This window comes from Myodes glareolus, chromosome 16, assembly GCF_982192425.1.
Source record: "Myodes glareolus chromosome 16, mMyoGla1.1, whole genome shotgun sequence".
Lineage (NCBI taxonomy): Eukaryota > Metazoa > Chordata > Mammalia > Rodentia > Cricetidae > Myodes > Myodes glareolus.
In genome coordinates, this window is record NC_142041.1 from 31,102,701 (window position 1) to 31,237,596 (window position 134,896).

Consider the following 134,896-nt stretch of genomic DNA (forward strand, 5'->3'; position numbering starts at 1 on the left):
TTTCCTACACCCACCTTGTTGAGTCTCACTAACACTAACGGAGAATCGAAACTGAAGTGAGGAGGGCCTCAGCAGACAGGACCCGGCCAGTGCTTTCATTTGCTTGTCTTGGGGGGGGGGGGGCATCGTGATGTGACTCAGGGCTTTGTTGGCCCCTCTCCCTATTTCTTCCTAGTTTCAAGGCATCCTTTGATGGGTTTCGGACTGACTAGATTAAACTGCTAGTCTGCTCCCTTTCTTTTAAGGCTGCCGGTCAAGGTGTTTGCTCTAACTTCGACTTGTAAGAGCTGAAACTGGGGTGTGGAGTCTGGGAATAAAAAGAGACTAAACTTTGCTCAAGACCGCTGAGACTCATCAGAGGAAAGATGCCCCTGAACAGTGGCTTACAGGTGTTCTTCAGTGGGCATTAGGATGGAGGCCCCAGCCTGAAAAACACGTCACCTGACTCTCCTGTGAGGAGAAATTCAAGGATGAAATTCAAGTCCTTTTCTAAAAGGTAATTTTATTGTGTTTCATTTCAGCTTTTCCCCAACCTGCTCTTCCTGGTGAAATTCTCATCTTAAGAGTTTTGTTTCTTGAGATAGGTTCGGTGTAACTCAGAAGTTTGGCCAAAGATTTTTCACGAGCCAAGAATGACCTGCTCTGAGGCAGCTTTCGCCCTTGACTTCTAAGACTCTCTGACCTCCAAGGAGATTTCAAACTCTTTGATGGCCTGGACAATGTCTTTGTTAATCATTTCTCCATTTCCGAGCACTGCTAATGACCAGAGAGATGAAAAACAATGCATCACCTAGTGTCAAGGTGGAGTTGAACTGTCTCTTTTCAACTCAAGTGGCGAAAGGTCACCCTCTTTGCCTCCCCCCCCCTCCTTTGCACGAGGCAGGGAAAGGTTGAGGATAGTATTTTACTAAAGCAATCTAGTCAGCAGCTTAGCTGCACTCTTACCCACATGCCTGTACTTGGAGGCACTCAGCACATGGTTGAGTTTATTTTGCTCTTCCACGGATAACGAGAGCCTGAGAAGGATGGGAAGGAAATGGGTTCAGCCGCCAACATCACTTTTGAGAAAAAGAGGACAGGAGGCGGCGGGAGGGGGGGTGCGTGAGCGGGGGCGGAAGGGGAGATTTTGAATCCGCAGAAATCTTCCCCAAATAATAGGAAAGCCTTCAGTACAGCCAAGCCCCAAGTGTTTCCTCACTCACAGCCTCTCCCTCTTCTGAGATTAGGCCCAGTTGCCTGACGGTTTCCTGCCAGGGCTTTACCAACAAGGGCATTTAAAGTGAGAAAGAGGAAGAGAAAGTCAGAGATGGGGGTGAGGGCCAAAGCTGAGCCCGACTGGGTTTTGCTGGGAATTCAAAATGGGTCTCCAGGACCCAAGAAAGGGTGCTCATCTCCAACTCTTCGGTCTCTGCCTCTGCGGTCCTCTGGGGGTCCGCGGAGACTCATCTATCACCAATCAGCCTCAGAAGCGAAGAGAGAGTTTCTTTCCTAAGTGTCTCAAAGGGACAAACTTTGAGGAAACAGCCGAGAGAGAGGACCGACGTGCAGGGGGCAGCAGCAGGAGGCAGGCCGGGGCAGCACAGGCCGTGGAACGCCGGGCGGGCTGAGGCTAACCCGGGCGGACCCGGGCACACTCCCCGGAGCAGACACCGCCCGAGGCGGTGGAGCAGCAGGGCCTGCGCAGCCGGCGGCCTGGGCCCTGAGGCTCGCTGCCGCGCCCCGGGGGCGGGCCGGGGGCGGGGCGGCGCGCGGTAGGGGGGGCGCGGGTGCGGAGGGCTTCGTTCGGGGCCTCCCCGCCTGGGCGGGCCCGCGGCGGCCGAGGATACCCCTCTGGACGCAGCCCGGGAGCCGCGGCCCGGAGTCTGGCGCTCATTGGCGGCGCGGCGCGGCTTCCCCGCCCCCCGGCGTCCCCGCCCCCTCCGCCGCCGCCGCGGCCGGGCTCCGCCTTCTGGCCCGCCGGGAGCCGCCTCCGTCGCCGCCACAGCCTCCTTCGCCGCCGGCCCGGGCCCAGCCAGCGCCCGCCGTGCCGGAGTCGAGTCGCAGCCCGAGCTGCTGCCCGCGGCCCCGCCATGAGCGGAAGCGCCGCCGCCGCGGTCGCGGTCGCCGCCGCCTCAGCTGCTGCCGCCGCTGCTGCCGCCGCGCACTTCCAGCCTCGGCCGTCGTCTCCCAGGCCGGGCCCCGCCGAGCTCGGGCCCCCGCGCCGCCCGCGCCCCCCGCCACCACCGCCGCCGCCCCGGCCCGAGCCTGCCGCCGCCGGCCGCCTTAGCCCTCCGGGCCACGGGCCTCTTCGGACCGGGACGCAGGGTGGCGGCGCCTGCGGCAGAGCGTCCGGAGCAGGTACGGGGTCCGCCGGCGGGGCGGGGCGGGCCGGGCGGGGAGGGGCGAGGGTCAGCCCGGGGCAGGGGTCCCGCGGAGAGGGAGGAGCTTTGGCCGCCACAGCTTTGTCCAGCCCGGGAGCCCCCGCGAGCCCCGCACCTCTGCGGAGCTGAGCGCCTCACAAAGCGTTTTCGCACCCGCTGGGCAGCCCCCTCCTGCGGGGTGGGCAGGGCAGGACAGGACCTCGGGAGGAATCGGTTCGGCCGGGGAGGAAACTGAGGCTTACCGGGGGAAGTGACTTGCCCAAGGTCACAAAAGCCAGCTCGAGTCGTGTCTTGGCTGAGAACCAGGGCCACCCTGGAGCTGGCGCGGGCCGCCGGCTGAGGGGGCTGGGAGGAGGCAGAGTCCCTACCCCCTGAGAACTAGAGTGGTTGGGAGGAGGGGGCTGGGGCCTGCTCCCTGGCACACCCACCAGAGTAGCTAACCCATTTGGGGCTGATCAGGAGGGGTGGGCAGGAGAAACGGGAGCAGCCTTGGAAGCTTGGTGCCCTGGGAAGCTGATTTGGGGAGCCGGAGGGAGAAAGACTCCTGCCTGGAGTGGGGGTCTCTGTGCTCGGAGAGGGGTTTTATTGAGGTAGTGGAGGAGAGCTTTGGAAACTTAACTCAGGGACCGTTTGGTCTCCAGGTCACATCTCATCATGGCACAGGCTAAGCTAGCCTAGCGGGAATGGGGAAGGCGGCCTGCTCAGAAGGTGTCTTTACCAGGAAACTGTCCCGAACAGAAATGCATACTTGGCCCTGGTAAAAGCATGCATGCCACAGAAGGCCACGCGAGTTTTTTTTTTTTTTTCTAGCTGGTCTGGACTTACCACACTTAGGAGAATTTCCAGAGGAAGAGCAGCTGTCCCAGGCCTGAAGGGGGAAGGAAGTTGGGAGGGTTGGGACAAGTCCCCCTCCTATCGGCTAGACAATGCAGGAGAAATCCGTTTTCATTTGGGGTGATTAGGTGAGTTGCTTTTGCTCTGAGTGCGTCTTAGAAAAGGAGAGAGGAGGTCAGTTCCAGAGAAGGAAAAAGCAGCAAACAGATAGCAGGCGCTGAAGAAAGTCCAATAGCGGCCGTGGAATGGGGAAAAGGAGAGGGTGCAGTTATTGTGAGGGAAAGGAGATAAAGGGATTGCTGAAGGGGAGGGAGGAGGGGAGCTACTTTGGAGAAAAAGATTGGGATGCTTCAAAGAGGAAGCTAAATGTGATAAGTTTGCTCTGCGAGCTGAATGCTGTCTACTATGTTGAGCGTACCTATGGGTCTGATAGGTTTCGTGTTCTTCGAGTAAGGACAGTTGTAATATTTTTATAGACCCAGGCTGGCCGTAGCATCCTCCCTTCCTTCTTACCCCTAAGGATCCAGGCCCCAAAGTGCCTCCGGTATTGTCTTGGAAGTAAGGCTTGACAAAAGAAGGAAGAGAGAGACTAATTAGCAAACGAATTAATTAAGGCCTTTGTCCAGATTGACTCTTTAAAGTTGGCTCTTTCTTTACTGTCCTGCACTGTACCGGAGCTTTACGTCTTGGCCGCTGCTGGAAGCTGTCCTGGGGTTGTAATCCCAGCAGGGCAGTGGGGAGACTGCTGTAGAGGGATTGAGAGGTCCAGACCCGCTGGCCACCACAGCAAGTAGGAAGCCAGCTACTTTGAAGCCTGGTCAACTCAGGAAGATCCTGGAATTTTGTTTTGTGTTGTGTGTGTGTGTGTTTAAAGATTTAGTGTGTGTGTGTTTTGTTTGCAGGTATGTATGTGCATTACATGTATGTGGTGCCCACGGAGGGTGGGCAGGGTGTCAGATATTCTGGAACTGGAGTTACAGGCTGCAGTGAACCTTCATGCGGGTGCTGGGATCTGAACCTGGGCCCTCTGCAAGAGCAGCCAGTGATCTTAACTTCCGAGCCATCTCTCCAGCCTCAAGATCCTGTTTTGAAATGTAATAAGAAGGTAGATTGCTAGTACAAACAAATCTGACTAGAAGAAACATATTTAGCAGATAGGTCTGCATAACATGCACGTATATGTATAAGGAAATTTATTTGACCCAGTGGTGGCGGCACAGGCCTTTAATCCCACCACTTAGGAGGCAGTGGCAGGTGAATCTTTGAACTCGAGGCCAACCTGGTCTACAGAGTGAGTTCCAGGGCAGCTAGGTCTGTTACACATAGAAACCCTGTCTCGAAAAACCAAAAAAGAAAAAAGGAAAAAAATATTTATCAAAGACCTGTGATCAGACAAGTGCAGACTGGACAGCAGTGCATGGCGCTTCACGCCACGGAAGTGCCCTGGTGAGCAGTAGTGATACTGGAGGGCAGGATTCTTTTGTTGTTTGCTGTCATCAGGTTGGGATAGACCCCAGCGCCTCCTACATGTTGATCAAGCACTCTGCCGTAAAACTATGTCTCCAACCCTGGAAAAACACTTTGATTTTAAAGACAGGGTCTCACTATGTAGTCCCGGCTGACCTGGAACTTGCTGTGTAGACAAAGTTGGCCTTAAACTTACAAAAAAGATCAACCTTCTCTGCTTCTTGAGATCTGGGATTAAGGAATTGTACTTTTATATACTGTTGGTGGGAATGTAAGTGTGTACAAACCACCTTGGAGAGTAGTAGTGTAACAAATATCTAGTTGACAGCTGGTTGACACGCCCATTTACCTAAAATGTGTAAAGACAATAATAAATACAAAAGAAGTACAAGCATCCTATTGCAGCTCCACTGTGGATGGCACCAATAGGGTCATACATCAGTTTTTAGAAAAACCTTTCCTTGTACAGACTGAAGAGATGGCGGGTCTCTAGGTAAAGTGCTTGCCTTGACAGCGTGAACTGTAAAGCTTTGGACTGTAAAGCCAGCTGGTGCAGCCTTTGCCTGCAGGGGTGGGGTGGGATGGGGGGATGACAGTGTGGAGATAGGTGTCTTCTGTGGTTAGCCAGTCTAGCTATAGATTCAGCAAGAGACTCTGCCTCAAAAAATTTGATGAACAGTGGTAGATGTACCAGGTACCCACACTGCCTCTAGTTTTCACATGAACGTGTGTGTGCGGAAGTACCTGCAAACTGCATTCATTCGTACTCTGAATACACACCCTAGGGCCCACACGACTGAACAGTATAGCGCTGTGAAAAAATAAATAAAAGCAACAGTGGTGTCACATACCTGAAATTCTAGCACTGTAGAGGTAGAACAAGTTCACAGCCAGCATGGGCTGCTTAAAACTTGTCTTAGCCCTCCACCCAGTAAATTATAGCTAATGCATTAGAAGTGAATGTATATCATAAACTTGATACGGATTGGGAAAACAAATCCCACAAGAATTTTTGCAGAATTTTTACACTTGTATATTTTGAAAACTCAAGACTGTTTGTGGTTATATACATGTGTAGTAATGTAAGCACATGTACGGGAACTGCAAAAATTCACAAGTAGTGCTTATCTTTGGGTAGAGAAGGGGAGACATGGGCTAAGACTGGTGTGCAAAGAGCTTTAGTTATACTTAATATTACTTAAACTCAAGTCAGGTAGTTACAAATTAAGATTTGTTAATGTTGGATGTAGTGTCTAGAGATTAAGTACATTATTTTACATATTTTCAGATATCTCAATTATTTCTCATGTGTAAAGCATTTTTTTGTTTATGTAACACTGGGGCTGTAACTGCAGCTTCTAGGCCAGCCTAGTGTGGTGGGCGCTGGGGCTTCTCCTAGTTTACCTTTCTCACCTGGAACCAAATTTTGCCATGAGTAACAAACAAAAACATAAAACTGTTAGCATTATTTTGTTTGTTTTTTGAGACAGGGTTTTTCCGTGTAACAGCCCTAACTGTCCTGGAACTAGCTCTGTAGACCAGGCTGGCCTTGAACTCACAGAGATCCGCCTGCCTCTGCCTCTCAAGTACTGGGATTAAAGGTATGAGCCACCACCACCGGGCCTTAAAATTATTTCCAATTAAGAAATATACATGTGGATGTTTTGCCTGCGTGTATGACTGTGTAGTGCAGCATGCCTGGTGCCTGCGTAGGCTGGAAGAGTGCTGGTAGTTCCAGTTATGAACAGCTGTGTGAGTGCTGGGACGAGTGGCCAGTTCTCTACTGCTGAGCTGTTTCTCTCCAGTCACGGATAACTTTTATTTTGGACTTGCTGACAGATGTGGAGGGCTTTTCTAGTTTTTACAAATTTTCTAGTGGGCCTAGATCAGCAGTTTGAGTTTTGTTCCAGTGTAAATGCTGTTCCACACTCTGATCCACCAGGTGGAAGATGGCCCCAACACCGATGGTCACTAGCATGTCTCCAGGCTCCTCCTCAGGCTGTACTTTGTTCCTGCTCCATGTCTGGGTATATCTGGACCATGTGATATGTGATGCTGGTCACTTGGAGACTGGGTCCTTACAGCGCAGCCCGGTAGGCTTATGAGTGCAGGCGTAGGTTCCCCAAGTGCTTACTTCCTTGTAGAGCAGAAAGGAATGATGAGGGGGAGTTCAGATGCTTTGCACCAGGCAAATGCTGGGTAGTCGCCTGTAGTCCCAATGCTCCGGAACTAGAGACAGAGGATCCCCAAATAAACTGGCTAGCTAGGCTAGCTAAATTGGCAAGCTTTAGGTTCAAGTGACAGACCCAAGGTAGAGAATCATCTAAGAAGACATGATGCCAACCTCTGGCTGCCATAGGAATGCATTCACACCTGGATACACGTGCATTCCCAACATGTGAACATGTTATATGTGTGGTCATATGTATTACCCATGTATACTCATTAAAAAATATGCTAACAGTAGGATTGCATGTCATTGTCCAAGCCTGTTTTCTCACCCACCTCCCACTAGAGGTAGTCTCATGTTTTAGGCTAGTGTTAAACTTGCTATGTAGCTTAGGATGACCTTGAATTTCTCATCCTTTTACTTAAACCTGAGTGATGGGATTGCACCACCACACCCATTTTATGCTGTGTTGGGGTTTGGTGCATGCTAGGTTAAACTAAGTCCCCAACTAAGCTAAGTCCCCAATATTCTTTCTAATTTTTTGAGGCTAGGGCTCATGTAGCTCAAGCTGACTTCCAGTTTTCAGTATAGCTGAGGCTGGTCATGAACCCCAGATTTTCCTGCCTCAGTTCTCCACTGCTAGGATTTGAGGTATGCATACCCTCTTGACTATACCCAACTTACTCCAGTTTGCCAGTTCCTCTTATGCAGGTAGCCAAGGGGCTCACTTAAGAGGACTTTTTAGACTTTACAGGCTTCTACCTCATCGTCAACTATGTCAGTTTATAGTTGGAAGAACAAGAAGAGGTCTAACAGAAAGCAGACCCCAAAAGGTAAATGTGTAGGGGTTTGAGAGGGGCTGGGGGTCCATCTCAAAGTCGTGCCCATGCTAATAAACACGCATTCCAGAGCCGCACTCTCAGCTCTCGAGCCTGCCTTTTCTCTTTACGTTTATTTATTTGTTTTGTGTTGGGTGGATGCAGATGCAGAGGTTGAGGACAACATCCAAGAGTCAGTTTTCTCCCTCACTACACAGGTTCCAAGGGTTGAAGTCAGGTCATGAGACTTGGCCACAAGTACCTTTACCTGATTGTGCCATTTTTCAGGTTTCCCTCACTCCTTTCTTAAGAGAAAAGTGGTTTACCGATCTGCAGATAATGGAGATTGCTGTAGTGTTTTGGCTTATTCTTTACATTTGAGCTTCAGCCCTTTGAAACCATTATAGTTACATATTAGGAAGCAACTGCTTACTCCTTGAGTTGGAAGTTTCCTCTCCCAAATTTACTAGTTTTCCTTAGATGTTATACTTTGAGTCTTCATTTAAATTTTAATTTTAATTAATTTGACAATTAGCCGGGTTTTGTGGCAACTACCTTTCATCCCACCACTTGGGAGGTGAAGACAGGCAGATCTTGTGAATTTGAGGCCAACCTGGTCTGTAGCATGAATAATAAAAACCCAGAGACAGATATTGGGGTTCAGCTTAAAGATCAGAAAAGCAAAGCAGCCAACCACTAGAGAAACCTTTTACCTCTGCCAGATCTTCAGACCAAAAGAGCGAGATCCCGTCTCCACGAATCCTCAGACTCCACACTCCACTGAGTTCCTGTCTCTTCCCCTTAATATTCCTCTCTTTGTCCAGCCATATTGCTCCTGCCTCCACCCCCCTAGTGCTGGGATTAAAGGTGTGTGAGCCCAAGTGTTGGGATCACCTTTGTGTGAACTCTGTTTCTCTTTTAGACAGATGCAATTTTGTATAGCCCAGGGTGGCTTTGAACTCATAGAGATCTGTCTGCCTCTGTCTCCTGAGTCCTGGGATTAAAGGTGTGTGCCACTTCCTGGCTGTATGGCTGACTGGTGTGGCTGCTTTGCTTTCTAATCTTCAGGCAAACTTTATTTATTAAAATGGTCTACAAAGTGAGTTCCAGGACAGCCAAGGCTACACAAAGAAAGCCTGTCTCAAAAAAAACAATAACCAAACCAAGACAACAACAAAAGACTTTTATATTAGGTGAGAGTTTCTGATGATGAAATTTGTGAAATGCCTGTTTTTGCTGAGGTGCTTTCTGATAACCCATTTTAGAGGTACAACATTGTAATGTGAGCCACAACAATACACACACACACATATTTATGTATTTATTAAGGCAGAATGAGTTCCCACAACACAGCGTAGCTTCAAGTGGCTTGGAAATTTTTTTTTAATTAATTGGTTAACTTAATTTATTTAAACAGGACTACTCTACGTGATCTCCAGAACAAGACTGCCTATTTCATGTAGCAAGTGAGGGTGAAACCTTTTGTCAGGATAAGCACCCAAGGTCTGACAAAATAGCTTAGTGGATAAAGTTGTTTGCCACCAAGTTTGATGACTGGAGTTTGGTCCTGGAGACCCACATGGTGGAAGGAGAGATGCCTTCAAGCTCTCCTCTGACTTCCACGTGACATGCCCCTTCCCTCACTAAATAGATACACATTTTAAGAGGTGGACACTGCATATGCTCAGAAGGGAAACCTGTTTCTGTCTCACAGAAATGAAGTGTTACCTGGCATGAACTGCCAGCTTTGGGCCTCTGGGTTCAGCAGTGACTGTATCATCCATACTTACTGTGGTTCTGTATTGAAGCCTGGCTTGGTGTTGGATTTGAGGCTCTAAAAGAATTCGCATGTGAATTTTTCTTGTTTGTTTGCTGTTTTGAGACAGGGTCTCATATATCTCAGTCTGGCCTGTTGAACTTCTTATCTCTTGTCTCCACCTGAGTGCTGGGATTGCAGTCTTCTTTACTTGGTGCTCTGTGCATGCTAGGGAGGTACTATAGCCACCTAGTTATACCCTTAATCCCTTTTTTTTTTTTTTTTTTTTTTTTTTTTTGTCGTTCTGAGAGTTGAATCTAGCAGCTCAGTGGTAAGTGAGTACTTCACCACTGACAAATATTCCCAGATCTCCACCTTGACTTATCTTTAGAAGGATATAAGTCCTGGCTTCTTAATACTACATGAACCTAAATCAAATAATTCAACTTTATATGGTAAACTTTATTTTAAGAGTGGAGAAATTCATGCAGAAAAAGCAAGAAAATGGTTTATGGGAAGGCAGAATGAGAAAGACCAAGGTGATGCTAAAATGAAGGCGAGAAGTAGCTGTGGACCATTTTTGCTCTATGGACGCTTGGGGGGTTGTGTAATGTTATTTTTCTATCTCTATTCCCTACTCATACTGTTGTGGCATTCCTGAATTTCTGAGACCTGAGGCTTTTTAGCCAATTTAAAAAATACTTGCCTGTTTGTATTTTCCATGAAGTTTTAGTTTATGTTTCCTGCTGTTTCATTTTTTCTTGGAGAGAGGAAGGAGGAGTGTGTACCAAGGACAGGCCGGACTTCCTACTGCCTTTGCAAATGACGGCAGAGTGTTTCAGAGCAGTTGGCATGGTCAAGTGATATTCCTGGTGGCTCAAGGGAGAGCTGCGTGTGAAGTGGGTTCTGTTGTCCTTTTTATTATTTTAAATTTGACTGAGGTGCTGGATAGAAAAATCCATTGTGCATTTGTTAATGTCTGCAAGGAATTATATGTAAATAGAAATGTTTAATGAAAATAAAATGGCCTTGTGCCACACAAGGATAGACAGATCTTAATTGTAGACCCTATCCAAAATGATTTTAACTTTTTCTTTCTCATTTTTCTTAACTGAATATTAGTGTTGTTTTGGAGTAGAACAGAAACTGGAGTGATGTTGGGCAGGGGTAGGATGACAGGCTTTACTCTGTCTCTGTCAGGTCATGATACAGAAAGGTATTTCTGCGTTTTTTACTTTTGGGGTAAAATTTGTGTAGAAATAAAGGAGTGAGAATATGTGCGTTTACCTGAATATAATGATTTGGTTCATTGAGATAATGGAGAAAAGTGGTAAGAGGAAGAGATGTTTGTATGGAAGAGTGAGCTGCCAGGCAGTAGGGCGCTCTGTGGTGTTGGCTTGCTCCTGGAGTTGAGGAGAAGGTGCCTGTCTCACTGTGCAGTCACACTTTTTTGCACCACTTGCCAGCCAAGCTAAGGCTGGGTCGGCTGGAAGTAAAAACTGACTTCATTTCATAGTTTCCTTCACAAAAACTGAGGGCTGAGCTGCTGTGACCCACACAGAGTGTTTTGTTTGCTTGCTGTATTGTAAGCTGTCTTGCTTAACAGACAGCTAGGTCTGTGTCCCTCCCAGATTCTTCCTGCTGCCCAGTGCATATCTGAGTATGTCCCAGTAGTGACAGTAAAACGTAGCCTGAGCACTGATCCCCTAGCGCAGCGGCCTTCATGCCAGCCAGTGCTGAGGTTCCAAGACGGGCCCTTCACGCAGGTTGCTTGCTTCCCCTTGGTTCTGCTCCCTGGCCTTCTGGACCTAGTGATTGTGCCGGTCTGTCAAGATGGGCTAAGCAGGGTTCTTGATGGTCACCCACAAGAAAAACCCCCAAGGACTAAGTGTGGCTGAGATAGGAGGATTGCTGAAAGTTTGAGGCCAGCCTGGACTGCATAGTGAGTATTATCAGACCACCCAGAGCTACCTTGCAAGACTTTATCTCTAAAAGAAAAAGAGAAAGGGGAGTGGGGGATGGAGAAAAGAAAGCCCCTTTGGACAGTATCAAGCCAGAACCAAGACCACCATAGCAGACCCAGCTCTTCTTCCTCCACTGCTGCCACTCGTCCTTTTTCCTTTGAGCTGGAAAGCACACCCTTCCCGAAATCATACAAAGAGGCTTTGTGCTTTGCGGATGTTCTGAGAGGCGGGGTCACTGTAATTATAATTCCCTGAGCACAACCAAGTAATGGGGCAGGCGGGGTAAAGATGGTATCCAAGTTCCTGTTGGTAAGGAAAAGTCAGGCGGGGATTCAAAATTGTCTGGAGACAGCATCCAAAAGTGGAGAATGGAGCGTTGTGATGTTGACAAGAGCACGTTTAAGTGAATGTGTTTCAGAGCTTTAAATCTACTTCCTGCGAGATACTTGAAGCTTTGAAAAGCACAAGACTGTGCCTGGGACATTTTTTTCTATTCTGAAATTATAATTGAAAAGTACTTCAGAAGAAGGTGTGTGGTATCTGTGCTTGTTTACCTTTATTCTTATATTGCTAGAATGACTGTTCTAGAAAGCCGTATCTTGCCTATTAACTAGATGCTGTCACTAATTTAGTTTTAAAAAATATTTATCTTTATTATTTTTATTTATATGTATGTGTGTGTTACTCGTGTGAGTATGTCCATGGACGCTAGAAGAGGATGTTGGATCCCTTGGAGTTGGAGTTGGAGTTAGCTGGGGGAGGCCTTGAGCTGCCCAGGAGCCTAACCTGGGTCCTCTGTAAGGGCAGCAAGTGCTTTTAACCACTGAACCATCTCTCCAGGGGTTTTGTTTGCTTTGTTGGAAACAGACTCTCACTGTGTTACTTGGGCAGTCTTTGAACTTGTGGTCATCCTACCCAGCCCCCTGAGTTTTAGGATTATAGCCCTCTGCCAACCAATCTGGCTTTAAGTTTTGTGTTTTTTGGTTTCTCTCTCTCTCTCTCTCTCTCTCTCTCTCTCTCTCTCTCTCTCTCTTCTTTCTTTCTTTCTTTCTTTCTTTCTTTCTTTTTTTGTAAGCATAGAAGTTGGTTTTTGTATTGCTACCACTAGAAAAAAATAACTAGTCTGGGATATGTGTTAATAGTTGTTTTAAATTATTTTTGAGATAGGGACTTATGTAGCTCATTTGCCTCAAATTTATGTAGCCGAGAGTGACTGAACTTCTGATCCTTCTGCTTCTACCTTCTTAGTGTTGAGATTATATAAGTGTGTTACCATACCCAGTGTAGGGCAAGCATTCTACTAATAGGGCTACATCCCATAGCCCATCTGTTTTTTTCTAAAGCATTTATTTTGTGTATGTGTGTGCACACACATCTGGATGTCAGATGACAGCATTTGGAAAGTGATCCTTTCCATCGTATGGGCTTCAGAGATTGAATTCAGGTTATCAAGCTTGGTGGCAGATGCCTTTTACCCATAGAGCTGTTCCCAGGTAGAAACTCTTAATATCACCACTCAATTTTATGATGTGCTTCTAAGCTTTGTTGTTGTCAGTTAGTGAAAATGGTTTTCTTTCTTTCTTTTTTAAACTTTGTTTTCTGCCTATCTGCCATTCCTTTTAATTTTTTTTTAAGAAAATTTGTTTTATGTGTATGGATGCTTTTCCTGGATCTGTGTCTGTTTTCCACATGTATGCAGTGCCCAAGGATTCCAGAAGATGGCATTAGATCCCCTTGGAACTGGAGTTCCGGGTGGTTTGTAAGCTGCCATGTTGCTACAGGGAATCTCTCCACCTGCACTTCCCTTTAAAATATCTGTCTGGTCGTCTGGTCGTCCATCCATCCATCCATCCATCCATCCATCCATCCATCCATCCATCTAGGGTCTCACTATGTTGTCCCTGGGACTTACCATGTAGACCAGGGTGGTTCTGAACTCAGAGAACTTGCCTCAGCCTCCTGAGTGCTGGGATTAAAGACCTGCACCAACATGCCTGACAAGATGTATGTGTGTAAGTGTGTGTGTAAGTGTATGTGTGTGTGTGTGAGAAGGAATTATCCAGAAGAAGAGGACTTTAGGTCCCCAAGAGCTGGAGTTACGGTGGCCATGAGTCTGCCAGAAGTGGGTGCTGGGAATGGAGTGCTGGGCTCCACAACAGCAGTACATGCTTTCAGCCACCAACCCATTTCTCCAGACCCATTTTCCTCCATTTTCTTTTCTCTTTTAGAACCTCACTATGTAGCACAGACTGACGTTGAATCTGAATGCTTCTAAGCCTCCCGAGTGCTAGGATTATGGTCAGCTAGACTAGACAAGCTTTAACAGTGAGTTCTGGATTCACTTGAGAAATCCTGCCTCGGTGAGTCGTAAGGGTGAAAGCAGTTGAGGAAGGCTCCTGATGTCAGCTTTGAGCCTCCACACTCATCATACACTGCATGTGCCTGCACACATGTACCCATGTATGTGTGAATGTACATACATGCACACACACACATACCACATGTGCTTATACAAGAGGGCAGATACTTATTTTAAAAATCTAGAGGGCTGTAGAGTTGACCCAGTGATTAAGAGCATTGACTGCTCTTCCACAGGACATAGGTTCTATCCCAGCACCACATGGAAGCTCACAACTGCCTGTAACTCTAGTCCAGGGAATCTGATGCCCTCTTATGGCCTCTACAAGTGTCAGGCATGAACATAGTATACATACATACTTACAAACAAAACACCCATACATATAAAACAAGTTAAAATAAGTAAAAGTTTGGGCAAGTGAAATGTCTTACCAGGTAGAGGCTCTTGCCTCCAAGCTTGACAGCCTGGGTGCAGACTTGGGGGCCCACATGGTAGAAGGAGAACCAACTCCTTGAGGTTGTCCTCTGCCCTCCACACGTGCAGTTTGATGCCCACTCTCCTGTTAGTAAAAACGGAATTTTTGAAAAGGCTTACATTTTTGTCTAGTATTTAAAGTTAATACAATTTGGTTTTTGTTATCTTCTACTATTTTTGCTTCAACTTGACATGCTTTCAACTGATTTTCCCAGTCTCTATTCCCCTGCCCCTGTAGGCGGGAGGTGCACCGTAGGTGTCATTCCTTAGATGCCATCCATGCTGATCTCTGAGACAGGATCTCATGTTGGCCTGGGGCTTACAAATTAGGGTTATGATTCAGTATTCTTGTCTTTTCCCCCTACTCCCCATCAGTGTAAGAACAGTTATGTGTGTTTGAGGGCCTCTAACCCTCATTTTCAGTCTGGTGAAATGCTCAGTGGATAAAAGTGCTGGCATGCAAGATTCCTGGAACTCACATAAAAGCCTGGACCTGGTAGTGCACACCTGTCATCCGAGCACTTTTATGGGGTTAACTGGAATTGGAGACAGTTGCCTGGAGACTTGCAGGCCACCTAGCCTGCCTGCATCATAGGGCAGCAGGAAAAAAGAGGCCTTGCTTCAGAACAGGGTGGCAGGTGAGACCTTTGATCTCTCAACGTTGGCATGTTGCTGTATACATGTTTGTACACATACACACACCACCTTAATTTCTCTGATTAATTCTGATTTGTCATAAAGTGCAAGCATATCCCTTAACTTAGCAGCATAAGACTGTGAACATCCCAAATATTAGTTAGTTGAAGAGCCTGGAATTGTGTTATGTTTGAGACTGTGTTGTTTGAGGACGATAACCCAACAGAGTGGTCCCCAAATGAACTGCCCCCAAATTGCTTGGAAAGTTTGTTATTTCTCTAGTAGTAGTTAGGTCGTGAGTGGCCTGATGCAGGACTCTGACATACGTAAGTCTTCTGCTAATCAGTACATGTTTGGAATAAGCTGGGCAGTGGTAGGTCATTCTAGGAAACTATTTAGAAAATGTTCTGTGGAATTTTAAGTCCAATTTAGGTGAAATACAGACTTTTAGAAAAATGGTCCATTTTTGAGTTTGAATTACCAACTCAATTTTTTTGCCCTAGTTTACTTGTGAATACTTAGGAAAAATGAATTCTGCCTTTCAAAATTGCTGAACAATGTGGATTAATTCATAGAAGGAAGGCCTTTCTCTCTGTGTAGGTGGAGTGAGAATTGATTAATTCAGACAACTGAGAACAATTTGAGAATGCAAACTTACACTGGTTTGAGTTTCTTAATAAACTTAGCCTCAGGCCCGGTGGTGGTGATGCATGCCTTTAATCCCAACACTTGGGAGGTGGAGGCAGACTTTGTAGACCAGGCTGACCTCGAACTCAGAGAGACACACCTGAGTGATGGGCTTACAGGCTTGTTTGCAGGCTTTTAAGGAATAGGTTGCTGACTTTTTTAATAGCAAGGACATGAGCTAATACTCAGGTGACCTTATTACTTAAGGTTTCTTTAAAACTGCATACTTTTTGAAGTAGTTAGAAATTATTATTGTCCAGCACTGGGGAGGCAGAAGCAGGTAGATCTCTGTGAATTTGAGACCAGCCTGGTCTACAGATTAAGTTCCAGGATATCCAGAGCTACACAGAGAAACCCTGTTTCAAAAAACAAAATAAAAAAATATTATTATTTAATGATAGCTGTAAGATTTAGATAAAGGCTGCTATTAACAAAGAAAGAAAGGAAGAAAGAAAGAAAGACGCTAAATCCAAGACCAGCATGGCAACAAGTCAAAAACTTTGTCTTCTTAAAAGATTTCTGTAACTCTGTGAACTTGCTATTGAGATCAAAACTGAAGTGAACTTGGAATATCAGTGACAGAGCATTTGGTTAGCGTGTGTGAATCCCCACCCCAAACAACAAGTGCCTCTCAAGTTAGGATTTGATCTGTAATGTTCAAGCAACGCTGTACATATTTTGAGTCCAAATTTTGGTAGAACAGAATATTTCCAAATGAATTCTGAGCCAGTGTGGTAGCACATGTCAGAGGAGGATGATTAGAAGTTCAAAGTCAGCTTTGGTTACATATTAAATATTAGTCCAGGGTAGACTACATGAGACCTGTCCCTTCTAGCTCCCCCCCCCCAAAAAAAAAGAATTCTTGTTTTAGCTTAATTGACAGAACTGGTACCACCCCATTGCTGAGAAGACAGGTGTGCCCTTGCACTGGCTGTTTATGTGGGTGCTGGGGTCCAGATGCAGGTCCTTGTGCTGTACAGTGCGCTCTTGACCACTGGACCATTTTCTCAGCCCCGATTTTGTTGTTTTTCAGATAAAGATCTGCTAGGTAGCCTAGACCAGCTTCAAACTCAGTTTTTCTGCTTTTACCTTCCCTGTGCTGGGATTACAGGTGTCTACCACTTGTACCTGTTACAGATTCTTTTTTTTGTTTTGTTCTGTTTTTTCAAGATAGGGTTTCTCTGCATAGTCCTGGCTGTCCCGGAACGGAACTCTCACTATAGACCAGACTGGCTTTGAACTCGCAGAGATCTGTCTGCCTCTGCCTCTTGAGTGCTAGAATTAAAGGGGTGTGCAACTACGCCCTCTGTAACATGTTATTTTTAAAGTTTATTTTATTTTTATTCATATTTTTTAATTAAATTAGGACCAGTAAGATGTTGGTGGATAAAGAAAAAGGCACTGGTCATTAAGCTTGGTGAGATGAATTTGATCCCTGAAAATCAAGTGGTGGAAGGAGAGAATCAACTCCTGCAAGTTTCCTCTGACCTGTGCATGAGAGCCTACACGCATGTACAAATAAGAGCTGCACTCAGAAAGTTTAGAATTTATTATTATGTGTGTGTGTGTGGTGAATGTGCTACAATGTGTGCATGGTCAGGAGACAGCTTTGTGGAGTTTGTTCTCTCCTTCCACCTCTCCATGGGTTCTGGGAAGGGAACTCAGGTTGCCAGACGTTCCTGTCCAGTGCCTTTACCTGCTGAGCTTTTTCATCGTCTCCAGCAGTAATCCTGACAGACTTTTCTGGAGCTGTTGGGGAAGTTTAAAGGGGTAAGATGTGGGTAGAAATGAACTACCATTCCGTCTGTCCATCCGTCCGTCTATGTGTGCGCCTCAGTTAGAGGATAGCCTGTGCCGTGTGAGTCCCAAGGATCAAACTCAGGCTTGGTGGCAAGGGTAGTAGGGGTGGTGTTAGAATTTATACTCTGAGCTAAGCCAGTTTACCTAGTGAGCCATTTTCACCAGCTCCATACCGAAATTATTTAATAACACAGTTGAGATATTGTTATTATTTTTCTTAGTATTACATAATTAAAAATCCAAGGCCCAAATTTATTTTAAGACTAATAAACTCCCTTGTTTTATATGAAAGAAAGATTTAGAGATTTTAATTCTTAAGGTTGCTTTAAAAAGGGAGAGCAAATCAAATTGGACCTGGGCCCCAACCCTTTATTTACTATGTTACTTGCTGTGCCTGGGAACCAGAGTGGGGGCTGCACTGCACTGGGGAAGGGTGGGGTCTGCTAGGAGCCGGAAGTGAGTCTGCAAGTGCTTCAGAAAGCAGGTTCTAGGAATGAAGGAGACTGCACTGTGAGGCTGTGCAGGTGTTTCTTAGGCACAAGTGTGTGCGCGGTTCACCCGCAGCCTTCCTCAGAAAGTGTTTTGCATAGAGCATATCTGAGAGCATGGAGGAAAATGTGGGAGGCAAAGGGAAAGGTGGAGGTGTGGAGGCTCAGGGTGCAGGTTTTGAGATAACAAGAAATTAAAGGTAGAATGTGTTGCATATTTCTTCCTGCTCATGAAGGGGGTGAATAATACTTGCATTTTTTTGGGAAATTATGCTTCCAACAAAGAGGTTCCATCTCTACTGTTTAAGATGATGGATTCTTATTCTTATTTTTGGGAGAGATTATAGCGCAGCCTGGCCTGGATCTCACTGTGTAGCTAGTCTAGGCTAGACTTGATCTCTGTCAGTCTTCCTATCTCTGCCTTTTCAGTCCTAGAATTACAAGTGTGAGATATTATCCCTGGCCCAAAGGTTGTAACTTCTGAGAAGAGCCAGGGTTATGGAGGGTGTGACTTTATGTATTTATCTGAGATAGGTTCCTATGTGTCCAGGCTGCCCTGAACTCCATATATAGCTGAAGATGACATCAAGATTCTGACACTCCTGAATTCACCTTCCAGGTGCTGAGATTACATGTCATACCATCTCCATCTCTTTGGTGCTGGGATCGAACCATTTGAGGCAGGCACTACACCAGCCCAGCCACCTCTCTGCCTGGGCTTCCTGTGTAACATTTTCCTTTTGTGTATTTATTTGTGCTTGTGGTTTGTCCTCTCCTAATCCAATCCAGAGCTTCACCATACCATGTAAGCACTCTACCATGGAAACCCTTTCAGTCCTGTACTTCTTTGTGTGTCTGTGTGCTGTGTATATGTGAGTGCCACTGTACAATCATGCCATAGGATGTGGCGGTCAGAGGACAGCTAGTAGGAGTTCTTTCTGCCACCATGTAGATCCTGGGGATTGAATTTGGGTTGTTGGGTTTATGGCCAAAACTACCCACAGATTGTCCTTTGCGTCCACCACAAAGCAAGTACTATATTCACTGAGGCATTTCCCTATCCTCCCTCCCTCCCAAAAAACCAAAAATATTAAGGCCAGGTTTTAATAGTCCAGGCTCACATCAACTTGCTGTGCAGTAGAGTATGAAGTATACTTGATCGCCCTGCCTCCACCTCCCAAATGCTGGGATTACAAATGTGTACCACTGTGCCTGGTTGATCCAGTGCTGAGGGTTCAGCCCAGGCCTTCCTCCTTTCTAGGCAGGAAATGTGGTAACTAAGCTCCCAGACCATTGTAAGAAATGGTTAACATTTTCTCATTGCTGAGTCTTTTGTCTAGTGCCTTGATTCTCTATATGTTTTAACATACCATAGTGTATTAGTGAGGTTTTGTAGTTGTAATTCACATTTGTTACTGTTAATTTTATAATATCTTTTACTATTGCCTTTTGGTTTTTCAAGGCAGGGTTTCTCTATGTAACAGCTCTGGAATTCTCTCTGTAGACCAGACTGGTCTTAAACTCACAGAGATCTGCCTGCCTCTGCCTCCTAAGTGCTGAGATTAAAGGCATACACCACTAACACCCAGCTTTATTATTGCTTTTAACAGGAATTTTTCATCATGTTTTTTGAATCTTGCTGTTAGATAAATATGTTGATTTTTGTAAATTAACTAATTTAAAAAATGAATCTGTGTAGCCCAGGCTGGCCTCAAATTTGTGATTCTCCTGCTCAACCTGAGGGTCCTCAAGTGCTAGGGTTATTGGTGTGTACTCTATTCCTGGCTCTAAACTGACTTGATAACCTGAATTTTTGGGAATGTTTTGTTTAATTTTTTCATAAGAGTTTTCTTAGGTTTCCCATTTGTGTTTTTCTATTGCAGCTGGACTATGACTTTAGTCTCTTGAGTGTGTTGGATTGACTGCACTGTTGGACTGACTGTGGATTGTTGGATTGACTGCATTGTTGGACTGACTGTGGATTGTTGGACTGACTGTGGGTTGTTGGACTGACTGTGGGTTGTTGGACTGACTGTGGATTGTTGGATTGACTGTGGATTGTTGGACTGACTGTGGATTGTTGGATTGACTGTGGATTGTTGGATTGACTGTGGATTGTTGGATTGACTGTGGATTGTTGGATTGACTGTGGGTTGTTGGATTGACTGTGGATTGTTGGACTGACTGTGGATTGTTGGATTGACTGTGGATTGTTGGATTGACTGTGGATTGTTGGACTGACTGTGGATTGTTGGATTGACTGTGGATTGTTGGATTGACTGTGGGTTGTTGGACTGACTGTGGATTGTTGGATTGACTGTGGATTGTTGGATTGACTATGGGTTGTTGGACTGACTGTGGATTGTTGGATTGACTGTGGATTGTTGGATTGACTATGGGTTGTTGGACTGACTGTGGATTGTTGGACTGACTGTGGATTGTTGGATTGACTATGGGTTGTTGAACTGACTGTGGATTGTTGGACTGACTGTGGATTGTTGGACTGACTGTGGATTGTTGGATTGACTGTGGATTGTTGGATTGACTGTGGATTGTTGGATTGACTATGGGTTGTTGGATTGACTATGGATTGTTGGATTGACTGTGGCTGAAGCCTGACAAGTGAAAGATAATTTTTATTTATATTGTTTTTTTCTCAGTTTTGCCACATTCTCTTCAAATTACCCATCCCTTATTGTTTTGTCTTTTGAGCTATTTGCGTGCTGAATTTTATTTTCAATATGGTATTGCCTCAGAATTTCTGGAGTAAATGTAATAATTCTGGATTTACTTATTGGTATTTGAGATTTTGATATGTATTCATGAGAGATGCCTTTTCATGCCATTACTGGTAATTAGGATTGTGGTAGCAAATATTTCACAGAAAAATATTTGGTTGTGAGAGGTAGTATCCATCTCTTATTTTAGTTTATTCAATTTCTTTTCCTTTTTCTTTTCTTTTTCTTTTTTTCTTTTTCAAAAGGCAGAGTTTCAGGGTCTCACTATGTGTCTCTAGCTGGTCTGGAACTTGAACTTACAGAGATCCACCTGCTTCTACTTGCTTTTGCCTCCTGAGTTCTGGGATTAAAGGTGTGTACCTGCTAGAAGAGGGAGTCCTATTCACTGAAGCTGGATTTGCAGGTCTGAGTGAACTGCCTGATGTGGGTGCTGAGAACAGAGCTGGCATCCTCTGAAGTTCAGTCTTTAGCGCTGCTCAGCCAGGCAAGAGGCAAGGCAGGCAGATCTATGAGTTTGCTGCCAATCTGATCTGCATAGTGAGTTCCAGCATAAACCCTACCTCAAAAAACAAAGACTTGAGGTACTCCTTACGCCCTGTCGTCCAGGTGCTGGAGTTACAGACCTGCACCTGTTTGCTTTTGATAGCTTCCTTAAGATATGCTTGTGAGCATGTCAGAATCTGTTGTCACGGGGAGGATCTGGCAGCGTAGAACAGCTCACATGGCAACCAGAATAGAGTCCTATTACTAGTTTTTAAATAACTACCTTTATTAATTCAAAAAATTATTTTAGGTGTGTTTGTGTATCCCTGTGCTTTTGATTGCCTTGACTTAGTGTGGAGGCCAAAGGACAGCTTGTAGGAGTCGCTTCTCTTCTTTTCCCATTTGAGTGCTGAAGATCAAGCTCAGGTCCCCAGGCTTGGTGACAGGTCCCTGTACCATGGAGTCATTTTGATGGCCCCTAAATGATTATCTTTAAAGAATTTATTCTTTTGGTACACTCCTTTAATCCTAGCACTTGGGAGGCAGAGGCAGATAAATCTCTGATTTCAAGGCCAGCCTGTTTTTAATAGCTAATTTCAGGCCAGCCAAGGTACAGAGTGAGACCCTTTCTCAAAAACTAGAAAGACGGAAGGCAGAGGCAGGCGGATCTCTGTGAGTTTGAGGCCAGCCTAGTATAAAGAGCAAGTTCCAGGACAGGACAGGCTCCAAAACTACAGAGAAACCGTGTCTCGAAAAACCAAAAATAAATAAATAAAAAAGCTCATAAATTAATTAAAGCAAAATAAAAGACTAGAAAAAAATGCTTTAAAACTAGAAAGAAGAGTCTATTTTTGGCTGGGAGTATGGCTCAGTGGTAGAGTGATTTCCTGGAATGCATGGAGACCCAGATTTACACCCAGTACTGGAAGGCCAAACGAAACAACCTCCAAGTAAAACCCAACCAAACAACAAAAACCCATTCTTGAATTATTTCTATATTTCTGTTTACTAATTCATCAACTTCTATTCTCATTCTTACTGAATCCCTTCACCATGCCTTCTTAAAGTTTTCTAAGGGTCCAGGCTTGGGAGCACACACCTTTAATTTTAGCACTAGGAAGGCACAGACAAGCGGATCTCGGTGATTTCAAGGCCAGTCTAGTCTGTGTCATTCCAGGGACCAGTCTAGTTGGCGTCATTCCAGGGTAGCTGAGGCTACACAGTGAGACCCTGCTTCAAAAACAAGCAAGCAAGCAAACAAACAAACAAATAACAAAAACAAAAAGATAAGGTCTATACTTGGGGTTGGGAATATGGCTCAGTGATAGCGTGTTTGCTTGGAATACATGAAGCCCTGGGACGGAGTGTTTATTGAGGGCTGGTGAGATGGTAGTTATATTAATTGCTTTTCTATTGTTGTGATAAAACCACTCAGACCTGAACACACATTCACGCATGCATGGTGGCATGCACACACCAGCAACACTCACACACATACTAATAATAAATTAAAATTTAAAGATTTAAACATTTATTAAAAAGTGTATATTTGTTAAGCCAGGTATGGTGGCGCACGCCTTTAATCCTAGCACTTGGAAGGCAGAGGCAAATGGATCTCTGAGTTTGAGACCGCCCTGGTCTACAAAGAGAAAAAAAGTTTATTGTACATAAAGAGTTCTAGAGGGATAAAAGTCCACGATGGCAGAGTAGAGGCATGGCTGCTCAAACTAGAAACTGAGAGCTTACACCTTGAACCACATGCAGGGGGGAGCCTTTTTTTTAACATTATTTTTATTTTGTGTGTATTTTTTACCTGCATGTATGTTGTGTACCATGCTCAACAGTACCCACAGAGGCCAGAAGAGGACATTGGATTCCCCTTGGAACTAGAGCTAGAGACAGTTGCTAACTGCCGATAATCCAATGTGACTTCTGGAAGAGCAGTCAGTGCTCTTAACCACTAAATCAACTCTCTAGCCCTGGAGAGAGAGAGTCTTTAAACTCTCAAAGTCAGTCTCTAGTAACATAACTGCTCTAACAGTGCTGCTAAACACCTCAGACAGCACCACCAACTAGAGATTTAAGTCTTCAAATGTCTGCGACTAGGGGAACACTGATTACTCAAGCCTAGAAGGTAAAGGTGCTTGTTTTATAATTCCGATGACCTGAGTTTGGTCCAGGGGACCGACAGTAGAAAGAGAGAACCAATTCCTGCATGTTGTCCTCTACCTGCACACACATACACATGCACATGCATGCATGCACAGTGGCATGCACACACCGGCAGCACTCACACACATACTACTAATAAATTAAAATTTAAAGAAAACTTTAAATTCATTAAAAAGGGATCTGGAGAGATGGCTCAGAGGTTAAGAGCACTAACTGCTCTTCCAGAGGTACTGAGTTCAATTTCCAGCAACCACATAGTGGCTCACATGAGATCTGTCCCCTCTTCTGGTGTGCAGGTATACATGCAAACATAACACTGTATACATAATAAATAAATATTTAAAAAATATTAAAATGTACACATTTGTAAAGGCACATGCCTTTAAACCTAACACTTGGAAGGCAGGGGCAAGTGGATCTCTGTGAGTTTGACTCCAGCCTGGTCTAGAAAGTAAGTTCCAGGACAGCTAGGGCTACACAGAGAAACCCTGTCTCAAAACAAACAAAAGCTATACATTTACTGTCTTTTGGCTACAAAAATAAATATTGTCAAAAATTCAGATATCTGTACCTGGGAAAACAAAGGGCACTGTATTTGAATTCTGTGGAGATCAGTAAGAACGGTAGTGTTGTTTTTGTAAACCCCATGTGTGTACAAGTTTACAAAAAATGGGACCATATTATATTTTTTGTGCTGAGGATTGTCCTCAGGGCCTTCTGTATGATAAGCAGGCATTCTTGCCACAACCCAGCCCTGCATGTTGTTTTGAAACTTTTCTTCATATATTTTTTTTTACTCTTTTCCCAAGTTAGTCTAGTTATCTATCCAGTTACTTTTTTAAAATTGCATTTTTAAAAATTTATCTATTTTTATTTTGTGTGCATTGGTGTTTTGCCATAGGTGTTGAGTCTCTTGGAACTGGAATTACAGACAGTTGTGAGCTGCCATGTGTGTGCTAGGAATTGAACCCCGGATCCTCTGAAAGAGCCGCCAGTGCTCTTACCCACTGAGCCATCTCTCCAGCTCTTCTAGTTACTCTTCTGAAAAATTTTTGTTGCATGTATAACATACACTTAGAAACATTGGCGTTTTCCAAGTTTGCAGCTCGGTATGTCACCACAATGTGTGACCAAGCAAGTAAACACGTGGACAATTAAAAGTTCCCTAGAAGCTTCTCACTGTGCCCACGGCCTCACTCTTGAAATAGTTAACACTTTTGGACGTGTATGGTGGCACATTCATATAATTCCAGCACTCAGAGGCTGCGGCGAGGATTTTGGATTCTAGGTATCCTGAGCAAGGCTCTGTCTGAAAAATTAAGACAAAACAAAGCAAATCTGCAAACAATAGGTTTGACATCTAGCTTTAAATTCCCACACCACAAAGTTAATTTATCTAAAGTATACTCGAAGTTTCTATACCTGTCACCCCTCTCTAATTAGAACACATCGCTGCCCAAAGCAGCCCCTCACCCAGCAACACCCACTTTCCACTTAGGTGTGGTCCTAGACTGTCCTTAGATTTGCCTATCCTATACCTTCTCTGTAAATGGAATCTGAAAAATAGGTACTTTTATGAACAGTATCAGTGCTTTATTCCTTTTTTATGACCAAAACATTCATTATATGTATAGATCACATTTTATCCAGCCACCCATCAATTAATGAACACAAAGATCTTAGCCACTGTTGGACTCTTGTGAATAATGCTACTGCAGGCATTTGTGTGGGAGATTTACATGAACGTATATTTCATTTTCCTTGTATGCCTATACGATATGCCTAGGAGTAAAATTACTAGGTTATTGTATTTAACCCTGAGGAGGTGCCAAACTCCCAACACATTTGTGCAATTGTTTACTTCCTTACCAACACATGAAGGTTCTATTTCTTTCTCCTTTCTTTCCTTCTCTCTTTTTCTCTGTCTGTGTCTCTCTCTCCTTTCTTTTTGTTATTGTTTTTCTGAGACAGGGTTTTTCATTGTAGCTCTGGCTGTAGACCAGGCTGGTCTTGAAATCAGAGATCCACCTGCCTCTGCCTCCCAAGTGCTGGGATTAAAGGTGTGTGCCACCACCACCTGGCTTTGTATTCTTTGATAACTAATGATTTTGAGGATCTTGCATGTGTTATTGGTTCACTTAGATGAAGACTTTCTAAGTTTTTGTCTTTGTTGGGAGCACAGTTAAAAATATTATTTTTATTCTTCATAGTTTCAAGACAAGTATTTTAGTGCCTCTCTATTTCTCTACTGTCTTTACTTTTTTTTTCTTTATAAATATCATTTGGAGTTCTTATTTATCCTGTTTTTTCATGATACATATGCTTTTTTGAAGATGAGTTTTTAAATGCCTCATGCCATTTATGTAGCCAGATTTACAAGTATTTAAATTCAAATGTATTTTCATTTGTTTTGATTTTTCCTTTCTTTTTTTTTTCTTTTTCTTTTTCTTTTTTTTTTTTTTGATTATTTTTTCAAGACAGGGTTTCTCTGTGTAGTCTTAGCTATCCTGGAACTCACTCTGGAGGCCAGGTTGGTCTTGACTCAGAAGTCCTTGCATCTCCCTCCTGAGTGCTATGATTACAGGTATGCTCCCCCCCCCTTCCTTTCCCTAGGTAGAGTCACTGCAAATTAGTCCGTTTGGGAAGTACTACATTTTCCAGGATCTGTTTTCCACAGAATCTGTATACGGGTTATTTGAAGAGGTGATCTGTATGACTCATATTCCAATGCAAACATGATCCCTAAGATATGATTAAGATTTGTATTTCAACCAGGTGCAGTGGCGCCTTCCTTTAATCTCAGCTCTCAGGAGGCAGAGGCAGGTGAATTTCTGAGTTTGAGGCCAGAATCTCTGGTCTTTATATTGAGTTCCAGGAAAACCAGGTCTACACAGCAAGACTGTATCTCAAACAAAATGATGTGTGTTTTAGTGACATAATCGTAAACATCATTTTCTCCTAACTTGTCTGGTATTACAAGGTAACTTTGGGGGGGTATGGTTGCCCTTTGAAGAACAGACTAAGAAAGGCTGTTTGCAGAGAATGACTCCTCGTGTTTCTTGGTGAGTAAAGGGAGAGCAAGGTTATGTAATTGGGAAGAACTACTCAGTCCTAAAACATTAGCACATTGCCTTTGTTCTGATAGAATGTGAATACGCCATGGCTAGGGTTGAAGTCCAGCTGGGGAGGGTGCTTTTGCCTAGCACGAATAAGGCCCTGAGTTGGAAGGTACTGTTTGAAGCATGATGCTTGGTAGAGCAGTCTGAGGTGAGATTATTTACCTGCTTCCTGGCTGAAACTGGGAAAAAAAATTGGCTAGTCAGAAACAGGCTGTTAGCCATCTCCAGCCTGTCAGCTTGGCCCCTTCTCCTCCCCTGAAACTGCCCTTCACTGCCGGCACTGTGCTGAGTCACCATCTTCTTACTGGATAGCTGTCTCTGTTTAATTTATTTCAAGGTTTCTGGCTGTCTTGGAACTCATGGAGATCCACCTGCCTCTGTCTCTCAAGTGCTGGGATTAAAGGTGTGTGCTACCATGCCCAGCTTCATCTATCTGTCTGTATGCACATGCATGCATGTGGAAATTAGATGAAAAGTTTCAGGAGTCAGAACTTCCCACCATGTAGGTTCTGGAGATTAAACTCAAGCCATCAAACTTGGTGGAAGACTCTTTATTAATCTTCAGACTCAGCCCTTAGTTAACCTTCTTCTTCCCAAGTGCTGGGGTCAGAGGTGTTTCACACTACATTCAGTTCTCTCACTTTTGTATAAAATTTTTGATGGTCTCTTCTCCCCATCATTTTCTCATTCTTAGGACTTGGGCCTGTGCCCTCATCTTTTTTCTATGTTCTTTTTCTAGACGATAGCATTTGTTTCCAGGGATATAAGTACCACTTATATACTGCGAATTTTCAAATTTGTATTTTACAAGAAATTCATACTTAACATGTCCCAAACTATTATTATCCAGGCAGACTACCTACTTCCTAGTGTTTTTCATCTGAATATGGGACTCAGTTGCTTAAGCTGGAAATCTGGGAATTGTTTTGGCAACTGCAATATTCTTGTCCCCCCCTCATCACATCATTCTCCAGGTTCTTTTCCTTCCATCTCACAAGCCAACAAGGTGGCTCGGTGTGTAGAGGTGCTTGTCCCTGAGCCTGATGACTTGTGTTGGATACTTGGAACTCTTGTGGTCAAAGGAAAGAACTGACTGCCAACAAGTTGTCCTTAGACCTTTACATGTGGCATGTACAAGAATATAAAAACTGCAGGGCTTGGTGATGTATGCCTGTAATTCCAGCTCTGGGAATGCCAAGGAAGGAAGATGATAGGATCCAGGCCAGCCAGGACTCCGTAGAGACACAAAGTACCTTGTATCCCTCCATTCCATCTCTCTCTCTGAACAGTAGCCTTTTAACTGGTCTACATATAACATACCACTCTCTGGTCTCCATTCTCTGCTGATAGCCAGAGAGAGCTTTTAAAAGAATGAGTCACATGTCTACTTAAAACTCCGGAGGTCCCCATTGCATTTGAACTTATCGAATATTTTTACCCCCCCCCCAATTTGAGACCTTAGCTCTTGTTCATTCTTAAGCTCTTACCAGGCCTCCTAAACCTCCTTTCCTCCTGCCTTCTTCTCATTGCCTGTCTTCTCATTTCCCTCCCTCTTGTGGTTCTGAGAATTGAATCCAGCACCTTTTGGCCTTCTAAACCATGTGCTATCACTGGTCTGTATCCTTAGTCCTCAGTTTTTTCCTCTTTCTCTTCTTGACAGAGCAGTACCTGGGAGAACAGTATATACTCTTAAACACAGAGCCATTTCTCCAGTCCTGGTGTTGTTCACATTTGTAGCTGTTGGATGAGAACATGCTTTTTGTTCATCAGCATAATTAGAAATCCTAGTTTTCTTTTCTGTTTCTGTGATAAAGTACCTTGATAAAGCAACTTAAGGGAGAAAGAGTTTATTTCACATGATATCCACAGTCAGAAGCAGAGCAGAGTGAATTAATGCACTTGTGCTTGCTCTCAGCTCACTTTTCTCACTTACAAACTTCCTCTGCCCCAGGGAATGGTGGTGCTACCTATAATGGGTATGTTTTCCCTCCTCAGTGAATATAATCAGAATTCCCCTGTAGACACATTCCCACAGGTCAATGTGTACACATTCCTTACTGAGATTCTCTTCCTAGGTTGTTTCAAGTTGACAAACAAAACATCACATTATAGAACCTTGAAAAACTGATATGTAGATAGAGGATTTAAGATCAGTATATAATAGCAAGAGGTGGGTAGTGTATGTCTGTAATTGAGGAAGAAGAATCCTGAACTGATAGAAGAGCCCTCTTTCTGTCATCGTAAACTAGGATAGAGCTCCTACCCTGCCCAACTCACTCTGTCTGTCTGTCTGTCTGTCTCTCTCTCTCTCTCTCTCTCTCTCTCACACACACACACACACACACACACACACGCACACACAGAGAGAGAGAGAGAGAGAGAGAGAAGGAGGGAGAAGTAGATGTTTATAAAGGTTTAAAGAAGAGCGCCTGAGGAGTTGGTGAGACGGCTGAGAGGATGGCGCTCCCTGCTAAGCTGGAAGATCTGAGTTCAATCCTAGGACCCAAGTTCACCTCTGACCTGCACATTCACCTACACGTGTGTATGCAAGCTGTATAAATAAAATATACTAAAAATTAAAATAAAAAGTAGTTGCTAGCTGCTGAGATGGTTCCGTGAAGGCTCCTATTATCTCTTGATGACGCAGACCTGAGTTTAACCCCCAGAACCCATGTAAAGATGGAAGGAAAGAACTAATTCTGCAAATTTACCTCTGACTTCTAATGTGCACTATGGCATGAGTGCCAGCACACACACACACACACACACACAAATAATAATCAAAGTTTGCAAAAAAAATAGCATTGAAGTGTCTGCAGTCATATGTTTGTGTGTACTGACACATAAAACTGTATAGTTTTCCTAGAGTGTTAAAATGCATAGAAACCATATCTGTTTATGATACAGTTACATTATAGCACTTGCCATGGAAATTTGGAAATATTGAGGATACAGTCTTATCTGTCACCCAGGACTGAAAAGTCTATTCATCTGCATCTCCACCCACTCCTTCAACCTTACTCTGTGTTTTGAAGCAAATTCAGATACCACGTCACTCATCTAGAAATACCTCGGTGTGTATCTCTAAGCGTATATGCTACTGTACTGTCGCACTATAAGCGTTTGTTTCTCTACTACGTACCCACTAGCATGGCTATAAAAGACAGACCAGTGTTAGTGAAGATGCCGTGAAATGTAAGCATTCCAGTTGCCTGTGGTGGGTGAAGTGACGCAGCCGCTTTGGGAAGCAGTTGAGCAGTTCCTCAAGAGGCTAAGCAGCTACACTGTGACCAGTAATTCTGCTCATAAATGTGTATACAGGAAAGTTGAAAGTGCAATTTTATGTAAAAATGAATATTTGCAGAATCATTATTCATAATAGCCCATATGTCTATCAGCTAGTGACTGGATATTCCAAGATGTGGTATCTTTATTCTATGGAATATTATTTATAAAACAAATAAGGCCTTTGATACATGCTACAACATGGATAAATTTTGAAACTTGCTAAATGGAAGAAACCAGGCACAAAACCCCCACTATCTCATATGCTTTTCTTAATATAAAATGTCCCAAATAGGTAAATCTGCTGTGGCAGAAATATCTGTTGGTTCACTCACAGCTGCTGGAGAAGGCGGAGAAGAGGTTGGGTGACTGGTAATGGGGTGTGGCATTTCTTCTTGGGGTGATGAAAATACTCTTAAATTAGCTGTGAGCAATGTGTAGCAATGAATGTACATAACAAACTAGTGAAGCTTAGCAGGGTGAAATTTTTATTATGTGTCAATTACATCTCAGTAAAATTTTAAATGTTAATAATGGTTAATCAGGCACAGTGACTCACACCTATAATCTCAGCACTTGGTAAATTGAGGCAGAAGGATTATAGAGAATTCCAAGCCAGCCTGCAGTACAGTGTACTGTCTTTCTGTAGGAGTGCCTGGATCACAGACATGCACTGCCATGTAGCACGGATAATAAAAACCCAGAGACTAGCTCTTTCCTCTACCTCAGATCTAAATGGCAGTCCTGCCTCCACGAATCCTCAGACTGAGACTGAGCCTGAGACCTGTCTCCTCCTGTTTTATACTCCTCTCTGGTTCTGGGATTAAAGGTGTATGCCACCACTGCCTGGCCTGTATGGCTGACTAGTGTGGCTAGCTTTGCACTCTGATCTTCAGGCAAGCTTTATTTATTAAAACACAAATAAAATATCACTATACTGCTGTCCTAACTTTATATAGGTTCTGGAAGTTCAAACTCAAGTCCTCATGCTTGAGCAATAAGCACTTTACCCACTGAGTCATCTTCCAAACTCAATGCTAGGTTTATTAGTATATAGATGTGTTCTATTTTTGTGGTACTGGAGATTGGATTCAAGGCCTTGTACATGTTAAGTAGGTGCTGGACCATTGTGCTACATTTCTAGACTTCCTAGCTTATATTTATTATACAAAGTATTTTCATATATTCATTGTTGTACTTTGATCTTTTCTACCCTCTACTTCCTTCTCCCCTTCTCCCAGGCCCCAAATAGTTCCCTCACTACTTTCATGGCCTTTAAAAACACAGTCTTTGTTTCACATATGAGAGAGGATATATTTCTCTGAGGTTGTCTGTCTTTGTTTAATATAACGATCATCAGGTCCATCCATTTTTCCCAAATTGAATGATTTTTGATCAGGACTCTGTGTGTCTGTGTGTGTGTGTGTGTGTGTGTGTGTGTGTGTGTGTGTGTGCGCGCGCGCGCGCGCGCGCCCTTGTGTGCACACTGGTATGTATGCATATGGTAACAGAGTTTACCTTGGGAGCCACCCACCTTATTTTTTCAAACAGTCTGTTACTGGCTAGCCTAGAAAGCCAATCCTAGGGATCTGTTTGTCTTTGTCTCCCCAGTGTTAATTCACACCTGGCTTTTTCTGTGAAGTCTGGAGATCAAATTTGGTCATTATACTTTTGCAGCAAGCACTTCACCAGCTAAACTATCGCCTCATCTGTTTGACTTTTGGAATGGTCTTAACTTTGTAGCCCATGTATTATTTTAGCTTCCCTATTGCAGAGAATACAGATATAGGAATATACTTAGCAATCTCACTTCATAACCCAGGCTGGTCTTGAATTCATGGAATCATCATGCCTCAGCCTTCCAAATGCTGAGATTATGAACAGGGGCCACAACGCCTGGTTTCTCTTTTGTGTTATTGAGAATAGCCATTGTGAGTAGAGTGAGTTGGAATCTTGAGTGTCATTTTTTGAGGTTTCATGAAGCAGGTTATAATGATAGCCTAGATTGTCCTTGAGCTTCTATCCCCCAGCTTCAGCTTCCCCAAGGCTGGGATTCCAGGTGTGTGTCCTGTTCTCAGGTTCTTACCTATCTCAGTTTGACCTTGAACTCTGGGCCTCTACCTTCATAGTGCTGCTATTGCACACATGAAACACTGCCCAGTTAATATACCAGACTTCAAGCGTAGGGCTTTGCGTCTAGGCAAGCACTCCACCAATTTAACTACATCCCAGTCCTCAGCTTAGTTTTCATTTGCAATTTCCTCGTGATTAAAGATGTTGAACTTTTTTTTTCTTTTTTGCTTTTATGGTCTATTTGTGTTTCTTTTGAGAAGCATCTGTTTATTTATTTCTTAAATTATTTTTTATTGAAGCAAATTTTTTAAAGTTCTCCATGTATTTTGTATATTAATTCCCTGATGGATGAATAGCTGGTAAAACTTTTCCCTCAGTCTGTAGGCTGTCTGCTCACTTCTGATGGTCTCGTTTGCTGTGCAGAAACTGTTGAATTTGCTGTCCTCCCCATTTGCCAGTTCCTGCTATTATTTCCCGAGCTACTGGAGTTGTATTCAGACAGTCATTGCCTGTCCTGTCCTGAAATGTTTTCCTGTCTCTGAACATTTTGAATTGATTTAAAATGAAGCATTCTAAATCACTTTGAATTAGATAGGAATTTAATTTCAATCTTCTTCATATCTAGTTTTCCAGCACTGTTCGTTGAAGAGACTAGCTTCCCCCCAGTGGATGTGCTTGCCCCTTTTGTTGAGAATCAGATAGCTAGAGTTGTGTTGATTTATTTCTATCCCATTAGTCTGTATTTCACATTCTCTGTCTGTACCATGCTGTACTTACTACTGCAGTACTGTGGTATAATTCAAAAATAAGGTATTGTGTTTCCTCTAGTGTTGTTCTTTCTGCTCGTGGTTGTTTAGCTATTTGGAGTCATGTGGGCTAATATATGAATTGAAAGCTAAAAATAAAAAAAAAATTTCTTTTTCTGTTAAAGAAATTCTTTAGAGTTGGACATTATCCATTATTTAACTTTTGGGAGAAAAGAAACAAAGGAAGAAAAAGAGAACATAGGAATGATATTCTGTGTGTACCGATAGTCTCAGCATTTGGGGAAGAAGAAGCAGATCACCAGTATCCCTACCGTAAACAAAGCAAACAAGCAAAGAAAGGGCCCAGTAGTAGATCACTTGCTGAACAAACAACCCCTACAATCATTCCCCAGTTAACTACCCCCACACACCCCCAAAATTGGTGGTCATTTGGTACCAGAATAAAACTCATTAATTTGGAATTTTAGGTAAAACAATGATTATTAAGTCAGTGACATAGTCACTAATTTAGATTCCTTCCCCCCCCCCCCAACTTCGTTTTTTTAAAGTTTGTATGAATTTAGTTATCAGTCTTTAAACATTCTCTTTGTTTTCTGTGGTGGCAGTTAGGACTAAACCGCTGCTGAGCTGTCACTCCACTGCCAGCCCATGCTCCACACCACAGTGGGTTCTGAGGGCATTATGCAGATGCTGTTATATTCTAATTTTTAGGGAAGGTAAAACTGCCTGCCCTCTGTTCCTGTCATGGGCAGCCTTGATACTCTCTCGCCACCTGGTGGCGGCATATCATAACTTGAAAGTTACTAAGTGTTTTTTAAAAAGGACATTGGTGAAGCGAGAAGTTACTGAATGATACGGGTTTTCTGCTTGAGATAATGAAAATGCCTTGAAGACAGCAGCGCAGCTGTTCACACACTGTTGATGGTATGTGGTGTCACAGTTTAAAATCAGGGACGTGATAATGTTTGATAGCAAATAAATAAATAGGATTGACTAGTGTGGCTTTGGTGGAAAGAAATGCTGTGTCCACTGCTATGTACTGTCTAGGGAGGAGAGCAGACCACGCTTAAGTCAGTAACATTCACAGGATCTCAAGCAGCAGAACCTTCATAGCATGACCATATAAGAGTCCCTCTGACACAGTGAGAAGTCTGGAGAACTCCTCATCCACTGAGTGACCGCCAGTCAGAGAGTAGGACACAGTCTAATTTTTTGAACCAAGGGTATTTTTAGCAGCAGCAGAGCCATTCCTCTGTTTGCCTTGTGCTCCTTTTCCACATTACTTGAAAACATGGTATTTTATTATTTTATGTGTTTGGTTGTTTTGCCTGCATGTATGCCTGTGCATACTAAATATACATGTTCTTGGCATGTTAGTGCTAGGTTCATCAAAGAAATCTTCCATTAATATTTAATACACATTCATACTACCTGCCCCATTGGGTGTTAAGTAGTGTGCCTGAGTCCTAGTCACTGGATGCCAGGAACATCTCGCTATAACAACCATGATTTTTCTAGGATGTAGCCTGGTGTACGAAGATGTACTGTATCATACAGCATATATCAAATGCTTAAAAAATAATTCTCAAGGTCTGGTAGAGGTCTCTGCAGGGCAGGGCAGCTGCCATTAAACCTGAAGTCCTGGTTTTAACCCCAGGACCCATAGGATGTAAAGAGAGAATCGACTCCAAGTTATTATCTGACCTCTACATGTAGAGCCCAGCATGTGTGTGTTTGTGCACACATGCAAACTTGTACACGCATACAATGCTCAGTGCTGCATTTTTATTTTAAAATTAATACACAAATTATATAGATTGATCATTTTTCTTCATTAAAAATTTATGATACAAAAAGTCAGATTTGTGGGAGCTTTTAAGACATTAATAACTTTCTATTGACTTACTTTACATTGTATTACTGTGAAATATCATTGCCTTATAAGGCATTCCTAATCTGTACCAGTTTCTGCTCATGACTATTTTTTCTACATGCTGTAGAAAAAACTAATTCTGCCAGAAACCCCATCATTAACCAATTACAAGTATTTATAGAGTAAATTCAGGTATTGAGTGGTTTTTCAAGTAGTTCAGGCTGGCGTCAAATTTGCTGTGTAGTCAAGGGTGACCTTCAGCTCCTTAATGCATCCTGGGTGTCCTGAAAGGGCTGTTTCAGCTTGAAGCAATCACATGCTGGTTTCGTGTAGAAGGCCGCAACCACATTCTCCACCATAGATGGCGCTGCACCGCCAGGTGAGCTAGAAAGCTCACACGTGTTGGTAACTTTCCACTACTCCCAAGGTATCACCTGGGACTGGGAGCAGTTGACCAATCCAAGAATGACACGTCCGAAGCAGGACTGTTTCGTATATAAGGGATGACTTCCTTCATATCTGGGTCTCCGCCATGTGGCTTATGCTCTAGCTCCCAAGAGACATAAAGCTTTTCTGCAGAAGAATCCTGTGTCCCGCGGCGAGGCCGAGCGCAGGGCAGTTTCGGATGAGGAAATAGGAACTTTCAGGGGAATGTGGGAAATAATACACACGTGCATGGTGTTGTCGATGTGCTGGGCCATGTGACGAACACCTTACATCTTCAGGTCAGTCTCTCTTCACCCTCTACCCTCACTTTTTACAACTGGGTCTCGCTGCATAGCCCAAGCTGGCTTGAACTTTGGATCCTCTTGCCTCTTCAAGTGCTGGAATCACAGGTGTCTCCCATCATGCCCAGTGTACCTTTCATTTTAAATATGTACACTGAGTTATAGAGGGTTGATTTGAGTACTGCTGGTCAGTTGTGCGGCTAGATTATTTGTACCGAGACACTACTTTATGGAAAAGATTTAGTGAAAAGAAGACAGCGTACTCTGTGTCCGGGGATAGGGCTAGTGCTTGCTCAGTTAACTTCCCCCTTGTTTTATTTTTCATTGTGATAATTGTGATTTTCCGAGTCCAGTATCGATCTCTGATGACTGGAATGAATAGTCAGTCAACCAGCATACACTTCTCCTGAGAAGTCACTGTAAGAAAGGTTTTGCTGGGGCTGGAGAAATGGCTCAGCAGTTAAGAGCACTGACTGCTCTTTCAGAGGACCCGGGTTCGATTCCCAGCACCCACATGGCAGCTCACAACTGTCTGAAAATCCAGTTCCAGGGGACCTGACACCTTCACACCAATGAACATAAAATAAAGATAAATAAATCATTAAAATTTTTTTTAAAAAAAGGTTTTGCTGATGTCTGTACAGCGCCTGATATAATTTTTCATGGTGACTAGGACATGGCAGTGGTGGGGTGTGGTCTGGGGCAGTACACTGGCGCTAGAGGTCTTAGGACTTGTCCATCCTCACTCTGCCTTTGGTGTCCTGTGGCCCTCCACTGTAGTCAGTGTAAACTAGTAGAGGTAGATTAGTGAACTGATACCTAGCACTGCTGAGTTGCACGTAGGCTTGCAATATTTTAGTGAAGAAACATTTTCAGTGCTCCCAGCTAAGAACTAAGGTAAGGATTGGTGTCTCGATAGTAGTGTCCACTCTGGGACAGAGCCTCAGTGGGCCAGGTGCTTGCCACACAAGCCCGACAAGCTGAGATTGAATCTTGGACCCATGTGAAGGTAGAAGGAGAGAGCGAATGTACTCCGTGATGCTGTCCTCTCACCTGCACACACGTGCTGAAGCATGCGTGTGTCCTCCCATTGGAAATGTACAATGGTAGTGAATAAAATAAAAGACCGGCTAGGAAGTTCAGTGGAATGACTTTTTTACTTTGTTCTAAATATAGCTAATTTTTTTTTTCAGTGTTAAAAGTCTGAGGCTTAGCAAAATGAGGGAGATGCTGTAATGAATGGAGAAATGGGACGGACAGACACATTTCATTGATTTCTCTGGTTGTGATGTGACCGGCTGTTTCTCACCATGATAGACAGATGAACCTTTGAACTGTGAGACAGAACAAACTGGTCTTTTTCGTAGTATTTTATCACAGCATAGAAAAGTAACTGGGAAGGGGGAAGTAGCTGGGGCAGGGAAGTAACTGAGAGTTTCTAGTTGAAATTTCTTTAAAGTACCTAATTGTGTTTGTAAGTGTGCGAGGCCTGTGTGTGGGTCAGAGGATAACTTGTAGGAGTTGTTTCTCTCCTTCTGCCCTGTGTGTTCCAGGGTTTGAACTCAGGTTGTCAGACATTAGCAACAAGTACCTTTGCCATTGGAGCCATCTTGCTGGCCCTGGCAGTACCTAGTTAGGCAGGTGGTTTGTTAGTGGGCATTTACTAGCATTACATAGTTTTTCATGCTCATAGACTTAGGCCTTGAAATGTATAGCATCACACTCGCTTGAAGATTCAGAACTAGTCCTGTTTTGTTTAGATCTTCTACACGATCTGAACCACAGGAGCTTAATCAGCATAACTCGATGTGTATTTAAACTTCACAAACAACTAGTTTTCAGATTTTAGTGTAGTCATGATTTTGTTGTCTGTTTGTTTTTTGAGACAGTGTCACATAGCCCAGACTGACTTTGAATTCAGCATGTAGTAGTACTCGACTTTGAGTTCCTGTTTACCCTCCCCATGCCCTGGGTTCTGTGATTACAGGTTTGTGCCACCATCCTAGGCTTTAATTTTTAAATGCAATTTAAGGAAAATGCATCATCGGTATGATTTTGTGCATGTATGGATGCATATATGCTCTGGCAGACACCTCATGGCAACAGGAGGGTAACTTTGTGGGTGGGTTCTTTCTTTACATCTGCATGTGTCCTCTGTCACACTCAAGTCTTTACCAGCTGACTTATCTCACTCATCCCAGCTTTGTGTTTGTTTGTTTAAGACAAGGTTTCTCTGTGTAGCCCTGACTGTCTAGAAACTTGCTTTGTATACCAGGCTGGCCTCAAACTCACAGAGATCCACCTACCTCTGCCTCCTGAGTGCTGGGACTAAAGGCACTGCAGCTCCTAGTTTTTGTTGTTTTTTAATGATTTATTTTTATTTTATGTATATTGATGTTTTGCCTGCATATACATCTGTGTGAGGGTGTCAGATTCTCTATAACTGGAGTTACACATGGCAGCTGTGAGCTGCCATGTGGTTGCTGGGAATTGAACCCCGGTCCTCTGGAAGAGCAGCCAATGCTCTTAACACTGAGCCGTCTCTCCAGCCCAGCACATGTGAAGTTCCCTAGATTCTGTTCTCAGTCCTGTCAAAAATTAATGTTTAAATTATTTCAAAGTCCCAAGTTTTCTCCCCGAGAAGCACAAGAGAACAAGAGCATTTCAGTAAACTGGTGCTCTTTGTCATGTCCTCAGCTTTAGAGAACGCTGGTAAAACCCTAAATTTATTTCTCCTCGGACCCCAAGAACAGAAAGAAATTTAGCTGCTCTGTGATAGAGTTGGTGTTTGTACTTGGAGGGCTAAAGGCCCTGTGTGAGGTTCTCTGTAGTCTTCAAGCATACCTGAAGGAAGGAGGGAGGGGTGGGTGTGGGAGAACCCAAGAACTGAGACTCTAAAGCTCTAAGTGCTGTGCCCTAAGAATGATGCTCACAGCCACTTGGAGGTGACCTTTCTCATAGGTGGAGGAGAAGGGTCTAACTGTATAATTTTCCTTAGGCTGTTATTCCAGGTTGACATCTGGAATGTTCTTTTGTTTTTGTTTTGTTTTTTAAAGTTAACTTCCACACACGGTGGCGCATGCCTTGATTCCCAGCACTTGGGAGAGACAAAGGCAGGAGAATCTATGCGGTCGAGGCCAGCCTGGTCTACATAGAAAGTTCCAGGACAGTCAGGACTGCATAGAGAGACACTGTCTCAAAAAATAAAAATAATAACTGCTATGGTTGGAGTTATTTTTTTATTTATGATGCCCATTTTCCAGATAAAATCTAATGATTTTCTGCATTTTGTTTGTGTCTGTTGTAGTGGCTCTCCTTTTATCTGAGTCTCTAATTTTATTAATCTTTGTCTTTTGACTAGTCTGGCTAAGGGTTTGTCAGTCATACTTTCAAAGAACAAACTTGTTGCATTGATTCTTTGTGTTGTTATTTTGTTTCCATTATTAATTTCTGCCCTGATCTTGATTTCTTTTCATCTACTGATTTGTGGTTTTTAATCTTAAATTTTTGAGGACTCTTAAGATGTATCATTATTTACTTGAGCTCTCTCTGGCTTCTTTTTTTGTTTGTTTTTTTTTGTTTTTTTTAGAGACAGTGCTTATCTGTGTAATCACCCTGACTGCCCTGTAGACCAGGCTGGCGTACAAAGCTGGCCTCGAACTCAGGAATCCACCTGCCTCTGCTTCCTGTGTGCTGGGATTAAATGTGTGTGCCACCACCGCCCATAGAATAAGACTATTCATAGTCTTATTGTGATCAGACAGACTACAAGAACTTGTTTTTCTGTGTTTGTTGAGACTTGCTTTGCTTGAGAATACATGATCTATTTTGGAGAAAGTTTCATGGAAATAGTGTGTATTCTTAAGAGTTTGGAATGGTCTATAGTTCTCTGTTAAATCCATTGGATCTATAGCTGGGTGGTGGTGGCGCACGCCTTTAATCCCAGCACTTGGGAGGCAGAGGCAGACAGATCTCTGCGAGTTCGAGGCCAGCCTGGTCTACAAGAGCTAGTTCCAGGACAGGCTCCAAAGCTACAGAGAAACCCTGTCTTGAAAAGCCAAAAAACCAAAAACAAACAAAAAAAATCCATTTGATTTATAATGTCATTTAATTTGCTTGTTTCTGTATATTTTTTTGTCAGGGAGGCATGTTAATTGGTGAGAGTTGGGTATTAAAGTCACCCACTAGTATTGTTAGTCAGTCTGGCTTCACATCTGATATTCGTTATGAAATCAGGTGCAGCTGCTTGAGGCTTACTTTTAGAATCATAGTGTCCTTTTACTCCTTAGTCAGTGTGAAGTCATTATCTGTATATTTTCTCACTAATTTTGGTTGAAAGTCTGTGTTGTCAGCTGCTGAAAAAGTGACACCTGCTTGTTTCCCAGATCCATTTACATGGAACTTTTTCCATTCCTTCACCCTAAGGTGACATCTGACTTTTGTATGACATCTGTTTCTTGGAGACAGCAAGTAAATGGTTCCTGTTTTTTGATCCAGTCTACAAGTCTGTGCCCTTTTCTCCAAAGATTTATTCTTATTTTTTTGATTGTGTGGGCCCACACCTGTGTGTGGGTTTTGTGCGTGTGATTGTAGGTGCTTGAGAAGTCCAGTGGTGTGGGAGCCTCTGTATTTTGGTTGGGGAATTGAGATTTTTAATACTCAGTTATTGTTGAAAAGTGGGTATTAATTCCTGCCATTTGTTGAGTTTGTAATGTGGTTTTCCTTTCTTTTTTCTCTCTTCCTTACCTATTATTCTAGTGAGCGTTAATTTTTTTCCTATGGGGTTGTGGATGGATTTGTTTTCTTGTTCAGTCCAAAATGTTTCTGTGAGCACTCTCTGTGGAGCCGGGTTAGAGGTCACGCATTCCTTTGACCTATTTTTATCGTGGGCAGTTTTTATTTTTCTTTCAGTTATAACAGATGGTTTTGCTGAATATAATAGGGTTGGCAATTGAGTCAGAACTTGAAATACATCTGCCAGGTCCTCCTGGCTTTTAAAGTTTTGGTTGAATAATCTGCTGTTGTTCTGCCAGGTCTGCCTCCTGGGGCATGGCGTTTATTGCTGCTGTTGAGATGCTGCCCTTGTGTGTGTTTAGGGTTCTAATCGTGACGAGGGCCAGTTCTTTTCTGGTCTGTCTCTCGGTGTTCTAAACACCCCGTTTCTGGATTGACTTCTTTTTCCAGTTCTGAGAAATTTTCTGTTAATGAGTTTTTTTTTAAAATTTATTTTGTACTTTTAGAACTTGATTCTTTCTTCTATGCTGTCATCATAGATCTCTCAGGGTATCATGTGTCTTGGATTTTGATTGTTCTAGCAATTTAACTGTATTTAATCTAATCTTTCAACCATGTTTACATTTTCCCAGAAAGCATTTTGTAGTAACTTTATTCTGTATGTCTTTTCTTTCCTATTCTTTCTTGTGGATTTAAGTTTGTATCTTCTCTGCTATTTTATAATGGAGATATCATGATGTAAGATGCTTCTTATTAATAGTGAGCTGGTCCATTCATGTGGATTTCCCGCCCTTGTGTGTGCTAGGTACTAGACCCTCTAGACCCTGCCTCAGCCTATGGATTCTGAACTCTGGTGAGGTTCTCTGTGTCCTGTGTGGATAATGTAGCCTGGGAGGGTGTCTGATTATTTTCTTTTTTTCTTCTGTGTAGTGCTTGTAATTGAACCCACGACCTCATGTGTGTAACATATAGTTTATAACTGAGCTATATTCTCACCCAAGCCTAGGATATCTGAGCTTTGTGTTTATATACAGGAATTATCTGGGGCCTGGTGTGATAATGGCTGAATCAGTGAGCTCCAGTAGTGACTACGAAGAGAAAGAAAAATGATTCTTTTAAAGCATTTTTATTTTTGTGTATCTTTGTGAGTGTGTGCTATGTGTGTGTGCAGGTAGCTGCAGAGACTAGAGATCATAGGATTCCCTGGAGCATAAGCTGTTGTGTGCTGGAAACAGAACATGGAGCCTTTGGAAGAGCAGCATGTACTCTTCTTAACTGCTCAACCATCTCTCTAGTTCTTACTCTTTTTTTCCCCTTGGTTTTTCGAGACAGGGTTTCTTTGTGTAGTCCTGGAACTCATCTGTAGACCATGCTGGTCTTGAACTCACAGAGATCCACTTGCCTCTGCCTTCCAAGTATTTAATACATGCACCACTACCTGGCCTCACTTTTTAAAATTTATTTTCTTTTTTTGCATTTATTGTTTTGTGACAGACACCACAGTGCCACAAGATGAGAGGGCAACTTGCAGTTTGTTCTCTCTACCTTTCACATCTGGGGCTGGAACTCTGGTTGTCAGGCTTGGAGGCGAATGCTGAGCTGTCTCACCAGAGCAGTTTTTAAGTTACAGTATGAAATGCTGCTAAGTTTTCAGCTTAGGAAAAAGCACCAACAGCATTTTTAAGGGGATGGACTACCTTTGTTAATTCTCTAACTTATAAGCTTTTTTGTCCTGAAAAAATAAGAAGTAACTATGGTGTTTCTAAAGCCAGGGTGAACTTAAGTTATAAGCTAGGAAATATATAGATAACTTTGTTGCTTTAGCCATAATTTCTGAGCTAGAGGTTCCTTAAGTTCCCAATGGGTGTATACTGAAAGATTATATTATAAACTTGTAGCCTGCTTGCCATCTCTTGTCAGCTCTTTATTGATCACTGAGCAGCTAGTTATAGGAGGAGGCTGCTTGTTCATCCCAGCCACCCAGAATCAAAATAATCACACAGAAACTCTATTATTTAAAACACTGCTTAGCCCATTAGCTCTAACTTCTTATTGGCTAACTCTTACGTCTTAATTTAACCTATTTTTAATAATCTGTGTATTGACATGTGGCTGTGGCTTACCAGCAAGATTTCAACTGGCTACATGGCTTCTCTCTGACTCTGCCCTTCTTTCTCTAAGTTATAGATTAGCCTCTATATATCTTATATGGCTTATCCATTCCAACTAGGCTTACAAGATGCTTCCTCACCTATCATAGAAGAATTAATAAATTTCCATGAAGGTAGTCGAGCTGAACTTATAGGGTCAAACCCGCATTCATATGGATTAGCTTTTTTCCTCCCAGCATTCAGTTTGGTTTTTTCTGTCTATCTCTATTTTTTTTGCCCTATCAGGGCAGGCCAGTTTTCATTATTAATTTAACCAATCATATTCACAGCATCCAGAGGGGAATCCCACATCACCTCCTCTTTTCTGTTTAAATAAAAAAGAAGGAAGGTTTTAACTTTAACATAGTAAAATTACATATAACAAGACAGGTATCAAGCAAGAATTACAGTTATAATATTTATATCTACTCTATCTTTTATCATATCTAAGGAAAACTATGACTATTTTTTAACTCCATCAAAGATTTTAGAAGGATATTATCTAAGTAAACAATAAGTTCATTATAAGCAACTTCCAAAACTCTAGAATTGACAGAGACTTCTCACTGCCTGGATAGTCACCCAAAGTTCTTCTGTACCATTGGGGCATCCAACAAACTTTTCCACGAAGCAGGAAATTTGAAAGACTGTTTTGCGTATATTGGCAGTTTGTCAATCACTTTCTTCTGTGTCTGGCAGACTCTTTTATGAAGCAGGGACCCCAAAAGATTGTCTCACCTTTAGGCAAATTTAGCAGTCATTTTTTTTGAGGGTCCTGCATACCCAGTTCATCAAACAGTCCAGGCAAGAGCAGTTTCTTGCCCAAATGGCTAACCAACTCCATAAGGAGCCTCTTTGATGCCCATCTTTCTCTTGAAGTAACTGGTGCTGCCATGAGCAAACGTGTCTCCGTCATGAAAAGTCCTAAGTTCTTAAAACATCAGCTAGTAAATCATCAGTCAGTCTTGTTAGTCACTGGTCTCTTGATGTTCCTCTTCCTTAGCTTCCGTGAGCTGTTTCATCCTGACTGTTGGCTCTTGTCCTCATTGGTGTCCCTTCTCTCTTGTGTTTTATTGTATTTTCTTATTTGTATGTTGAGCCAGCAGTGGCACACTGATGGTCTTTTTGCACATGTTTTATTTGGCTATCAAAGTATTCTGAAATTGGTTATGGTAGTTGCTAATAATAAAAATGCAATCATTTATATTAAAAATCTAATGCATTTGAAAAGGACCTGACTGTTGGTGTCGGTGCCCAGGGAGGGACACACACTTGTTCAGCTTCATCAGTGAACCTCACTCATTTGTTAACCATTTTGTCTGTGTGCATTCTAGTTTTTACCCTGTGTTCTCTTTGTCAGAGTCAACTGATTCTGACCCAGGGCGCTTTCTCTCCCCTTGCTCTTCCGGAACACCTCTGTCCCCATGAAGTCAGTTTGTCACTTTTTATGGAGACAGTCTGATGCCAGAGGATGACTGTGAATGCTGGATTCTCCTTCCTCGTTCTTTCAAGTGCTGGAGTTACAGGTGCATGCCACTGTGAGTCTAGATGCTTTTGTAGGTTTTTTTCTTCCAGTTTAGAGATTGTTTTTGACTTTGTTGAGTTCATTTCTTTGTACTTTAATCATTCTTTCTGTTGATTTCTAGTTTATCTGGCTTGATAGCTTGAAATAATATTTTTAAATTAATTTTTTATTTTATGTGCATTAGTGTTTTGCCTGCATGTATGTCTGTGTGAGGGTGTCAGATCTTGGAATTACAGATAGTTGTGAGCTGCCATGTGGGTGCTGGGGATTGAACGCGGGTTTTCTGGAAGAGCAGTCAGTGCTCTTTAACTGCCAAGGCATATCTCCAGCCCTGACTTGAAATAATTTTGTAGCAGTGTATGCTAATTAAGATTACCTGTTTATAATGATAACTAATTGTTGAGTCTTAATGTGTCTCTGGAACTAAGTGACTATTGTATTTTGTATATAAATGATAAAGACAGAATTGCTTGGTTTCCCTTTTCATTGTGAACATGTAGTGGTGTTGGTGTTTCCTCACACGGGGAGCTCTCTTCCATTGCTTTCATCTCTGCCTAGGGTTGACACTGTATCACCTTTTGTCTTGAAGCTGTCATTTAAAGATCCTTTACTAAAGCACACATTTTTTTTGTCCTGCTCCTTTTGTGTCATTAGGGGTTTTACCACATGACTCGTTGTTAATCCAACACCACCCCCTCCAGCTGCACCTCACTGCTCACTCCTGTGCCTGTGGACAGTTGATAATAGTATACCCTCTCGCAGCTTGAAATCCACTTTGATGTAACAAATAAAGTAGTAAAAACAGCCAAAACTTAAATAAAACCATTAGAAGACCTTCTTAGAAACCCACTTTTGAAAATGGCCAATCAGTGAGAAGGTGTTTTAGGGTCACTTTGTTTCTCCTAGCACTGTCTTTCCTTGCAGAGGGACTTCAAGCTTGTAATTTCCTTAGCCTTTCTTTGATTAGGGGTGAACTGACTAATAGTAGAGAATGTGGGTTACCAACTAAATAGGACAGCTTAGTTCCTTTCCTTGGGAGCCAGCCTGTCCTCCAAGTTGTTCTAGGAACAGACTGCTGTGTGAGGTTTTCCAGTATGACTGAATGGCTGATGGTGAATTTGTCCTATTCTGCAGTGGAATTTTAGGGCACCATACTTAGAGTACATTTAAATTACATTTCAAAAATATGGTATTTAATAAATGTGGCGGTTTGATCATCTATATGGTGTTTTTTTTAGGGCCATAGTCTGTATCCTCTTTGTTTGTTCTCTCTCTCTCTCTCTCTCTCTCTCTCTCTCTCTCTCCTTCCTTCCTTCCTTCCTTCCTTCCTTCCTTCCTTCCTTCCTTCCTTCCTTCCTTCCGACAGGATCTTGCTATATAGCCCTGACTGGTTGAAACTTGATGTGTGGACCAGGCCAGCCTCAAACTCTTGCCTCTGGGCAGATCTGTGAGTGCTGGTGTATACCAAACACGCACATATCTATAGCCTGTGCCTCTCGGGCGCTGTCATCACAGTCTGTGTGACGACACCTACTCTTTTGGCTGAGTTTCTTCTAGAAATAGGTAGTTGTATCTGAAGAAGTATCTGGAGAAATAACAGGAGATGGGACAGATAGTTTCGAAATTGATGTTAAGTGAGGCAATCAATACTGAAAAAATAATTGGTAGAGTTATTAGTGACCCTGAACAGGTAAAATGCCTGTGGAATGGAATGACTTACACACTGTGTATCAGCCGATTTTCATGGCGAGCTTGGCCGTGTTGCACTAGATAGCTGAGGTCACATTAGATGTCTTCCAGGCTGAGCAGAGACCATTTTATAACCATAGTAGTGTCTGACGGCTCAGAAACAGGTGTGCTTTTCCCAGAGCCTCCCTGTCCCTTTGCAGCCAGGTCCTTGGGCACATCAGCAGGTGTCCATCACAGCGCCGTGCACTAGTTCTCTACCCTTTCCCTCCTCTAGCCACTGCGGCCTTAGCAGATAGAGTCAAAGTTACCTGCTCTGCGGTTTTCAAGGTGCTCAGACCATGAGGTACTTAAGGGGAGAAATTGAATAGGAAAGTTAAATTAGTGTCTAAGATTACATAAGTGCAATTACGTAATTAGTATTTAAGGTTGTATGATTTTACTTGAAGTGTATAAGTAATAGTCTATTGTTATCTCTCTATCTCTGACTGTCTCTGTCTCTATTTCTCTGGGTGTGGTTGTGGTTGTGCCCTGGTACAACCTTGAGAATCTGTCCTCCCCTTCTACCGTATTTGAGGCAGTGTCTTTCCATTGTTTGCCACTGCTGCACACACCAGGCTAGCTGACCCTAAGCATCTAGGAGGCTTGCCCTGCACGTGCTTTTTCCTACTTAGGGATCTCCTCCGTCCTTCTTTAGTAGTTACAGAAGTCAAGAGTGTGATTTAGAAAAGAAAATATTACAAAACATGTTGCTGGCCTATTATCCTTTTAAAGGATGATTACTGTGAATAGTTTGTATGTATTTTCAATTTTTATGATTATTTTTTCTGAGACAGGGTCTCTCTATGTAGTTCTGCCTGACCTGAAGCCTGCTGTATAGAGTAGACTAGCCTCAAATTCACAGAAATCTTCCTGCCTCTATCTCCCAGCTGCTAAGATTAAAGGCATGCCCAGCTTGATTTTTTTTATATATATAAATAAGAACTTCGGATATTTATTGTTTTGAAGTTTACTTTTTTTTTTTTAAAGTTACTAGTCTATTTTGATGGCTTTTCCACATCAGCAGTTTTCAGGAAAGCTGATAATAACCCATAGGAAAGAACAACTGTTCTTATGTTGATGATACCAGAAAGTTTTCCCAGGAACAAATAAGACAGTTTCGAGTAATCTGGAGAAAGGATGCTGGTACTGATAACTTTCTCTGTTGACGTAGGAATACCAGCTTGGGGCTGGGAGATGGCTCAGTGGGTAGGAACACTGGCTGTGTGAAGATGAAGGTCTAATTTCAGATCCTCAGGAAAATTCCCCAGTATAAAGCCTGGCGTGTACCTAACTCCAGGGAAAGGACTGAGTATGATAAACAGAGTGCATTGTTGCATATGTGTGTGTTGTGAGTACTGCCCATCTCAACAGTATGAATATTTCCTTGCTAGATAGTGCTAAATTTTTATCTCATGCAAACTCTGACAACCTGTGTTGTTACTGGCTTTTTCATTTGTTTGACCTCAACTCTCAGAAGTGCTCTGTAACTTTCATCTAAGCTGACAGTGCTACTCCCATTTTCCAGTGAGAAAGGCATGTGGCTTGTTCCCTGAGATTGCACAGTCTGCAAATCCCTAGCCTGCATTTTGACAGGACTCCAAAGTGGACCATTCTCCTAAAACAACTGAAAATACCTTCTATATCTTGCTGGGGTTGTAAAATGGTGCGGTCGCTTTGGAAACTGATAGTTCCTCATAAGGTTTAATAGAGGTGTCATGGCCTTGTCTTACCGTGGCGACGTGAAGAGAAGTGTTGTGAAGAGAAGAGCTGTATCATCTGGACAGATGAGTGTTGAGAGTTGACCGTTGGGTTTTGCACTCAGCAGTATCTGTGACCATGACAGATAACATCTGTTTTTATGCTTCCACCGTAACCCCGTGGGTGAAAGAAAGCCTGACTGACGTTGACCCCAGCTCTGTGACTTCTCTGTGTTCTCCAGTTTCTGTAAACTTTGGGCTCCATACCTGGATTTTCATTCTTCTGTTCTCTCTCCCCTGGATTTCCTACTCTTCTTTAAAGTCCTGGGGCTTGAACTAAGCTTCATGACTGACTGGCAAGTGCTTTAGTGCTGAACTGCAGTCCCAGTCACCTTCACATGCTTTCTTACTCTGTACAGAGTGTCTTTTCCCTTCAGTGCCTCTGGGCTAGGCTGTCCTGTGGGCCCAGCGTCTTCTGCTTGCTAAGATGGGATTGTGTGTATTTGTGCCTTTGACTCCTTTGGTGATCTTGTGAAACATGCAGGCTCCTCTCTAGGAGAATATTCATTTTAAAATTATTTTTTAGGGACTGGGACAATTTCTCAGAAGGATCAGAATGCTTGCTCTGCAGGCATGGGGACCTGAGTTTCAATCTCCAGCACTAACAGCTGCACGGGCCTGTCACTTTTGCACTGCAGGCGGATCCTGAGATCTCTGTGGCCAGCCAGAGTAGAAACTGAGACTTCTGGTTCAGCAACAGACCCAGACTTATGGCAGGCACATGAGGAGTGAGTGATAGAGGAAGATGCCTGGCATCCTGCTGTCACCTCCGCATGGGCACACGCACACATAAAATTACAGTGTGTGGAGGCCAGAGAGTGATGCTGGGGATCTTATTAATTGTTCTCTACCTCAGTTTTGGAGACAGGGTCTTCTATTGACAGCATTTCCGTTACACTGGTCAGGCAGCGCCCCCAGCCAGGCAGTCCATCTGTTTCTGTTCCCCCAGTGCTAGGGTTACAGATGTGTGCTACCTTGCATGGCTGTTAGGTGGGTGCTGGGGATCTGAACTCAGATCTTCATGTTTCTGCAGCAAGCACTTTACTCACTGAACTTCCTGCTAGCCCTCATAGAATATTCACTTGCCCATAATGAGTTAGGGTTTTTGTTTGTTTGTTTGGTTGGTTTTTGTGTGTATGTGTGTGACAGGTCTAAGGTTTTATATCCAGGTTTTTTCTTATTTTTGCATGTGAATGTCTGTTTTCTGGCTTGTTCATTTCAGTGCTTTGAGTGCAACCCAGAGCCTCAGACATACTAGGCAAATACTTGAACACTGAATTATATAGCCTCAGCCCTAATTTCGTTTAATTTGTTAGAGACAGGATCTCGCTAACTTGCCCAGGGTGGCCACACACTTCTGGGCTCAAGTGAACCTCTTTCTCTAACATCTGGAGTAAGTACAGGCATGCATTACTACATCTGGCTTTTTTTTTTTAAATTTTATTTAAATGACATTTTTTAAAATTTAGTTTTTATACCAACCAGTTTCCCCCTCTTTTCTTTCCTCTTGTCCCCTCCTCTTTCCCACCACTCCCCTCCCCCCATCTGCTTCTTGTCCATCTCCATTCAGAAAGGGGTAGGCCTCCCATGGGCTTGCATAAAGCATGGCTATCAAGTTGGGGCAGGACCAAGCTCTGCCTAGCCCCTTATGTGAGGTAATCCAGCATGGGGAGCAGGTTACCAAAGGCCAGCTAAGCTCCTGGAGAGGTCCTGCTCTCACTGCTCTCACTGCTCTCACTGAGATACCAAGCTACAGGGGTTGTCACACACCTACAGAGGACCTAGGTCGGTTCCATGCAGGTTCCCTAACTGTTGGTCCAGCATTCATGAGCTCCCTTGAGCTCAGGCCAGCTGTCTTTGTGGGTGTTCCCATCCTGACCCCTCTGGCTCGGACAATCCCCCCTTCCTTTCTTCCACTAGACTCAGCCCAGTGCTTGTCTGTGGGTCTCTGCCTCTGTATCTATGCAGTTACTGGATAGAGTAGCTCTGATAACTCTGATTAGGGTAGTCACCCGTCTGCTTACAGATGGTCAGTTCAGGCACCCTCTCCACTATTGCTAGGAGTCTTAGTTGGGGTTGACCTTGTGGGTTCCTGGGGTTTCCCTGGTACCAGGTTTCTTCATGGTGCCCCCCATGAAGGCATCTCACTCTCCCCCTCCATCTTGCCTCTAACCCATCTGGTGCACCCAGCCCGCCCAACCTGCTCCCATTCCCCTGCCCCCAGCCCCCTACCTAGTCCCCACTTCTGGTTTACCCAGGAGATCTTTTCTACTTCCCCTTCCCGGGGAAATCCATGCATTCCTCTTTGGGCCCTCCTTGTTATCTAGACTCTCTGGGACTGTGGATTGTAGGTTGGTTGTCCTTTGCTTTACTCCTAATAGCCGCCTGTGAGTGAGTACATACCGTGTTTGTCTTTCTGGGTCTGGGTTACCTCAGTGATTTTTTTTTTCTCGTTCCATCCATTTGCCTACAAATTTCATGAGGTCATTGTTTTTTGAGGTTTTTTTTTTTTCCCCCAGCTGAGTAGTACTCTGTTGTGTAAATGTATCACAGGTATCACAATTTTCTTATCTATTCTTCAGTTGAGGGGCATCTAGGTTGTTTCCAGATTCTGGCTATTATGAATAATGCTACTATGAACATAGTTGAGCAAGTGTCCTTGTGGTATGATTGTGCATCCTTTGGATTGCTATACCCAAAATTGGTATAGCAGGGTCTTGTTGTAGATTGATTCCCAACTTTCTAAGAAACCACCATTCCAAAGTAGTTGTACAAGTTTGCACTCCCACCAACAGTGCAGGAATGTTCCCCTTAACTCCACATCCTCTCCAATATAAACTGTCATCAGTGTTTTTGAGCTTGGCCATTCTGGCAGGTGTAAGATGTATCTAAGAATCGTTTTGATTTGCATTTCCCTGATGACTGAGGATGTTGATCAATTATTTAAATGTCTCAGGCTTCTGAGATTCTTCTGTTGAGAATTCTCTGTTTGTACCCCATTTTTAATTGTATTACTTGGTATTTTGATGTTTAGCTTCTTGAGTTCTTTATATATTTTAGAAATCAGGCATCTGTCAGATGTGGGATTGGTGAGGATCTTTTCCCACTCTGTATACTGCCATTTTGTCTTATTGACAGTCCTTTGCCTTACAGAAAACATTTCAGTTTCAGGAGGTCCTATTTATTAGTTGTTACTCTCAGTGTCTGCTACTGGAGTTATATTTAGGAAGTAGTCTCCTGTGACAATGTGTTTAAGGCTACTTCCCACTTTCTCTTTTATCAGGTTCAGTGTAACTGGATTCATGTTGAGGTCTTTGATCCACTTGGACTTGAGTTTTGTGTAGGATGATAGTTTTGGATCTTTTTGCATTCTTCTGCATGTCAACATCCAGTTATGGCAGCACTATTTGTTGAAGATGCTTTCTTTTTTCCATTGTGTAATTTTGGCTCCTTTGTCAAAAATCAAGTGTTCATAGGTGTGTGGATTAATGTCAGGGTCTTCAGTTTGATTCCATTGATCCACGTGTCTGTTTTCATGCCAATGTTAAGCTATTATTATTATAGCTCTATAGCAGAGTCAAGTATGGTGATGCCTCTGGACGTTCCTTTATTGTACAGGTTTGTTTTAACTATTCTAAATATGTTTTTCCATATGAAGTTGAGTATTGTTCCTTTGAAGTCTGTGAAGAATTGTGTTGGCATTTTAATAGGGGATTGCATTGAATCTGTAGATTGCTTCTGGTAAGATTGTCACTTTTACCATGGTAATTCTACCTATCCATGAGCATGGAAGATCTTTCAATTTTCTGATGTATTCTTCAGTTTCTTTCTTTAAAGATGTAATGTTCTTGTCATACAAATCTTTCACTTGTTTGGTAAAAGTTACCCAAAGATACTTCATATTATTTGTGGCTATTGTAAGGGGTGTTATTTTTCTGATTTCTTTCTCAACCTATTAATAATTTGCATATAGGAGGGCTACTGATCTTTTTGAATTAATCTTGTGTCCTGCCACATTCCTGAAGGTGTTCATCAGCTTTAGGAGTTACCCAGTGGAATTTTTGGGATCACTTATGTATACTATCATCTGCAAATAGCTAAAGTTTGACTTCTTTTCCAATTTGTATCCCTTGATTTCCTTTTGGTGTCTTATGCTCTAGCTAGAGCTTCAGCACTATATTGAATAGCTATGGAGAGAGTGGACAGCCTTGTCTTGTCCCCGATTTTAGTGAAATTGCTTTGAGTTTCTCTCCATTTAATTTGATGTTGGCTGTCAGCTTGCTGTATATTGCTTTTATTATGTTTAGATATGTTTATCATGAAGGGGTGTTGGATTTTTGTCAAAGACTTTTTCTAGTGAGGTGATCATTTTTTTTTCCTTTCAGTTTGCTTATATGGTGGATTACATTAACAGATTTTTGAATGTCGAACCAACTCTGCATCTCTGGGATGCCTATTTGGTCATGGTGGACTTTTTTTTTTTAAGGTGTTCTTGGATTTGGTTTGCCAGCTTTTTTTTTTTTAACATTTTATTTATTATAGTGTTCTGTCTGTATGTGTGCCTGCAGGACTGAAAGAGGGCACTAGATATCCTTACAGATGATGTGAGCCACCATGTGGTTGCTGGGAATTGAACTCAGGACCTCTGGAAGAGCAGCCACTGCTCTTAACCGCTTAGCCATCTCTCCAGCCCGGTTTGCCAGTAGTGTATTGAGTATTTTTACATCAATGTTCATGAGGGAGATTGGTCTGTTTTTGGTGTTTTTTGTTTTGTATTTGTATCTTTGTGTGGTTTGGGTATCAGGGTAACTTGTAACCTTATTAAAAAAGTTTGACAATGTTTCTTCTGCATCTGTTGTGTGGCACAAGTTGAGGAGTATTGATATTTGCTCTTCTTTGAAATTCTGAGCGGAAACCATCTGGCCCTGGGCTGGTTTTTTTTTTTGGTGGGGGGGGGATTTTTAATGACTGCTTCTAATTCCTTAGGGGGGTAATAGGTCTATTTAAATTGTTTATCTGGTCTTGATTTAATTTTGGTATGTGGTACCTATCCAGAAAATTGTCCATTTTTCTTAGATTTTTCAGTTTTGTGGAGTACAGGTTTTTTCAGTATGACCCAATGATTCTCTGGATTTTCTCAGTGTCTGTTATGTCTCATTTTTCATTTCTGATTTTGTTAATTTGGATATTCTCTCTCTGCCTTTTGGTTAGTTTGGATAAGGGTTTGTCTTTTTTTGTTTGTTTTGTTTTTGTTTTTGTTTTGAGCCAGGCAGCTTTGGAGCCTGTCCTGGAACTCACTCTAGACCAGATTGGCCTCAAACTCACAGAGATCCGCCTGCCTCTGCCTCCTGAGTGCTGGGATTAAAGGTGTGCACCACCACCGCCTTGCCTCTTCTTACTTCTATATATTCTACTCTTACTTCATGGCTGGCTGGCTGATTGGCCCTTGATGTCCTTCTACCCTTGTTCCCTCATTGCTCCTCCTCTTCCAGACAGGCACAGCTTCACAGAGTTAAACAAATGCAGCAAAAACAAAAGTCACACACCTTAAAATAATATTCCCCAACAGTTTTCTGCTGCTTCATCTGCATGAGATGTTCAGGTCTTGCTGTTGTAGAACCACTAGGTTCTGGTGGTGCCGTATTACTCTTGGTGCTGCATTCTACCCTTCTAGGTTTGGGATACTTGTAGGTACAGCGTTGATTCTTGTGAAGTCTTTATTCGATGGATCTTTTGTTCCCTTATCATCTGTTTCTTTTATTGTCTTTTGACCTTAGTGGCCAAGGATTCAAGTGATTGACTGGTTGACAGGTCAAGTACAGTTGTCTCAGCTGAGGTTTATGGGGGTTTGGATGCCTAGATCCAGCCTGTCTTCCAGTTCTTCTGGCTGGTGTGGACTTTCCTCGTGCGTATCGGGTTTGTTTTTCCAGCTGGTCTGGGTGGCACTTGTGCTATAGGGTCTGCTGACGTTGCTGGGGAGGCTCTTTGAGGAGAGCTACTCTTCCTCCATTTGGTTTATGCTTGTGCCTCTAGGGGCAGCTGATCTTCCTGGGTATGGCTGGCCAGAGGGAAGATGATGGATTCAGAGGGTTTAGGAAGCAGAATGGGTCTTGTAGCTTACCATGTAGCAGGACTTTTACCTGTTGTCTGGCTGCTGGGACTGAGATGGGAGGAGAGGCTCAGAATGTGCCCTGGGGCTTAGGGTCTAGGGATTGGGGCAGTTTAGCTGGGAGACCAGTCACTTATCTCTTCTTCTAATTGGTGCAGGAGATGCTTGTATCTCCAGGGGCTGATGATCTTGCAGGGGATGTTTGGTGACAAGAGCCTTTGGAGTCCAGCCCCAAGGCCCTCTCAGGGTTCAGAGAGGAAGCAACAGCCAGTGAAAGTCTTGAGGGCGAATGAATCTCTCACTCCATGTTTTTCTAATTTGGTTTCTTTCTTTCTTTCTTTATTTTTTTTTGGTTTCTTTATTGTTCTGCTTCTATTCTAATTCTCCTGTCCTACTAACTTCTCCTAGGTTCTTCTAGCTTTTCCCACTCTAGCCTAAAAGCTCTTTTTCCCATCTGGAGCCTTGAAGCGATAAAGAAATTACAAGAGTTACCTCTCATTGGTCAAAAACATATTCCTAGAGCAAGCTATAAGGAGCTGAGCCATTGCCATGCATGGCAGCACAAGGGTTTCAAGGTTTCAGAAGTAAACTGTAAGCAGACTGGGGGTGGAGTGGCACAGTGACAAACTTGGAGACATAGGTCTATTGTTAGCAGACTGGCAAGTGCAGAATTGGCATGCTTTTCTTAGGGTGCTTTGTGTAGTAACTTTGGTTGGATGGCTGCCCGCAGCTCTGACCTTGAGCATAGCTGTAAGGTTTGTTTTTTGTTTGTTTTTGTTTTTTGAGACAGGTTTTCTCTGTAACTTTGGAGACTGTCCTAGAACTCACTCTGTAGACCAGGCTGACCTCGAATTCACAGAGATCTGCCTGCCTCTGCCTCTCTAATGCTTGGATTAAAGGTGTTTGCCACCACTGCTGTAAGGTTTTAAACTTATGATCTATTTACAAAAAAGCCTTAGTTTCGTTTGAACTTGCTTTGAGGTGAAAGTGAGCTAATTGTGTGCAGTTAGTCTGAGCCAAAAGGAATAAAGCAGGCTTTTAAGTGTCCACAGTCCTCATGGGACAATTAAATCTAGTTATGAAGCATGTCTTAATATATAGTCTCTATATTAAAATTGTACAGCCAAATGAAAAGTCATCTTCCTGACCATCCACAGATATATGTGTCCATAAGATTGAGTTGTAATCCTGAGACTACATATACACATTACATGAAAATGCACAGTAATGGGGGAGATATCATAGTTGTCATTGCACAAGTGAAATTGCAAGTGGTCCACAAGCCTTGCTGATGGGGTACTTATCAGGGAGTACTTCTGGTGGGTTGGCATCATTGCATCATTGCATCATTGTTCGTAATAGTTTGTAACAGTTGCTCCTGGCAGTTTGGCCAGGGGGAGGGTGATGGGCTCAGTAGGTTTGGGCTGCAGAGGTTACAGTGTCCAGCGGGTGGTGGCGGTGGTGGAGCAGCCTGCAAGCAGGACTCTGGCTTGTTTGTTTGTTCATTTATGTTTGTTTGGATTTTTTAGCTATGTAGCCCAGGCTAGCCTTGAACTTTCTAATGGTGTACGCGTTTGAGGTTGTACGCTTAATGTATATGGAGTACAGAGGGCAACCTCAGGGGTCAGTCCTTGCCTTTCACCTTGAGATATGGGGTCTTTGTTTCTCCTCTGGAACACCAGACCAGATGGCCTATCTGCTCCTGGGATTCTCCTGTCTTTGCATCCCATTTCCCTAGAGGAGTGCTGTGCTTTGATTAGTGATGCTAGTGTTCCATATCTGGTTTTTATATGGGTTCTGGAGATTCTAATTCGACTCCTCATGCTTGAGTTCAAGGACTTTTGAACTAAGCATTTAAGCCATTTCCTCAGCCCTGACTTTAACTTTCAATACTATTGTTTTGTCCTCCCAACTGCTAGAATTCCAGCCTGGTTTCATTTATTTTAATATTCTCTTTTAGAAGAGATTTTGTAAATCACCTGTTTAGATTTTCATTTTCTCCAGGACTTGTGGTGCTCAGGTTGTGTTGGTGGCCCCGGTTACAGTCATTAGACAGTGTTCTTCAAGGAGCTTCTGTCTGTACCTGAGTTTTCTGACAGGTTTAAATACACGAGTTTCATGTGAGAATGAACTGTTGTCTATTCAGTTTTGAAACTACTTGGCATGTGCTTGTAACAGTTCTTACAGTTCTTTTTCCCAGACCAGTGGTCTCCAGTACAGCATGTTAATAAGAAACTAGTTATAGAAATATGACTTAATAGTATTTATTTGCTGTGAGGCGTGCATGAGAGTATTGGTATATGTGCAGTCAGAGGACAGCTTGCAGGAGTCCTTCTTTCTCTCCTTCTCTGTGGGTCCTGGAATTGAACCCAAGATTGTCAGGCAGCAAGTACTTTATTACTGAGCTATCTCACTAGCCCAATTTTACTTATTTTTATTCTTATTCTTATAAGTGAGGTTGTTTTCTTATTTTTACTTTATTTTACTTTTATTTTTGAAACAGAGTCTCGCTATATAGTTCTGGCTTGCCTGAACTCAGTGTATATACCAGGCTGGTCTTGAACTCATAGAGATCACCAACTTCTGCCTCCCAGTTGCTGGGATTCCAGATGTGCACCACCATGTCTAGTTTCTGCGTGCTTACTCTCCATTCATGACTTTATGTTTAACACCAGCTTTTCAGAAGATTGGGACAGGCTATGTGTTTGAGATATAGCTCCATGAGAGCATTTACCTAGAATGCATGAGACCCTGTGTTCAATCCCTAGCAATAAAAGCACATTAACCCCCCCACACAAACACACACACTGCACACACACACGCAACACATGTACACACATAGATTTTTTTTTCTGGCTGACCTAGAATTCCATGTATAGACCAGATTGGGTCTGGTGTGATTGTGGTGACCTTCCTGTCTCTGCATTTCTTCTTTGTTGAAATTATATATTCAAAACAAAACAAAATCCTCTACTTTTTTCTTAGACTTTTTTCTTCCTTCCTTCCTTTCTTTTTTTAAAGACCGAGTCTAACTATATAGCATTGGCTAGCCAGGAACTCTTTATGTAGACTAGACTGGCCTCAAACTCATAATGATCCACCAGCCTCTGCCTCCCAATTGCTGTGATTGAGGGTGTGCGCCACCATGCCTAGCAATACTTGAAATCTTATTTGACATAGACTTAAAAAAAGAAACTCTACTGTCTCAAAGACTCCTTTGTTCCTTTGTCCTTTGTCTTTGAACTTTTGATCTTTCTGCTTTAGTTCCCAAAGTGCGTGTGCCATTAAGCCTGGGTAAATTGTATTTTATATGTTATATTTATAGGGTCAGCCTCAAGGTATGTGTACACCAAACAGGAATGTAATTATAGTCTTCGTCAGAAGGGGTTTGCCTTACTGATGTGTTTACTTAGGGGTCTCACTTGGGAAATAGACCTTGCCGTGCTTCAGAGTGATGGGGCAGGGTTGCTAGCCAGGATTCAGTTCCACATCTACCTCCTCACTGCTGCTTTTTGTGGATCAGTGTCTGGTTCTTCCTGCTGTGAAGAAGCTACAAATAGGGCTGAGTGGGTAAGATGACTGCCTGAGCGTGGTACCTGGGACCCACATGTAGGAGGAGAATCTGGTCCTACAGGTTGTTGTCTGACCTCCATGCACTCATGGACTTGCATGTGTAGCTTTTGAAAATCCATAAGTAATCTTTTCCTACTGCTTACGAGCTTGTTTAAATGGGATACTGGACATAAGTCTCTATTGGTAAAGCAGTTTAATGTAAGGACTTACTGCTGCTTAACTCTCCCTTCCTTTTCTCCATAGGTAGTGTTGGTGCTTCTTTTCAGTGCCGATCCGTCCATCACGACCACATTTGTCATGATGACAGTGACAAGGTGAGGTCCTTGTTGATGTCTGCCACCGTGGAAATGCATGCCACCCTGATTGTTCTGCTGGATTCACCTGTGTGATTCTGGACCTCGAGCCCCTGGGGTGACCTGAGGGTATAATGTTGAGACGCAGAGTACAGATGGTACTGCTGGTTTGTGTATTGGATTATTGGACTGTTCCAGAACACCTGGAGCTCAACCCTCAGAAGAGGTGCTCCTGCCTAGTCTCCAGGTCCCTGTTGTGTCTCTGTTCTTCCTCTTCCTCTGCACAGGCTGGACATGAGGCTTATTTTAACAAAGAAACATGTGCTTTCTGAGTAGTTAGCAGTTCATGCATCTCTAGTTGAAAGTATCACAGACATTCCAAATTTGTTTCACTTTTGTAGTTGCTTATACATCGTCATCATTTTTGTCTTTGTTTTTTTAAATGTGATGATGATGTGTGTGCGTGCACGTGCAGGCTTGTGCATGTCACTGTGAGTGTGTATAGGTCATAGGAAAACTGGGGTGTTGGTCCTCATCATCCACTTTATTTGAATTGAGATTTCTTGTTCACCACTCTGTATGCTCCTGCGGACATCTCAGCATCCCTTTTCAGCTTCCCTCTTGCTGAGGGACAGCTTAGATTGGAGACACATGCCTCTGTCTAGCTTTATGTGGGTTCTGCAGAGTCAGACTCTGGACCTCACTGTTAGGCGCAGCAAGTGCCTTAGCCACAGAGCCATCTCCTCAGCCTTCTGGTTTGATTTTGGATCTAGGGTCTAATGGCTGGAACTTGTAGCAGTCCTCCTCATCCTACCAAGCGCTGGGCCATAGTGCCCTCTGCACCTGCTTTCTTTTTATACTTTACCTATTTCTATTATGGTTTACTTTTGTTCCCAAAGCCTAAACTAAATCTTGATTATTGAGAATGTAACCTGATTCTTCAGGGTGGTTTGTGTGTCTGTATGTGTGTGTGTTCATTTGTCTGTTTACTACTTTGGGCCGGAGTTTGTTTGTTTGTTTCTTATTTATTTATTATGTATACAACATTCCTTCTATGTATGCTTGCCTGCCAGAAGAGGGCACCAGATCTCATTATAGATGACTGTGAGCCACCATGTGGTTGCTGGGAATTGAACTCAGGACCTCTGGAAGAACAGTCAGTGCTCTTAACAACCTCTGAGCCATCTCTCCAGCCCTGAGTTTTTTCATTTTAAAATCATGTCCAAATTAACGGTGGGTTTGTTTCATTGTGGGTTGTTTTTTTGTTTTTGTATTAGGCAAGGCCTCACTAGCCTTGGTACTGTTCTGAGACTTTTATGAAAGACCAGGGTTGTCCTTGAACTCACACTTCCCAAGTTTTGGGATTAAAGATTTGAGCTATCATGCCTGCCAGTTGTGTTTTGTTTTTTTTTATCGCTAACAAAACCTGCTTTTAGGTGGGCTTAGTGATGCGTATCTGTAATCCCAGAATTTAGTAGGTAGAAGCAAGAGGATTCAAGGACTTCTCTACTCTATAGCAAGTTCTAAGCCACCTGGGCTATGCAAGACCTTTATAATATCAAAAATAAAAGGGAAAGAAAAAGAATGAGAAACTTGCCTTGGGGCCTTTCTAGTGTCCCCTTTCAACAGATTTCTGTGGTCTGGATGTGTCTGAAATATCTGCTGCTGATCTGGATGAGATTAAATTTAGTTTTTCACCCTCAGTTCCAAAGGCTTTTTCTATTTCCTTGTTTCTGTGCATGGATGTAACTGTGCACGGATGCATTGGTAGCTGCCAGGACAGAACCAAATGACCCTCTTTATTTTGATCAAAATCCTGCTCCTCTGTTGGAGATAGGAAATTAATCATTGAGAGTTTACACATGTTTTGTTGTTGTTGATCTCACTGCTTCTGTCAGCTTGCATAGCTTTCCAGACTTTTCCTTTTACAGTCATCCAGAGCCATGGTTTTCATTTTTAAATTTTCACAGGGAGTTCACTGAAAGAGACTTTCTAAAATTTAATATACTAGAGTTTAGAAGTGAATGTTTGAAAATAAGAGTGATAAATGCAGAAAACAATGAAGACACCTGGTCAGTAAATTACAGATGCTGCAAAGCTATTTGGTTCTGGCTTCTGCCATTTCATTGACAGTACAGAAACCAAAGTGAACTTCTTGAGATTCTGTCTCTCTTAAGTACTTTCCATCTGCCTCAAAATGGTTCTCAGTTTTCAGTCTTTATATGACTAATTTGTGATTTTCATAATTAGGACACCTCCCACCATACATGAATGGAGGCAGGAAGAGGATGAGAGATTTTTGTTTTCTTCAAGACAAGGTTTCTTTGTATAGTCTGGACTGTCCTAAAACTCACAGAGATCTGCCTGCCCCTGCCTCACAAGTGCCGGGATTAAAGGTGCGCCCTTTTATTTTTTATATTATAAAGGTCATGAGGGGGAGAGAATTTTAAAGGATAATGTTTGGCCAGCACAATGTAGGACAATCCAAGACTGTTCCCTGCATCTTCTGCCTACTTTGTGTACACTGTTGCTCAGGGCTGAATGAGAAGGGTCTCTTGTCTATGCACTGATAGCTTATTCTGGTGATTGGAGCTAGCAAATAGTATTTGGTGGGTAGCTAGCTATGTTTCTATGAATTAGGGCATACATTAGGATACAAGATAGATAAAAATTCCTGTTTTTTTCATGATTTTACAGTATAATTGGGGAAAACAGACAATAAAAAGTAAATGTCAGTTATATATTATATTACAGTAAGATACAGTAAGAATTAGATAAAAGGGAAGGCGGGGCTAATTGTGTTGGCACAGCCTTTAGTCCAGTCACTCAGGAGGTAGAAGCAGGTAGATGGTCCTTCGAGTTCCAGGCCAGCCTGGTTTACATAACAAGTTTCAGACCAGCCAGGGCTACATAAATTTGGGACCCTGTCTCAATTTAAAAAAAAGGTTGATCTTGGTAAGTGGAATGAAGTCCATTAAGAGGTGAATGATACAGATGGCAGCTTTTATTATTTTAGTATTTTATTATTCTTTCCATTTATTGGGGGGGGTGTCACATGCCATAGCATATGTGTGGAAGTCAGAAGAACACTTTGTGGATTTGGTTCTCTCCTATTTTAACATGGGTTCCAGGGATCAGTCCTGTGAGGCAAGTGCCGTTACCTGCTCTGCCATCTTACTGACTCTTGACTCTGGTCCTGCTTCTCCTGGTCTCACCTCATCTCATCTCATCTGGTTTTCTCTTACATTACATGTTTGAGACAAAGATTCAGTTACCCAATGTTGTATGACAAAACTCTTTTTGGGAAGATGCACACACATCATCTCAACCCAGATAAGCTCATGGCAGACCAAAGTATGGGCACCACCAAAGTTCAGCTTCATGAAACAATGAGTTTTATTGGGGTTACTTACAGGAATATGAGAGGGCTTACTTACTGGAGCAGAAATGATTCAAAGATATCAGCATCACAAAGGCCCATCTCAGCATGAGTGACTGCTCACAGAACAGGGAACTTGGTGTACCTTGCAGAGCCTGCAGGTAGCTCAGGAGGATGTACAGTGTCCTTTCCAGGTGGCTCAGTTGATCTAAGCCTCTTCCAGGCAGCTCAGTTGGTTTCTGCTTCTTTCCGGCAGCAGGTCTGGTCTGAGGGTCTTTGTAGCTCAACTTCTTTCCATCCGAGGGGGACTCTCCTCTTTGCTTGCCTACTCTGGCAGAGAGGAGCCTAGTGAATCTCGTTGGTTTCAGGGACTTCCTGAAGCTATTTTGAGTTGTTTATCTTCTTGCTTAAGGAGCTTCTCTGCAGAATAGAATGTTTCCAGGAAACTATTATCCAGTACCCAGGCTAACCTAGAATTTATAATTCTCCTGCCTGTTTCCTATATAACAAATTATAAGCTACATTTCCTATTCTTTTTCAGATTTAAAAAAGTTTATTAATCACAGAAGGAACGCTAACACCTAAAAATCAGATTTTGCTATTTGCATTAGTCCCTGACTTTAGATCAGAAGTGAAATTGCTGTACTGGACTCACAGTTTTTGCCTCTTCAACTTTGCTCAGAAGTCTGTGCTGCTTTGTAACAAACCTCATATCATGCATTGCTGTGTTGCATCATTTCAGATAGGACAGTCATATAGCAGTATTTTAACAATATAAAGTGTAATATGAATCTGTTACTGTTGTTGTATCTTCTTGATTTTGACACTACCTAAACAAGTGTCAGTTTGGGAATAAGGAAATACTTGCAGTGAGAACATACCTGACATAGGGAGTAGGTCTGACTTAAGGGTGAAATAGAATATCAAAATATTTGAGAGCTATCAAGTTAGCCTGATGAGTTTGATCTCCAGGACCCGTCTAGTAGAACGAGAGAGCTGTCCTCTGACTTCATACTGTGACATGTGCATGTGCACGCACACACGCATGCACGCACGCACGCATACACACACTCACCACTGAATGAATTTATTTATTTATTTTTTTAAAGAACCCTGTGTTTATCTGTGCGGTGGTGGTGCGACGTCTTTAATCCCATCACTTGGGAGACAGAGACTGTCAGTTCTCTGTGAGTTTGAGGCCAGCCTGATCTACAGAATGAGTTCCAGGACAGTTAGAGCTACATAGAAAAACCCTGTCTCAGGGGGAAAAAAATTAACACTTAATTTTTATGTGCTGTGAGAAATAGCTGCTGCAAAGAGAGGGCTTGGGAAAGCATAGCCAAGCTGAGCGTAAAGTTACAGCTCTGTGTTTCCCTTGAGAACTAGCAAGTCACTTATCTGTGTCAGTGGCAGATACACTAGAATTGGATTATTTTCCTGGAAATATGAAATCTGTTTTCATATTCTTTGTTTGTTTGGTTTTGGTTTTTTTGAGACATGATTTCTTTATGTAATAGCTCTAGCTGTCCTGGAACTCGATTTGTAGACCAAGCTGACCTTGAACTCACAGAGATGGACTGCCTCTGCCTCCCGAGTGCTGGGATTAAAGGATTACAGACTGTTGTGAGACGTGTGGGTGCTGGGATCTAACCCAGGTCCTCTAAAAGAGGAGCCAAGGCTCTTACTGGCGTGAGGCAGGCTGAGTGAGGTAGCATCTTGAGTCACCAGAGTGCAACACTTTCTTACATTCTAGATGACATTAAGTGCTAATGGTTCACAGTGCTGGGTTAAAATATTAATAAGTGATGTACAATGAAAATTGTTTTAAGTAAGTTTTTGATTTTGCGTTAGACATGAGAATAGTGTGTTTGTTGGAATCTGAGACACAGGTTAAAATTCCCACTCTCACCTGCTAAGTTGTATACTGTAGGCAAGTTCTTTAAGTCATATTTTCTTCATTAATTAAATAGGCATAATGCCACAGGTTCTGTTGGTAAATGATGTCTTATGTACAGTTACGTTATTAAGGTCTTTTCTACATTCCATGAACTTACTTTAAGCATTCTGCCCCGAATCTTGTACCTTCTTAGGAAGTGTGGGCACTGCTCCTATCCATGTGTGTAAGGATGGAGAAGAAACTGTAGGCAAGTGAAATAATTTGCCTATTACCACCAACTGGCAGGTTTTATGCTGAGATGGGAACTCAGGACCTTGTGTATAATTGCATGATAATGTCTTGCTCATAAATGATGTTTAATAAATGTCATTGTTTTTAAAATCATGTTTGAACAACATAATGAAGACTTTAAAATGACTTAAATGACTTTATTTTCTTCAAAGAAGTTTGAAAATAGAATTCTGGCAAAATAAGTATATATTATAAACTTCGTGCATCAAAACCCACCATAAACTATTCCTGTTTGCTTTAGTTCCTGTGAATCTGACCCTGCCATGTCATTTCCTTTTTTTTCCAATCATTTATTTTTTTTTGGAATTACAATATAATTACATTACTTCCAACTTCCTTTTCCTCCCTCCAAACTCTTGAATACACCCCTCCTTGCTGTCTCTCAGATTCATGGTCTCTTTTTTCATTACTTATTGTTACACACACACATACAGACAGACACAGAAACAAACACACACTCCCTCCCTCCCTCCCGCCCTCCCTCCCTCCCCCTGGCCTCTCTTCATTAATTGTTACATACACATACCCATGGCCTTTTTTCATTAATTATTGTTTCATACACATGCAGATACATCCATATTCCTAAACACATAAATGCACCCTTCTCAGTCTGTGTAATGTTACTTGTATGCATGGTTTTGGGACTGACCGTATTGGTATGGGAAAACCAATTGGTGTGCACTTCCCTCGGAAAGGCTGTTCCTCCTGCTCTCAGTAGCCCATAGTTGCCTTTAATTTTTGATCTAGGGTTGAGGCTTCATGTGCTTTCTCTGTCTGTGTTATGTCTATTGTCCTTGTATAACTTCTGACATTACTAAAAGACACACTTGCAGCAAGCTCCTTTATCCTTTGGGTCTTACAATCTTTCTGGCCATTCTTGCACAGTGATCCTTGAGCCTTAAGTAAGGGAATTGTTTTGGAGATATATCTGTTAGGACTGGGCTTCACGGCTCTGCACTTTGATTAGTTGTGGTTGTCTGTAATGGTCTGTTACAAAGAGAAGTTCCCTTGATGAGAGTGAGGGCTGCTGCACTTGTCTGTTGGTATAAGGACAAATGTTTAGAGTGTAGCTAGTGATTATGCTGGGTTAGTGGAGTGGCGCTTGTAGGTTCTCCTCCAAGATCCATGATGTCACTTGCCCTGGGGAGTTGACTAGGTTTCTAGTGCCAGGCACCTTCTTGTTGAGCAGGTCTTAAGTCCAATTAGAGAGATGCTGGTTATTGCCAAAATATACATGCCCTTCCTACTGTGCCCTAGGTTTATTGTGCCAGAGTGGTCATTGTTGTGGTTCTTAGGCATCATAGCTGGGTAGGACTGTTGTTTGTTTCCCTCCTTTGGAGGCTTGCATGGTGCCTTCTGGTATCATGAAAGCTAGTCCTCTGGGAGCAGGTTTTCAGGTCAGTTCCTCTTGGGCCTCAGACCCTATGTATGAATTGCATGGTATCTTTAGAAATAGGGACTTGCCTTCTGCCTCTGGGAGATAGCTGAGGGCAATGGCAGTAGTCTGTAATATTTGGAGAGTCTCTTGATCAAAACTCAAAAGAGGGCTTCTCATGCCTGTAGTTGGGGTTTTTGTTAAATAGTCTTTGGCTTTTGGAGGGAACATTGTCAGCCCAGATGAGAGCATTTTATTTAAACTATATATGCATATTTATACACAGACTTGGCATGTCTTTTTTTAAGGCAGATTGTTATAGTATGATTCATCGTGACTTTCCCAAACATCCTTATTGTTATTTTAGCCTCCTTTCTCTTTGTATTTATCTCCCTTTCCTCATTAGCGCCTGTGTAACAACCTTTGTAGGCAGTGACTTATCGTTTGTTCCCGACCTCTAAGATCCAAATAATCACACAGAAACTATATTAATTACTACACTGCTTGGCAATAGCTTAGGCATATTCCTGGCTAACTCTTACATCTTAAATTAACCCATTTCTATTAATCTGTGAATCGCCATGAGGCTGTGGCCTACTGGTAAGGGGTAAGATTCTACTGGGGGCTGGTGTCTTCTCCACAGCTGCATGCCGTGTCCTTGACTCCGCCTACTTTCTCTCTATATCCCTGTTATGATTTCCTACCTGACTTTACTAAGCCATTGGCCAGAACAGCTTCTTTAATAACCATTGGTAATAAAACATAACATACAGATGGGAATTCCACATCACATCTTAGTGTTTTTATTAAGTGCAACACATGGGAGGACTTAGCTAGTCTCACTAGGAGGTCACTGTAGGGAGCCTTCTCAGGTTGTAGTCTTGTAGGTAGAGGAAGCCACAGCTGATTTTTTTTTTTAAAAAAAAAAAAACACATGCTGGCCCTTCATTCCTAAGCACTTGCACTTAGGGCAGAGGAAGGCTTTGCCATCCCTTTGTGCCTCCCTTGGGGAAGGCGTTGTTATTCCCATGAGACATGTCTGTGCTCGTGTCAGTAATACACATTTACTCAGTTCCTTCTGCGTTGACTTAGAACTTCATCCCCTCCTTACGCATTCTGCTTTCTGCATCATCTTGGCAGATAAATGTTTCTAATGTGGCTTTTAAGGTCGATAGTGAGAAACCCTATTGGAGTTAGATGGCATCTGAAGTGCACTCTAGGTGCGGCAGTTCTAAATGGAGCTGATGGGATAGGACCGCGAGGCCACCAGAAGACTGTAGTACTAGTTAATGAATACCAATTTCAACATAGGGGCTGCTTCTTAGGGACGTGTGTTGGGTCATTTATTTTGCAGTCTCTTGATTATACATTAAGAGAAAGTTCCATTAACTTAAAATAAGAAATCAACTTAAAATTTGAACAGTGTTTATCTATTTAGAAAAGCAGTTAGGAGTAGGGTAGATCCCTTGTCTGAAATGAGGACTGAAAATGTTTCCAATTTAGAATATTTCACAGATTACCTCCTTGAACGTAGTTACTCTGAAGTTAGAAACACTATAAACTTTGTTTAAATTTTATTTTATTTAGAGTATGTGTGTGTACACCAAGACACTCATATATCAGTTATCTTGACCCAGTTATCTTGCTGCCAGGCCCTCTAAGCTTATTGTGAGTACCTCAGAAAGATTCTGGTTGGACATGGGGAGATGGCTCAGTGAGTGAAAACCTGAAAACCTGAGTTCATTCCGAGGCCCGTGTGAAACGCCTGGTGTGGTAGTGCATGTCTGTAATTCCCTCGACAGGAGAACACCAGCATTTTTATGGGAGAGTTGTTCAAACCAGCTTGAAATAAAGTGGCAGGAAAGAGAGACCCTACTTTAAAAACAAAGTGGAATATAAAAACTGAATCCCAAAAGTTGTTCTCACGCCTGCACATGTGTACCTTTGCATACGTGTATAGTTACGTGAGTGAACCTCCCTCACCCAGTCACTCACACACATACCCTAATTACTCACACCATACCCCAGCCAGTCACATACACTCATGCACCCCCAGTCACATATAAAATCACTCATACATACACACCAATCACTCACATACACACAATCTCACACACATACCACTCACACACACACACACACACTAAAAAAATCTCTTATACACACACATACAAATATCACCCCAAAATTTCTAATTTTAATGATATTGTAGATTTTTAAATTTAGAGATACTAAATACAAATTGTAGAAATAAAATGCAAATTTTAAATCATAAGAGGAATCGAAAGCCTTATTTATTCCTAACATGCTGTAAGGGTTTAAGAGGTGTGAAGGACATGGGTAAAGGTAACAAAATGAAATACTGAAGTAGAGTTAATTATTGAATTATAGAAAATGAATGTTAAAGTTACCTGTTAAGTAACAAACCTGGCTAAAGAAAAAGTTTTTAACCCTAGGTTTTGTACAAGACACAGACATACAACAAAGTGGCACAAAAACTAAAAATTAGAGATAAGCAAGGAGCCAGACATGGTCACACTCGTAATCCCAGCTCTGAGGAGGCGAGGCAGGAAGACTGGGGACTGAGGAGACAGCCTGTGCGGCACGAGACTGGCTTGCAAAGATAATACAACATGGGTGTGAATGCAAAGTAGAATCAACATTTTATTTATTTATTTTGCCCAGAGTCTCTTGTAACACCGGTTAGTGGTCAATTCCTAAGCTTTCTGCCTCAGTCTCTACAATGCAAGAATTAAAGATGTATCACCCAACCTGACATTTTTAGTAGAATTCAGATCGTAAATTATTAATCTGTACAAAAGAGTCAAGAGTTATAATGTACAAAAGAGTCAAGAGTTATAATGTGTAGTTAATATAGTATCATGAACCAACGTATTTGATACTATGGTCATACTTTCTGTTCATGGTTAACAGCTTATAACTAACTCCCCAAGGCAGGTCAGAACATTCTAATTTGGTTTCTGCCTTGGAGCTGGCCATAAAGGAATTTTTTGACCTACTTTGTATGATATAAGTGGCAAGGGCCTTTATTCTCCAAATTCACGAGGAAGGGAATACTGAAGGATCTGGGGAAAGATTTCAATTAGTAATAATTCTTCAGACATACCTCGTATTGCTGCTGCGCAAGTAAGAATGGAAAGACATGGTTGCCCTTGCTTCAGTCATCCCTATAAGAGTCTAGTGACCAGCACTGGAGTGTTTCCATATAGTACGGTCTCATAGAGGGCACCCCAGCCTGCCATCCATTTCTTCATCGTATTCTCTGTAGTATCCTTTATAGTGGGTAGCTAAGCATGTGTTTTCCCGAGTTCTGTAATCTAATCAAGTAAATTTATCAAACTGGGAGGGTATTATGGAAAACCTAGTCTCAAAACAAAACAACCCACCCCTCAAATGCCAAACAAACAACAAAATGTGTAAAGAAGAGTTCCAAGATGGGGGCTGAGCCTTAAGTCTGTGGGATCTACCACTATCTCCAGGTAGACAGACAGAACTGACGGACATCTGGTCAGTGCCAGGATGGACTCCATGGGAGAATATCCATCAAAGGCTGCTGTGGCCTTGCTTATTTGTTGTTGATACGGAAAAACCGTACCCTTTGTTGATTTTTATGTTATTGATAACAGAGAAAAATTTGTTTTTCTCCTTATTCAACTCCCAATATTTAAGCCAAAATTCATTAAGAGTAAGAAGAAAATTATAAAATCCCAGGTATAGAGGTACTGATGCTGTACGAGGTTAGTGTGCTAACACACAGGTGTTGTCTTTTCTATGAAATATATTGCTTAAAAGACTTTTAATGATATGTTTACTATCTTCTACCTTATGTGGCTAGGAAGTCTAGGATGCCTAAATGGTCTCCTCAGGGTTTCACAATGTCAAACAGTACTGTATTCTCATTAGGAATTCTAATTAAGGAAGACCTGCTTCTTCCAGGTTCATTCAGGTTGTTGGCAAAATTCATTTTCCTGTAGCTCTGTGACTGAGGATCTGAGCTCTTGTGGGCCTCCAGCCAGTAATAGTGGCTGCCCACAGTCCTGTCATGTGAGCCTTTCCATAGGCGGTTCACAGCATATCTCTGCTTCAAGACCAGAAGGAGGCTCTCTAGGCAGCTCAAATGGAGTATTAAATAATGAAGCATAATTGCAGGCATAATATCACCTCATTTTTGCCATGTTCTTCTAGCTAGAAGTCATTCACAGGCTTCTAGTGTACTCCAGTAGAAGAGGGGTCACCTCAGGGTATGTCCATAATAGCTGGGGAAATAGGTAAAGATAATCTGAATAATATAATTAACAGGCTGATTTATTAGTACCTGTAATGTTTAACATGTTTTAACACTTTTAGTAACAGCTTTATTGAGAGATAATTTATATGGCATGGGACATACATGATGGAGGCCAGAGAACAACTTGAGTTAGTTCTCCCCTTCTACCATGGAAGCCAAGAGTTACTTATCCACTGAGCCATCTTGCCATCCCTACCCGTATTCTTAACATTCTGTTAATTTTGCATCCTTGTACCTACCAGTTCCCAAATAACCACTCTGAGGCTTAATATTAATTACAAATGGTTTGACTTATTAGTTCAGGCTTATTATTAACTAGCTCTCACAACTTAAATTAATCCATTTCCATTATTCTATATTTTACCACGAGGCTCATGGCTTGTTACTTCACATCTTGCTTCTCCAGAGACTGCTGGTGCCTCTCTGACTCTGCCTTCTTTTTCCCTGTATCTGTTTGGTTTTCCCCGACTGACTCTATTCTGTCTGGCTATTGGCCAAGTCAGCTCCTTTATTAACCAATGGTAAAACATATTCACAACATACATGAGGGCATCCTGTATCACATTATCTTTCATGGTCTACCTGGAATTTACTTGTTGTTTAGCATTATGCAACTGGGTGGAGAATTTTTTTGTTTGTTTGTTTGTTTCTTTTGTTTTTGAGTTTTTTGAGACAGGGTTTCTCTAGCTTTGGAGCCTGTCCTGGAACTAGCTCTGTAGACCAGGCTGGCCTCCAACTCACAGAGAACCGCCTGCCTCTGTCTCCCAGTGCTGGGATTAAAGGCGTGTGCCACCACTGCCCAGCCTGGGTGTGTTTTCTTACATGGATTTTTACCTTGTTTTTACTGTAAAATAGCTGAGGTAACTAGAAGTATGATATAGTGATATATATCAAGATTATTGTTGGCATTTTCATGCCTTCAAACTATTGTTTGTTATGTGATATACTTATTTTATTTTTGTAAGACACTATTGGAACAAAAAAGCAAGGGTATTGTCTTGCGGTGATAAAATATCATGAACAAAAAAAAATGGGGGAGGAAAAGGGTTGTCTGCAGTTTGTAGTTCACTATCCAGTTCAAGATGGAAACGTGGAGACAGGAACTGAAGCAGGAACTAGCAAGTAACTGCTTACTGGCTTGCTCCTCATGACCTGCTCAGCCTGCTTTCTTATAGTACCTAGGACCACCAGCCCAGGGGTGTTACTACCCACAGGGAGCTGGGCCCTTCCACATCGTTCATCAAGCAAGGAAAGTGTACCATAGGCTTATACAGAGGTGAATCTGGTGGTGTATTTTCCCAGTTTAAGTTCCCTCTCCAAAATGATGCTAGCTTGTGTCATGTTTACATAAAACTAGCCACAATACTTTTAATTTTTAATCAAAAAAAAAATGCCATTGCTCAACAACAACAAAACCCCCAAATACTGGATTTCTGTAGGAACTTAAATTTCTTATTTACCCCATAAAAAGTTACACAATTTTAAGCATTTTTTAAATTTAAGATTTTGATATATGCTGATTAGAATTCTGCTCAGGCAGCATATGTCTGAGATGAAGCTTGGAAAAGTCTATAGAATGTGGCATAGGTTGGAAGCTGCAGGCTTTGTGAATATGGAGTGTGTATCACAAATGTTCTCAAAGTCACTCAGGGTTGTCAGCATTGAATGGGTTACATGTTACATTTTGTACACGTACGGTGCCAGGATTCCCCATAGCAGCGTGTGTCAGCTGGACTAGTGATTTTGCAGATATATGAGGTGCACTAGGATGGATTCCCTAGAGATAGCTTGTTTCTTATCAAACACAGTGCAGTGACAAGGTGCTCATGTGGTTCAGTCAACTAAGAATAAGTAGTATATCTTGCATCTAAAATCTTTAAGGTTCTCATCTCTGTATACTCCTTTTCAGTGAATCTTCCTTTCCTGGTCGTCTCTGAAATGAAGGAGCTTGTCTCTGCTGCTCTGCTTTCCAATTCTTTAAACAAGCATCTTATTTTTGTTTTTTTGAAGCATGTTTGTAAATAAATTCATTTTACTTTCTGTTTCCCTGACTTTGATTACACTTCTCCTTAATGTTCTGTTGCTTCTGTTAGCTGCAGCTGGCTAGTTTTATCAGTCTCTCCTCGCCAGGTACTGGAAGTCTGTTTATCTTTTCAGCAGGTCCTTCATCCAGGGTTCTTTTGGTCACTAGCTTTTACAGCAAGCTGCCACTTACATTGGTTCTCTGAGTCCTTTTAGCTTAAGTGTAGGCCCAGTTCTTATGTTACTACAGTTCATATAAACCATAGTAAAGTCTCCCAGATTTAACTGATGGCTATTGTAAGAAAGAGAATTTATAATTTGGATGTGAAGTGTTGCTCTTCTCAAAGTAGACTGGCCTCAGTTCAGGACTTTTCTCTTCCTGCCCTAGTGCTTGGCTTGCTGCTGTCCCCAGAGTTAACTTTCTTTTCAAGAAAATGCCCTTAAGTCAATACTGCTGTTTTCTGCTCCAGAATAGACTCTATTTGCATTTACTCTTGGTTGTAGTTTAAAAAAATTGGAACAATATTTTCGGAGCAATTTAGGTTATATCTCGAAAAATATGTAACACACATATTCTTTGAACAAGCAACTACACTGCTACAAATTTGCTTTTATGGTTATATTTTCAAATGTATGCAAACCTATGTTTTACAAAAGTTTTCATGATTAAAAGACCATCCCTAGCAATAAAAATATAGGCTTCATTGGAAAGAATAAGAGATCTGTGCTTAGCTTTTTCCTGTGTCTGACTATACAGTGGACTTGGTAAAGCTATGTTGTTATGATAGGATACCCCTAGATTAAGCTTATAGAGCAATATTATAGTGAGAGTTATAATCACAGTTGTTCCCAAGATGCTCTTTTTTACCTAACAGCTCTATTTTAAAAGGTTGTAAAAGGGCTGGGGAGGTGGATCAATGGGTAAAACTTACCCAAATATGAGGACCTGAGTTTGAATTCCCTGAACCCACATAAAGCTGGGCATGATAGCATATATTTGTAATCCCAGTGCTGCAATGGGGAAATAAAAGGAAACAAGAGAACTGATAGAAGCTCTTGGGTCAGCAATCCTGGGACTGTTATGTTCTTGCATACAGTCACATACACACAGACATTCACAAAAGTATACACACACACACACATATATATATACATATACATGTATATATATAATTTTGTTTTTAGAGATAGGGTTTCTTTGTGTAGACTTTGAGACTGTCTTGGAACTAGCTCTTGTAGAACAGGCTGGCCTTGAACTCACAGAGATCTGCCTGCCTCTGCCACCCTAGTGCTGGGATTAAAGGCATGTGCCACCACTACCCGGCTAAGGATATGTATTTTTAAAAATGCAGGCAGATAATACAGAAGAAACCTTATTGCTTCAGGGTCAGTTCTTTTTATACATCCTGTTGTAGAGAGCAACATGCTGCACCATACATACATGTGCTGTGGTTTTCTATGTCTCATATGATCTATTTTCCTGTTCTAGCTCTGTTGATCCTGGGCATACAAGGTTAGTAATCTTTTGAGTTCCTTGGCTGATGGCTTTTCAGCCTGGATTTTCTTCCACCCCCTTCTCATCCTCACTGGCTGTTTTTTGTTATTGTTTTTGTTTTTGTTTTTCGATTGTGCAAGTGTCTGTGGTCCTTTCTCTATAGTCCTTCACTTCACAGTGTTTGCACTCACTCACTCACTGCCCCAAAGCCCAGGAGGTAACTTCTACTTGTGGGCTTGGGTTTGGATGGGCCTTTGCTTCCCCCTTCTGGTTTTTAGCAACTGTAATTGGAAGTTGCTAATTACATTTTCCTGTGTTAACATTTCTTGTGAAACTGCTTATGTGGATGGTTTGTAGTGTAGTCTTGGCCTGCTTGTTGGGCTAGGCTGTTCTGTTTATTCATTATAAGCTTTCATCTTACCAGGATTTCACCTGATTTTAGTGGAAAAATTACTTTAAGGGAGGAGAATAAGCAAAACTTCATGAAAAGTTTTGAAGTATTTTGTTTTTGTTGGGTTTTCTCCCACCTCTCCCCCCCTTCCTTAATTTTTTATGCCCTATTTCTCTTTAGGAGGTTGCCTATTGAGAAAAATGGAGTTACCACTTCAGTGATATATTTGTCAATTGAACTATTAACTACATGTAGCATGTAGCTCTTGTGTCTCTTGTCAAATCTATTAAGACTCAGTTTAGGCAGAAGAATCAGGTAGGTACATAACTGCAAGGTAGAGTGATTAATATGACATTAGGCCACAAACAAAAGACCACTAACTCGCGAATAGAGGCTGAGCTTGTTGGATCAGAGTCACCATCAGGATATCTGGCAGTGGATATGAGAACAGCTCAACTCCTGACAGTATTAACCATTAGAATTCAGAGGCTTCCAGCAAGAAGGCCTTACCCTGGATATCTTCATGGGTATTTTCCATATGAATGGTTTTTCAGTATTAGGACAGATGATTCCTTTCTTTTGAGAAAGGTCTCAATATGCAACCATGGCTGTCCTGGGACTCACGTGTGGACCAGGCTCACTTCTTTTCATAGAGATCCACTAGTCTTTGCCTCCTAAATTCTGGGATTAAAGATTTGTGGCACCATTTCTTTTCCTTTCTTTTTCTTTCTCCTTCCTTACTTTCTCCTCCCCCCCAATCAAGAGAATATTTTCTGCACATTTAGCAGGACAAATTTGGTAAAATTTGAATAGGAAAGAGACAGTGAACTGTTACAATTAAAATTTGTTTCAACATTTTCTTTCAGGGAGGAGACACCACACTTCAACTTAAGAAAAATACTTTACAGTCCAGGTTCCTTTTTTCTTTTTATACATTAGGTCATGAATTTGTATGGAATGGGCTATAGCAGCTCACAATAGTGTGCTCTCTGGGTGGAGCAGGCTGAACCCAAGTGCCCTTTTCTTTGGCTTCCTTTCTCTTCACCCGCTTCAGGAAGCCATCTCTGCCCTTCGAGTGCTTGATGTCCTCAGTCCACACATTAATTCTCTTGGCAAGAATCTTGCCCTTAGCTTGTTTACAATGATGCCCACGGCATGCTGGGTAACATTGTAGACCCTTCTGGTTTTGCCATGGTAACACTTATGGGCCATTCGTTTATGAACAGTGGCTATTCCCCTGATGGCTGCAGTATCCCCCTTGTTGTAGATTTGCATGTACATGGCCAAAGGACTAATTCCGTGTTTTCCTAAAGGCCCAGAGCACATAGCTAGTGCCCCTCCTCTTTCCGTTTGTTTTGTCATTTTGGTGAGTTTCTGGAGGACGGCTGCCCCAGCCAAGACAAGTGACTCTTCATGTGCATTTCTTAATCAGGCTTTTCGTGTCTTAAAAGAGGAAATGACCTCTTTTCTCTCTTTGAACCTTTTTGCCACCCAGCATCTTTCCATCATGGGCATCTGTGTCAGAGGAGTAGAAATATGAACTGCCTTCAAAGGACTTACAGTTCAGTGAGAGAAACAGGCATCTAATTAATACTACATTATTTTATCATACAAGTATTTAAACAGATGAAATAGGACCTGTAGCCTCATGGCTTTTTTCATAGATCAGTCCTTCAGATAACCATTATCTTGATAATCCTTAGTATGTAGTAAAGCAAATTAATCTGGAAAACAGATTTTATGTTTACCACTTGACAGTATAAAGTAGTACTTCTCTAATCTTGTAATTATTGTTTATGCAGTGTGTTTGAGAATATATTTATAATGCTTTCCAAATTCACGATTGAGTTGTAGTTTTCCTAAATCAAATTGTGAGCACTTCTGTGTGTGTGTGTGTGTACCTGCATGCTCATCTATCTTAATATTACAGTTTTTTTCTTCTTAGTTAGAAATAAAGACTAAGCATCTAAAGCCTTTCTAATCCAGGTACAGGTTGGTAGTCAATGAATTTTCCCAAATGTTTAGAGAAGGTATAGTACATTGGTCCTACAGACCTTCATTCATTTCTAGAGCACAGGAGAGAGAGAGAGAGAGACAAAGACTGATCTTTCCTAAAGCTAACAAAAATATTTGTAATAAGATCTGGTGTGGACATTAAAAATGGAAAATTATAGCTACGCACAAAGTGAAAGTCCTAAAGAATACAAGCAGACCAAATCCACCAATATTTTAAAAGGACAATATAATAAAACCAAAATGGATTTATTAGCAATATAAAGTTGGTTTAATGGCCAAAATTCAACTAATGTAATTTATACATTAACAACAAAAAATATGATGTACAAAGAAAGTTTTGGCAAAATTAAACAACCATTTACATGCATTTTCAGCAAATTAGAAATAGAAGACATTCCTTAAGTTATTAACAGGATCTCCCAAAACCAAACCAAATCAAATCCTGAAAACTCCATACTTCAATGTTGACAGTTGTCTAGTAGAGATTTACATATGAGAAACAAGGTCTACCCTAGCAATTTCCCTCTGCCCTGGAGAGTACTTACCAGCTAGTGCAGTAAGACACTAAGATGGATGATATATGTTGGCAAGGAAAAAAAAACAAGTAGATTTATTATTTTGGCTGAATATTCAGAATTTAAACAGGGCTGTATATTTTTAAAAAGCCTCAATTGTTGATATTATTTAATAACTGAATTAGAGGAAACATTTTGAATAAACCCAAGAACTAAAATGTCAGTTACAGAATATTGTGAAGCGTCATTGAGAAACACTTGAACTCAGCAGGTAGAAGGCTCCATCTTGCTCAGGTGTTGGAGGACTCCACATTATCAAGCTGTCATTGCCTCTTCATCCATCTCCAGATTCAGTGAAGCCCTAATTAAAATCCTTCTTGTTTTCTTTCCCTCTCTTCTTCTTTCTTTAGAATTATTACATTTTTTTAAATTTAAACTCAAAAGGCAAAGTACTTTTGAAAGAAAAGATGACCTCCTTCAACAGATAAACAGTGGACACAATCCATGTGGGTGAGAACTGTTTTTTTGAGACAGTGTCTTTTTACATAATCCAGGCTAGACTGGAAGTTTTTGGTTTTTCAGGACAGGGTTTCTTTGTGTAACAGCCCTGTCTGTCCTTAAACTCATTTTGTAGACCAGGCTGGCCTCTAACTCACAGAGATCCTCCTGCCTCTGCCTCCTGAGTGCTGGGATTAAAGGTTTGCACCACTACCACTCTGCTTGGACTGGAATTTTTAATCTTCTGCCTTAGCCTCTCAAATGCTGGGATCAGAGGCATATGCCACCACACCTGGCTGGAAAAAGCCAACTTGACTACCACTTCATGAAATCAAATTCTAGGTCATGTGTATATATAAATATGAAAAGGAAAAAAAAAACAGATCTCTTATAAAATACCTTAATGATCTAAGTGCAAAGGAAGTATGTGTGTGTTCGTGTGCACGCGTGTACTTTTGGAGCTGCAGCTCAAAGACTTCAGCATGCTGGACTCAGGTTCTATCGCTGAGCTACACTTCCAGCCTGGAAGAGCTTTTAAATAATGTAACAACAGATGGACACCAAATTATTAGCTATAGTTAAAAACTTACAGGTGGAGAAAACTAATCTTGTGTTAGTAATTTCCGCGGGGGAGAGGGGGAAGTAATGTCCAAGGAGAGAGAGAGAGACAGAGAGAGAATTGTCAGAACCAAATCTTTGAGAAAATTAGGCTAGATTCAGAATTGGAGTGGCATGAATTCTCTCAATTGCCATCAACTCTACAATCTTTGTGGTTCCTATGATGGTGGCTGCCTACCAAGGTTTTCAATAACTCCTATTACTCCTTTGCATTAGAATGTGGGGCACGTGGGCTGATCTCAGTAAATAACTGCCAGACACATTTGAAGGCATGTCAGTATTTTTTTCATTTGTTAGAGGGTGATTTGATACATTTTTTTAAGTAAACAACTTAAATGTCTTGTATACTTTAAGAAGTTTCATAGCAGGGTGGTTCACAATTTCCACCTGTCATGAAAACCAGTGAAGAAGGGAGCCTTGGAGTCAGAGTTCTCAAAAGCTCTTGCCATAGCAACAACTTTGCCTTCAGATATTGCATATTCAAGTTTAAAATGCTATTAGCTCACTACTATGTATTAATTACATTCCAAGTGCCTGCCACATGGAGCTAGCTGATGTGCTCTGGGCTGTACAGTTGTTGAAACCTTCCATTACAGAAGATTGTTTTGTTTTTGCTTTTGTTTTTATATTTTATTTTTAAAGCAGCTCTGCCGTTGTGCAAAAAGAAAGCAAATAAAGACTTAGCAGGACTATTGTTGAACTACTACTCAGATATAATTTCAGCCTCATCACATTCAGGTTGTCAGGTGTCCCTCATGAAAAGCATGCCGCTTACTATGTTTTTATCAGTATCAGATTTGGGAGTTAAGGAAACATTTAGAAGCTTTGTGGAGGGGCAATGCCTCTAGTCGCCTTTAATTCCAGCAGAGGCAGCCAGAGCTTCACAGGGGCCTGCTAGCTCATTCCTTCTTCTCTGTGGTAGAATTATTGCTAGAATTTTGACTCCGCAGTTGCTAAGCACCTGAAATTGTGGGCATTGGAGTTAGGGTCACAATAGAACACAATAGGTGTTCAGTATGATACCGATGACAAATATACACAGTTACTGTATAGTGTTATTAATCAGCAGTATATAAGGCCCAAAAAGATCTAGAAACATTTTGGTTTTGTTTATATTACCCGACCTATGCCACTGAGACGCATAGAAAAAGGCTTAAGCAGTCTAAGAAAGTAGAGTCTGGCTTGACTTCCTTTCTGTCTTCTTTTTCCTCCTCCTACCCCCACCTTTTCCCTCCGACTCTGTTTTTAGACCGAATTTCAATACAGTTGTTCAGGAGGACCTCAACATCTCAGAAGTCCTTTCTCAGCTTCCCCAGTGTGTGAGACCACCATGCCCTGTGGAGTCTAGGTTTTCTGCTCATTGCTCCTTTGTAGTTTCTCTTTACCTTTTAAATATCAACTTTTAAAGACTTCCAATTTGTATTTGTTTAAAAAGGCCACCGCTTTCATAATTTCCAATGGTGTTCAGCAATCTTTTTCCTTGTATTGGGTTTGTCATTCTCTTTTGGGTCTTGAATTCAATCGTGAGTGAGCCTGGGGATCGGACAAGTTAGATACAAGCCTGCTTGTTCTCTTGTTAGACCCAGTGTCTACATCAATAAAAATTCCTACTTCTTCCGTAATACATATTGTGAGATTTACTGTTCCACTGCTGAGTTGCTGGCTGGAGCGGGCCGCTGGAAAGCGCTGCCCCACCTCTCCACCTTCCAGTGCTGGTCCTGGGCGGGGCTGCGCAGAGGCGCTGCGCACCAGCTCTGTTGCCGGAACTGGCCCGAGCCGCCGGGATGCGCAGCCCCGCCCCCGCGGGTGGAAACAAAGGGGGCTCGGCGCGGGGGGGGGGGGGGGGGGGGGGGGGAAGAGGCGGAGCTCTCTGGCGGTCCTGCGTTTGGCTGGTTAGGTCTGTGCGGGCGTGGGGAGGGGCAGGCGTCCGGAATCCAGAGGTGGGAGACCTAGTGCCTAGTGCCTGGGATATCTCCTGCGCGCGCAGCGCTAGCTACTGCGCCGGCGCGGCCGGTGCCGGTCCGCGAGCACTGAGGCGGGGTGCAGTGGGGCGGGGCGGCCCCTCGTGCAGCTGCAGCTGGCGGGCGGGTCTCCGGAGGCCGGGGCGGTTGGGACGCTGGGCAGAGAGGATGGGGCTTCCGAGGCGCTAGCCGACTGCTTCAGGGCTGGGCGTGGAGCCGTGGTTTCCTGGCGAGGCCCGTGTGATGGTGCCAGGAGGAAGGAAGCGCCGTGACAGCGCCTCAGTCGGAACCCAGGTTCCGGGGGCGAGGACGCCAGGGGACGGTGGCCCTGGCGAGCTGGCCGCGGGGCGGGGCGAGCGGTCACAATAGGAGGCAGCGGCCCGGCCCGGAGCGGCGGGAGTAGCCCCGCAGGGCGGAGCCTCCCTTCGCAGGTATTGGCCGCGCGGAGGCCGTTGGCTTCCGCGTGAGGGCGGTACTGGCCGCGGGAAGTTGGGAGCCGGCGGGCCGCGCTTGGCGGACGTTTCCCCGGCAGCCCGGCGCTCTTTGTTCCCGCTGCGGCGGGGGACCGGCCCGCTCCTGCCTGGCCGAGACGCAGGTGAAATGATGTCACCTGGGAGAACGCAGAACCCGGTCGGAGGGGTCCTCTCTCGCGGCCTTCTGCCTCCGCGGGTTTCTGTGCGTTCTCCGTTTTTGTTCTCAGTGGATGGAAGTTTTTCATTTCAGGGCTGAAGAATGAGAGAGGTTGGTTTTTGGAATGGGAGTGTTTCGGGTTATTGAAGGCAGACCAAAGAGAACTAAGTTATTCCTGTGATACAGCGTGGACAGCGCTTTTGTGTTGCTGAAATGGTGTGTGCTATTCAGTAAAGTTGAGCACGCTTGTTCTACCGAACATAAGAGTTGAATACTCAAATCTCTAGCATCGTATGAATTGCGGTTAAGAGGTGAACATTGAAATGTATTTTGACATTCGCACATAATAGTTTCTTAGAATCTTTAAGCCTGCCGTTCTTCCTGTTTTTGCATAGTATTGTAGTAATATTTACCTACCAGTTTCTATAAATAGCAAACAGCTTTGTAAGTAGACTTTTAAGAATTCCAATCACATTTGAATTAGAGCAAGTCGAAATAAAGTAAAATTTTGTTCATTTGGGGGAACGCTGTCTAATGGAGAAATCCAACTTATGAAAAAAAACAAAAGATCAAAACGTCAGATCTGGTGCAGAAATGTGAAATACTTAAAAGACAACAATTTTGACAGTTCTATCACTGAATTATCCACTTGCTATAGAATATCTCCTGGTTTATAAATGTACTACTATAATGTATTTTTCCTTTTGAAAATCTGCTCATCCTAAGCCTATTCATTTAGGCATCTAGTTTAAAGTTGATTCCTGTATTTTTCGGTATGAATTACTCCTACAAGAACTGGAGGACTTAGAGGCTGCTGGTAGGTTCTGCCCCCAGCAGGTCTTGTGGGCTTCATATCCTCTGTGTAGGTTAAGAAAGAATTGCAGTTAAATACCAGTGGTGTCTTAAAAGGTAGTTGTACACTTGTTAAAATTTATGCTCATCTTGATTTTTTAAAAAAAAAATATTTTTTAAAACTAATAAATGTATGTGGACAACCTACCCTAGTTTGTACTGTGCTTCTGCTCTGTGGATTCTGAAAGTTGATAGGTTTGGGCCTTGACAGCAGGCATCTTTACTTGCTGAGCCATTCCACCAGGCCCTTTTCTAAACCAAGTTGGCCAATGTAAATCTGGGTAGGTACAAAGATTTCTTTACTTGAGAAGATTGAAACAAAGCTCTCTTAAGGGACTTTGCAAGCATCATAATGGAGAGTATAGATCTGTTGTCTCTCCCTCTGCTCTAAGCATTGGGTAGGGCTTTTTCATTAACTTATGTTAGCATTGCCAGGCTGTCTGTGCTTGTATTTTTACTTAGGTTAAGTAAGGGAATGTGGATGAAAAATCCTTAAAATAAAAATCTCAAAAATGGTTATATACCTGAGCAAGGTAGAAAGACGATTAGTCAAGATGTTTGTTGTTCATCTGTTCTGCGTTTTGTGCTGCCTTTAGTTTGGTTTGGCAGTACTGTTTTGTAATCCCTTTTATTGAGAAGGTAGTTCTTGATTTGTTTGGATTATCACATGGTGCCTAGGACTCCTTACACATTTTCTGCTTGTTTTCCAATTAAGTGCATATATGGATATAGTTTGACTTCTGCTTCACTTCATCCATAGCTTGCTTTCATTTTCTCTGCAGGGAACACAAGCACTGTAAGTGTTCATTTGTACCATAGAGTTCTGGTCCTATCCCATCTATCAGTAGTTATTATATCTATTATGACATTGTCTAAAGAAACTAGATGAGTGAATTGTATGTAGTAAATTAAAGAGAAATTTAAACAGATGAATTCCAGGGATGATGCAGATGGTCTCATTTTCCCAGCTGGTCTGTCCACACTGCTTAGCTGTGTGTTTCTCTTCTCTTTCCCTTACTGCTGTGCTATGGAACTCTGGCCGGGGAAAGGAAAGGGAGCAGTCTTCAGTTGTTTTTACCAGCCTTAGTTTTGAATGCTCCCCAAAAGACATAGATCCACTTAGTTTGTCTTAATTCAAGAATGGAAATAAGTGTTACTTAACACATGAGTTTCAGTGCTGAACAGTAGTGATCATCCTCTCTGAAATGGGTTATTACCAGAATTAATGCCTGGTGACTTCAAAAAATGACTCACCAAAACGTGCAGAAGTCAGAGGCCAACCTTAGGTATTGACCCTTCACTTCTCGTGAGACGGCCATTTACACACTGCTTCGCACAGCAGGCCATCTGGTGATGAGTGTCAGAGCTCTCCTGTCAGCTGCTCATTTCACCACAGCAGCACAAGGGTCACAGATGCACGCTGCTCTGCCAGGCTTTATGTGGGCTTCAGGATTGGAACTCAAGACTCAAGCTTGTGCGGCAAGCACATTACTTACTGAGCCATGTCCTTAGCTCCCCAAGTTTTATTAGCCTATTTCATTCTAAACAGATTCATACTCAACTTGTGACAATACAGAGAAGCTAATTTGATTACTTTGGGAGGTTATTCTCTCAGTTGAGTATATTCTGTGACACACACTTCTAGGTAATAGTGACACAGTGCTAAACACAATACATATTTTCTAAACTAAAATTTATTTCAGGTTTATGATGTTCCACATATTTACCCATAATTTTTGTTTTGTTTTAATTCAACTTGTTCATTGAGACAAGGTCTCCTACAGATCAAACTGGCCTCATTTACTGTGTAGCTGGGGTTGTTTGCACTTCTGATCCCCCAGAGTTCTACAGTTATGTGCCATCATGTGATGTAACATTTTATATGTCTATAGTTTAAACCCCCCCTTGCTTCAGAGCATGTATTTTAGTTTCAGTATTTCTTGGTTTTGACTTTTTATTCCATAATTTATTGCATTTGTTTATTTATGCAATTAATATATACATCAGTGAATATGCTGAAGTTTAATTGAAAGGGTTTCAGAAAGTCCAAGGAATAACAAGTGATTCAGGAAAGAAATTACAAAATACAAAGAAAGTACAAAAATATCGTAAATTTTTTAAAAATCACATTCATTTAACATGTATGTCTCACCTGTTACAAGATGCATATATGGATCCTAGGAAATAAACTCAGGTTTCAGCAACCTAATTTGTAAAAACATATTATTTAGTTCTGTCCTGAATCGGTGTGGTATACAGCCTTAATCCCAATTCTTAGGAGTCTGAGGCAGGATGATTGTGAGTTTAAGGCCATCCCTGTATTTAAAAAGAAAAAAAAAAAGTGAACCCAGAAGACTATTTAATCTCTATTCATTTTATGAAAAACAAAACAAAATGAAAGCTACCATTAAAAACAATTTTAGAAGAAATGGTGTCTTATAAGTGTGTTAAGTGTGTTGATCTCCAAGACAAGGATTAAATTGTTGGTTATTGATGTAATAACTATCAAACAGAAGGGCCCCATTAAACAGAAAATATCATAAACTAGTAGTGCATTGATGCTTACCATGTAAATATTAGTCTTCCTTCCCAGTTGTTCTCAGTGAATTAGTCATGGAGTTATGTGTAAACAAACATTGAAAAAACAAGGCTTTTTAAAAAATATTTATTTATTATGTACACAATATTCTTTCTGCATGTATGCCTACAGGCCAAAAAAGGGCATCAGACTTCATTACAGATGGTTGTGAGCCACCATGTGGTTGCTGGGAATTGAACTCAGGACCTTTGGAAGAGCGGGCAATGCTCCTAACCTCTGAGCCATTTCTTCAGCCCAAAAACAAGAAGGTTTGAGGTTGCAGATGTACTCCCCTCACCTGTGTGGTTCTGTGCAGATGCATCCTGAACATTGTTACCAAAGGTCAATAATGCTCAACAGTTGCAGACCAGACACAGAATTGTATCCATTTAGGACTATGGTACAACCTTAAGGTTAACTAAGGAAAAAAAATCAGTGAAATATGACTTTTTATAAAGTAACAAGTAATTTTTATATTGATTGATTGTTTTGTTTTGTTTTCCAAGACAGGGTTTCCCTGGTGTATAAGGAGCAGCGGGCTGCATTCCCGCCTGGATCCCGGCTAGCTTACCCCTGAAATAATTACACGGAAACTGTATTCTTTTAAACAGTGCTTGGTCCATTATCTGTAGCCTCTTATTGGCTAACTCTCACATCTTTATTCAGCCCATATCTAATAATCTGTATGGCACCACGAGGTCGTGGATTACCAGGAAAGAAACTAACCTGAGTCCTTCTCGGGTCGGAGAATCATGGCGACTGCCTCACTTCCCTTCTTCCCAGCATTGTGTTCTGTCTACTCCACCCACCTATGTTCTGACCTATCAGGTCAAGCAGTTTCTTTATTAATTAGCCAATGAAAGCAACAGAAATACAGAAGCCTCTCCTACATCACCCTGGAACTTACTTTATAGACTAGACTGACCTTGAACTCAGAGATCTGCCTACCTTTGCCTCCCAAGTACTGTGATTAAAGGTGTGAGCCACCACAATTTTGTTTTTAAAGTCAAACTACAAGATAGGTTAGTGAATTAATAGATTCTAAGGTTTGGGCTTTCTGAGGTGCATGGCTTTAGTCAGTTCAGTCAAACCTGCTGTACAGTGTATAAAGATCAGAGAGCCTGCCATAGTTTGTTTTCTGTCTCTGTGAGAAACACCATTACCTAAAGAACTTGGGGAGAAAATTTTGCTTTTACAGTTTATAGTCCATCATGAAGGGAAGTTAGGGGAGGAATCTGGAGGCAGGAACTGAAGTAGAAGATGCAGAAGAACACTGCTTACTGTTTGCTCAGCCTGCTTTCTAGTGCAATCCAGGACCGCTGCCCAGGGATGGCGCACTGCTCGCTTATAGCAAGCCTGCTTCCACACCAGTCATTAGTCAAGAAAGTGCCTCACACAGTCCTTTTTTTTTAAAAAAAAAAAAAAAAGTATTTGTTTTATTTATTTGAGATAGGGTCTCACTGTGCAGCTCTTACTAGCTTGGGACTCATTATGTAGAGCATGGTGGTCTTGCATACAGGTCTTTCTGCTGTGTTAAAGGTATGTACCACCATGCCCATCCTATAAGCCAATTTTATGGTACATTTTCTCTATTGCAGTTGCCTTTCCTAGATGAGACTCTAGCTTGTGTTCAGTTGACAAAAACTAGTCAGCACAGCGCCCGTTCCATTTCCTGGCATGAAGTTAGCTACTATCAGGTTGAGATTTTATTTTATTGCTGTATTTTTTTAAATAATGATATCCTTGGAGTTGGGAGAGGGCTCTGAGGAATCAAATGTAAGGTCCTGTGTGTGCTAGGCAAATGCCCACCACTGAATAATATCCTAACCCTGTAAAAATGTCTTAGTTTATGCTTTCATGAGGAAAGCTTGAGTTATATATTTCATTTTAGTTGTGTACACTCAGATATACCATGTTAGCTTTCTGTTGCATTTATCTGATTACTGGGAATCTTAGTTACAAAATCTGTTACTTTAAAATTAACTTTTGTTAAGGGCAGGCATGGTGTCACAGGACTTTAATCCCAGGTTTTGGTAGGCAAAGACAACAAGTCTCTGAGTTCAAGGCTTACATGGTCTACTTATGAGTTCTAGAACAGCCAGAACTACATAGTGAGACCCTGCCTTTAAAAATCAACTTACCAAACAAAAACCTTGCATGAGACGCACGGGTATGAGTTGGCTACTGAGTCTTATCTTACCTGACTGAAGTTCAAATTCTTTAGTTTGAAATAATTGGTTGATAGAATGTGGTATTCCCCATTTACTCATTGTCAGTTGGTAACTGCTCCAGCCCCTAAGCCTGCTGTCCTCAGTTCCCTGCTCTGTGGCTCCCTTCTCTCTCATCCTCTCAGAGTGCTGCAGATAGGAGAGCTTCCTCAAGAATGGCTCAGTTCCGTTTTTAGAACTTCCTCTAATTAAGTCAGGCCTTCTTAATGATGGTTTCCCTCCTGATTAACTTAAAGCCTCCTTTGGAATCTTAATTTCTCTGTAAAGCACTCCCACTTTGGTGCCTCCCCTCCTCCCACCCCCATCAATGGTATCTGCTCTATCAAGTGGAACAGGGAGGATTAGATTGGTGAGAACTTATGGTGACATCTTATATAGAAAGTTTGCTTACCATATATAACCCACAAATAAAATGTTCCTATGAACTTATTATCAAGGTCTGTGCTGGTTTTGAGCAAGCCCAGCAGGGTTTTATTGTAGGTACTACAGGATTTGAGTATAACTCTTCCACCGTGTTGTTTGTCTTTTGTTTAGAGATAATGAAGTTTCTGACAGGAGATTATTGTAAGTAGGAAAAGATATACTTGAAAGCTATTGTAACAGCAGGAGCCAAGGGTTCTAGTTTTGTGTTTGTTTTACTTATAATGATAGAAATATTTTTGTTGTTGTTGTCGTCTCTATTCCTTTTTTTTTCTGAGACAGGGTTTCTCTGTGTACCAGCTCTAGCTGTCCTGGACCTCGCTCTGTAGACCAGGGTGACCTCGAACTCACAGAGATCCACCTGCCTCTGCCTCCCGAGTGCTGGAATTAAAGGCGTGCGTCACTACCGCCTGGCTGGAAATATTTTTAAATTATTTTTTGATGATTTATTATTTTTTATGTGCATTGGTGTTTTGCTTGTGTATGTCTGTGTTAGATCCTCTGGGAACTGGAGTTACAGACAATTGTGAGCTGCTGTGTGGGTGCTAGGAATTGAACCAGTGTCCTAGAAGAGCAGCCAATGCTTTTAACCTCTGAGCCATCTCTCCAGCCCCTGATGATGGAAATCTTAAAATCTTCAAAGGATCAAAGAATGAAGAATAAAGCCGACTCTGATTTCTGTTTTACCAGCCAGGTTCTTGTACTTGTGATTTGTAAGACTGTTTGGGCATGATGAGGATACATGGATTAAAACATGCCACAGCTCAAAGCACTGACTGCTCCTGCAGAGGACGCAAGTTCCAAACCTAGTACCCATATGGCAGCTCACAGCTCTTCAGGGATCCAGTGCTTTCCTGGAGTATCTGGCATGTACATGGTGCACAGACACCCGCAGACAAAACATTCATATTTTTTTAAAGGGGGGGAAATGCTACATAATTTACTTACTATGGAAATAAAAAGCCTAAGAGAATTATAAGTAGAGTACAAAACTGGCAGAAGAACAGCTCATTTGGAGGAAGTTTGTGAAGTTTCTTATTGAATGATGAATGGCAAATACACCTCTAATCTGCTTTGGACTTATTTTGTTGTTGTTTTGGGAAAAGGACTAGCTGTGTAAGACTGGTCCGGAAGCAGCTCTGTCTCAGCCTCTAGAGTGCTGTGACTACAGGCATAAGCTATTTGCAAGGCTGAAATAGCTTTCTTCTTTTTCTGCTGGAAATCAAATCTACCTTTCTACTTTCAGACCAGGTCTAGTCCAGTATTTGTTTGCTTTACAGCATTTAACACCATCTTGTAGTCAGCTACCCGCACCTGTTTCGTCATGCCCTTCTCACATTTATCTGGTGGTGGTGGGATGGTGCACATTCAAACCATGACACATGTGGAGGGATAGGTTCTCTTTCCCACCATGTGGGTTCCAAGGATCTAACTCGGGTCATCAGGATTAGTGGCAAGGGCCTTTATCCACTTAGCCATCTTGCTGGCCTTTGCATTTTTAAATAAAATAAACTCATTGGGTTTTTTTTTTTAAAAAAAATCTTTATAGCTTAGTTCCTTGAAGTAAATGTGTGTGTGTGTGTCTGTGTGTCTGCCTTAGCATTTGGAAGACAGAAAACATTCCAGCAGTACATAATCATAAAGGTAAAGAACATTAGCACATCGTGTTTGCAATACAGAGATAAACTAGTTTCTGTCCAAAAACATTTTGTGTAGTAAACTAATAAGTACTCTCTTCTAACTTTTAGGTGGTGGTAGTGGGTCTTTGGCAGTATGTTTCTTCTTACCACTAGATACAGTTGTGTGTCAGGTTTATAACACACCAACAAGAGTTAGAGGCCGGTGAGAGAAGGCCTTTGGTGTCGTGTTGTCTGCTCTCCTAGCTTGCATCCTCTTTACTGTTGACCAGACTGAAAATTGTCAGTTTCCATGCTACACTGCTCTCTGCCAGTTACCAGAGCATAGCACTCGGCATCTACTGTTATCAAAATGCTTGCTATACAATGATTTACTTGTTTCTTTTTCTTCCCCCCTTTCCTTCTCCTTTTATAGCATACTCTTCTTGAAGGTAGGAAACTATGCCTTTTTTTGTTTAGTGCCTGTCACCAAGGAGATTCTTAAATCTAACACTGAGGGAAGGAATGAGGCAGTAACTGTAAAACCCAGACAGTATTGAGCACATGGCTGTTAGTGTGAGGATAAGCAAGACCTTAAACTTAGAGTCCCCAAGGAGAATTTCACTGTCACAGCATAGTGGAAGAGTGTCATGGTTCTAAAATGCTACAGATTGAGTATCACACGAGTTTCAGGGTGTTTAACCCACAGTCTAGCATTAAGTGGTAGTTGTTTACTTTCAGGCTTATGAGTTTATCCTTAGTTCCTTAGCAAAGCTTCTAGTTTTCTGTTTTTGTTGTTTGTCATTTTGTTACTATTTGAGGACCTGTCTTTCTCCCTTCCTTCCTTCCTTTCTTTCTTTCCTTTATTCCTTTTCTTTCTTTCTTATCTTGAGAACAGGATCTTGATTTCTAGGTCAGGCTAGCTTAGAATTTGGAATATTCTTGCCTCAGCCTTCTTAGTACTGAACGAACAGAGCTAGTTTGTTTTATAGAGTAGAGATGCCAGCCCCAGTTAAACAGAAGATTACTATTTCTTATCTGTTGTACAGTCTTACAGCTGAGAGTATAGAAATTTTGCCATGAATCTTGTCAAATCCTTCTCACCATGGTCACTTATAAGGTCAACTAAAAGTTGTAAAAATACATTGAGAAGAAAAATACAGTCTAGGCAGACATTCATCACTATACTTAGGTGATTTTTAACCTCAGGTCTTCTTAACCATGAAACCTGACCATTAGGGTTTTAGAGTTAACACCAGCGAAAGAGATTATCAGTAGAAATTTGAGGATCAGGGACTTAGATTCCTGAGCTGTAATGTTTTTATCCCAAGACTTTTTGTGTGGGAAACTCCATTACTAGAGGAAGTCTCTGCCTGCTGTGTGTTTTGATGTTTAAAGTTACTTTTTTCCTTAATCTCTCTGCTGATAAAATTATTAGATACCACAAAATCCAGACTGTCCTTCATAGGCTTGATTCTCCATATTGGTATGGCTAGCCATGAACTATCCTTTTCTTCTCCCTCTTTTTCCCAGATATCTCCCGGGGCCAATTCAGCACCTCTGCCTGGCCATCCTAACAAGGTGATTTGTGAAAGGGTGAGACTTCAGAGCCTGGTCCCTCTTCTCCCAAGTGATCAGAACACTACCGTTCAAGAGGATGCTCACTTCAAAGCTTTCTTCCAGGTTCTTATATGTTTACCTCTCCCTTACACAGAGCTGAGAATCACACATTCTAACTTCTTTCTCGGAAGACTTAAACAGACATCTCAGTAGCCTCTTTCTTTCTGTTGTGTGTGGAAATAAATGCTCTTAAGAGGGCTTCTTCGGTGTAGCTTTTAGCCAGCTTTTCTGAAAAATGTCTTCTCTTGAGCTACCTCTGCTCATTATTTGACCACTTAATATTCTGTTTGAAAAAAAAAAAAAACTTTGTCTTAATCAATTTGTCCAAATCATTCAGTTTCTGTAAGAAAATATAGAAGACAAAGCCCAACAGAAGCAGGCAGATCTCTGTGAGTTCAAAGCCAGCCTAGTGTACAGAGCGAGTTCCAGGACAGCTAGGGCTGTTACACAGATAAACCCTGTCTCAATAAAATAGGAGATACTAAAATATGTAAGGTGTATAGGAAAGGAAAAAAATTTAAATTTTAAGCCATTGCTACTTATTTGCTTAGTGCCCAGAATTTTTGTATCTCTTGGTAACTATGGATGAAAAATATTTTGATGTTAAAAATTTTAATATAAGGTGAAAATCAGTGTACATATTTTAAAACCATCATTAGATTAACAAGATTGCTTGTATCTGCTCATACCAATCGCTGGCTTCTGAATTTTGACTCTATATTCCTGGGGAAGCATGCTTTAATAATGGAAATCAGTATTACTGTTACTACAAAATAAGCCACATTTCCATAATAGCTTTTGAATGGTAGGTGCTTGTATGTGTGTGTGTGCGTAAAAAGCCCAACCGAAGTAGTAACATAGTTGATGACCAAGTGTTTTTAATAGAAGCCACTTTTTTTTTTCTTTAGAAGTGACAGGTTGTCATCTGGAGCTGGTAAAGGACTACATTAAGTTTGACATGTGTTGGTTCTGTCAGTACCTGTAGGTAATCCAGGATATTTCACTCTGGTACTCCTTTTAGAATTTGTGCTGGATTCTCTATGTGTTTATTGTCTTGTGTTTTTAACTCTCAGAATAAGCTGGGCATCTTGTTCTAGGTAAGGAAATAAGCTTTAGAAAGGTGCACAGTTTATTAGATCAAGGGACTCCTCAGATTCTCGCTGTGTCATGTTTTCTATATTATACTACCTTTAAATATCTACATAAAATGTCTCTAAATACATTTTGTAAGTATTTAACACATAACTGTTTTAGGAGGTCTAGTTGTCTCTGAAGTGGATGCCATATTGACTACCAGGTTAATGACAAAATTATCTGTACACAGAAGTTCAGTATTATTAGTAGGTGGCTAATACTTAAGAAATTTAAAGCCAGGCTTGATAGCAAGCACCTTCAACCCCAGAACTCCCGAGGCTGATGGAGGTTGATTTCTACAGGTTGAAGATCAGCCTGGGACAGCCAAGGCTACATAGAGAGACCCTGTCTCAAAAAACAAACAAACCAAACCTGAAGAAAGGAAAAGAACTAACTTAAGGCTGGGCATGGTCTCACATGCATTTAATACCAGTTTGGGAGGTAGAGACAGACAGATCTCTGGGTTGGAGGACAGCCTGGTCTATATAGTAAGTTTTAGGTCAACCAGGGCTCTTCTCTATCAGAAACAAAAAACAAACAAACAACAACAACAAAAAAAAAACCCTCTACATCATACACTTAATTTAGCTAATGAGTGTCATTTTTTAGTTCCAACTGTACTTTTCCCCTAAACAGCCCGATTTGCTGCAGATTCAACATTCTCAGTGCTAAGAGCGCTTCCTGTTCTTATGAGGTGGAGTTTGGATCACAACACCCACTTAGGACACAAATGCTTGTAACTCCAGCTGTAAGGGATCTGAAATCCTGTTTTGGCCTCCTAGAGTACCTGCATACGCTCACAAATAAATATAAATAAATTAAGTAAGATAAAATATGGTTATCTCATGGGAAGGGAATCCTCAGAAAGTCATTTCCTTACTGGAAGTCTCGTTCATTTCCCAGTCCTTCCCTGTTTCTCATCTACCCTTGTAGCCTTCCCCTGCCCAAATAAAAAAATTATCTCCTCCCTCTTTCCTGCCTCTCTTTCACATAGCAGTGGGAGCTACGGTGTGGCATGCACTCTGCCCTTTTGTGCAGACAGCTGTGCTTGCAGATGTTCATTGTGGTGAGTTGTTGGTCTTGTTCTGGTGCACCATCAGTACTGGACCCTTACCAAAACTTTTCTCGGATGTCCTGCTGTTGTCCTAGTCATGGAGATCTACGTTTGTGGTTCTGTAGGACCAGTCTCTTCATGTGCTCTAGCAGGTCATAGATGGGGTAGCTGTTGAGGTGGACCAACTCAAAAGTCCTGAATGTGGGCCTCAGGTGGTAGCTGAGTTGGTCAGTTCAGGCCTCTTTGTAACTTTTATTTTGCCCTCTTTCTAAAAGTTTTTTTTTTTTAAAAAAAAAAGATTGATTTGCGTGCATGTGTGTAATGTGAATTCCAATTGGCCTTAATAAAAACTCAGAGTCAGCTATCGGGGGTTAATGCTGAAGATCAGAGAAGCAGAACAACCAGCCACTGGAAAATTCTTACCTCTACCAATGCTCAGATCAAAGGTGATCCTGTCCTCAGACTGACTGCTTCAGACTGCTACCTCAGACTGCATCTGAGCTCCTGTCTCCTCCCGCCTTATATTTCTCTCTCTACCCAGCCATATCCCTTCTGTCTCCACCTCCCTAGTGCTGGGATTAAAGACACGGGACTCCCAAGTACTGGGCCACCACCACCCAACCTATAGTGGTCTAGCTCTGCGCTCTGATCTTCAAACAAGCTTTTATTTGTTAAAACACAAACAAAATATCACTACATGTATGCTTGCAATTGTGTGCATGTGTGTATGTACACCTGTGAGCATATGAACAGCCCTTTCCTTGGAGCTGTGACAAGATTGTGATCTACCTACCTGGGTAACGGGAGTCAAACTCTGGAAGAGCAATATGTTCTCCTAAGTACTAAGCCATCTCTCCAGCCCTGCCTTCCTTTTTGTTGGTTGGTTGGTTGGTTATAGTTTGTTAAAATTTTGAGACAAGGATTGCTATATTGTTCAGGCTAGCTTTGAACTTGTGATTCACTTTCCTCTGTTTCTCTCAAATCCCCCTTCTGTTTCCCATTTTTCCAAGAACTCTCCTGTAGCCTTTAGGCATAAAATAATTATTTTTATTGCAAGCATGGAATTGGATATATAGTTCATTATTAAAGCAATTTAGACGGGCGGTGGTGGCGCACACCTTTAATCCCAGCACTTGGAAGGCAGAGGGAGGTGAATCTCTATAAATTCAAGGTCAGCTATGGTATACAAGAGTGAGTTCCAGGACAGCTAGGGCTGTTACCAATAGAAACCCTGTCTTGGGAAAAAAAAAACAATTTAGTAGAGAATATTACTCTGATTCCTTACTCTTGTTTCTGACAGTTCTCACTTGCCTGGAGACAAGGAGACTAGCTTGGCAAGGGCACCAGAGATCCACCTGTCTAGGCCTTCCAGGCACTGGAGGTGCACACATGTGCATACTTCCCCTCTTAAAGTCGTTGTGGGGCTCACACCCAAGTCCTAAGGCTTTTGTCATTTATAACAGTTCCTTGTTAACATTTCTGTACTGTGTTCTTGTTTTTCTTGTGTTGATACAGAGGTCACCCTTATTCCTCTAGTGCCTTGCACCTTGTCTCTTGATTTAGAATCTTGATGGCCTGGAGCTCATCATAGTAGGTTACACTGGCTGGCCAGTGACCTGCAGGGGCCCTTCCTCTTTTGGAATGACAAGTGCAGTAGTTGCTAAAGTCAGGCAAATTTTAGTCCTCAAGTAGAACCTGGAACCTGCTTCTGCTTCTCTTTGATATTCATTGTTAAAATACATCTGTACCCTCCCTGCCTTCTTTCTTCCCTTGATTTCTAATCTGTACCACTGTTCTGTACAGTAGAGATCGTAACTGTATGATGTAACATCTTAGACATTTAACTTGTTGACATCTGGTACATTGAAAAGTTAGCTCACTGTTATAGTAAAGAATTCTCCACCTGAGAATTCAAAACAAAATTTTCTTTAAAAAGATGGTCCCATCTATTTGAATTCAGTGGTTGTTGGAGTTTGGTTCTATCAGCACCAAATATTACTGGGACTCATATATCAGAAATAGAGATTCTTGCTAGGTAGGTGGGGCACACCTTTTTAATTCCAACGTTCAGGAGGTAGAGGCAAGTAGATTTCTGTGGGTTCAAGGCAAGCCTGGGTTACTTAGACATTGTCTTCAAAAACAAAAACATTTGTACTGGGGTACCACATAAACCTTTAACTCCAGCAGTCAGGACAAGGTGGCAAGAGGATTAGAAATTCGAAGTCACTCTTAGCTATTGAGCAAGTTGGAGGCCTGCCTGGGCTACTGGCAGTAATCTTGCCTTTGTGTGTGTTGTTGGGGATTCTCAGAATATAAAAACTGGCTTTCTTATTAAAATAAAATTAAAACAAGTGTATTTAAATAATATCATTAAGAGAATATAGGTTGGTGATAGTTTGGTGATACACCTACTAAATAATTTGGAAAGGTCAAATTTAACCTTTTAGCTTTTTTTTTTTAAGAGATGTGATCTCATGTAGCATAAACTGGCCTTGAACTCACTATGTAACCAAGGATAACCTCAGGTTATCAATCTTCTGACCTTCATCTCCCAAGTTCTAGAATTACACTGTAGGCTCAGCTCCATTTATTAATTTGCTTTGTCCCTAAAATTAGTTGGTTTCTTATCTCTTTCAAAGTATGACATTGTTTGGGCTAGAAAGATGGCTTACCAGTTGAAAGTACTTGTTGCTTTTGCAGAGGACCTGGGTTCAGTTCTTAGGCACCCACATGGCTGCTAACCGTTTGTAACTCAAGTTCCAGAGGACTTGATGTCCTCTTCTGCTCTGTACAGGCATTGAATGCACTTGGTGTATAAACACTCAAGCATAACATCCATATAATAAAATAAAAATGTAGTATGTATTCCTGTATATTTTGCTAATGTTTGATGTATTTGTGTTCCCCACAACTTATTTTGTAAACCAACTAAAAGTACTTCAATGCCTAATAAATAGAACTTGGGAGTGTAGATAGAAATAGGAACAATTCTTCTAAAAACAATAGCCCTGTCAGATTTCAGCTAATTTTGAATTTTGTCAGTTTTGGTAAGACTTAATTAGGAAATTGATTGGCTGGGGTAATCCTGGAGTTAGTAGCAGTTCCATGGTCATATGAATTGTATAGCTATAAAGCTTACACTGTAACCTTTGAATATTGGAGAATACTCCCAAAGTGCTGTCATTCTGAAGAGAATCAATTGATCTTAACCAGTTGACTCTGCGTAATATACATTTCATTTTGTCCATGTAACTATCACAGAAGAAGTAACTGTAATAGCCCAAACAAGAATGGTAGAGGTTTGTGATTAGCATTGTGTTTGGGTCCTACTCAGGAAGAGGGGAGGGCCTCTCCCTAAGCAAACTTGTTGTTGTCACTCAAGGACAATGGCCTTTCTCGGGCGGCTTAGGAATTCTAGAAAGTCAGGTGCTATAAAAGTTAGCTGCTCTGTTGTGTAGACTTTATATGTTGTTATCTAATATGGTGGTTTTTGAAATACTTCGTTTTTCATTTGTATGTATTTACTGTGCAATCCCTGCCCCTCCATTTCTTAAGTTAGGATTCTTAATTTGGGTTGATAGTGCAATGTATAGCCTTAATTTTTTTTTATGACAAATACAGTTTGGAATATGTATTGCATGCATATGGAGTAATGTGAAATTCTGACATGGTTTTATTCAGTTGATCATTTTTGTTGCATCGGCAGAGTGAAGATAGTCCAAGTCCTAAGAGACAACGCCTCTCTCATTCAGTCTTCGATTATACATCCGCATCACCAGCTCCCTCACCACCAATGCGACCATGGGAGATGACATCAAATAGGCAGCCCCCTTCAGTCCGACCAAACCAGCATCACTTCTCAGGGGAACGATGCAACACACCTGCACGCAACAGAAGAAGGTTAGTAGCACACTGTATTTCTTTATTTTCCATCCACTGGTGGGTTTATGTAAGCAGATTTTTAGTGTCAGCATATTTTTGTAGACATTTCATAAACATCAGAACATGCACATATGTATATTCATGTATAAAATTATTCAAAGTTGGGCTATCTTAGGTTAAAGAGAGTTCATTAAGCTCTGCATTAGTAGGTAACGAGACTGAAAGAGATTAAAGTTATCTTAAGTCAACCTATGCCAGTATATATAAATTAAACTATCTTATGATTTAGGACTGATTATGAAGCTAGATTATAGCTTAAAGGTTGATTATTTACCCAGTATCCACAAAGTCCTGCACTCAGTAACCCCCCAACACACACTCCTTATGAGCTAGTCTACAATCAAGATAACTGAAAAATGGGTTCTATACTTCATAACTATAAGACAACAGTAGAGCTTAGAGATGGCATGCTTCTGCCCTTTCCAGTGTTCTCCTGTCTTTTAAGAGCATGACTACCAGGCAAATTATTTTATAGCTATTAAACATAAATATGTAGAAATAGGATTGTCTATAATATAATGTTATAGCTTACATACCTGGCTGTACATAGTTTTTTCCTATTTTATGGTGAACTGTTTTTGTTGTGCATTTAGAACATGGAAAAAAATGTACAATCAAAAGGATAACATGCAGCAACTCCTAGGTTAAAACTGGCCTCTCATAAACTGCCCACCCACACTGTCTTGTTATGCTGTGCCATGCCATGCCTTTTTTCCCCAAGGGAATAAATTGGTAGTTTATGGATCCCCTGTTCATTGTAGTTTTGAATATATATTCCTTTTTTGTTTTGTTTTTTTATTGTTTTTGTTTGTTTGTTGTTATTTTTAGATAGGGTTTCTCTGTGTAGCCCTGGCTGTCCTGGATCTCGCTCCAATCTGCTTCTGCCTCCCCAGTGCTTGGATTAAAGGTGTGTGCCACCACTGCCCAGCAACCTATATATATTCTTAAGCAATACAGTTTGGGACTTTGTTTTCATTTAGATGTATTAGTCTTTGGCTTTATTAAGCGTTCTGTGTTTAATGTTGACAGAAATTGAGCTTTTATTTTTTTACTGTGGTATAATCTTACATTAAAGTATGATGATTTATCCACTTACTATTGGTCAATAGTCATATCTAGGTCATTATTTTTACTGTAAAGAGTACTATTAGAACCTTTGCATACATCTCATTTGAATGTACAGAAGAAGTTGCACCAGATAAAAACTTAAGATAGGAAATGGATGGCAGGATATTTTTACAGATGAGATAGTAACTAGCTTTTGTTTGTAAATTTGCAAAAAGACCCATGCTCTTCACTCATGGAGGAGTAAGGGACACTTCGCACCCATAAAACAACAGTATGAATCACAACCCAGCAAATAAATAGCCATGAGTACACATTGAGGCTAAACATCTAAGTAAATAGATGAGAAGAAAGTGTTGGCTTGGGCTGCCAAGATGGTTTAGGACATAAGAGTGCTTGTTGCCAAATCTGACAACGTGAGTTTGAGCCCCAGGACTCCCTTAGTAAAAGGAAAGCATGAACTCACGAAGGTCGTTCTCTGATCTGCACAGATACACCACAGCATGCATCGCCACCCCTAATCCCCCATAAAAAAAGTGTAAAAGAAGAGGAATGGTAACTTTTTCTTATGGAATAATTCTGTTAATAAGTGTGGAAATGAGGGTAATAGAAAATTCCTGTCAGGATAACATAGTTATTTCTGCAGATCTATGCATGTTAAAATTGACTGGTGAATTTTATATTTAAATTGGTCAGTTTTTAAAATTGATTGGGAACCATAACACTTTTATTTTCTTAGCTTATCTCAGCGTATATTATTTATAGGTAATAGATAATACAGAATCCTGATTGCTAAACATTATAGTAATGACTTCTTTTTGGCATTTACCTTATTTTAGTCCTCCCATTAGGCGTCAGCGAGGAAGAAGGGATCGTCTGTCTCGACATAATTCCATTAGTCAAGATGAAAACTATCACCATCTCCCTTACGCACAGCAGCAAGCAATAGAGGAACCTCGAGCCTTCCACCCTCCGAATGTATCTCCCCGTCTGTTACATCCAGCTGCCCATCCTCCCCAACAGAATGCAGTCATGGTTGACATACACGATCAGGTACAGCAACAGAATTCCCTGGAAATACCAAGAGTAGAAGTTGGTATTTTTCAAGGGAATTCATTGATTTTTGTTGTAGGTTTCTTTAAATCCTGAAATGTAGCTATTTAAGTTCTCCATTTTTTTTTTTTAATAAAAGAAATTTAACCAGGTATTGTAGCACACGCCTTCGATCCCAGTGCATGGCAGCAAATCTTTGTGTTTGAGGTCAACTAGGGCTACAGTGAAACCTCGTCTGTAAAAACAATGAGAAAAATGTAATTTAAAATTCTACACAGGTTAAAAACTGAAAGAAAAAATTAAAGTAATATGAGGAATCAGTCTTAACAAGTGCTTTAAAGAATTGTTTAAAGAAAATTATAAAATTTTTGAGGAAATTTAAGGGAAACCTGTGCAAAACATAAACATTGAACCTGAAAGATTTAGGTTTGTAAAACCTGCCAGTTCTTAATTAAAGGATTGACTTTGTAGAATTAATGTCCCAAATATAATTATAGTAGATTTTTAGTACAATTTGAAAAGTTAATCCTAGTTTCTATGAAGCTTTTTTTTAATCTATAATAATTGATAGCAGGAAGAAGCAAAATATTGTTAGTTTTTTAAAGTTTTTTTTTTCTCTTCAAGACAGGGTTTCACTGTGTAGCTCTGGCTGTCCTGCAGCTCACTCTAGACCAGGCTGATCTTGAACTCACAGAGATTTCCCCCTGCCTCTGCTTCCTGAGTGCTGGGATTAAAGGCATTCACCACTACTACAAGGTTGTTTTTGTAAAGTTTTGTTCTTGCTCAGCCCTACATGTCTTTTATTGTACAACTACTTTCTTCAGTCCAGGGCAGCCCACAAATCTAAAGTACTACTCTTTACTTGTTTTTTAAGAAAATAATTAATGGGCATAGCCCTTGGCATAAAGCTTCAAGCAAATGGTTCTTGCACATGACTTTTAAAATTTTTTTATTTTATATGTATGGGTATTTTGCCTATGTTGTCTGAGGTTTCTGTCCTGCCCAGTCCCACAGCCGTTCAGTCCCAAAGAAACACACAGAGGTCTACATTAATCATAAACTGGTTATAAGCCTATTAGCTCAGGCTTCTTATTAACTCTTTCTTACATCTTATATTAGTCCATTATTCTTGTCAGTATTAGCCACATGGCTTAGTACCTTTTTCAGCAAGGCATTCTCATCTTGCTTCCTCTGCACCTCAGTGATGACTGCAGACTGCCTCTTTCCTCTTCCTATAATTCTCCTGTTCTTCTTGCCCTGCCTGGTCGCCCCACCTATACTCCTGCTTGACTACTGGCCAATCAGCATTTTATTAAACAAGTATAAGAAACAAATTTTTACAGAGTAAAACAATTGTCCCTCAGTATACCTACATGTATGTCTGTATACTGTGTGCATGTCTAGTGCCTGTGGAAGCAAGAAAAAGGTGTGAGATCCCCTGGAACAGGAGTTATAGATGGTTGTGAACCACCATGTGAGTTCACCATGCGAGTTCCTCACCATCGAGCCATCTCTCCAGCCCCAGAAAATGATTTTTAATTGGTTGCGTAGAAACAGGTAAAGACACATGAAGCCAAGCCTGACCATCTAAGTTCAATTCTCAGAGCCCACATGGTACAAGGAGAGGACCAGTTCCTGCTAGTTGTTCTCTGACTTCAGTGTTTGCAAGCATAGAGGCCTAATAGATGTAATGATAGTAATGGGGGATAAGGAGATGACTCAGTAGATACTGGACCTGTCCCACAGATTTGAGGAATGGAATTAAGATGCACATAAAAACCTGTGAGCAGAGTGGACTGCCTGTAATCAGAGGTGGAAATAGCAGATTGTGGAGGCAATGGAAAAGAAAGTCTAAATGGTTCGTAACCTATGCCAAAAAATACTTAACCTCTCTAGTTTAGAGAAATGCAAACTTAAATCTATACTGTAGCATTTTCCACTCTGATTTGCCAGCATGTTAGTATTACAAATCTGAGAAAAGATGCTAGGAATTGGAGCCTTTTAAATTACTGTTGGGGTGTGATTTACTTCATACAGCCTTTTCAGATGAATAAAGGATAACTTAAAAATTTTGAACATGGGGCTGGCGAGATGGCAGAGGAGTTGAGTGCTTTCTGCTCTTATTGAGAACTTGAGTTTGGTCTTTTAGAAAGCTATACCTAATTTGGATGGTTCAAAACTTCTTGTAACCCCAATTGCAGGGATTATGACGGCTTCTGGCCTTCACATATATGTATATATAAATACATATATGTATAATATATACATATATAATATAATATAATATATTATAATATAATATAATATAAATACATATATGTATATATAAATTCGCATAGGCACATACATATACACATGCATTCAGATGATAAATCTCTTTTCTAAAAAATCAGAAATATATTCCCATCTCTTTACCCAGTATGGTTTGAGATAAATAATATTTCAACTAATATAAAACAGCATGATGGGGGCTGGAGAGATGGCACAGAGGTTAAGAGCACTGGCTGCTCTTCCAGAGGTCCTGAGTTCAATTCTCAGCAACCACATGGTGGCTCACAACCATCTGTAATGAAATCTGGTGCCCTCTTCTGGCCTGCAGGCATAAATAAATGCAGACAGAATACTGTAAACTAAATAAATGAATCTTTTTTAAAAAAAAAAAACAGCATGGTGATTATGTGTATGTGTGTTATATATTATTTATATAATATATAGATATGTAGCTGTGTTTGTATTGGTGAAAGAGTAATGGCAGTTTGAGTATCTACATCATGATAACTATTAACAAATAAGTATGCTTGAAATGTCTGGTTAACCTCAAAAAAAGAAAGAAAATGAGGGGAAGGCAAAGATGGCTGCATTATTATAGGTGGGAAGGGGAAGTTTGGCATTACTTACGTATTTGTGGTGGGTGCTGGTAACTGAGCCCGGGGCTTTGAGAAAACATATTTACACTAAGCTCTGTATCCCCAAGCCAAATTTAATTTTTAATGCCACTATTGTTTCACCTATTGCAACTAAATAAAAATATTTTTCTGTTGGATATGTACAAGCACATAACTTGGGCTGAAGAGAGGTCTCGACAGCCATCTGTAACTCTAGTTGCAGGGTCTCTGTTGCTGCCTCCTAGCTTCAGTGGCACTGCACTCCATGGCCCACAGATAGACGTGCAGGTAGAACACCCACATAAATATTTAAAAACAAAACAAAAGTAAATCTTTTCAGAAACCACAAGCTTTAATTTTTACAAAATTGTTTTTAGGAGTTTTGCTCTACAAGTCAGACTGAAAGAATCAGCACACATTAAGTTGTTTTTATTTTTAGATTTATTTGTTTTATACATATGAGTCTTTTGTCTACATAAATGTATTACACCACATGCATGCTTGGTGCCTGTGGAGGTCCGAAAAGGGTGTTGGTTCCCTTGGAACTGGAGTTACAAATGGTCATGAGACACATGTGGGTGCTGGGCACTGAACCCAAGTCCTCTGCAAATACACGTACTCTTACCTCTGAGCCATCACCAGCCCCTCTTTTTCAGTTTCTTTGGTAAAGGGTTTAACTCCAGTTCTGTGAGGATAATGTATAATCTTCATAGAGTTATCTTTCCTAACCAAAGACTAAATATTCTGAATGAAATAATGGAAGAAGTAAGGAATGACTGTCACAAACCTATAAATCCAGCACTGGGAGGTGGAAACAGGGAATCAGGTGTTCAAGGCCAAGTTTAGCAACATAATGAGAGACTAACTTGGGCTATATAAGACTTGTGTTTCAAAAAAGAATGTGAAGGAAGTACATTGTGAAATTTTATATAGCAGATAGGGGGATCAATAAATGTTTGTTTGAGCAGGGTCTCATTTATCCCAAGCTGTCTTTTTAATATACTGTATATGTTTAAAAAAATGACCTCGAATTTCTGATCCTCTTGTCTCTACTCCCCAATGCCACGATTACATGTTTGAGCCACAATGCCTAGTTTATGTGGTGCTGGGGTCAAATCCAGGAATTCATAATATGACAAGTACCATACCAACTGAGCTGCCTCTCCAGGCCCTCAAATGTTAATTTTTAAAATAGGTAATGTTTTCTCAAAAGTTTTACTTTCTTTCCTAAAAGCTCCATCAAGGAACAGTTCCTGTCTCCTACACGGTAACCACGGTGGCACCCCATGGGATTCCACTCTGCACAGGTCAGCACATCCCTGCTTGCAGTGCACAACAGGTCCCAGGATGCTCTGTGGTCTTCAGTGGACAACACCTCCCTGTCTGTAGTGTGCCTCCTCCAGTAAGTCTGTGCCTTTATTCTCACTCAATCTTACTATTTAAAATAGCATGCCAACTGGGTTTTGTTTATGACTTAAAGTTCAGCAGTCCTCCCTTAGGGTGGCTAACAGATACAATTTAAGAACTGTCTTTGTAGGTTCACTTGCAAATAAAAAGTTATTTTACTGTAATAAAAATCTCAGCACAGGGCTGGAGAGATGGCTCAGAGGTTAAGAGCACTAACTATTCTTCTAGAGATCCTGAGCTCAATTCCCAGCAACCACATTGTGCCTCCCAGGTACCTGTAATGAGATTTGGTGCCCTCTACTGGCATACGGGCATACATGCAGGCAGAACACTGTATTCATAATAAATTAATAAATCTTTAAAAAAAAATCTCAGCACAATTATAGTGACCATTAAATAGTTAAATATATTATGATGTAGTCTATTTATAGTGGTTAAAGTATATCCATTTACAGTGTCTTAAACCCTATTTCTTCCTATATGTATAAACAATAATTAAACCTTAATAAAGATTGGCTTTAGACTTAGTAATGTAATATTCCACAGTTGACATTCTTAGCCCTTACTTCAGTGGGCTTCAGTGGGTACTCTTGAGCCTGTCTTGTTTTTCACCATGAGACACCTGTTAATGAAAATGCGATTATCCCAATTTCTGTAAACTTGCTCTGGAAGGTAAAATTGCTTCCTTAGTGTCATAGAGAGAATGAGATTCAGATAACTGATTTTTCCCTCTAAAGCTATATATTTTATCTTGTAATATTTTGACTCCAAATATTAGAAAACAATGAAAGTGGTTGGGATTAGGAAAATGCTTGGAAATACTGAGTATAAATTTAATTCCCTGGTCTGCCTGGGAAGTTAAAGCACACATACTTGTGTCAGTGACAGTTTAGCAATTAATTCAGTAACCCCAACTGGTCTCTGAGGAGCAGAGTGAAGGATTGTGCTGTATTTACCAACGGACATGATGAGATGGTTGTGAGGAAGAGGTTCTTTACCTGCATAGCACTCCCTCTCCTTCATTTCATCTGATTGGAACAATTATACAATACAGCTACGCTGTTTACCATTCTTACTGATAGATACAGAAATATTCGAGTACTTACTATGAGTTTTGGGAGGTGTGGTAATTTGAGTCATACCTTTGTCAAGAAAATTGTATATTCTGGAATTTTTAAACTAAAAGTAATGCTTTTCCCTTACAGATGCTTCAGGCCTGTTCGGTTCAGCACTTACCAGTACCATATGCTGCGTTCCCACCCCTTATTTCTAGTGATCCGTTTCTTATACACCCTCCTCACCTTTCTCCCCACCATCCTCCTCATTTGGCACCGCCGGGCCAGTTTGTCCCTTTCCAGACACAGCAGTCACGATCGGTAGGTACTTCTGGTCATGTTTCTAGTTTTCCCGGGGTGTTTAAGTTCGGCTAATTAGTTTAGTAAGTGTAAGTAATTGCCATTTAAGCACTGTAACTTTGGTATTCTTAAAGCTCTTAAAGAATTAAAGAAACTTATAGGTAAATAAATTAGTTTAAACATACTTGAGAATTAGCTCATTTTTTCTTAGTTTAGTATCACTTACCTAAGTGAATTTTTATTGTTTCTTCATATCTGCAGTCTTTCAGGCAGCTCAAATCAAAGTTCCTACCTAATTGGTTCTAGTTTTTCCCATTTTATGTATTCTAATGATTTTTAAGTCTATTATGTGTGTGTGCATTCTGTAGTTGGGGGTGGGGGAGTAGGCATGGCACGTGTGGAAATCAGAGGACAACTTTGTGGAGTTGGTTTTCTTCCACCTTTTATGTGCATTCTAGAACTGAAGTGAGTTTGCCAGCATTGCTCAGTAAGCAACAGTACCTCCTGAGCCATCTCACTGGCCTCTAGCATGTATTTCTAAACTGAAAAATGGAACCCTTATAATTGTCAGTACTTACTGCTTTAGAAAGGGGGAAGGAGAGACAGGAGAGGCGTGCGTGTGTGTGCGTGCGTGCGTATGTGCGTGTATATGTGTGTGTGTGTGTGTATAGCATGTGTGCAGGTACCTATAGAAACCAGAAGAGGGGGCATCAGATCCTCCTGGAGCTGAAGTTTCAGTTTGTTATGAACCACCCAATATGGGTGCTGGGTACTTAATTCTGCCTGGCAGAGCAACAACCACTTAGCCATCTCTGCAGCCCCAAAGAGCTTTCTTCTCCTCCTTCCTCTTCCCCTTCCTTCTCCTCTTCACCTCCTTCTTCTCCTTCCTCCTCTCCTCCCTCTTTCCTTTCTTCTCTTCTTATTTTCTTGGCCTGTATGGTTTTTTTTGGAACAGGGTCTCCTTTAACCCAAGTTCATGAGATATTGTATTCTAGAAGCTTGAAATGGGGCCACCTATTTTAAGTTTAAGAAAAACACAGTACATAGTATGAAATACAGTGTGCTTTGTAGTCGTTGTTGACTTAGTGTTCATGATACATTGAGTTGGAGTCTCCCTGTGTGTCCCAGGCTGTCCTTAGTTTTCCTGTCTTCACCCCAAGCTGCAGAGAAACCCTGTCTCGAAAAACCAAAAAAGAAAAAAAAATTATAAGTATATGCTACCATGCCCAACCACAATATACCTCAAAAATTAAGAATGTCAGTTTTGTAAATAAGAATACTAGTATATATATATATATATTATCTAAAAGTCACATGTTGATTTGACACCGTGACTTTTGTACTAGAATGAATTTGTACAGCGTACCCCACTGTTCCTGCTTCTGAATTATACACATACCATATGCTCGTTCATCAGGGAGGCTCAGTGTCTGAAAATTCTCTGTTGATCAGGGTGTTATGACAGCTCAAACTTGAACTTCCATATAATTGACTTACTGTGATTTTTTTTCCCCTCCCATTTTAAAAGAGAGCTTAAAAGACGTGTACTATAATGGGTAACAGAAATGCTTAATGTATAATTAACACAAACTAAAAATCAAGGTAGGAAATGTTGTGTCCACCTGTTTTTGTTTGGTTGGTTGGTTGGTTTGATTTGGTTTGGTTTTTCAAGGCAGGGTTTCTCTCTAGCATTGGAGCCTGTCTGTAACTAGCTCTTGTAGACCAGACTGGCCTCAAACTCACAGAGATTCACTGCCTCTGCCTCCCGAGTGCTGGGATTAAAGGTGTGTGCCACCACTGCCCGGCTGTATTTTAGTTTAAGACAACCTTGGCCTTGAAAATATTTTTTTATAGTTTTATTATTTAGAAAAGCATCTGGAGCACATTGATTTCTTTTTTCTCTCCACAGCCTCTACAGAGGATAGAAAATGAAGTGGAACTCTTAGGAGAACATCTTCAAGTGGGCAGTTTTACATATCCCCCCTCAGCCCATCCCCCAACATTACCTCCATCAGCTCCTTTGCAGTTCCTGACACATGATCCTTTGCATCAGGAGGTGTCCTTTGGCGTAGTAAGTTTTCATACGTTGTTACATTCATTTATTTGCTTGAGAGCTTATTTTAGTTGTTTTCAGTGTAACTCTGAAAATGTTCAGAGCTCATGTATTTTTTTTAAAAAAAAATATTTATTTATTGTGTTTACAGTATTCTATCTGTGTGTATGCCTGCAGGCCAGAAGAGGGCACCAGACCTCATTACAGATGGTTGTGAGCCACCACGTGGTTGCTGGGAATTGAACTCAGGACCTTTACAAGAGCAGGCAATGCTCTTAACCACTGAGCCATCTCTCCAACCCCAAGCTCATGTATTTTTAAAATTGCATGCATATATATTTTATCCTTGGCTGTTTTAGCTATATTATCATTAAAGAATTAGTTAATGCCACCTGAATAGTAAAATTTTTAAAAATCAAATAAGTGGCAGTTAGGCATGGTGGCATAGGCCTGTAATCCCAGCACTGAGAATGTAGAAGCAGGGCAATTATTGCAAATTCAAGGCCATCTTAGCCTGCAAGGCAAGTTCCTGGCCAGTCTAATCTAGGTAGCAAGACCCTATCTTAAAAAAACAGGTTGGGAAACTGAATGTTCTGGTGCATACCTTTAGTCCCTGTCTTGGGAGGCAGAGGCAGCTGTATCCCTGTGAGTTGGAGGCCAGCCCAGGACAACTAGTGCTATGTAGAGAAGCTTTGTCTCAAAAAAACGAAAAACACCAAGTTGGGACTGGCAAGGTAGCTCAAAGGGTAAGGGTACTTGCCTTTAAGTTTAATAAAATAAATTATTTGACATTGTTTGCAAACATAGAATGATCATTGTCAACCTTTGTCTCCTACAGCCTTATCCTCCATTCATGCCTCGGAGGCTCACAGGACGCAGTAGATACCGATCCCAGCAGCCAATACCACCTCCCCCTTATCATCCAAGCTTACTGCCATATGTGTTGTAAGTTCCTTCTAATACTTATTCTCTTAAGAGTGCTTTATGAATGCCTTCGCTGTGGTATGTGACTTAGTATGTGTCAAAATATGTTGAGTGGTTATGGGGTTACAGATCCAATTGAAGAAATGGGAGAGGAAAATGTAAGACAAATTGACGAATTATAAGACAGAAAAATTTAAAGTATTTGCCACTTATACAGTTAGAATCACTTTCTAAAGATTTTAATTTGTCTTTTGCCTCTAAGTGTGTATGTATACCATGTGTGCATGCAGTACCTGTAGATACCAGAAGAGGGCATTGGAACCTTGAAACTGGAGTTAGAGATGGTTGTGAGCAACTGTATGGGTAGTGGGAACCAAACCCACATTCTCTGCAAGAACAGCAAATACTCTTAACTGCTGAGCCATTTTTTTAGCCCTGGAGTCACTTCAAAACAGACAAAATCCATTTTTATATTTGTCATGCATGATGTAGGAGAGCACATGCATGCTAAGGTCAGATGATACCTTGGAAAGGTCTGTTCCTCTACCATGTGACCTCTAGGGATCAAACTCATGATCAGGAGTCTGGGAGGACCTTTACTAAACTATCTCTCTTAGGCCCTAGAATCACTTTTGATTATCCAGCTTTGATGGTATTTTTCTTGGAAAAGACAAGAAGTCATTTTTTGCATTTTAGAACTAGGTTGTTGGGGTTAGGGTTAGGGTTAAGTTTACTTGTAATGAACATTGTGGTTTAAACGTGATAGTTTTTTATTTCCTTCTGACATAGCGAAACATAGTAGACCAAGTCTAGAGTGTTTTGTTAGCATTGTGTCTATGAGAATGGATTCTTCTGTCCTTGGGTGCGCTCATGACCCTCCTGCTCCAGCCACCATGTCAGGAGTGAGAATCTGAGTGTGGGGTACACTGTGATCTCAGGAGTCCTGTCCTTAAGTTCAGTGCCAGTCTGCTAGATAGCAAAAGTACCAAGCCAGGCAGGGTTTTATATAGCACGACCCCATCTCAAGGAAACAAAAGTTTAAAAAGAAATGAAAGAGGTTCCTCTGCCTACCTGCTTCTCTGGACAGCATTTCCCAGAATGAAGCCTTACTGTTACTGACACTTCATTGGCTGGGACTCAGTCACATGTCTCTACTTACTTTCTAGAATAACTATCTTAGCTCAAAGGTAATCTTTAAACTACAAGTTATTCTGATAATTTTAGTTCCCTCTCCTCCCCCTTACCACGTAGCTCCCTCTCTCGTCTATTTGTCTTAAAATAAGGTAATATAACCTCACAGCTTAGTTGAAAGTGTTTATATTTAATTTGTTTAATTCTGCATTTCCAGATAAATTTTAAAATCAGCATCCATTTTGCATTAAAAGACATAAAAAATCTAGTGAGGTTTTATATTAAATCTAAATTAATATGGAGGAATAGTGATAACTAGTGATTTTTTTGGTCTACTTATATTTTACTGTTTATCCTAGCAGTTTTTATTATATAGGCCTTACACGTTTTACTAAGTCTATCCCTGCATTTGAAGTCTTTCATTACATTGCATAAGTGTCAGTATGTGCATGTGTGCCTGTGTACACATGTGCAGACTTTGACTCGCTTGTGAGTAGTTGAGTTTTCTCTCTCCACCGTGTGGATTCTGGGGATAAAGTTCAGATTATCAGGATTAAATAGAGTTCCTTTACCTACTGAGCCATCTTTGGCCTTCACATTTGTCTTGTGCTATTGTAAATGGCAAGTTTGCTTCTAGTAAAGCCAGCGAGCGCCTTTAAAGGGTTGCTGCTAGTAAACACTGACTGTTCTTCATCCATGTAATCCGACCCTTGTCCTCTGCCGTTTGTGTTCATGTACTAACATATAAACACTTCCTTGGTGGTTTTCTTTGTAGATCAATGCTTCCAGTACCTCCTGCTGTGGGTCCAACTTTCAGCTTTGAATTGGATGTAGAAGATGGAGAAGTAGAAAATTACGAGGTTAGTAGAGGAAGTATGAATTAATTTAGGGAGTATTGTGTAATGTCCTATACTTTCACATAAGCATTTATTAGATTAACTTTGCATTTTAAGATACAAATTATATTTATAATTCATAAAATTGTTCAGCATCCCTAGGATTTTCCATATACCTATTACAGTAAGTAGACTAGTTCTGTTCTAGTTCAATTCCAGAGAGAGAATACAAATGATGAGGAAGTGGTGGGTTTTGATTAGGTGTTCAGAAAAGATTTGTGGAAGCAAAGATGTTTAGAAAGGGATTTGATTGTATTTTTGCATAAGGTTGAGGGAGCTACACTGCATATGGTGTGTGGCTAAAGTGGAAGGAGGAGAGTGGACCTGGTGGTGACACATGCCTACAGTACAGCACTCGAGAGCTGGGAGCAGAAATAGAGCAAGCTTGAGGCTTAGCCCAGGCTACATAGTAAGACCTTGCCTTAAAAAAAGAAAGGGAGAAAATGGATATTTGAGGCATGATATTGGGATTGGTGCTTAATAGTCTGAGTCAGGAGGACCCTGAGTTCAAGATTAGCCTGAGCTATATGGCAAGACACTTGTCTTTGTAAAAAAGGTAACCTAGTTATAGGTTAAAGCAGATAAGACATTAAAAATCCAGGAAGAATGAGATACTAGTGTAAAATTAATAAACATAATTGTCACATCCTAAGATACATCAAATGTTTTAAATATGAATTAATGTTAAATACTTGTAAAAACCCAATTCATTTATTAGTCTTTTTTATCTTTCCTTTTCTTTATATACTACTTAGTACAGTTTGGTGTTGGGAAGTTACTCATTATAAGAAAATTTCTTTGAATAATGGTGAAATTAGTATCATTTTGCCAGCCTTAAATTAATGGCACCACATGATCCTGAGTACCTAGTGGTTTATAATATTGGACACATGGGCTTGATGAACATAGAGACGATCAGATCTTTCAGTGCACAGAGAGTATAGTGGGCAAAAAAATGTACTGAACCAAATAGGTCAGGAGTGGAAAGTCAGTAGAGTCACATTGGGAATGTCTGTGTTTTTGATTGCTTTTTATTTCGAGACAAGTTCCCCATGCTGACCCTTAACTTGTTATATAGCCTTGAACTTCTGATTATTCCTGCCTCTGCCTTTTAAGTGCTGCTGTAAATGGTTCTACCATGTTTTTACAAGACTTGACATATGAAAACCATGGTAGCATTGGATCCTAATTTGAATAAAATACTTATTTTGAAAATAATCAGTAGTAGTTGAACATTAATTGGATATTTAATGTTAAATTTTTTGACAAGGTGCCATTATTGTGGTTTTTGTTTAATTTTTTTATGGTTATAGATGGTTTGCTTGCATGTGTATTTGTGTGCCATGTATGTGCCTGATGCCCTTGGAGTCCAGAGGAGGGTGTCAGATGGTTGTGAACCCCATGTGGGTGCTGGGAATTGAATCAGAATCCTGGAGGAGCAGTCAGTGTTCTTAACTGCTAAGCCATTGTCTTATTTAGGTTTTCAAATGAAGAGACACCATGACCATGGCAATGTTTATAAAGAAAAACATTTAATTTGGGTAGCTTACAATTTAAGATTTAGTCCATTATCATCATGGTGGGACGTGGTGGTATGTAGGCTGGCATGATGCTGGAGAAGGAGCTGAGAGTTCTACATCTTGATCAGCAGATAACAAGAAGCAAATTGAGTTTTACTCTGGGTGCAGCTTGAGCATAGGAGCCTGCCCTACAGTGACACAAGGCCATACCTGTTAACAGTGCCACTTCCTATGAGCTCATTGGGCCAATTACATTCAAGCTACCACTGCCATCTTTTCAGCCCTGTTGTGTTCTTTTGAAAAGTCTTATCTTTAAAAAATTATGTAGTAGATGTAATCCACCTCCCTGATGCCCATCTTGCAGGTTCAAGTAATTTATACAGTTCAGTCATATCTAAACTAATGTATTTAAAACTATTGTTTGTGTGTGTGTCTGGGTGTGTGCCTTTGCCATGACGTGAAGTAATTTGTGGGAGTTGGTTCTCCTGTCTGGAGATGAATTAAGCTCAAGTTTAGTGGCAAGTGCCTTTACCTGCTGAGTCAGAGACACTTTGACTAGAGCAGCTGCTCTGTTGCATGTTCATCTCTGTACTGTATTAGAAATGGATCTGTTTTTGATAAAAGCATCCCATAATTCTTGTGAAATTGGTTTTTACTCCCATGGTGACTGTACCCTTCCGCTCCTGAAAAATACCACTTAAAACAGAGGACATGACAGTTCTTTTGGTCGTAGAAAGATTTACTGAAAGCAAATGTGAAAAATCTTAAAAAGTCAGGGTGCAGTCTCAGAAATATGAAAGGAGTTAAGGTTGTTATCCTAGGAACCCCACTCAGTTCTAGCCTAAGTAAAGTTGTTTTTTTGTTTTTTTTTGTAAAATAAAAGACTTACGTTATGGACAGAGACTGTGCTTTGTTTCTCAGCTGCTCAGGCCCAAATAATCACACAGAAACTCTGTTAATCACAACTCCATTTGGCCAATGACTCAGATGTGTTTCTAGCTAACTCTACATCTTAAATTAACCCATTTCAGTTATGTTGTATTTTACTATGAGGCTTGTGGTTGGTTACATTTCATCTTGCTTCTTGGGCGGCTACGTGGCATCTGTCTTCTTTCTCCCTTCGTTCAGTTTAGTTTTCCCGCCCAGCTATATTCTGCCCTGTCATAGGCCATAGCAGCTTCTTCATTAACCAGTGGAAATAAAACATATTCACAGCATGCAGAGGGGCATCCCACACCAGTATTTGCTGAGCATGTTGCCCTCACACCAGTAATCCACTTGAGAGCTTGAAACAGGAGGATTACCATGAGCTTGGAGCTAACCTGAGCTACATACTAAGTTCCAAGACAGCTTAGGCTACAAAGAGATCTTGCTTTTTTTAAAAAAAAAAAATATTTTTTATGGTTTATTTAACTTTATTTTATGTGCATTGGTGTGAAGGTGTCAAATCCCTCGGAACTGGGTTTTCAGACAGTTGTGAGCTGCCGTGTGGGTGCTGGGAATTGAACCCAGGTCCTCTGGAAGAGCAGTCAGTGCTCTTAACTGCTGAGCCATCTCTCCAGCCCCAGAGATCTTGCTTTAAGAAAGAAAAAAATAATTAATTAAATTAAAAAAAATAGAAGTTGCTCCAGTGGATGGCCAAAGAGATGGCTCAATGGGTAAACACTCTTGCCACTAAACCTTGATGACCTGAGTTCAGTCCCTGGGATCCACCCACCTGGTGCAAAGAGAATTGACTCCCCCCCACACACACACATTGTCCTCTGACCTTTACATGTACGTGTGCATGTGCACATATATGAGTAATTGAACTATCATATTACTCCAGTAGAAAATGTAAAGAAAGATGAAACTCTGTCTCCTTTCCCTTCCCTTAGGCCCTGCTAAACCTGGCAGAACGACTGGGAGAGGCGAAGCCTCGGGGACTGACTAAAGCAGATATTGAACAGCTTCCTTCCTACAGGTTCAACCCTAACAACCACCAGTCGGAGCAGACTTTGTAAGTATGTTTATTGCTTAGTCACAGTAGCAGGTGTCTGCCATTAGGAGGCTTAAATACGGAATGGGCTGAAATTCATAAAGTTCACCTGTTTAGTGTTTTTTAGCACATGTGTAAAGTTGTACAGCCATCACCACAGATATAGAGCATTTCATTTCTGCACAGAGTGGTTTCTTCTCTCTTGCTAGTAGCTAACTCTGTGTCTTCTCGATCCTCTTTCTTCATGCTTTTTTCTAAGCATGCTTAGAGACATGCTTCTCCTGTCTCTAAGTGTCACGTGTCTAGACTCCCATAACCCTTTAATTTAGTTCCTCATGTTAGGTGACCTCCAACCATACTATTTTGTTGCTACTTCATAACTATAATTTTGCTACTGTTGTGAATTGTAAATATCTAATATGCAGGATATCTGCTATGTGACTCCTGTGAGAGGGTTGTTTGATGCACCCCATCCCCCAGAGGTCACAACCCACAGTTTGAAAAACAGTGCTATAATACCGTAGTCTTTAGTCTGCCCAGAAAGTCAACATAGCATAACTTTTTTCAGGTCCAGGTAGCAGCTTTTATCAAGCATTCATTTTTATGGCTAAAAATACTCCATGGTTTAGAGTATGTTTATGCCTTCTTTAGTTGATGGACATTTGGGTTGTTTCTACTGTTTGAGGTTTTTTTAGATTTATTTTTGTCTGAGTGCTCTGCATGTGCACCTGCAGGCCAGCAGAGGGCATCAGATCCTGTTACAGATGTCGTGAGCCACCATGTGGGTGCTGGGAATTGAACTCAGGACCTCTGGAAGAACAGCCAGTGCTCTTAACCGCTGAGCCACCTTTCCAGCCCCCATTGCTTGACTCTTACAAATAATGCTTTATTATATACTTCATATATATATATATTATAAACTTTATATACTCTTAGGTCACAAAAATTTACTGTTTTTCCCCTTAATCTAGAATTTTAATCCATTGTTTTTTAGATAAATTATTTTTGCTTATGTATGTGTTTTTGTTGTATGTATGCAGGTACACGTGCATGTGTGTGCACATAGAGGTCAGAAGTTGATATCAGGTCTTTCAACCATTCTCTACTTTAAGGCAGGGAATTTCACTGGTTCACTCAGCCTCGTTGATTCACTAGCTAGCTTGTCTCAGAGAAAACTGTTAACACTGAACTCTCTCCAGCTCCTTAACCAGAGATGTTTTGATAATCTGTTAGTAGAGAACCCTAAGTAAATCTACCTTAGCGTCATCATTTTCAGGAATAGAGGTAATTTTAAAAAATAAATAATATTTTGATAACCGAGAATGGCTTTGTAATTGTGATAGTCGTAACAAATAGAAAACCAAAAATGACCTTTTTGCTCTTTTTCAGGTGTGTAGTATGCATGTGTGATTTTGAGTCAAGGCAGCTTCTTAGAGTCTTACCCTGTAACCACGAGTTCCATGCCAAGTGTGTCGATAAATGGCTTAAGGTAAAGTGATCATGAGTATAAAGGAAGTAACTGCTTTGTATTCTTCTTGACATGGATTCATCTGAGTAAATTCGTGGGTTAAAAGGGGTTGGGTCTAGGAGATAATGGAACCTTAGATTTTAGAGGAAGCACTCTGGAAAGTCCAGTAAAGAGTGGCTGCAGAGACTGTGTGTGCTTAGCATGGGTGATCTCTGGGTTCAATATTCAGCGTTGTTTAAAAAAAGAAAAGAAAACAGCAGCCAACAGCATGGTGGCAGCGACATGAGAGTGGAGAGCGGGCTGTTTGCCCCTGTTTTCTGTACGTTAGAATTTTATCCTGGTGTAGTCTAAGACCCGGGCTCCATAGGATTCAGATTTTTAATCAGAGTTTGGATGGAACTTCATTGAGGTTTTTTCTTTTTGCCAGAGATTTTTATGGAGATTAAGTGTTTTTCTTAATTCTGATCAGTTCTCTTGTATATATGGAAAGCTCAAAGATGAGAATAACAGAGGTCTGTCAGAGTGACTGCTGAGTCTCCTTGTCCTTTTCAAGTATTTCTTTGCATGCTCTTAATTTATGTGAATAAAATATACATAATTTAAATAGTCAACTTTGAATTTTTTGTAGAATGTGCTAATTAAGCAGTTAAGTAATCTAATAAATCAGTTAAAGGGGAACCGGTGTGCTGGTCATACCTATAACCCTAGCATGCGAAGAGAGGCTAAGGCAGGAAAGTGAGATCTGTCTAATGAAGAGAAGGAATGAACAAACTAAATCATGAAATGAAGAGTATGAACTTTTTAGGAAAAACAAAACAAAAACATGGCGTGTGCAAAGTCCTAATGAGTGAAGAGGGAATAGTCAGGGAACCACAAGTCCATGCAACTAAGAACGAGAGTGAGAGTGTGTGAGGGGAGGGTTCAGAAATGTACGTGGTTATTGCTGCGCCGTTCTAAAGCATGGGTGAGTTAGACTTGATTCTGAAAGCAAGGGGAAGGGTGTGGCTGTCGTCGTGTTTTAGAAACCTCATTGGCCACTGTTTAGGGGGAGACAGAGAGGAATGAGACAGGAAGGAAGACAGTTGAGGGAAGAAGATGGACTAGGTTAAGGGTGAGCCAGCCATCGTATGTTGTGACAATCAGATGACAGGATCGCTCTCTCTGAGCTCCATCCATCGTAATGTGGCAGGTTGGTGAGTGATGGAGTGTAGAGGTGTGACAGTAAGTAAGTGCTGGGTTGTGTTTCCCTGTCTGTGGGAGCTAAGGAAAGGAGTAAGTGGAACCATGTCTGTATTACCTTATCCTGTCTATCCCAGCTCTCAAGAAGCAGAGGCAGGTGAATGTCCTTGAGTTGAGGTCAGCCTGATCTACAGCTAGAGCTACAAAATAAACCCTGCCTCAAAAAAAAAAAAAAGAAAAAAAGAAAGAAAGAAAGATAAGTGAAGGAAGGCTAGGGCCAGGCTCTTTTGATATACCTACTGTCCTAGCACTCAAGAGGTAGGAACGGGAGAATGAGAAGTTCAGTGCCCAAAGTCCTGTTTCAAAGGGATCAGAATATAAAGATCATATGGGATTATCGGTAGACCTGGCTACTTCACTGTATGAGATGCGACTCCAGTGAGCTTCCTTTTGTTTTTCAGGGAAATCGTACTTGCCCAATTTGCCGAGCTGATGCTTCAGAAGTACATCGGGATTCAGAGTGACCAGCCTAAGAGCACAGATTTAGTTTGGGTGTTCCTCATCACGTGTATATATGGACTATCCATTGAACTTAACCTGTGTGGCTTCCAGCCCTCCCTTTACCAAAAGGGTCAATGGACCTTTCTTTGCACTGTGTGACTTACTCAACTATAAAAGCTTACAATTAGTCTTCACAATTATGGGATTGTTATACTAACTGTGTGATTGGAACTCCAAAGATCTTTTCTTTAGCTTAATTTCGTGTGTGCACTAACATTCCCTGGTTTTTGTGTGATCATTCCGAGTGTTGCTGCAAGATTACAGTGGACGTGATCTTTTAGCATGTGCTTTTATAAAAAGTGGTAGCTCCAGATGATATAGCAATCTACCTTATATAGAGCCTTCAGAAACTGTGAGTGGAAATGAGTGCCGCGTGTGAATCTGTGCGAGAGAGTGTGTGCAACTACATGTGTGGGGCATGGTAGCTACAGTGTGTATGAGATCCTATATACCAGCATGTACCAAGAATGTGTGTAGTTTTAATTATGCTGCAATGTATAATCTGGTGTGTTATTTAAACAGCACTAGTACTGTACACTGGTTTTCCCCTTGTGTTTGCTGTTGCACACTGATTGCTAAGGGTGCATCAATTCTAAGCATCGAATACTCCGTCCCCTTCCCTCCCAATGAATGGAATGAGAAAAGCCTTCTTCCTTTGCTTCAGGCAGCTGTCCCCTTCTCTTCCTCTGTGATCCTAAGTGGGTCACTTAAGAAAAAATGTCAGATTCTCACTCCATGACCTGATTTTTTTTTCTTCAATTTTTTCTGTTGTAAAAGAAACTTTTAAGTCTCCTGCTTGCTATTTCCAAAAAGGTGCAATATCATACATCATCATTAGCAATATCGGCATTTCAATCAGTGATCTGAGTGTTACTACTTGTTTTTCCTTTACATTTCCAGTAGCGTTTTGCAGAAAGGACCTGTGATTTTATTCATGTGTAGATTTGTAGTCTGTTCCGAAGATGTTTGAGTAATATATTTTTAAGAACACCACTGGTCCCATAAGTATCGCCTTCTTGACTTCCAGTAGAACAAAATCTGTTACCTAACTCAGCCTGGTCTCTGGTGTGTGTTCTTTGCTCAGGCCTCCATGGGTGACTAAAGTGTTTTAAGAGAGCTATTTCTGTTGTGTTAATTGGATTCCCACACTCTGGTCCTGAAGTTCTCTAGTTCTTTCCTCAGTAAATATTCTCGTTGAAACCTTTGTTTCAGGATGGATCAAGTGCTGTGACAGCTCCTTTCTTAGACCTGGTTTGCTTTGACGTCTTACTCTTTCTCTTTTAATTTATGTTAGAATGAGAAAAAACTTAATACAGCAGGTGTCCAGAACACTTGCAGTGTAAATGAAGATTGGATTTTGTATAAAAAATAATAATAATGCTGTCAAATAGGAATTGACCTTTATTTAATCTGAAATGATACATACTGTATAAAACAAAACAGATTGATTGAACATAAATCAGATGGTTGGAAGTCATTTTTCAGCACTTGGATTCCTTTCTCCTTCTCTCAGTGTGCTCAGCCTTGTCTGCCTCTGTGAGTTCTCGGCTTCTGTGTGCACCACCCGTGCTGCAGCCTCCGGTCACAGCTGTGACACTTTGCTGCCAACCTCACTCAGCTCGCAGTTGGCACTGGGCCTATTTTTTTACTCTGACAGGGAGAGTGTTCAACTACTTGTTACTGCCGTGTTCCTTACCCTTCCTTGAAGTCTCTAAGCTCATCATAGCCTAGAGTTCAGGAAAGTCAGTCCACACAGAAGCACAATTTTGTCTTCTCCCAGACACTGTTGCCTCTATCTAGTCACGCAAACAGGATTTGACCTATTTTCTGTTTGCCCTAGACCGTGTGTCAGAAATACACTGAAAAAGTGGTAAATGCACGTGTTACTTTTAAATCATTAGGATACCCCCTCCTGTTCCTAATGATTAAAAAAAGGTGTGTCAAAGTCCAAAATTAATGGCATATAATAGTCATCTCCAAATCACATACAGTTTAATCTTTATTTTTTAATTTAAAGAAATCATGTTTAAAATGACAAAAGTCCATATTATATATACACTTTTATATAGCTACAAAAACTTTATACCTGTCCAGCTCTCACATGACACTGCTCCACTCAGTGTTTGTTCTGTTGATGCACGCGAGTGAAGCACTCTCCTCGTTTATACAGAGATACTGACTGCCAAGGCACGCTGTGCTAAGACCGGAAAGCAGCCTTTTTTTATTCTGTCAATATTTGCTGTGATGTTCCCTTTCCAGTAGATTTTTTTTTTTTAATAGAAGTAGTTGGCAGTTTAGGAGGCAGCAGGTCTGTCCTAGTAAAATTGTGTTTTGCAGTTATCTGCTGTCTCTGTGGGGTGTCTTCTCTTACCACAGAACTGTTAGAGAAGGATCAGACTTTTGTTCGTGGTGTGGTTGATGTATTTTAGGAACAGACCTGGCGTGATCTCTGAGTGACCATGGTGGGCATCTTTGTGGCCAGGAAATGATGGCTTCTGCCTAACTGTCATCTCTGGGAGATGCACTGGGTGGCAGATGGATGTTGGTAGCCTTCATCCTCTTCTGCCTAGAACAGTATTGGCTTTACCGTCTTAACTCAGCTGTGGAGCTTTGTTGTTGTTGGTTGGTAGGTTTTAGATTTGGGGTTTGGGCTTTTCTGTTTGTTATTTTGGTTTGTTTGGGGTTTTGGTTTTTTGCATGAATCACCATATTTTGTATTTTTAACTCCAACCTCAACAAAACAACTCAAGGCCTCTAAGTATCAAGATACCATACTAAGATTTTCCTGTCCTGAATTTTTCTTTTTTTAGCAGAATCTGAAATTGTGAAAGCATATTAGATTTTATACACTCCCTGAACTTTAATTTTCTAGAATTCTTAATTTGGGCCTCTTGTGGTAATTTCCAGTGTGATCTGCCTGCCAGCTTCCGAGAACATTTTCACAGTATCTCTGGGCCTTCTCGAGTCTGCTCCCCATAGTGCATCTGGTTACCTCATGTTGCTGTTTGTTTAAGATTATGAAAACTCACGGGGTGTTTGTTGGAATCATTTGCTGAGTCATTTCCTCAAATCATATTCCATTGTATCAGTTAACATATAGTTTTAAATGTATGTATTATAAATATCTGTAACCAAATCATTTGAAGGCTTGATAAATTTTTAACAAAGTTTGTACATTTTTTATGAAAGTTACTAGTAATGCTTTACTAAGTAGTGCAATGAATTTTTATTTTTAATCCCTGTGCCCAATTTTGGAGTTGAGAGGGTTGTTGGTAATAAATGTATGATGTACACTTAAAATATCTGCTGTGTTTCATGTTAGATATGTTTTAGGAGCTGTGTTTACAAAGGGGGTGTGATAGGATGCAGCAAGGTGGTCGAGCTGGCTTGGCGCTCACCGCTGAGCTTAGTCTTTAAAGTGTAGTCTCTGGTGTTGGTTTAAACAACTGGAGTCACAAAATGAGCATGGTAACATAGGTATCTACTTGTTTCCTTAAAAGACCAAGCAATCAGCAGAAAATGTAGCCACACATGGGTACATGCATATCTAACAAGCTGCAGATATAGGAACTGTCTCTTCTCTGTGTCTCTGTGCAGCACCCCTCCTTCCCCATGAACCATAAGATACAGAAAACAGCTCATGTAACTGGGAAAGCCAGTGTACATTAGGGAAAGTTTACACCCAAGTTACTGTCAACATAACAAGGGGAAACGATCCTCTGTTTATTGTCATACATGATGACTTAAAATGTAAGAAATCTGCTGACCTATTTACTTGAGCAGGTGTCTGAGTCTGATACCCCACCAGCAAAAGCATTCAGAAATCCTGAGTTATAAGCCATAACCTAAAAAATGGCTATTCTAAAAAGCCATGGGATCCTCAGCAAATATTCTTTCAATAGGAGTGGAAGTATCGGTGCTGATGCTCTAAGTGCTTGGTCTTTGCCAAGTGTTTACAGTACTCTCCTGAGCCGGCTTTGGTGATATCACAGGCATCTCAAATGTGCCCGCAAACATCACTGGCTGCAGTGTTTAACAGAGCAGAAGCTTCTATTTACACTACAGAGTAAGATTTCTGAAACGTGTGGTCAGGTCACACATGTCTGAAGTGTAGTCGTGTAAGACAGTTTAGTGGCCACATTTAAAAGCAGAATTGGCCAGGTAGAGTGCTTCCTTAGTCCTGGCTTCAGTTCCCTACTGGAAAAAAAAATGTTATTCAACCCAGCACATATTCTTTCAGTAAAAGAGGGAGATCTTGATGCCTTTAACCCCAGCACTTGAGGCCAGCCTGGTCTACAGAGTGATTTCCAGGTCAGACTCCAAAGCAACAGAAAAAAAAAAAAACTTTTGTATTTTCTCAGATCCTGTATATTAAAGCACATCTAATTTAAATTGATCACGTTCTAAATATTCAGTAACTCATGGAAATGGCCGCCAGAATAGATGGCTCAGATCTAGACCACTGTGCTGTATTATCTGGTTTCCAAGGAACTGCAAGTTAAGACGTTAGTGTTTGCTTGCAATCCTTACACATACTAGAAGGTTTAAGGTTGTATTTAGGGGGATGCTCTTTAAATGGACCTTACTCTCCTGGCCTCAGCTTCTTTTGTGTGTATGTGTACAGCGGACAACCTTGGATGTTACTCAGGGTGTTGCTCTTGTTCTGTGAGACGGGGTCTCTCGCTGGCCTGGAGCTTACTAAGCAGGCTAGGCTGACTGACCTGTGAGCCCCAGAGGTCCTTCTGTCTCCTCCTTAGCACTGGGATTACAAGTGTGTGCCACCATTCCCAGCTCTGTTTTTGTTTTGTTTTAATGTGGGTTCTGGGAATCAAACTTTGGGTCCTTGTAACATAGGTTCTTAACTGACTGGCTATCTCCCCTTGCTATTAGCAGAGTAAATTATTTATTGTTAGACAATTTTGTACATGTAAACAATGTATATTGGTCATATGCATTCCCAGTTTGCCCCTCCCATTCCCCCAGGCATCTTCAACATGTCTCTAGTCCCCATTTAATGTGATAGCTATTCATGGTTGTCATCTTGACTGCATCAGCAGTTAACAAACCCAAACATCTGTGTATACCTGTGGGATTTTCTTCTTGATTGTGTCATTTGAAGTAGCAAAAACTACTTTTAATCCGTATCTTTTGAAGTGGGAAGATAGACCTTTAATCTGGGCCATGCCTTTTGTTGGCAGCCTGTGTAAAGGACATAGAAGAAGGACGTTCTTGGTCTTGATGACAAGTCCATTCCTTCACTGGATCAAAGCCTACTACTTCGAGATTCCAGTGTATACTGAAGACCAGCTGAGACATCCAACCTCATGTATTGAAGAAACTGCTGGATTCTTTGACCTTCCGTTTTGGGTAGACAGCCCTTGTTGAATTAGCTGAACCATAGCCTGTAAAGCCATTCTAATAAATTGCCTTAATATTTTTTCTACAAATTCTGTTTCTCTAGAGAACCCTGACTGATAACACTCATTGAGTTCAATTAGTTGCTGCCTGTTGGAATATTGGCTAATCTTGGCTTGGTTTTTGTCCAGGTAACCATAGCTGCAGTGAGTTCTGCCATGTCTTGTCCAGAAGACAGCATTTCTCAGTAATCGTTACATTCTTTCTTCTTCCTCATTCTGAGCCTTTGGGAAGAGAAGGGTGCAGAATCAAACTTCTAAGTTTTATCATTCTTAAATTATAGTCAGATTTAAAAACACTTCACTTTGACTAGCTAATGTAATATGTTATGGTATAAAGATTCACTTGAAAAGCAGGTTTAGTTGCTATGAACAATATGCTGCCCTGGTACAGTTCAGGAACCAAGTTTCTAGGCCTGGGACTATAGCTCGGGTGGTAGGGAACTTACCTAGCATAACACCCTGGGTTCATTCCTAGCATCACACAGACTGATGTGTGTGGTGGCACCTGTCTACAGTCCCAGCACTTGGAAGCAAGAGGATGAGGAGTTGAGGATACCCTTGACTACATATGAGTTCATCCTGTGTCAAAAGATCCCAACCATGTTTGCTTAACACCTTCAGAATCCTCAACTATTTAAAAATGGTGGTCAGGGCTAGAGAGATGATTCTGCTCTCACAAGAGGTTGCTGCTTTGCCAGGAGGCCTGAATTTGGCTCCCTCACCCAGTAGCTCACACGGCACCCAGTACCTCTTCTGTCCTCTGGCATCTACACTCTGTGCTCACACACACACAAAAGTCAAACTGGGTTTTGTATTTTGATTTTTGTTTTCATCTGAGCAGCCCTAACATTGGCCATTCTGAAGAACCTGAGGGTGGTTAGCTTTTAACCCACTTGCAGATGATGGACTGGATTCTTACTAAGATTATACAGTACAGTGTACATGCACCTAACCTCTTGCATGGTTCTCTGCTTCCCAAAGTAGCAGGAAATTTAGGAATAAAAGTCTCGTAGCTTCATGGTTTAGCACTTGGTTAGCATGTGCAATTCCCTGAGATGGATCACCAGCACCACCAAAATATAAAGCCTTTTCAAGCCCTTGGTTCTTGGCCTACATATGAAAACAAGGTAAGATGATATAGTGGTTGTAAGTGGAAATAGAACTTAAGCATTGTAGTTGTCTCTGCTGATTTTGGATATTAGCACATTGCTGCTACATCAGTGAAACCGTCCTGCCAAAATTGAGCTAGCCTAACAAAAGAGAAATGGGTTATTATCTCTCACAGTTCAGCCTTAGAAAGCCCTAGTGTGGTCACTGGCACGGAGGGAAATGGATTGGCTATGCTAGTTTCAGAAGCCCAGAAGGAAATGGGTTTCTAGGTCCCAAATACCAAATTCTACTTGGGGAAGACAAGCCAGAAAGAAAAAAAATCACTTGACCCTAGGTCTTCTGAGGCAGTATAGAGTATAACAAGGTACCCCCATCTCATTAAAAAGCATTGAGGTAGTTCAACAGGTATAACCTGAGATTGATACCCAAATCCACCTAAAAGTAAAAAGAATCAGCCCCACAAAGTTGTCGCCTGACCACATATGTACCTGTGCATACGTATGCACAGATCATAAACATAATAAAGTAATTGGAAAATGGTAGTTTGGGTGTGGTAGCACATGCCTGTAATTCCATTCCCCGTAATCATTTCACAGCAGGATTATAAATTGAAGAGGCAGCCTGGCCTACGCAGACAGACCCTGTGTCAAATCAGTAGGTGCAAAAGCCTTTAATCCCAGCACTCATGCGAGCCTGGTCTACATAGTAAGTTCTAGACAAGCCAGGACTTCAAAGTGAGACCCTGTCAAAAAAAAAAAAAAATCAAAATTGGGGGGGCAGACCTGCTTGCTGCGGTGTCAAGCAAGTGGCTGGATGGTTTTAGAAAATGGTATGATGCAGGACCCAACAGACTAGGTTTAATTCAAGGAGATAGGATATATAAGACTGGAGGTGTGAAGGAAGCCCTAAGACGGCTTCCTGAGGATCTTTATAATAACAATATTTCCAATTAAGAGAGGCCTGGACCTGACCATGAGGCATCAGATCTTGCCTAAGGAGCAGTGGACAAAATATGAGGAGGGCAAATTCTACCTTGAACCCTATCTGAAAGAGCTACTGGGGAGAAAGAAGAAGAATGGGCAAAGAAGGAATCCTGCAGCTGAGATCTGTGGATGTGCCTGATCTCAAGCATGTTTTTATGAAGTTGTTTCAACCTGAATCACAATTTAAGAATTATTTGCTCTGCAGATGCCTTGCTTTAAATAAATGTCTATTGTAAAATTTATTTAAATGTTGTTTTAAATATTTAAAAAGTAATAAAAATAGATTCCACTCACCTACAAGCACTGTTAGAAATGACCACGATGAAAACAAATGCACCTTGTCTTAAACTATAACAGGTACATAGCACAAAGCCTAAAGCAATCCCAAAGGCTGCGGAGACAGCTCAGTGGTTAACACTGCTCTTGAGAGGATGTAGGTGTGATTGTCAGCATCCACATTAGGGCTCTTTACCATCCATAATTTCATTTCTAGAGGATCTGACATCCTAATCTGGCCTCCCATAGCACCAAACACACACATGGTGCTCAGACATGCATGTAAGGAAAGTATTTATAAGTAAAAATATTTTTTCCTTTCATTCTAAGGTATTTGTGCTTCAATTTAAAAATATGAGAACACTCCAGCCAGGGAAATAGGTAGGCTTAACTGCATGTAGATTTTCACCTCTCCCTCCACTGCTCCAAATCCAATCTCATCCCTAGCTCTGTAGCAGTACCTTAACAGGGCCTCAGGTCTTAGCACAACTTACTCCATTCAGGCCATAAAACTCAGCATATAGACGGCTCCACCTACCAAATGAGAGCGAAGACCTAGTCCATCAAAGTTCATAGTTCTTGGAAAGTCTCTAAGTGTACTAACCTTGCTTTTTGGCTTCTGTAGTTGTGCTTCTGGCTAACTGTTCTTGATAACTAAAGTATGTCAACCCAGAATATATTTTTCTGTGCTTAAAAGCTCACCCTGAGAAAGGTTTGGTGCTATACTGGGATCTCAAACACCCAGTGTTGTTGCCAGCTAGCTAAGAAAGACTTTCTATTGGCTTAACCCATGCCTGAGTAGTCGTCTCTGATGGATATTTCTGAAGGCCCCAGTGAGATCCTCAGAGACCAGAACTTGAGACACTAGGAGTCTCAGATCTCAGAGCTGGGGAAGAGTGTGGTGGTCAAGGAGCTCCTGGGGCGCACAACCTGCCATGTTGCAGGTCCCGGGACTCCCTTGGATCAATTGCTGCCTAACCCTTCACCCCAAAAGGAAACGAATTAGAAGCTCATCTGGTCTGTCACTGCTGGAGGTAAGCCTGGTTTGAACACATATGCAGCAGCTGACGCAGTGTTGGGGAGCCATGTGGAATGTCACTGGATTCTCTGTCTTGGGTATATGAATGTATGGTGGCCACCCCTGGTTATCTTTAGGGTGTCTGTGTATCGTCTGTGGTTCTGTCAGTTCTGTTTTCCTGCATCTAGCAATGACTTCTCTATTGTGAGTCCCCCCACCCCCTGGCTTAAGACCTATGCCCCCTCCTGTTGTGGCACTAACCAAATCCTTTTGGCTCTGCTGGGTCACCCCAAGAACCCTCCCCCCCAACAAAAAGCTCTCGCCTGTCCCACTCCTGGAGCTCACCCCTGCACACAGTCAAGCCCAAGTCAGCCCTGTGTGGAGGTAGGGAAGGGCGGGGCCTCCCATCCAGGCCCCCTGCCAGCTAAATATGCACGCAGGGAGGAGGCTATTCACTCCCACCTGCACTAAGCAACCCCAGAGAAGGGGGAAGTTCCCATATGCGATGTCCAGGAAGAAAAGAGAAAGTTTTACTCCTTTTTTTTTTTCCCATGACTTATGCCTTCTTTTCAACTAGTGATCTATAAAACCCACTATTCTCTGAAGAAAAAAAAAACTGACAAAATTCCTTAGAGTCCAGCAAAGGGCAGATAAACCTCCTTCATTTGCTTTGCTTTGGGCACCCTGAGCCCCAGACAGGGAGGAATTTACCCCTATAAGATGATGTTTGAAAGAGCTCCCCCTGCCTCCCAGGCTCAGAGAGCAACAGTTGGCAGACCTCTCTAACCCTTCCTTTCACAAGTCACCACAGGCCCTCAGGTCCTCCATATGGGCTATTCACCCAACTATCTGAGAGACCCCGCTGACCTGAGTCCACCACCAGTTTCTGCTGCTTTGAGTCCAGTAATACTGTCTGAGTCAAGCAGGTAGCCAAAGGGGACACTGAAACCAGCTTCGAGAAGACGCTACCAGGAGATTCTCTTCTCTCCATTCCCACAGATCCACCACACACAGGTCAGAAAGCTGAAGCCACAGTCCTTAGTCAAATGGACTCTCTCCCAGACTATGGACCCACTTAAATTAAGAGTTTATCAGGCCCCTGGCCCTCCCACCTCCTCCGCATATTACATTAGGTATGAATATAGGGTCAGTCAATACTCCCCGCCCTCAGGTCCAGTCCTGGGTACTAAGGAAGACAGATACAGGGAAGGTATTAGCTAGTGTGGCTACAGATCAGCAACCCATATTCCATCTTGACCTATACTTACTGACGGCCACATTGTGTAGTTGTTTTGGAGAAAGGGAAAATATGGAAGTTTATCTTTTGAGTTAAAAACGTATGCCCTATGGCTGTGCCACCAACTTAGTTCGTTGTTCCCAGCTAGTAATCAGCAGGGCTTGTTGGTTACATTCAGACACCCAGCCCCTGTACTCATCGTGACTGGGGACAGCCCAAATTAATATTGCAGGGCTTAAACCAGGGGCTAGAACGTGTCTAATATCCAAAACCTTTAATCTAGACACTTTTCTTAGTCTCATGCCTGCCATTCTGCCTTATAGGTTAATTCATTTGGATAACAGCACTACTGCTGAGCCCTTGAGACTACTTGGTGGGCATGTACTAATAGTTTAATTAAGTGTGCTTCCTCTGATACTTTATATAACAAGGACCTTGGTCTAAAAAAAAAAAAAAAAGCTGTTCTAGAGTAACTTCCCCCTCCCCCAATAAGAAGTCCTATTAAGCTCAGGAGCTATTCAGCTGGCTGCTGCCCTTCTCCTATCTGCTGTCCTGGATTTCTCCCTTCCAAATAAATCTCTTGAAAGAATTTTGGGTGAAGACCTTTTGCCAGGGCAGAAAAGAATCTCTGCTGGGAAACTCTCTTTGCAGAGTGGAGCAGAAAAGCAATGGATACCTCTGCTGGGAAGCTCCCTTAGGGGAGCGGAAGAGAAGTAAGTAACAGCTTATCCCCAGACCCAGAGCAGATTGATACATCTTTGCAGGGGTGTGTGTCATTGTGTCCCCACCCCCCTTCCAATAATAGAGTGAAGTAGAGGAGTACCGACTTGGGCTGGAGTTGACCATCCCCCACCAGAACCCAGCATTTGGTACAACCTGACTTCTCAACAAGTCAGGACCCTCTGTCCTCACAGCTATAGGCACTGCCTGACTTCCAACAGTCAGAGTACCCTTCCCTCCAGAACTGTGACGTTTGTTTGCATTCACCATATGCTCAGTTACAAAGCAATAAATTAGATATAAAACTTGAGACTCACAAAAAAATATTGTAACTAATTCTTGCTTGATACCTATTTTGTTATATATAATTTTACTATGTTAAGGTTAAAAATCTTCCTTTTTATTTAAACAGAAAAGAGGCGATGATGTGAGATTCCCCTCTGTATGCTGTGAACATGTTTTATTACCATTGGTTAATAAAGAAGCTGCTTTGGCCCATGGCAGGGGAGAATATAACCAGGTGGGAAATGTTGTGGGACAATGATCTTTTATCCTGTCACTTGTACTATTTTTAATAAAATGCTGATTGGCCAGTAGCCAGGCAGGAAGTATAGGTGAGGCAATGGGAACAGGAGAATTCTGGGAAGAGGAAAGAGTCAGTCTGCAGTTGTCACCCAGAAACAGAGGAAGCCAGGCACAGAGCAAGCAAGATGTTACTGCCTCGCCGAAAAAGGCTAACACAGACAAGAATTATGAGCTAATATAAGTTACGAGTTAATAAGAAGCCTGAGCTAATGGGCCAATCAGTTTATAATTAATATAGACCTTCTGTATGTTTCTTTGGGACTGAATGACTGCAGGACCGGGTAGGACAGAAACCTCAGTCGACAGGGAAATCTGAAAGAGGTGGAGTTAAGAAGATGCTGTGTAGCTGCTGAATGAGAAAGATGCCAGAACCTCATCATCATGAGCCTCATGGTAAAATAATAGGAATGGGTTAATTTCAGATATAAGATCTAGCTAGAAATATGCCTGAACCATTGGCCAAACAGTCTTGTAATTAATATAGTTTCTATGTGATTATCTGGGTCTGGGAGGCCAGGAAACAAAGTGCAGTCTCCAATACAGATACAAGAAAACTGAAATATTACCATGCATCCTATTTGACCACCATGGGTTAAAACTGGATGAAACTAGATGTCAACACAACAAAAACAACAGAAAGTTTACAAACTCATGGAAACTGAACAACTCACTACTGGGTGAAAAACGGATCAAGAAAAAAATTAAAAACTTTCTAGAATTGAATGAAAATGAAATGACAGCAAACCCACACTTATGGGTTATTGTTCAATATTACTTTAACTATGTGAAGGTGGGTTACATTTGTTTATACTGCATTTGTTTAATTATGTAAAGACATGTTCCTCCTGTTTCACCCTGCCTGCCTAAGTCACCTGATTGGTCTAATAAAAAGCGAAATAGCCAATAGCTAGGCAGGAGAGGGATAGCTGGGGCTGGTGTGCAGAGAGACTAAGTAGGAGAAGAGAGAAAGAACGAAGAGAATGTGCAGGAAAGAGAGGGACACACCTGGGACAAGAAGCCAGCCATGGAGACAGCAGGAAAATAAGATATGCAAAAGGAAAGAAAGGTAAAAGTAGATGAAGAGAAACAGGATAATTTAAGTTCTAAGAGCTAGCAAGAAATAAGAGCTAAGGCCAAGCATTCATAATTAAAAAGAAGCCTTCACGTCATGATTTGGGAGCTGGTTGGTCTAAAAGAAAAGTCTGTCACAACGGGACATGATGAAGGTGATTCTAAGAGGCAAGTTCATGGCACTAAGAATCTACATAAAAAGTCAGATATCTCTCATGCTAACAACTTAACAGTGCACCTGAAATATCTGTGACAAAAAGGAGAAATCACACCTAATGGAGTAGATGTCAAGAAAGAAATTCAGGGCTGAAATACAGGTTAGTGTTTCTATGGGATTCCTGAGTGCAAGTGAATGAGTCTGTGCTTCTTTTGCCTTTTCTTGGGCTCTTTCCTTCTGTTTGTTCTGCTCAATTCTGATGTGTTAGATTTTGTTTTATTTTATTATACTTAATTTTATTAACTCTTAGATTCCTGTTTTCTAATGAGGGGCAGAAAGGGGATGGATCTAGAAGGGAGGGAGGTGGGGAAGAACTCAGAGATGTAGAGGGAGGGGAAACCAGAATCAGAATATCTTAGGTGAGAAAAAAAATCTACTTTAAATAAAAGGGAACATTATTATTGTTAACCTCTCCCCAGTCCAGTTAGTGCTGGCCGTATGTGAATGGATGTGGGCCATCCACTGAAGCATGAGCAACTTACCTGTGACACCCCCAGAGCACAGCACTCCCCCTTCCACAGCAGCCGTCAGTGGCCAATAGCAGTGCCGTCAGAAGTAGGGTCTTACGTCAACATCTCTTAACCCGTGTCAAAATTTCAACTGGCTAAACTGGGCAGTGGTGGTGCATAATTTTAATCCCAGCGCTCAGGAGGCAGAGGCAGGCAGATCTCTGCATTCGAGGCTAGCCTGGTCTACAAAGTGAGTTCCAGGGCAGCCAGGACTACACAGAGAAACACTGGTTTTGTTTTGTTTTGTTTTTTTGTTTTTTGTTTTAAATCCGACTGGCTTCTTGTCACATAGCCCTTCTGCAGATGCTGAAGCTGGTGTGCATCTTTCATGTCATGTCTGGAAGACGGGATCTCACATCTACGGATTTTACTTTTTCCCCTGCCAGCTCATCTGCAGTGTCCTCTGAGCTCTAGGAGGGAGAGCTTCCTGAGGACGGCACATCTGAAGGTGTGCACCTGCCGTTTCTATCCAGAAGACAGGGATCGATGTCATGGGGTGTATGCCCTCTCATGTTCACTAATTAAAACTAGCTATGTTTTATTTTGCGGTGTTTCTTTAGAATTCTGTAACAATGACAAAGATTTGAATAAATTAATGTGATAATGGGGAGCCCAGTGCCCAGGCCATTGGAAGGTGTTAATTCACGAAGTATCCACTAGGAGTCGCCATTATACACCACCAAGTGCAAAGACTAAGCTGTGTGCCGGTCAGGATTGATGGAGTTTTGGGCTGGCTCGGCTCAGTTAAGAGCACTGCTCTTCCAGAGGTCCTGAGTTCAATTCCCAGAAACCACATGGTGGCTCACGACCACCTGTTATGAAATCTGGTGTCCTGGTCTACAGACATACACGCAAACAGAACACGGCATACATAATAAGTAAATTTTAAAAAAAAGTCTAAATGGGGTGGGGCATTGTGTTACACACCTGTAATGCCAGCATATACAGCATTTGGGAGACAGAGGCAGGAGGATCACAAGTTTGAAACCAGCTTGGGCTTCACGGTGTGAAACAAGCCACACCTGTGTTAAAGCCCTGTGTACAACACGTGCTATCTCTGGTTTCCTTGATAGGTAGCCAGGTTCGTTGCCCACTTTCGCAGATAAGACGCTACTTTGGGAGACCTGAATCCATGGTTCCAAGTCATAGTCTTTCGAGTTTGTCAAGAATGGACTAATTCTGATCCCCATTTTCATTAAGGTCAGAGCTCTGTTTTGTCTCAACAAACCAAATGAGGCTCAGCTGGCAATACTGTCTGCCTAGCTTGCACAAAGCCCTGGGCTCCATCTCTGTGACTGCATGAACCAGGCGTGTTGTCACAGGCTAGAATTTAGCCCTCAGGAAGTTCAAGCAGGAGGAATAGAAATTCGAAGTTATCCTTGGTTACACCGCAAGCTTAGGTCAGCCTGAGATCATTTCTCAGTAACAACAAAACCCAAACACCAGAGCAGGATGGGGTAGGGGAGGGATCTCCAGTTCCCATGTAAAAGGCCATGGAGGCTGCACACCCAGTGTTGCGACGGCACCAGAGGATCCCGGTGCCCACTGGCAGCCAGGGTCAGAGAGTCCCATTTACAGCATAAAGACAGAGTGACAGAGATGGGTGCCCTGCCTTGACTTCTGGCCTCCATGGGAGCAAGCATGGGCGTGTATACATGTGTGCATGCACGCGCGCGTGCACACACACACACACAGAATTTCACAAGCTTCCCTCCCTGAATATCCCGCATACCCAAACTCTATCTGAATATCTGAATATGAACTGCTTCCATTGCTAGCCTACCTCATACCCAGCTCCCCAGGCAGATGGGCATCATCCTAAGACCTGCTCACCTCTCTCTCTCTTTTTAACACTTATTTACTGTGTATGTGTGTGTGTGTGTTTGTGTGTGTTTGTGTGTGCTCTGTGGGTAAAAGAAGACACTGGCAGGTGTTGGATCCTAAGCATCAAATTTGGGTCATCCACCTTGTCTTGTTTGTTTTTGAGACATGGCCTCATGTAGCCCAGACTAGCCTGGAACTTACTATGTAGCCCAGGTTGGTTTCAAACAATAATTCCCCTGCCAAGTGCTGGGATTACAGGCTGTGCCCTCACCCGTGGGTGAGTGGGCCTTTGTCTACCGTTCTTCTGCAGCCCTGGTTCAGGATATACCCTCCAGGCTGTCAAATTCCCAGTCCCCCACTTTTCTCTTGAGGCAGAGTTCACTATATAGTCCAGGCTGGCCCGAGAAACTTCATGCAAACCAGGCTGGTCTAAAACAGAGAGAACTGCCTCTGCCTCCTGTGTGCCGCCACACCGGACTGTCCCTGTACTCATAGCCAAGCCCTCCATAGTCTCCAGAATGAGCCATGCTGACTAGGGCTGCCTTCGGCTTCCACTTCAACCCAAACCCGAGTCCTTGCTGTCTCTCTGTTCCCTACAGGACAAAGTTTCATCATCGTAGACGGCCTCTCCCTGTCTCAGTTTCTGACTTGCCCCAATACTCAGTTCTGCAGACACCCGTGTCCTGAATGCTGCCCTGGGCAGCCTAAGCCTGCTGGGGATACTCCATCCCTTTCTTCTCTCATGACTCAGCCTCTGGCCACCTTTTCCCCAAAGCCCTTCCCTAACAACTGCCTGCCAGCCGCGGCCACTCCAGCCCTTTTGACTGAAGAGCCCTTGCTGAGCATAGCTTCTTCCTGGGCTGTGTGGGGACAGTCACCCAAGGGGTGGCTGCGGGAGGTGGGGCAGGCTTTGAAGCTGAGGAAAGAGGAGAGGGAGCGCGTGTGGTGGCAGCCCAATATGTGTGGGGCTCCTCCTCCTGCCTCAGCCTCTCAAGAGCTGGGATGACAGGCACCACCAATGCTCATGTGCCAGCAGACAATTTGGATAACTGAGGGAGCTTGAGAGAAGTGTGGACCCTGGATGTTAGGGACGTTTTCGTCGCGGTGACAAGGCACGACTCAGATGATCTCCTCCGTCGCATAAGCCCATTGCTCCTTTCCTTTGAAAAGAGATTCCTTCCTGCAGGTCGGGTCCCAGGTCAAGACTTCTTAAGAGAGGTCCTTTGGGCTGCAGATGGGTTCATGGGAGGATGGCTGGCTCAGGCCTGGGGCAGCCCTGCCTTCTGCAGGAACTGGAGCGTGCTGTTCTGGGCGAATCCATGCCTGGCAGAAAGTCACAAACACTGCTCAGGTCCGTGAGAGAGAGGCAGAAACTACAACAGTGCTCCAGGCTTGGGGCCCTAGGACCTTTCTCAGATATATGGGACCAGCACTTAGGTCCAGGTTAGCGTTGGGGTGAGAGCCGCACCCACAAACTCAGTATGTTCACAAGGGTACCTCAGCAGGAGCCATGTGACCTGTGCACAGAGAGAGCATCCACTCTGTCAGCTCTCGCATAGCCTGGGCTCTAGTAGAGGCCATTGTAATGGCCTGGCCTGTCCCTTTAAGAGAAAGCCCCGCCCACTCCTTCCCGAGCCCACTGAGGCAAGCTGATCTTTAGCTTCCAGCCTGAGTCTCTTCCTTTCCATCTCTCCCAAAGAAGTAGCTGCTGCCGTGGCATGGCTCCTCTCCTCTTACCCGTCCCTCCTCTTACCCCATCTCTCCTTCTCCCCTTTTCCCAAAACCCACTAAAAATACTCACTTCCTCTGCATGGCATGCCTACCCATCTCAGTCTCTCACCCACCATGCGTCTCCGTGCCTGGGAACCGCTGGCCCGCATGGCCCATGGGCCATTGGGGGGCGGGGAGGCTCCCTGCCTGGGATCTGGCTGCCTTCCTGGCCCGCTGTGGTCTGGGGACCCGTTGCCTGCTGCTTGCTGCCACTCGGGACCTGTAGCGTTTCTGTCGCTGCGCCCCTCGGGGAACCTGCAGCATTTTACTTAAGCCATAATAGCCACTGCTCCCATAGACCATGTGTACCACAACCCCCAGGACTGGTTTCTTGTGAGTCTTAGGAATGCACTACCCAGATCCCACCAGGAACCATAGCCATGCAGAGGGAAGAAAACACCCCAGATTTGTCTCACAAAGATGGAGTTAAATTGTGGGCCTCAAATGGCTACTTAATCAGGGTTCTTCATACACATAGCGAACAGCACAGTGAGCAGCCTGAGACGCTGCCTGGACAGATGACCATGAAGTGGGGGTGGAGGTGGAGGGACCTCAGGCAGTAGCTCTAGGCTCCTTCCCAGCAGCCACAAACTGGAAGTAGGCAAAGTTCTCAGAGCTTTGTTCCCTGCAACTGGCCTTTAGAGTCCATATTCTCAAGGGTTAGCCATTCAGTTCTGTCGCCAGAGCGGGCCAGAGCGGCAGTCGCACACTGGGGCACACGCCCGGCTAATGGGTGTCTCCTACAGAACGTGGAGGAGGAAAAAGACCATGACTTTAGTGACCATTTTTTTTTTCCCACAAAGCAGAAAAACCTGCCAGAGAGAAGGGCAGATGTGCCTGACTTGCAGGAATGTCTGGTTTCCACCCCAGTGTCAAAAATTTTTGAAAGGCCTTTTCTGGCTGTTTAGTGTAACTCGTGGCTCATAGGGTAATCCCAGGAGTCGAGACATAAAGGTGTGAAGGTCAGAAGTTCAAAGAGCATTTCAACTACATAGAGCAGTCAAGGCTAGGAGTGGTTGCAGTAAATCATCCGGGGGCAGGGAAAGAAGGAGGGAGAGAGGGAGAGAGAGAGAGAGAGAGAGAGAGAGAGAGAGAGAGAGAGAGAGAGAGAGAGAGAAGAAAGGCTTGGCCTCAGTCTGGCTCCTGTCTGACTTGTATCTCTCCCCTGGAGCACCTTGGATTCCTACCACACATTCCCCGGGTTTGACTCAGCTGATTTAGCTATGCCTGGAGAATCCTAGTTCATCCTGTTGTTTAACAACATGCCTGTATGAATTCTCAGACCTCCAGGCACCAACTCCTCAGACTTCTGCTGGACGATGAGACTCTGTACAGCCTGAGAGGGCTAGAATTAAATTGTTGGGTACAAATGAGAACAGTGACTATCACTGAGGCACCCTATACCAAGCTCTGGCTGATGCCTGTCAGGGCAGACACTCCTTAAGAGGACAACGTCAGTCCCTGAAGTTCTGGTGAGAAGATTCGGAAACCACATATTGATGATAGATGGCTGAAACTCAACAATGAGTGAAAAATTAATTCCCCCATCCCTAAAAAAGATGAGAACATTCAGTTTCTGGATGACTGAGATGGTGTGGGACTGAGGACATAGCTCCGTTGGCAGAGTGCTCGTCGAGATTCACAGAGTCCTGGGTTAGCTCCCTAGCACCTGGTGAAACCAGGCATGGTGGAGCACACCTATAAATCCAGAACTCAAAAAAAGGAAGCAGGAGGGTCAGGAGTTCAAGGTCACCTTCAGCGACATAGTGAGTTTGAGGTCAGCCCCTGTCTCTAAAATTAACTATATAAATAAATCATTAAGCGGCATATTACCCTACAGATTCTTTCATTGCCTATCATGTGTCCACTCCCACCACCACCACCTCGACTGGCTTCCCCCTTTCGAAATGTTCCCAGGCACTTTGCCCAGTGCACCACACATCAGAAGGACATGCATCCAAACCTGGCAACACGTTAGAAGGACATGCATCCAAACCTGGTACAGTCAGGCCCTGGTAGCTAAAGACAACAAGGAACATCCATTACTCTGGGCACAGCCAGGGCTTGGGGGTATTATGCCCAAATCAGTGGGTCCCCACAAAAGCCATCAAAGGAGATTGAGTTCCATATGTAAAAGCAAAGAGCCTTTATTTTAATCAAGTTTGCAAACTCGGTCTCTCCACAAGTCCAACGTATTGGCATATCCGGAGAGCCCCGCGCTCAATTAGAATTGGGTTTTTATAGTAGTAAAGGTGGGGGTGAGGGGTCTCTGAGGTTCAGAACCCCTGATTGGCTGACATTTGTCTAAGGGTGTCCTGGTGAAATGCTGGCAGGTGTTTCTATCTTGACCTGCCAGGCATTGTCTCAGGGTAAACTATTGAAGACTCCAGACTCCACTTAAATTGATTGATGACCAGAGTCCCAGGTGATAATAGTTGGAAGTAAAGAAATTTCCTTTGGATGACCTGCCCAGACTTAGCTGATCATGGCTGGCTCTCACAGGGGTAGCCCTGTCAACTACAAAGGGCAAAGGAATCTAGTGAGATTTACTTAGAATGTTGACCCTGAATTTCTTTGCTCCCTACATGCAAACATGATCTTATAACCCTAATGGCTACCTATAGCTATCTTTCTTTCTTTTTTTCTTTTCTTCTTTCTTTTTTTTCTCTTTTGTTTGTTTTTTGAGACAGGCTTTCTCTGTAGCTTTGGAGCCTGTCCTGGAACTCATTCTTGTAGACCAGGCTGGGCTCGAACTCAAGAGTTCTAGCACTTGGGAGAAAAGGGCAGGAGGACTAGCAGCTCAAGGGTATCCTTGGCTAATAATGAGTGTGAGGCCAGCCTGGGCTACCTGAGACACTGTCTCAGAAGGTAAAAACGGGGGGAGGAGAGAAGGAAGGAAAAAATCTGGCAAAAAGGCTTAGTGCGTAAAAGACTTGCAATCTAGGTTCGAGCCCTGGTCCACATGGGGAAGAAAGAGGAGCAGCTTCACACAGTCCTCCTGTCTTCTTACGCACACAGTAGCACAGACATGTACACACAGAATGAATAAATAAGAAATAAAACGTGATAAAATAGAATCAAACCCTTCCCTAAGCACAGGAGTTCTTGGCCAGAGTCCTTTCTGCAAGGTGACTCCTCTAAATATCAGGGGCCTTGAGTACCCCTCAGGGCTCAGAACTGGATGTCTGTGGCAGGCAAGGATCTGAGGGCTAAAGAAAAAAATTAACTGAGGCACATTACCTCTGCATCTTCTTTATTTTTCGTGCTAGGAGAAAAAGTGAAGTGAAGGGGGCACGGAGTGAAAGACCCAGATAAATCCAGACCCCTCTAGTAGGAAAAATAGAACCAAAACTCTAGCAGGAAGAGAAGAGCCAAAAATCTAGGTTAGCCGGTTCAGTGACTCTGTTCCAGGAATTCGCTGACCATAAAGTTAGATTATAATCTTGAGAATAATCTTGAGAAACAGGGAGTTACCTCCCTTGTGATTATCACTGGTATTTTCGGAATTTTCCAATGATGACCTCCCTACCCTCTTTGGATTATTGTGTTATGGTTTCTTCCCTTAAATACTCCTTCTCCCAGCTACTCGGGGTTGAACTCTACCCCTGAATGGGAAATGAGTTTCGGCCCCAGTGCACTGGTTCCTGTCCTGTCAATAAACCTCGTATGATTGCAGCAAGGACGGTCTCTTGTGAGTTCCTGGGGGGGTCGTGTTATCCCGAGACTTGAGTGAGAGTCTTCCCACTCTGGGGGGTCTTTCAGGAGAATAAGAAAAATAAGGGGAAGAAAGAAGGAGAGTAAGGGGAAGGAGTAGATGTAGCAAGGAGAATAATAAAAGCTGATCTCCATGAGATTTCTAGTTTTTACAGAAAGTTGGAAAATTCCATAAGCAAGGACAATGATAATATGCATATCAAAATCACAAAATGGGCAGGTAGAACCTGACAAAGCTGCACTACAGAACAGGTGACCCGACCCAGGGAAGAGCCAACATCCAAGGGACGATGCCTGACATTCCAACCCATTAGATAAAGCTACTAAACATCCCCGAGTCCTGGATTCACCCATTCTCCTCATCCAATCTCTTTGGTAATAATCAGCTTTGGGGATGCCCAGATTTGTTTGTTAGCAAAGGTGGGGCATGCTGCCTTCCTGCTCAGTGCCTGTCTTCTATAGAAATTTCTATGTGGTTTGTTAGCAAGTAATTTAGTAGGACTGACTCTATGCAAATTTGACTGTTAGAACAAAGGATGAATATTGTCACTGCAAGACCTTGTGGTGTGGGGGAATGGAGCAAGGTCGCTCTGTTGCCCTTGCAGAAGTCACACTACTGAGGTGTTTTGGAAATAAATCCCATTTTGAAGGGAAGACTCATGACCTCACAAGGTTTCCACCGATATGACAGCGACTTTTCCAAAAGACAAGTGTTCCCGCAGCTCTGCAAGGCCAAGAGAAAGGCAACCTGTATCCAGTTTACATGTCCTGTGGCAAGGCAGGAACTCATGCTCTTGCTACAAAACAAACCACTTAGCAGCTTATAGCAATAGACAGCACATCACACAGTGTCTGGGGTCAGGGCTCTTGGGGTGGCTGGAGTGGCCATTCTGCCCAGAGATCTGGGAAGCATCTGTCTACTCAGGCCCGGAGGTGAACTGCATGCTTCTAAGCTCAGTCAGTTCTTCAACCTATGGCCTCTTGTACGGCTGCAGTCACGGCCCTCTATCCAGTCCCCCAAAGCAAATTATCAAGAGAAAACTATACACACACACACACACACACACACACACACACATACACATGCGTGCATGCACGAACACACACCAAAACTCAAATCTTTTAGAATTCAGTAACCTTGACCTAATCTTGGAAATGGTGTGTTCTAGCTCAAAACTACTGTTTGAATACTTGTCACCGGTAGCTTAT

The 134,896-nt window shown here is 42.0% G+C and overlaps 1 protein-coding gene and 1 pseudogene across 13 annotated transcripts; both read left to right on the plus strand.

Annotated features, from left to right (window-relative positions):
- The first annotated feature begins 2,054 nt into the window (after window positions 1–2,054).
- Window positions 2,055–116,536, plus strand: Rnf38 (ring finger protein 38). 13 transcript variants are annotated; one of them, XM_085677207.2, is made up of 13 exons: window positions 2,055–2,337; window positions 56,871–56,941; window positions 87,545–87,694; window positions 93,526–93,719; window positions 95,666–95,879; window positions 99,999–100,166; window positions 101,377–101,547; window positions 103,436–103,597; window positions 104,418–104,524; window positions 106,410–106,494; window positions 109,928–110,049; window positions 111,418–111,517; window positions 113,137–116,536. In XM_085677207.2, the coding sequence occupies exons 1-13, from the start codon at window positions 2,070–2,072 to the stop codon at window positions 113,197–113,199; spliced, it is 1,875 nt and encodes a 624-aa protein (XP_085533333.1). In that variant the 5' UTR covers window positions 2,055–2,069; the 3' UTR covers window positions 113,200–116,536. The 13 variants fall into 13 exon arrangements, with proteins under 13 accessions (XP_085533333.1, XP_085533334.1, XP_085533335.1 ...); XM_085677208.2 differs by having other exon boundaries at window positions 95,678–95,879; XM_085677209.2 differs by having other exon boundaries at window positions 87,545–87,592.
- Window positions 116,537–119,708: 3,172 nt separating this feature from the next.
- LOC125390735 (cytochrome b-c1 complex subunit 7 pseudogene) lies at window positions 119,709–120,866 on the plus strand (annotated as a pseudogene).
- Window positions 120,867–134,896: the final 14,030 nt, after the last annotated feature.

Coding starts and splice junctions, on each gene's coding strand:
- Rnf38 (XM_085677207.2), top strand. CDS start 2,070: ATGAGCGGAAGCGCCGCCGCCGCGGTCGCGGTCGCCGCCGCCTCAGCT. Junction 2,338..56,870: donor CGGCAGAGCGTCCGGAGCAG/GTACGGGGTCCG, acceptor TTTTCTCCATAG/GTAGTGTTGGTGCTTCTTTT. Junction 95,880..99,998: donor TGGTTGACATACACGATCAG/GTACAGCAACAG, acceptor CTTTCCTAAAAG/CTCCATCAAGGAACAGTTCC.